Consider the following 121,896-nt stretch of genomic DNA (forward strand, 5'->3'; position numbering starts at 1 on the left):
TAGAATTTTGTATTGTAAATCAGATGTTATGAATTCAGTTATGAATTTTGTTTTGATCAGAATATAAACAAAACAGTTTTAAATAGATTGGACCTGCCACCAAGACGGTGGCAGGTCCAATCTATTTGGACGATGGATTTTTCAATCCATTGTCTTGTTCCAAGATGATGGATTGAAATACTTAGGAAGAAAAGTAAGAGTGCCTCCCACCATCATTTACTTTTATTCCCCACCCAAAGTATTGTAAATTTGATTTGTATCAGACTGTAAAAAAATGAATTATAAACGCACGAGGCTTAAATCAAGTGGTGGTTACCTTTTTTTCAGAACAATGGATAAAATTAACTCCTCCACAGGGGGGTCTTAGTATTTTGATGGTGAGTGTGATAAATTTGGATTTGATCAGCTCTAAACAGAAATGTTATTAGGGAAGGGACACACACACACACACGACAATTTCGTTAGTATTAGTAACGGCAGCATGGTGCAAGAAAGCCTATATTATGCTGCACCAGCCAAAAAAAAAAAAAACCGAACAAAACAATGATAAAAACAAAAAAAAATAAATAAATAAAATAAATAACTAAATAATAATAATTAAAAAAATAAAATAAAATATAAATAAAAAGGAAATTAAACCTATCATCCTATGCGCTTCCCTTACCCGAAAGTACTATCCAGATGACCTTTGAATTTCCCCAAACTGTCGGCCTCTACCACCCATGAAGGCAACTTATTCCAGTAATTTATAACTCGCTGGCTAAAATAAAACTTCCTGCAGTCCAATCTAAACATTTCCCCCCGTAACTTGAATTTATGTCCCCTAGTTCTAGCATCATTTATAATCTTGAAAATTTTGTCCTCATTCATTTTACTGATGCCTCTCAGAGCCTTAAACACCTCAATCAAATCTCCTCTAAGGTGTCAAGTTTCCAAACTCTGCAACCCACATATTCGAAGTCTTTCTTCATAAGGACGCCCTTTTGCCGATCTCACCAGGCGAGTTACCCTTCTTTGCACCCTTTCAAGAAGCTCGATGTCTTTCTTTCGGTGCGGTCTCCATACTTGAACACAGTATTCCAAGTGTGGTCTAACATAAGCCTTATATAATGGGATTATCTCGTCCCTATCTCTACTTGCAAAAGTTCGATAGATCATCGATAGGACACCATGGGCCTTCCTTGCAACCTGTTTACAATGCCCAGAGAATTTCATGTCTGACCGTATTGTAACACCCAAGTCCCTTTCCTCCAGTACTGGGTTTAGTTGAACTCCACCAAGTGAATACGTTTTTTTGGGATTACTGTTTCCCAGGTGTAATACCTTACACTTTGTTGGATTAAAGCACAGCTGCCATTTTTCTGACCATTCTTGAAGTCTATCTAGGTCTCTCTGAAGAAGCTCAGCTTGAGAGTGATCATTAACTACTCTACCAATTTTAACATCATCTGCAAATTTAGACATCACGCCCTCTATCCCTTCATCAATGTCGTTTATGAAAATTAAAAACAACAGTAGTCCTAATACTGATCCTTGGGGAACCCCACTTCTTACATCAACCCAATCTGAGGAATAGCCATTTATCACAACCCTCTGCCTCCTGCCCTGAAGCCATCCTTCTATCCATCTAAGGATTTTCCCAGTGATTCTAACCTGTTCCAGCTTATAAAGCAACCGCTCATGTGGGACTGAGTCAAAAGCTTTGCTGAAATCTAAATAAACAATGTCGAAATTATTCCCTAAATCCAGCTCGTGAGTGACCCTTTTGAAATAGCGAACCAGATTTGTTAAACATGATTTTCCCTTTACAAAACCATGCTGAGTATCCTTGAGAATTTCAATTCGATCCAAATGATCCTGAATTCCACCCTTGATCATTGCCTCCATGATTTTCCCTACTACTGAAGTCAGACTGATAGGTCGATAATTTCCAACTTCACTTTTAGAGCCACCCTTATGTATGGGAGATACATTTGCACTTTTCCAATCCAAGGGAATCTCCCCAGAGTCTAGTGATGCTCACATAATTAGCCTCAATGGTTCAATGCACTCGCTTGCCACCTCTCTTAAGATTATAGGGTATATTCCATCAACTCCAGGAGCCTTACTGGTCTGTAGGCTCGAAAGTTTTTTCATTAAATAATCTTGCGAAATTTCAATATCATTAATTACATTTTTTTAAACTTCGCTCCCACAATTTCCCATTGCCACAAAAGGCTTTTCATTTGTAAATATCGATGCAAAATAACTGTTGAGTTCATCTGCAACGGCAGCTGGTGTATTTATTACTATCCCCTTTCCCTTACGTAAAGATCCGATCTGGTTTGTCCTGCTCTTCTTGGCATTTATATATGTGAAGAATTCTTTATCCCCCCCTCTTTGCTCTGTTTGCTAGTGATTTCTCATAAACTGCCTTTGCCTGTCGAACCTTTTCTGTGGCTCTATTACAGATCACCTTGTAGCTGTTATAGGCTTCAGTACTTTTTATTGCTCTGTAACCTTTCCATGCCACCTTTTTCTGCTCAAGTAATGTGGCAACATCACTATTCATCCAACTTGGAACCCTTCTCGTGGAGTATTTTTTTAATGGTATATACGCATTCAAGGCATCTGTGATTAATTTTTTAAAAGCGTACCACAGTTCAATTGTATTCATTCTCAGCGCGATATCTACCCAGTTAATAGAGGCCATGTAGTACCTTAAGGCATCGTAATTTCCTTTTCTGAAATTAAAACCCATTCCTTTGCCTTTTACTTCTGCTACCTCTCTACCACCGTAGAACACCGTGATCACTTCCTGCTACTGGTTCCTCTACTGTCAGCCCTGTTATGTCATCTGATTCATGTGTGATGATGAGGTCTAGGATATTCTTTTCTCTAGTACTTTCCCTGACATGTTGATTCAAATAACAGTCATCTAGTTGATTTAAAAATTTTGTTCCCCATGTCGAGTTTCCTTCCCATTTACTCCAATCAATTAGAGGCAAATTGAAATCACCCATAATGAGGCATTGACGCTTACTTGCCCATTCCATTTGCATGTAGAGGCTTTTGTCATAATCTTCACAATCACCTGGTCTGTAGATTACTCCTACTCGCATTATACCTTTGTTTCTAACTATCTCACACCATACAGACTCTATACTAGCATGTGAAATGTCTGAATCCGGGAAAGCTATCGTCGCACTCAGGCTGCTTCTGATAAGAAGCGTTACCCCACCACCCCTTCTATCTACTCTATCCTTCCTAAATACATTATACAAGCCGTACTGAAACTCATCATCCCCAATTTCCGGGTGGCACCACGTCTCTGTAAGCCCTATTATGTCCGCGTTACTTGTTTTAACCAGCAGTTCGAATTCGCTCATTTTATTGACGACACTTCTAACGTTACTGTATAAACAATTAAGATTTACTCTTCTTGTATATTTAACAACCCTAACACAACCCTTGAAGTTTTTTAGGCTCTCTTCCCTATTAGCTACCTGCTCACGTGAAACGTCTTTGCCCCCAGAACATCTAGATAATACGTCCAGTTGGGATAACAGATAAGAACTCTTAAGGTATGTGCAAGAGTTACATTGACCAATATTATCAGATAAACGCGTGTCAGTATTACCCACATCCCCCCTAACTAGCAGTTTCCATGAACCTTTAAGGTATCCTCAATAATACTGATGCAAAAACGTTTGCACCACCTTTGTTTAAGTGTATCCCGTCTCTACATTAGGCAATGTTCAGAAAAGAAGACTAAAAAAATGACCATTTTTAAAGCATTTCCTCAAAAAATAAAGGGGGGAAAAAAAAAAAAAAACTCAAGTGGTTAAACCATTTATCTACCAGTGTATTCCTCTGTGAGATTTTTTCACCCACAGTTTATTTGATATATCTAACTGTTTGAGTTTATTTGGCCTAGCTAACTATCTCCAAATTTTAATATAGTTTACTATTGAAATATATTCATCAGCATTTATGAATACTTCTAGAACTAGAATAAAAAATTTAGATGTTATAAATTGTAATTTATGATAACAAAAAAATAAAATTTTCTTAACAGTCATTAGACATGGAATTCCTGGAGGTGCTTACAGAGGGGTTAGAAAGAGTGCTTATGGTACGTGGAGGTGGACGAGAAGTGATCACCATCTACTCTTGAACCTGGAATGTGACAGAATGCCATACAGACAGAAGTCACCACACTGTGCAACAGCAGAAGTGCAGATACTTGCTAGTTGATGTCACTTCTTGGTTTTACAATATTTGTGGTGTCCTCTTTCTGTGAAATTTTGGGAAGTTGTACGAATCACTTTATTCTTACTATTATCTTCTAGATGCAAGTCACTTTCTGTGGGTATCAGTCATTGTGTCTGTGAACCTATCTGTTACTTTTTTACTTTACATTTAGCCACTAGATATACCTCTTTTAGAAAATTTCTGTGTCTTCCACTTGCACTTTAAGTGTTAGGTGTTGTTCTGTTGCCTTTAATTGGAGAATTTTCTTACCTTTTAAAATTGTGAAGAACTCATGTGATGGTAACACACACAAACATACACATCTCATTATTTCTCTTATTTATGTGGTGGTTGTTAGTTAATGCAACTTTCTCTAACCTTCCATACCGGGTATTTACTAGACCACTAGAATTTCACTTTTGTCATAAGCAAGTATAGTTGAGAGGCAGTGATGCAAGTTAGAAAATATTATTTATGAAATGAATGCAGGATGTAAACCAATTATATATGGCTATTGTCAGAAACATGTGCAACTTCAGGAGGGATCAGAGAATAAATGTTTGCTCAAAGTGTTGGTTTTTTGATGTCATTTTTATTGATGATACAAGGAGAAAATGTCAGTGCTGTCATTCTCATAATTATTGTATCATATTTATAAGGTCTGATTGCCTTTTTTCATCTGCTCCTGCAAAACTTAGGATAAAGAATGAAATCAACTCATTCGAGTGCTATAGTTGCCAATAAAACCAAATTCTTGGTGTTGCAATACTCCTTTTTCTCTATAGGCCCAATATTGAGTTTTTGTACCACCTCAGAAACCAATTATGCAGCTAATGGTGAGTAGCCTATTCACAAGTGGTGCATAGGCAGTATTCCTTTGTATGTATGTATGTGCTGGTAATTTAGAAGCTTGCTTTTACACATCTTTATGAAATTGTTTCATTTTAGTTTGGAGCAACAGTGTTTACATGTAATCATCTATCATTGTCCTGCAGCTTAATACCTTGAAGACAAAAGACTTCACTACCATAAATCCTGTTTACAAGTCTCTCAAACAGTTATGTGGTACAATATGGAGTATGAAATAAACTGTTGACAATCAGGAAGAGTTCGTTAAAAATGAAAACCTTTATAAATGGATGTTTTCTTTCTACCTCAGACCTTTGCTTATTTATATGCTATAAAAATTTGTAGTAGAAGAATCATTGAAAGAAGATTATGCATAAGGTGTGTGCAGTGATTATTTCAGCCGGGTCAAGAGTGAACCATTCTGAAATATTATGTGCCACCTATTGCAGATAGCATTCTAGTCATCCCATTATTTTATTATTTATATTTTTCTTACACACAAGTTAACAATTAATCCCATTAATTAAGTCAAGTTTGATTGACCAAATCTGTGGTGACATTTATAATTTTATTCATTGATAAAACTACATTTTTTGTAAATATTTCTCCTCCTTATTTGTATTTATTTGTTTACTGCATGTGTTTTTATTTATTGTTTTAACTGAAGCCTTGCTGTACTTTTATATTTTTTCAAGCTTCCTTCACAGAGTTTGTATTAAAAATGTTATTAGTATTTTGTATATAAATATATATATATGGCATTATATATATCTGTAAGAATTTGAAACTTGAAAATGTTCTTCCAGATCTATGATAGTGTATGTTCCTCATGTTACACAGAATCTGTTCATACTTAAAAGTTCTGTTCTTTTGGCTGTTTAATTTAAAATTCTCAGTTTGGTATTGTTGTTAATTTAATTTAATTTTATTTTATTTTTAATTTAATCAGTTTGTTGTTGTTGTTGTTTTTTAATCAAAACAGTTTCATGTGAATTTTAAAAGCATTATTTGAACTTGATATATGTTTTTATATTATTGATGTTATTGACAAAAGTTATATAACACAACATGTTCTGAAGTTTAATAATCTATCAAAATTGCTAAAAATTTATGCAACTTGTGCAATAATGTGATTATTTGTATATTGAGAGAGACTGTTTTGATGCTTTTGTATTCACATGATAAGTTTCGTGTACTTCAGTTTTATACCTTAAGCTTTAGTAACCACAAGGTCACTAAAACAGGTATAAGTGTACGAGGCATGTGCACTTATTTGTGTAGCCACTTGTCCAACTCCATATTATGCTACATACAACAGTAGTGGGACTGTAAATCTGACTGTTGAACATTTCAGAACAGGTATAAACATCTGAAAGTGGTGATTTTCATCAGAACAAAACATTGTCTGTGATCATCTTCTCCATGTGTAGACTTTCCATTTGCGAACTTGCAGCCAGAAAACGTTACTTGTAAAGACAAATTAAAGTTGTTGTTGGTTACTGAAAGATATTCATTTCAGAGGTTTGACTAATGAGAATGTTATTAAATTATTGAAAACGTTGGTAGTGTGCAATAAAGGTTTTAATGTTTTTGTATGTTTCTTATTTATTTATTAATTTTCACAGAACACCAGACATATTAAAAATGTTAAAGTAGAATTCCCACATAACGTTTCTCATTTAATAGTGAAATCCCAAATGACTATCACTTGGCACCCATTTGGAAAGATCTAGGTTTGAAAAGAAAAATTTTTTGATAGCCTTTTCACTTGGATTTCAATTAGCCACACTTGAGAAAATTGTAGTGTTTCCCCCAGTTAATCAAGGGACTCTTTTGTTCTCCCCACAAAAAGGCCACCTATATACACACAGATTTGGAAAGCAATGGAAGAAAGACTGCATATATCCTATATAAAATCCACAAGGGTTTACAGGCCTATCCACTGTCAGAATACATATTGTCAGTGAACTAGGAATTATTCTTAATAAGGTAAGAACATTTAGCAGATAATTTATGAATTTTATATGTTGGATTATTGCATTACATTGCTGCTTGTAGCTAATAGCTAATATATCATTGTAAAAAATAAATTAAATTGTTAGTATTAGTGTTAGCATTAATAGTGGCAAAAGGTGCAAGAAAGCAAGCTTATACAGCATAATCAGCCAAAAAAAATTCCCATTTTACTTGTCCATCCCCTCCTACAGTTTGTCTAGTTCTTCCTTGAATTTATACAAACTATCCACTTCTATTTATTTATTATAATTTATTCAAACTATCACAACAACAGATGGTAGCTTTTTCAGTAATCAACTACCCATTGACTGAAGTATTGTTATCAGATCACATTGCAGGTGCCTAGTCTCCAGACACTACAATTTGCATAACTGAAGCCCTTCTTGGTAAGAGCATCCCTTTGTTCCCCTCACCAATCTCATTGCCCTTCTCTGTACTCACTCCACAGTTCTACATACTTCCTAAAATGAGGCCTCCAGACCTGTATCAGTACTCAAGGTGTGGCCTGACCATTGCCTTATACAGTGGGATAATCACTCCCTTATCCCTGCTAGCAAAATTCCTATGTATCATTGACAAAACCCCATGAGCTGTCCTGACAGCCTGTCTGCATTGCTCAGAGAATTTCGTATCAGACTACACAATTACACCCATATCCTTCTCATTTTCCACTACCCTAAGTGTAGCACCACACAGTTGATATGTTACTGCTACCACACAATTGATAAACTTCGATTGCCATTTCTCAGTCCATCTGTCTAATTTTTATAGATCTTGTTGCAGCAGCATACCTTCATTTCTTATATTATAAATTAATAAATTTCCATTTATTCTCTAGATGGCCAAGGTCAGAAGAGTTTACAAATTCATCTTGACTATATACATATTGAATTATTAATAGCAGTTGAATTTTAGGCACCACAGTCACAGTGGACTTTGCATCTTTTGTCACAACATACAGGTTCTAACCTGCAACCTCCTTGTGACTGCACACACACTAACCACTGGACCATGACCATCCCTGGCTGTGATCGTGGTTTTAGCATGTGTAGTCACAGCTGTGATACACTAGTGTGCTTGGTGACAAGTGTGATTAGCAAGCCTTCCCTTTTTTGTATTGGATGCCATTACTATTCATTCAATTCAAAGTTAATATTATCCCTTCAAAGTTAATATTAACATAATACTAACAGACAGAGCATACCTTATGTTGTTTTTTATTTCAAATCTCATAATAAAATGTTTCAAATATTGACACTTTTCGACATAACAACTGAATATTACTGCAGTTTATTATCCATAGTAGATATTCTTAATCAAGGAAAGGTATACTGTAACAATCTGTTCATTCTAACATATTACTTCACCATCCTTGCCCCCCCCCCCCCCATCTTGTTATGGAAAATGTAAGTTGAATAGCAAAGACACAAGTGTGGAAGGCAATGGGGCAATTAAAGTTCTCCGGTAAAATCAGTAAAAGTGGCAATATACACACCTATATTGCTGCAACATGTTTTTTTGCACTCTGCTTCCCCACTACATACTTTTTTGGAGAGAGAGAGAGTGTTGTTTTCATTGTTATTTCCACCTAGCCACTAATTCATAATTAAAGACAAATGTTTGGTTGGTGTACTACTTATTCAGTAAATTACATTTTATTTTCTGAAAGCCTCAGTACATTCTATTAACTTGTAAATTATTAAAGAAAATAGAATTTTATCTGCCCTTGGAGATAATTTCTCCTTCCATACACATATTACAACCATATTTTGAGCAGTGAGCTACTGTAACTTACAACAAATTTCTGTACTCCACCAGCATCTGCAAATCACACGCCATGATCATCAGCAATAGAAAAGTAACACACTAAATGCTTTGAAATTTATACCAATGGCATAAGATGATGCCGAACTTTTAACTTTTGTTGCTCTATGCAAGGTTTCTTTGGTTATTGTTAAAAAAATTTCCAAGCGATATGAAAATTAGCAAAATAATGAGCATTTCAACCTGTGTGGAATACAATCTGCCTTTAATTTCTTAAAGAATTACAGGTTATTTTCAAACATTTCATGGTACTTCCTGTGTGAATTCCTGTGATACTGTCCTTATTACAACATTTTCCTCACATACCAAGCTTGAAGCTTGGTACGAAAGGCAGATGATGTCATAAGGACAGAATTACAGGAATTTGCTGAAGAAATGGTAAGGAAGTACCATGAAATGTTTGAGAACAACCTGTAATTCTTTAAGAAATTAAAGGCAGATTACACTCTGCACAGATTTAAGTGCTCATTAGTTCACCAATTTACATTTCTTGATAAACCTATGCACCATGCTACTAAAAGAATATTTAACAAACAATATGTGACTCTCTTTTTTCAAGAACACTTTTTTTCAAATGAACACTTTTTTTCAAGAAAAGGGTGAACAGAAAGTAGACATAGAAGAGTCCAAATGGATTTTCATCCTCACTAACAAGATATATCGTGAATGATGTTACCGTCCTGAATAAGGTAAATGTTGGAAATTTTTAAGGAAAGGAAAAAACTAACTCGAGTAAATAATAAAAGGTCTTTGAGACAACAGAAGAGGAGAAAAAGCAGTATCTACTGTAACTTAAGAACAGGGTTGAGCTTCTGCAGACTGCTCAGGACCAAGATATTGACGAGGAATATTACAACTTTCTGAAAGAGATAAAGCCCAAGAAACCTATAGGGAAAACAAATCCAAAGAAGAAAAAATTAGTCAAGAAACACTTGTTATGATGAACCAAAGGCAACAAATCAAGAGCAAGATAAACACTGACAAAGATAAAATTGAGTATACTGAGTTATGCAAAGCCATTAGAAAGAGACTCAGAGAGGACATAAGAAGATTTAACACAAGAAAAGTAGAACAAGCATTAAGGGAAAACAAAGGACTTAAATCAGCAGCCATGAGCAGTACAATACAGAAAGAAAAACGATACTGAAACTGAAGAATAGCAATGGTGTACTTATAAATAGCAGAGAAGGCATAAGTCAAATAGCAGAAGACTACTATAGAGAATTATACAAGGAGCGAGGGAATGATGCCAGCAGTGGGGAAGATGGATCACAAATTAACAACACATACGACATACCCGATATTCTTGATGATGAGGTAGAACATGCGTTGAAGAAAATGATGAATCAGAAAGCCCTGGGGGAAGATGAAGTTACTGTAGAGTTGTTAAAATTGGGAGGAAGAGACATAACACAAAAACTGGCAAGGCTCTTCACAAAATGTATTAGAAAAGGTGTGATGCCTAAACAATCGAATAATGCAATCATAGTTTTGCTGCACAAGAAAGGAGATAAATCAGAAACTGGAAATTATAGACCAATTAGCTTGTTATCCCACATCTACAAGTTGTTTCCAAGGGTCATTACTAACAGATTAGAAAGAATACTTGATGAGAATCAACTGAAAGAGCAAGCTGGCTTCAGGACAGGATTCTCAACTATGGATCACCTTCACGTAATATCACAGCTAATGGAGAAAGCAAATGAATATAAAACACCATTATTAGTAATGCAAGAAAGCCTATGGCTTATGTTGCACCAGCCAAAAAAAAAAAAAAAAAACGAATAAAACAATGATAAAAAAAAATAATAATAAATAATAATAATTAATAAAAGAAAACAAAATTAAACGTATCATCCTATGCGCTTCCCTCACCCAAAGGTACTATCGAGATGACCTTTGGATTTCCCCAAACTGTCAGTCTCTACCACCCATGTAGGTAACTTATTCCATTAATTTATAACTCGCTGGCTAAAATAAAACTTCTTGCAGTCCAATCTAAACATTTCCCCCGTAACTTGAATTTGTCCCCTAGTTCTAGCATCATTTCTAACCTTGAAAATTTCGTCCTCATTCATTTTACTGATTCTCTCAGAGCCTTAAACACCTCAATCAAATCTCCAAGGTGTCTAGTTTCTAAACTCGGCCACCCACATATTCAAAGTCTTTCTTCATAAGGACGCCCTTTTGCCGATCTCACCAGGCGAGTTACCTGTCTTTGCACCCTTTCAAGAAGCTCGATGTCTTTCTTTAGGTGCGGTCTCCATACTTCAACACAGTATTCCAAGTGTGGTCTAACATAAGCCTTATATAATGGGATTATCTCGTCCCTATCTCTACTTGCAAAAGTTCGATAGATCATCGATAGGACACCATGGGCCTTCCTTGCAACCTGTTTACAATGCCCAGAGAATTTCATGTCTGACTGTATCGTAACGCCCAAGTCCCTTTCCTCCAGTACTGGGTTTAGTTGAACTCCACCAAGTGATTAAGTTATTTTGGGATTACTGTTTCCCAGGTGTAATACCTTACACTTTGTTGGATTAAAGCATAGCTGCCATTTTTCTGACCATTCCTAAAGTCTATCTAAGTCTCTCTGAAGAAGCTTAGCTTGACAGTGATCATTAACTACTCCACAAATTTTAACATCATCTGCAAATTTAGACATCACGCCCTCTATCCCTTCATCGATGTTGTTTGTGAAAATTAAAAACAACAGTGGTCCTAATACTGATCCTTGGGGAACCCCACTTCTTACATCAACCCAATCTGAGGAATAGCCATTTATCACAACCCTCTGCCTCCTGCCCTGAAGCCATCCTGCTATCCATCTAAGGATTTTCCCAGTGATTCTAACCTGTTCCATCTTATAAAGCAATCGGTCATGTGGGACTGAGTCAAAAGCTTTGCTGAAATCTAAATAAACAATGTCGAAATTATTCTCTAAATCCAGCTTGTGAGTGACCCTTTCAAAATAGCGAACCAGATTTGTTAAACATGATTTTCCCTTTACAAAACCATGCTGAGTATCCTTGAGAATTTCAATTTGATCCAAATGATCCTGAATTCCACCCTTGATCATTGCCTCCATGATTTTCCCTACCACTGAAATCAGACTGACAGGTCGATAATTTCCCACTTCACTCTTAGAGCCACCCTTATGTATGGGAGATACATTTGCACTTTTCCAATCCAAGGGAATCTCCCCAGAGTCTAGTGATGCTCGCATAATTAGCCTCAATGGTTCAATGCACTCACTTGCTGCCTCCCTTAAGGTTATAGATTATATTACATCAACTCCAGGAGCCTTACTAGCCTGTAGGCTCGAAAGTTTTTTCATTAAATAATCTTGCGAAATTTCAATAAAATTAATTACATATTTTTCAACTTCACTCCCACAATTCTCCATTACCACAAAAGGTTTCTCATTTGTAAATATCGATGCAAAATAACTGTTGAGTTCATCTGCAATGGCAGCTGGTGTATTTAATACTATCCCCTTTCCCTTACGTAAAGGTCTGATCTGGTTTGTCCTGCTCTTCTTAGCATTTATATATGTGAAGAATTCTTTATCCTCCCTCTTTGCTCTGTTTGCTAGTGATTTCTCATAAACTAAATTTGCCTGTCAAACCTTTTCTGTGGCTCTATTACAGATCATCTTGTAGCTGTTATAGGCTTCAGTACTTTTTATTGCTCTGTAACCTTTCCATGCCACCTTTTTCTGCTCAAGTAATATGGCAACTTCACTATTCATCCAACTTGGAACCCTCCTTGTGGAGTATTTTTTTTTAATGGTAAATACGCATTCAAGGCGTCTGTGATTAATGTTTTGAAAGCATACCTCAGTTCAAATGTATTCATTCTGAAAAGGCATTTGACTCCATACAATATAAGGCAATGTTTCGGGCACTGGAAAGACAAGGCAGAGATACCCGATATATTATGATTTTGAAGAAAATATATGAGAGTGCTACCTCCTTTATTAGACTAGACAAAGACAGTAGGAAATTTAAAATTGAGAAAGGAGTTCGACAAGGAGACACAATGTCTCCGAAGCTGTTTACTGCTGCCCTTGAGGAAGCTTTAAAAAGATTAGACTGGTCGCAGAAAGGAGTCAATGTGAACGGAGAGTACCTAAACCATTTACGATTTGCAGATGACATCGTGGTCATAAGCCATGATCCCAAAGAATTGGAGGAAAATCTTAATCAGTTATGCATAGTTAGTAAGGATTTTGGACTAAAGATGAATATGGCTAAAACAAAAGTAATGATGAACAAGTATGCGACAGAAAGAGAAATAATGATTGAAGGAGCAGTAATTGAAAAGGTAGAGTCATATACTTATCTAGGACAAGATATTAGCTGTAATAATGATAAATGGCTGGAAGTCAAGAGAAGAATAAATTTTGGATGGATAGCATTCAGGAAATATAGTCACATACTGAAGCGCAATATCCCATTTTATCTGAAACGTAAAATAATGAACCAATGTATACTCCCCACCATGACTAATGGAAGTGAAACTTGGGCACTCACCAAAAGAATGGAAGAGAAGCTGAGAACTACACAGCGAAGAATGGAACGAATTATATTGGGAATCAGACTATTAGATGAGAAGAGAAACACATGGATTAGGCAGCAAACTCAAGTAAAGGACATTCTTATCAAAACTAAAGAACTAAAATGGTCTTGGGCAGGACACATAGCTCGAAGGCATGATGACAGGTGGACTAAGAAAATACCAGAATGGTACCTAAGAGGAGCTAGAAGAAAACCTGGAAGACAAAGGCATAGATGGATAGATCAAATTCATGAGTTTGTGGGTAGTAAATGGATGGCCAGTGCTCAAAACAGAAGGAACTGGAAAGTTTGCTGGAGAGGCCTTCATCCTGCAGTGGATTGAAAATGGCTGATGATGATGATGAAAAGGTTGGCAGGGTTGTTAATGACAGTAATCAAGGTATACTTCTGCAAAAAAGATCTAGAAAAATTAGACAGATGGGCTGACAAATGGCAATCATTATAAATATACTGTTTGATAAATGCAAGGTGCTGCATATATTAATGATTAATGTATAGAGTCATAGGCATGAATCCATACAGCATAAGTCAATGTTTCAAGCACTGGAAAGACAAGGTATAGATAGATACCACATATATTATGATTTTGAAGAAATTATATGAGAACACTACTGCCTTTATTAGACTAGACAAAGATAGTAGCAAATTTAAAATCGAGAAAGGAGTTCGACAAGGAGACAGTATCTCCTAAGCTATTTACTGCTGCCCTTGAGGAAGCTTTCAGAAGATTAGACTGGTCGCAGAAAGGAGTCGATGTGAATGGAGAGTACCTAAACCATTTACGATTTGCAGATGACATCGTGGTTATAAGCCACGATCCCAAAGAATTAGAGGAAAATCTTAATCAGTTATACACAGTTAGTAAGGATTTTGGACTATAGATGAATATGGCTAAAACAAAAGTAATGATGAACAAGTATGCCACAGAAAGGGAAATAATGATTGAAGGAAAATCTGAAAGGGACATAGAGAATGAAGGAGATGACATTGTGGTCATAAGTCATGATCCCAAAGAATTAGAGGAAAATCTTAATCAGTTATGCAGAGTTAGTAAGGATTTTGGACTAAAGATGAATATGGCAAAATAAAGGTAATGATGAACAAGTATGCCACAGAAAGGGACATAATGATTGAAGGAGCAGTAATTGAAAAGGTGGAGTCATATACTTATCTGGGACAAGTTTTTAGTGTAATAATGATAAATGGCTGGAAGTCAAGAAAAGAATAAATTTTGGATGGATAGCATTCAGGAAATATAGTCACATACTGAAGAGCAATATCCCAGATTGTCTGAAACGTAAAGTAATGAACCAATGTATACTCCCCACCATGACTTATGGAAGTGAAACTCGGGCACTCACCAAAAGAATGGAAGGGAAGCTGTGAACTACATAGCGAAGAATGGAACGAATTATATTGGGAATCAGACTGTTAGATAAGAAGAGAAACACATGGATTAGACAGCAAACTCAAGTAAAGGACATTCTTATCAAAACTAAAGAACTAAAATGGTCTTGGGCAGGGCACATAGCTCGAAGACATGATGACAGTTGGACTAAGAAAATAACAAAATGGTACCCAAGAGGAGCTAGAAGAAAACCTGGACGACAACAGGTGGAGATGGATAGATGAAATTCATGAGTTTGTGGATAGTAAATGGATAGCCATTGCACAAAACAGAACGAACTGGAAAATTGCTGGAGAGGCCTTCATCCTGCAGTGGATTGAAAATGGCTGATGAAGATGTGACTCTCATTTCCATTTGAACTGTTTTTAGTGCAAAAGTCAGTCGTACTTGCAAGCAAATAGTATGAACAAGTTGTAACCATGACAGTTTCTGCTTACCAATAGCACAAGGGTATAACTAGCTTTTAACTTTTGTTCCTCTTATTGAGTATCCTCTTGAAGTGTCAATCAATTCGGCCCTCAAGAGAGATTGTGCAGGACTCATGGGCTAAAATTTTTCTTAGCATGGTGCATGGTGTGTGCTTTTTAACAGGAGAGATTGCTTCTACAGTCATGGGATAAACTTAGAGAGGGTGCAAGAATATTTGCTGATGCTATCGAGGCAATGGAAGGTGCATCGGAAACCTAACGGGGGGGGGATTCACAAACTAATAGGTTAACAGTAGCCGCAGGCACAGTTGTAAATGATTCTTGCACTGCTTCTATTGGAATGAGCAGTAGCCCAGAAATCCAGTTGCTGGGAATTTCAGGAACTGCTGGGGGTCATAAAACAAGTAAATATATGGGCTGTGTTACAGTAACTAAAAGTAAGAACAGGTGCATGTATACTTGCAAGTACACGAATGCTAGGAGTATAGAAAACAAATTTGATGAATTTGAAGTGCTGGTTAAGACATGCATTAGCATTAGTAGAGGCATATGATGCTAGAAAGCTTATGCAGCATCAACCAAAAAAAAAACCCCACTTCCACTTCACCCCTCCATTCGTTCGAAATACCTGTCCAGCTGTGCCTTATATTTATTTAGGCTATCAACTTTCTCATCAAGGGATGGAAGTCTGTTCCACCAACCACTACCTGCTGGCTAAAGAAAAATTTCCAAACATCTGTCCTACATCTGTCTTTCCTCAATTTCAATTTATGCCCTCTCAGGTGATTATTCCATCAGATCACCTCGCCGGTGCTTAGTTAAAGAGACACTGTAATTTGCAAAACTTAAGGCTTTATCAGATCACCTCGCCGGTGCCTAGTTAAAGAGACACTGTAATTTGCAAAACTTAAGGCTTTCTTCGTAAGAGCAAATCTTTGTTCCATTCACTAATCTTGTTGCCCTTCTCTGTATTCGTTCCAGCAGCTCTACATCCTTCTTGAAATGAGGCCTCCAGACCTGTATACAGTATTCAAGGTGTGGCCTGACCATTGCCTTATACAAGGGAATAATCACCTCCTTATCCCTGCTAGCAAAATTCCTGTATATCATTGACAAGACACCATGAGCTACTCTTGCAGCTCGTCTGCACTGCTCAGAGAACTTCATATCTGCCTGCACAATTAACCCCAGGTCCTTTTCATTCTCTACCACTGTCAGTGTAGTACCACAGAGTTACGTTGCTCTGGGGTTACTGTTTCCCATATGTAGTACAGTCAGTCCTCGTATAGCACGATAGTTGTGTTCCTAGAAACCCTTGTGCAATATAAACAACAGGCCCTATGGGAAAAATAGGGTTAGGTGCCAACCACCCAAGATTGAACACACATTTGTAACCAAAACATTACCAAACACAATAAATAATCGTAATAAAATACATAAGTATTTTATTACGATTATTTATTGTGTTTGATAATAGTCGTAATAAAATACTTACATATTTTATTACAACTATTACGTAATAAAATATTGCTAATGCTTTTGCTTCTATCGTAAGCAAACTTGTTTTTTGTTTGATTTTCTATCCAAACAGATGACAGCCGTTCCATCTCTTCCAATTCTTTGTGTCTTAATCTAATGGATTTTAATTACACTTTGAGTTGTTCCTGCTTTGAAAGTTGTTTTTATTTTCTCTGCATTCTTTGTAATTCTCGGTGTTGCCTCATTTAGGCCTGTAGCACGTGCAATATCCCATGGTCTTTCATTTCGCTCAAAGCGTTTCACAATTTCATATTTTTTCTCTATCGACAGAGGCGGACTGGCCATAAGCCTTACCAGGGAAACCCCAGTGACCGGTGTGATTTTGGCCATAAACGCTTGTATGAGGCCACTGCAAATTTTCTCGGGTAAGAATTTTTGACCCAGTCTGCCACTGTTTATCGATATTGCTTTTCTTTTTCTCTCTGAATCTGCAGTGTCTTCACCAGGACGCTTCCTTTTCACACCTTTTAAGTATTTTACTAATTTTTAGGGACTAAAGTACAATTACAAAACGAGGCGGCACGCTTGATACACAAACAAAGCTGCGCGCGTGTAGCAACTGAATAAACAACACCGTAAAGGGAAAAATACACTATTAACACCTTACGTTTTACTAAAGCACATTTCTGGGGGTTACTACCATAAAACAATAAAAACAATTTCCAGTTGCGTTTCTGCTAGTGGAATCTGTTATAAACTGGTAGTAAACTCAATCTAATTGCATTTGCAATTATACCGATAGCTGGAATTGTGTTGGTTTTTACGTTATTATGGTGAAATGTGTTTTCCCTTCACTGATAAAAAAAAACATAAATACATTTTCAGAATCTTCTCTTCATTCCTATCGTGTTGCGTTCGGTTGGAGTGATTCTGCATTTGACTGCCATTTCTTGTAAACCCAAAGGCAAATCGTGATAAGGGAATTTGGTTCGTGTTATATAAGATATCGTTCCCCTATTTATAAATCATGTATGATCAAATTCGTGTAGTGTAAACACGTGTTATACGAGGACTGACTGGACTTTACATTTGTCACCTCTCAGCCCATCTGCTCAACCTTTCCAGATCCTGTTGCAGCAGCATAGCATCAGTAGTGTCCTTAACAACCCTGCCAACCTTTGTATCGTCTGCAAACTTGGATATTAAGCTTGATATACCATCATCAATATCATTTATAAATACAGAAAACAACAATGGACCCAACACTGAACTCTGAGTGACTCCACTAATAACATTAGTCCACGATGAGCAGTGTCCATTGATTACCATAATCTGTCTTCTCCCCCTCAACCATACCTTTATCCATAGCAGCAATTTGCCTCCAATGCCACACTGCTCCAATTTGTGCAGCAGTCTTCCATGTGCAATATCCAATGCGGATATTGTTGGGATATCAGAGACCTGGTACCACAAAGATATAAGGGATGCAGAATTGGAATTTGGGGAGTACAATATGTACAGAAAGAATAGATAGGATAGGAAGAGAGGAGGGGTTATGCTGTTAGTTAAGAAATGCATAAAATCTAAGGAAGTGCATCCAGTTGACTTAGATGGACAGTGCAATGTTGAGTCAGTTTGTGACATAAGCACTGGGAAAACAAAAATGAGGGTAGGAATTTGTTATAGGCTAAATGACTCTGATCAGTACAATGAACAATTATACAGAGAAATAGAGTGGGCCAGTAAATCAGTGTGTCTTCTAATGAGGGATTTTAACTTCCCAGATATAGACTGGAACTTTTGGGCTGGTCACTCGTACACTAGCAAAGCTTTTTTGGATTTATTGGATGATTGTTTTCTATAGCACCATGTTGGAGACGCAAGAGGGAGTAACACTCGTGATCTGTTTATCAGCAGTGATTATTCATGCATTAAGAATTTACAGATAAACTAACCACTAGGTAGCAGTGATCACAGTATACTGATGTGGGATTTACTTAAAGATGTAACTACCATCAGGGGTAAAGGGAAGGCGACTACGGTGGTCACTGAGATTTTTTTTTGGTTCTCTACGGTGGGACCAACTGATGATGTTACCAACAGCAAATTCTAAATGGCAAGCATTCAAGGAAGTAATTCTGAAAGCTACTAGGCTTTTTGTTCCAACTAAGAAATACTGCTCTAGGTTCAGGCACAAATAGATGTCGGATGAACTAATGAAACTCGTGGCAGAGAAGAAAAATTCACGGGATGCTCATAAATTGTCAGGCGACACAGAAGCCTATGGTAGATACAAGCTAGTCTGTAATCAAGTCACAAAGGATTTCATGTGTTTCTTAACTAACAGCATAACCCCTCCTCCCTTCCTATCCTGTCTATCCTTTCTGCACACATTGTACTCCCCAAATTCCAGTTCTGCATTCCTTATATCTATGTGATACCACGTCTCTGATATCCTAGCAATATCTGTCTTTGATTTTTTGAGCAATACCTCAAATTCATCAACTTTGATATCAATGGTTTGACTGTAGATGATCAGTCTTGGATAGCTGCCCAATTAAATGAATATTTTGCATCTACATTCACACATGAGGGGTTATTCAAGGAGGAGAGGGCCAGATACTCTCCTCCTTTTATCAAACTTTAACAGGGAGTTAAATGATTTTGTAATAACTGAGAGTAACGTGTGGAGTAGAAATTGTTGAAGTTAAACATAAGAAAGGCACCTGGGGTGGATGGAATCTATCCAGTTATATTAAAGGAGGCAGCAAAGGAAGTAAGTAAACCTTTAGCCGTAATTATGAGAGCATCCTTGGACTCGGGAAGTCCCCGCGGACTGGAGATGTGCAAATGTATCTCCAATTCACAAAGAGGGATCAAATGGTGACAGACCTATTAGTTTGACTTCTTTTCCAAGGGAAAATAATGGAGTCACTGGTTAAAGAAGCATTACAGGATCATTTAGATAAGACTGCAGCAATAATTCAGACACAGCATGTATTTGTCAAGGGGAAGTCTATTCTGACCAATCTGATTGGATACTATAATGTGGTGACAAAGGAATTGGATGCAAAGAATAATTTTGATATCATATACTTCGATTTCACGAAAGCTTTTGATACTGTTGTACATGGAAAACTACTGTACAAATTGGAGTAGTATGGCATTAAAGGCAAGTTGCTACAATGGATAAAAAGATGATTGAGTGGGAGAAGACAGAGAGTGGTGGTCAAAGGGTACTGCTCTATGTGGACTAATGTTATTAGTGGTGTCCCTCAGGGTCAGTGTTGGCCCATTGTTGTTTTGCACAGGAACTCCATGACTTATGTAAAGGTTGCATTCCATGGAATGCTATGTAAGTCCGAATTTCCCCCATGCTTGTGTAGCACTTGCATCTGTGCTCGCTGAATTGATTGAATCAAAAAAGAAATGTTTGATGAACATGTAAATAGAATTATTTATTGTATTTATTCAATTTTTTATCTCCTGCGCAGGAAAAATTACAAAAGCATGCAATTTAAAAAAAAATTTTTAATTATAAAATTACAAAAAAAAAAAAGAGGAGACAGGCATAACGTCACTAAGTTTTATCTCTCAAGCGTCGTTGCCAGAAGCAACGTCTTCAGCTGATAAGTATGCCGCTGCGGAGGTTTAGGGCTGTGGGGATTTAGAAGGGATTGGCCACTCAACCTTACAAAAGAACTAATGAACTTCAAATGAACTAATGATACTCGTGACAGAGAAGAAAAATGCATGGGATGCATATAAATTATCAGGCGACGCAGAAGCCTGTAGCAGATATAAGCTAGTCTGTAATCAGGTCACAAAGGAGGTTCGGCAGGCAAAGGCGGATTACGAGAAATCTTTGGCAAAAGATGCTAAGAAAAACAGCAAGGATTTCTTTACTTATATAAACTCTAAAAGGAAGGGGCTGAATATGATTGGTCCACTTGACATCGATGGTTCGACTGTTGATGATCCTGCTCAAATAGCAAACAAACTGAATGAGTATTTTGCATCTACATTCACACATGAGGAATCATTACAGTTTGAAAATGGAAGAAGGTTATCAAATTGTAGCAGTGTGCTTAATGATTTTGTAATAACTGAGAGCAGGAGAAATTGTTGAAGTTAAACATAAGAAAGGCACCTGGGGCGGATGGGATCTATCCAGTTATATTAAAGGAGGCGGCAAAGCAACTAAGCAAACCCTTAGCCATAATTATGAGAGCATCCTTGGATTCAGGGGAGGTTCCCACGGACTGGAGATGTGCAAATGTATCCCCAATTCACAAAGGAGGTTCGAAGGGTGACACGAATAATTACAGACCAGTTAGTTTAACTTCTGTTCCGGGTAAAATAATGGAGTCACTGGTTAAAGATGCATTGCAGGATCATCTAGACAAGACTGCAGCAATAATTCAGACACAGCATGGGTTTGTTAAGGGAAAGTCTTGTCTGACAAATTTGATTGGTTATTATGATGTGGTCACAAAGGAACTGGATGCAAAAAATAATTTTGATATCATGTACTTGGATTTCAGGAAAGCTTTTGACACTGTTGCGCATGGAAGACTACTGTACAAATTGGAGCAGAATGGTATTAAGGGTAAGTTGCTACAATGGATAAAAGGATGGTTAAGTGGGAGAAGACAGAGGGTGGTAATCAATGGGTGCTGCTCTTCGTGGACTAATGTTATTAGTGGAGTCCCACAGGGTTCGGTGTTGGGTCCACTGTTGTTTTGTATATTTATCAATGATATTGATGAAGGTATATCAGGCTTAATGTCGAAGTTTGCAGATGACACGAAGGTTGGCAGGGTTGTTAATGACAGTAATGGCTGTGTGCTACTGCAACAGGATCTAGATAATTTGGGCAGATGGGCTAAGAAGTGGCAACTGAAGTTTAACCTTGACAAATGCAAAGTACTGCATATGGGTAGAAGTAACCCCAGAGAAACGTACCAACTGTGTGGTACTACACTTAAGGTGGTAGAAAATGAAAAAGACCTGGGAGTAATTGTGCAGTCAGATATGAAGTTTTCTGAGCAATGTAGACAGGCTGCTAGGGCAGGTCATGGGGTTTTGTCAATGATATATAGGAATTTTGCTAGCAGGGAAAAGGAGGTGATTGTCCCTCTGTATAAGGCAATGGTCAGGCCACGCCTTGAGTACTGCGTACAGGTCTGGAGGCCTCATTTTAGGAAGGATGTAGATTTGCTTGAGCGTGTACAGAGAAGAGCAACACGATTGGTGAGGGGAATGAAGGGATCCTCTTACCAAGAGAGGCTTAAGTTCTGCAAATTGCAGTGGCTGGAGACTAGGCACCTGCGCGGTGATCTGATTGAGGTCTATAAGGCTTTGAATGGGTTGAGCACGCTGAATTCTGATGGGATCCTCCCACTTGTTCAGAATACGAACCTACGGGGACATAAGTTCAAATTAAGAAAGGATAGATGTAGAATAGATGTGCGGAAATTTGCCTTTAGCCAGCGGGTGGTTAATTGCTGGAACAAACTTCCATCTGTCGTTGTGGAAGTTGATAGGTTAAATAAATTTAAGGAGGAACTGGACAGGCAATTGGAGGGTATGGTGTGATTTTTTTTTTTTTTTTTTTTTTTTTTTGGATGATGCTGCATAAGCTCCTACACTTGCTTTCTTGCATCAAGTGCCACTACTACTACTACTACTAGAACATACTAATGGATGACTGGACGATGGCTTTTTTCTTTTCATTGTAGATTTCTTTCTGGCAAGCAAGCCTATCATTCACCCTATGTTAACTTTTAAGAATTGTCTGCTGTCAGGATCCATCTTCTGAAACCTCACCATTGATGATGCAATTTCACGAAATGCCATTGCCATCTCTCTCTCTGGTGATGAAGCGTCTCAGTTCCTCATTTGTTTCATCTTGAGCTTCGTCAGCATTTTCTTCTTTTACTATTACTGCCTGAAAGTCAATAAGTTCTTTGTTAGATAATTCCTTCTCTTCTTCCTCTATTAACCCCTCCACGTCTTTGGCATCAACCTCCAACTAGGTAGTGTTTGGTGGTAGAAATATGACTCTCACATTCGAATTGAAATCATGTAGCTCTGCAACCTTTACAATCTTATCTGTAACCTCTTATATGATTTGTCTTTTTCAAATTCTTCGAAGCCTTTTACGTGCTGTGGGCATATTTTATTCCATGCGCCATTTAAACAACTTTTAGTAATTTCCGCCTTGGCTTTATTAATGTTTAAGATGGCGTGATAAATATTATAAGATTTTCAAAAGTCTCAACGTAAAATTTTTCTCATCATCTACTGCAGACAATGCCTGAGCAAATGTTATGCATAAATAGTGTGCTTTTAAATTCGAAATAACACCCTGATCCATAGGTTGGACGAGTGAAGTCGTGTTTGGTGGTAGAAATATGACTCTCACATTCGAATTGAAATCATGTAGATGTGTAGGATGTCCAGGAGCATTATCTAACAGAAGCAAAATCTTGAAAGGAACATCGTTGTCTTTACAATATTTTTCAACCTCGGGAATGAAGCAGTATTTAAACCAATCCTCAAAGAGAGATACTCTTATCCATGCTCTCTGTTTTGATCAGAAATGCATGGGTAGGGTGGCTTTATGATGCCCTTAAATGCACGAGGATTTCCAGAATGGTACACAAGCAGTGGTTTTAATCTGTAATCTCCCACTACATTAGCCCCAAGCAAGAGTGTGGCTGCTATCTTTTGACGCCTTGAAACCTGGCATTGTATTTTCCTCTTTGGCAATGTATGCTCAATCCGGCATTTTTTTCCAATACAGAGCAGTCTCGTCAATGTTAAAAATGTGCTGGGTTGAATAGCCACCTTCATCAATAATTTTTCCAACACATCACACAATTTCTCTGTAGCTGCAGAATCGGCACTGGCGACTTCACCGCATACGTTAACGTTGTGGAAACCGGCGTGATGCTTGAACCTATTAAATCACCTGTTGCCTGCCAAGAACTTGGGTTGGGGTTTGCCATACTTATCCTTAATATCTTTATAAATACTTGTTGCTTTTGCTTGAATTGTCATTAGACTCAGGGGCACTCGCTTCTGAATCTGACTTTCCATCCATATTATTAATAGCTTTTCCATCTTCAATATAGCACCTGAAGACTGTTTTGTGAGCACTGTTGATCTGAAGTGCATTGTTCCTTTTAATATGTTCTTTAAAATAGTATTCACTGTCGAAGCAGTGAGACCTAATTCCCTTGCAATATATGACAAACTTTGTCCTGCTTCGTACTTATTAATCATCTTCATCTTCATTTCTAAACCAACTTTGTTTCGTTTCCTGGCACTACTACCACTTGCACTTTCCATTGGTCGATTTCCCTTCATCATTGTAATACATAAATAGGAATGAAGAGAAGTTTCTGAAAATTTGTTTTTTATATGATTGAAGATTCAGTGAAGAGGAACACAATTAACAGCGTAAAAACCCACACAATTCCAGTTATCGGTATTATCGCAAATGCAATATGATCGAGTATACTACCCGTTTATAATAGATTGTGCTAACAGAAAAGCCCAATAAACCAGAAAGTGCAAATAGTTTTTATTGTTTTATGGTAGTGACCTCCCAAAATGTGTTTTAGAAAAATATCAATATTGATTCTTATAATGGAACATATGATAACAATGAAAGTGTACTGCAATTTCCATTACAAATATGGCCTTTTAGAGAGATAAATAGCTTAGTAATATAGAGAAATTTTCAACTTCCAAGGACTTGGAACAAATTACAAAAAAAAACAACAACAGTATGTTATTGGATTCACATTACGATATTTTCACGATACCTCCATTTATTCCTACATGATGCAAAATATATTTCCACAATTTTTTTAAGTTTGCACTGGCTGGCAAAAACTTTCGTAAAGTCGAATTTCCGTAAGTCAGGGAGTTCCTGTATATTTATCAATGATATTGATGAAGGTATAGCAAGCTTAATGTCAAGCTTAATGTCAAAGTTTGCAGATGATACAAAGGTTGAAAGGGTTGTTAATAACAGTAATGACAGTATGCTGCAACAGGATCTGGAAAAGTTGGGTAGATGGGCTGAGAAGTAGCAACTGGAGATTAACATTGACAAATGCAAAGTACTGCATATGGGTAGAAGTAACCCCAGAGAAATGTACCAACTATGTGGCGTTACACTCAGGGTAGTGGAGAATGAAAGAGACCTTGGGGTAATTGTGCAGTCAGATATGAAGTTTTCTGAGCAGTGCAGACAGAGTGCCAGAGTAGGTCATGAGGTCTTGTCAATGATATATGGGAATTTTGTGAGCAGGGATAAAGAGATGATTATCCTCTTGTAAGGCAATGGTCGGCCACCTTGAGTACTGCATACAGGTCTGGAAGCCTCATTTTAGGAAGGATATAGAGTTGCTAGAACGAATACAGAGAAGGGTAACAAGACTGGTAAAGGGAACAAACCGGTGTTCTTATGAAGAAAGGCTTAAGTTCTGCAAATTTCAGCTTCTGGAGACTAGGCACCTGCAAGGCATTCTGATTGAGTTATATAAGGCCTTAAATGGATTGGCAGGCATAATGCTGAGGGGATTCTTCCTCTTGCTCAGATTACAAACCGGGGGGGGGGGGGGGGGGTATAGATTCAAACTGAGGAAAGACAGTTGTAGAATAGATGTGCAGAAGTTTGCCTTTAGCCAGCGGGTAGTTGATTGCTGGAACAAACTTCCATCTGTTGTTGTGGAAGTTGACAGCTTAAATAAATTCAAGGCAGAACTAGACAAACATTTGGAATGAATGGATCAAGTGAAATGGGAAGGTTTTTTTTTTTTTGGCTGATGCTGTATAAGCTTGCTTTCTTGCATCATGTGCCTGTACTAATGCCAACTGTGGTTAAAAAATTTTGACGTAGAATGTACCTTCTAATTTCCATTGGAGCTGTTTGCATGTGAAATCATGCTATACTTTTGATAAGTGATATAACCGTCCACCAAGAAAAATTTTTAACAATGGGATAGCCACAACCTAAGAACAAAAAGTAATGATTTTCAAATGTCTTTATGTGATTAACTATTATTTCTATATCTGCGGTATCCCTTTGGGCTTTTGCAAACATTTCCATGAAATATATGAGCTCATAATTCCCACTGGATCTGTTTTGGCTGCTCTTACTAGTGACTGATTTAAGCAAGTGAAAAATTTTTGCTGACATAAATTTTCCATGCAGAAGGCAAAAAGAATCAAACTTGATACTCTGCATTAATATTAGTTTTGGTAAATTATATAAGAAAGCAAGTTTATGTAGCATCAAACAAAAAAGAAAAAAAGAGAGAGTAACAAACATCATCTTCTGTCACTTCACCCCCCCCCCCTTTTTTTTTTTCAATTCTCTTTAAATTTAGATAAACTTCTCTGAGATGGGAATTATTTCAACATCCAGTCATTCTTTGACTAAAGGAAACATTTTGGACATCTCTTATGCAATTATCTCCTCTAGATTGAAATTTGTTATCCTCATATGTATGTTATGTTGCCGGGTGTAAAGAATTCTGAAGATGCCTTCAGAATTCAATCTACTCAACTATTCTAAGGACTATGCAAACATCAACCTCAATTAGGTCACCCCCCCCCCAAACATTGTAACAACGTGACCTAACTATTGCTTTATATAATAGAACCATCACCTCTTTGTCTCTACTGGAAAAGTTCCTATATATTATTATTATTATTAATATCCATATGATGCAAGGAAGCCTGAGGCTTATGCTGCACCAGGAAAAAAAAAAAAAAAAAAAAAAGTTCCCGAGTAACCCTGAGAGAGAGAGAGAGAGAGAGAGAGAGAGAGAGAGTCAAAAGTAGAAGGGAATCACCAGGAAAGAGAAGAATGATGATATCCAGCTCAGGACCCTGGGTGTGCCAAGCCCATACTCACCAGATGTGAGCCCCCGGGTTGATATCATTGACAAAGCTCCACAAGTTGTCCCACCAGCTCTATCTCATTGTTCAGAGTTGTTGTTGTTGTTTGGTTTTTAGGAGCATTAGCAACTAAGGCCATATTGCTCCGGGATATGCGGTGGTCATTCCCTGACCTTTCTGCATCCTCCGTATTTGGTGGTGACAGATTCGAATCCCGGTCTAATCAAGAAGCGTGTGCTATGCACTGCTGCTCCTTCCCACCTGGCTACGGAGTCGCCTCATTGTTCAGAGAATTCATCATACACCATTAACAATTATGTACTTTCAGTTTGGTGCTATTAAAGTGATATGGTGCCAACATAAATTTTCTAAAGATTACTGCTTGCCAGGTACAAGTGCTTGCATTTTACAGCATTAAACCTCATCTGCTATTTTTTAATCCATCAAAATAATTTATCTAGATCTTGTTGAAGTAGCATATCCTGACTATTGTCGTTATGGTCTATTGGTCTATGGAGGTGAAATGGGATTGTGTCACTATACAGCCTGTATAAATACTGCATCTGATGAAGCAAATTAGAAAAAGGATAAGCAGGTTAGGTCATATTTTGATAAGATTATGTGAATAAAAGTATATTTATATGAAGAAAACAATATTAAAAATTTTGCATTTGATATGACTAAAATTTTCAGATATGTTTGCATGCATAATAATAAGCTTCTGTGCTTATTAACTTGTCAACTGACAACAGCAAACCAAGTTATAAGTGGGAGTTAAATGATTTTGTTATAACTAAGCAGAAAATGGAAGAAAAATTGCTGCAGCTGAAAGTAAATAAGGCACCTCAGGCTGATAGGATTGATCCAGTTATATAAAAAAAGCAGAAAAAAGTAAGCAAACACCTCACCATAATTATGAGAGCATCCTTGGATTTAAGAGAGGCTCCGATAGATTGGAAGTGTGCAGTTGCAAACCTCCAATCTACAGAAGTGTAAAAGGTGACAATTTTAGACCTATAAGCTTGACTTCTGTTCCAGGAAAAATAATAAAGTCAGTGGTTAAAGAAGTATTGCCGAATTATCTTAAATATGGAAATCATATCATGGATTTGTAAAGGGGGGGGATCCCATCAGACAAATCTGATTGGCTACTACATTGTAGTAACAAAGTACTGAATGCAAATAATAATTTTTAAATCACATATATAGATTTTAGTAAAGCTTTTTATGCTATTCCATGTGAAAGACTGCTGTAAAATTGGAGCAGTGTGGCATTAGGGGGAAAAATACAGATAAAGCAGTGCTTCTCAACCTTTTATCATTCATGGACCACTTCAAACATTCTTTACTTACTGTGGACCACCAGATAGGGTTTCTTTATATCTATGAATTTTCCTGACAAATTTATAGTTTTTTCTTTTATTATCAGCTCTGCTAAGTAATGAATCTCGTGGTAATAACGTACGAATAGTAAGGGAAATTTTAAAAGAAAGAAAAATTTATGTTGTCATATTTTTTATTGAAAAAATAGAAGTAAAAAAGGGCTTTAAAAATTTTAATATGATGGTTGTGCCTGCTTTCTTTTACAAAGTAAAAGTTGATTGCTAATTTTAATTTTATTTGTGATTATATTTTATACTTATAAAATTTATCTTCCCATGGACCACCTACAATCAATTCGTGGACCACAGGTTGAGAAACACTGGGATAAAGGGATGTTGAGTGGCAGAAGACAGAGGGTGGTTATAAATGTGCATTGCTCTTCTTGGACTAATGTTATTAATGGAGTTCCCCAGAGTTAATTGCTGGATCCCATACTGTTTACAATATTGATGAAGATATATCAATCTTATTGTCTAAGTTTTCAGATGATACCAAGGTTGACAGAGTGGTAAATGACAGGAATCATGTATCCTACTGAACAAGATCTTGAAAAATTAGTCTGATGGGCTAAGAAATAGCAACTGACGTTTAACATTGGTAAATACAAGGTACTGAATATGGGCAGCAGAAATCCCAGAATAACATACCAATTTGGTGGTACCACACTCAAGTTGGTGGAGAATGAAACAGATGGGTAATTATAGAGTCTAACATGAGTTCTTTGAGCAGTGCAAACAGGCTGCTAGAACAGCTCATGGGGTTCTGTCAATCATATGCAGGAACTTTGCCAGCATGGACAAGGAGGTGATTATCCCTTTGTATAAAAATGGTTAGGCCATTGTTATACAAAGTTATACATTGTTATACACCTTCAGTATTGCATACAGGTCTGGAAGCTTGATTTTAAGAAAAATGTTGATCTAACAGGTAATCAGAGAAGCATAATCAGATTAGTCATGAACACAAAAATGATAGTCTTACTAGCAGCACATTCTGCCTTGGAGGGTACTACTGTGTTGCCTGATGCTCAAATGCAAGCTGTGGTGCTGAAGCGGGCAGCTGAGAGCTTGATGGCCTGAGAGCCTGAGAATTTAAGTCCTTCGAGGTCATCCACCCTTTTTTTCAAGCTCTCATAAAGGTCCATAACAGCACAACAACACTGCGTTGGTACCTAACATCCTCACTTTTTACATCAAACACATGCAAATACATTCCCCTTGGCAATATCATAGTTTCATTCGTAGTTTTATTCATAGTTTATGTCGTAATTTCGTTTTCATAGCCTTAGTTGCATTTGCCACACACACACACTGAACATAACCTAATGACTTCGTTAGTGCATTCAAAGCAACAGGGCTGGCTGTGGCCCTAAGTTAACATGCCTGGGTACAAATTTGCATATCCCAAGATCAAGTGCATAACTGCTACAAAAAGTGCACAGTCCATTGTTAGCTGCTACTAACATTATAAACTATTTAATATTTTTATGAATTATGAAATATTTAATGTTATGTTAGCTGCAATAAACAGTTCCAATGAAGTTGTAGACTCTCCTGGTTTTGGGCATCTAGGGCATAAATGGACATGGATTTATTTATTTCTATTTGGGACTGTCTAGAGTAGTGGCATCCAACCTTTTCCCATACAGGGACCATATTCAAAGTCAGATTTGTTTTGTGGGGCTGCACTGAGTGATTTGTATCTGTGTCAAATCACTCAGTGCAACAAATCTGTGTCAGTGATTTATGTTTTAGATTTTATTGAAATTATAAAAAAAAATGACTTATTTTTGTTTTTTTTTAAAAAAATACCTTACATTTGCTTTTAAATGCTTACTTCAGAAAATTTACAATCTGAAAAGGATCACTGCTTTTCAATATTAAGGTGAATGAATGAATAAATAAATATAATGATACACCTAAAATTGAAAATATTCAAAAATGTTATTAAGTACAATACACAATTACATTTACTGAACAGAACATTTAATTAGAAAATTTTTTTGATAATTAACAAAATTTAAAATGCTGTTTTAGTTCACTTTCTGCATGAGCAGTATAAAAATAATTTGTGGGCCATATCCAGCCCTCAGGCTATAGGTTGGACACCACTGGTGTAGAGAATTGGAGCAAAAATTATGAACACCATAATATTAATTTCAAATCATCAAAAGTCATCAAGTATTGGTAAATAATCAACATCACAGCAATAAAACACGATTAATTAGTCTGGCAGTGTTCAATAAGTCATTAAAATCAGAAATTAATTATACATCAATCAACTGAAAAGTGGTGCACTTAGCCTTTGCAACTCACATGCACCCTACTCTACATCTTGAAAATAGACTGCCTTCTGAGCATTGATACATTTACGAACTATGCAAATTAATTACTTCCTACAGGTGATAGTGACTTTACTTGCTGTTGCAAGGTAATAAATACATCAATATCATTAATAAATATTAAAACCAGTAACCAGCCCAGCACAAAGCCTGCACAATCACTTATAACATTAGTCCATGAATTACTCTTGCCCTCCTCCTCCCACTTAACCATACCTTTATCAAATTGCTTCAGCTTATACAATAATCATTCATGTGATCTGTATAAAAAAATGTCAATGAAATCTATGTAAATGATATCAAAAGTATCTTTGAATCCACTTCTTTAGTTACAACTTCATAGCAGCTAATTGAGATTAGTCAGATGTGATAACCTTTTAAAAAATATGCTTTGATACATTTATAATTTCATTTGAATCCAAATGATTCTATATTGCATCTTGAATTATGAGTTCCTTCCCCACCAGAAACTCCTGTTTTTCATCCAACAAACAGTAAACTGACCTATAAATATTACAGTGCAATTACAGATACAATATACTGACTTCTTAGCCTTAGTTGCTTTTGCACTTAACACCACACACAAACCTAATGACTCCACTATGCATTCAAAGTAACTAAATTTTATTTGTGTTAAACTGTTCATTTTACATTTGGCATATGAAAATGAATAATTAACAGCTGCACCTGAACACAAATGATCTATCCTTGTAGTGTGTGGATACTTGAATTGGTGCATGAATGGCAAATTCAAATTGCAAGAAACCAGATGGGCCAAGACAGATTGATAAGTTTTGTGCTATTTCACACACATCATGAAATTAAAGTAGATATAGAGTAGTTTGCTAGGACCAAAAAGAAAGTTAAATATTATATTATAAATAAATACATAAAAACTAAAGTTCAGTTATTTATATTCATGTATGTATACATATTATATAACTGTCTATTGTATTATATGTGTTTACTTATGTATATTAAACACAATATTTTCAGTTGTGTTAAATCTTTAATAAAATACAAATAAAATTTTTGTTATATGTATTCTTCATTCCATTATAAAGAAAGATTATTTAATTACTACTATTACATTTTTAACTGATTACCTTCAATCACTCACCTAAAAACATTTGCTGGATTTGCCACTGTCTCAGTTTATTGTTTCAAGTCTGAACAAGTAAGAGTAGGATTTAAATAGAAACAGCTAGAGACAAAATTCTTTAGCACTCGCCCTTCTAAGATTGGCTTCAGCTGACAACTTTCTTTGGTTTTAACCAATTGTTGGTCACACCAGCACCTATTTAGTAATTGCACTGACTTAAGACATGATCACTCAAGTGTCAAAAAAATGCTAACGTTCTTGTTTATATTCTGGCACGACCACCAGATCAGTGGAGTTTACAATAAATCAATCAATATGAATGTTAATCATATTTAGTAGCCACGGGCTTCAACCCCGGTCCACTCAAAGAGCATGTGCTACTGCACTCACGCTCCTGACCACTTGGACACGTCAGAAATGCTAGGTTGGCAGGGAAAACTATCAACAAAAGCTCCTGCAATTACTAAGTGACAATTTAATAATATTGTCTGATAACTCTGACATTAGTTACTGCATTTTCATCATTATTACATAGTTGAATTTTTTTTTTTAGACAAACAGAAGTTTACACATTGCCATTATTATTGTAACATCTGATGTGAAATCCTTCACGAGTTGCCCTCCTTATACTTCAGATAAGTAACTCTTCCCCATTAGAGATGACTATTACTTATTTTAGTTATAAGTTATAAACTTCAGTTTGTGTAAAAAAAAATGTAACTATGTAATAATGATTCAAATGCATTAACTAGTGACCATTATGTTTACTGTACAGAAATCTCTTTAAAAATCTAAAGAAAGATCTCTTAAGAAATCTTTAGATTTCTTAACAGAAATCTCTTTAGAGGAAGAAGAATTAATAAGATTTTAAAAACATGATATAGAAGTAAAAGAATCAAGAATGAGAACTTTGGATAGTTGACAGGGTAACTATTACGGAGTGTCAATTTCTTGAATGTTCACTTCTTGAGTGTCAACTTTGGAGTGTTGTAATTAGATTTATATAATCAGATTTTGAAAATGTGGTACAGGAATAATGAAATCATAAGTATTTTGGGCTGCTGACCTTCAATAAATTTATTACTTGTGGAAATAATAAATGTATAATGAGATCTATAGAAAAACAATTAAAAAGTGTTGATATATAATTAAAATAAATAAAAATTAAACTACACAGAAGTAATAAAATACATGTATTGTGAACACAATCACTACTATAGTTTCTGACTCTGAAAAGACAATTATATTGTCTTTTCAGCATTACTACAGGAAAAACTTTGGACAGCATTACTGATGGCCCCAAACAGCTATATAAACAAAAATTTTTTGTACCAATAACACTACTGTGCATTTTGATAAAAAATAAATAAGCATTAGCAGTGGCATATAATGCAAGAAAACAAGCTTATACAGCATAAGAAAAATAAAATAAAATTCCCACTTTATCTATCCATTCTCTATTTATTTTAAGCTATGAACTACCACAACAATAACAGATTAGCATTAGTTGAGGCATATGATCAAGAAAGCAAGCTTATACAGCATCAGCCAAAAAAATCCTTCCCATTTCACCCATCCATTCACGTCAAAAAATTTAATATTTGTCTAGTTCATCCTTATATTTATTTAAGCTATCAATTTCCACAACAACAGATGGAAGTCTGTTCCAGCAATCAACTAACCACTGGCTAAAGGCAAATTTTTGCACATCTATTCTACAACTGGCTTTCCTCAATTTGAATCTATGCCTCCTCAGATTCTTAATCTGAGCAAGCGGATATCCCATCAGCATTGAGCCTGCTCAAACTATTCAAGGTGTTATACACCTCACTCAGATCACCTCGCAGATGCCTAGTCTCCAGATGCTGAAACTTGCAGAACTTAACATTAGAATTAGCCTTAGTAGGGCATGTGATGCATCAGCCAAAAAAAAAAAAAAAAAACCACCTTTCCCATTTTACTCATCCATTCATAAGTTGCTGATCTCCACTATGACAGAAGGAGGTTTGTTCCAGCTATCAACCACCCACTGGCTAAATAAAAATTTCCACACAGCTATTCTTTCTTTTTTTTTTTTTTTTTTTTTGTAAACCCCAAACACGAGAGCTATTAGAACCTATAGTACTTAGTACCGTGCTTGGGTTGGAGGTTGAGAAGACGAAAGAAGATATTTGTTGACACTGAACTCGAACTTCTGTAGATTGTAATTTTCAGGAAATACGTATGAAGGAAAGTTGTTCCAGAAAACGGCAGTTGAATGAATAAATGAGGAAGATGAAAGTTGGTTCTGTGGGTTTGAAGTTGGACAGTAAATGGATGTTGGCTGGTGGCGGCATGTGTTTGGACTGTTTTGAAAGACAGAGCAGGAATTATAGAAGCCAATTCAAAAGAACAGTGCCCATGGAAGTATCTGTAGAAGAGGCAAGCAGCAGAAACAGTACGTCTATGAGAAAGTGAGTGGAGAAACTCTGTTAGAGATGAATCATTAATTAACCTAACTGCCCTCTTCTGAATGGAATCAAGAAGCCTGAGAGAGGTTTTGGGGACACCACCCCAGATGTGGGAACAATATTCCATGGCAGGGCGGATTTGCGATTTATACAAAGTGAGCAGCTGTTTGGAAGAAAAGTAACGCCGAGAGCGAAAGAGAAAACCAAGTTTTTTAGATGCAGAGGAAGCAATATTTGGAATGTGCTTGTGCCAAGAGAGATCAGAAGTCAGGGTAATCCCCAAAACAGATATTAGCATTAGCATTAGTAGAGGCATTTGATGCAAGAAAGCAAGCTTATGCAGCATCAGCCGAAAAGAAAAAAAAAAACCCACTTCCACTTCACCCCTCTGTTTGTTCAAAATACCTGTCCAGCTGAGCCTTAAACTTATTTCGGCTATCAACCTCCACCACAAGGGATGGAAGTCTGTTCCACCAACCAACCACCCGCTGGCTAAAGGCAAATTTCCACACGTCTATCCTACATCTGTCGTTCCTCAATTTGAATTTATGCCCTCTCAGGTGATTTTTCTGAGCGAGAGGAAGAATCCCATCAGCATTGAGCATGCTTAAACCATTCAAGGCTTTATACACCTCTATCAGATCACCTCGCTGGTGCCTAGTCTCCAGACACTGTAATTTGCAAAACTTAAGCCTTTCTTCGTAAGAGCACCCCTTTGTTCCATTCACTAATCTTGTTGCCCTTCTCTGTACTCGTTCCAGCAGCTCAACATCCTTCTTGAAATGAGGCCTCCAGACCTGTATACAGTACTCTAGGTGGGGCCTGACCATTGCCTTATACAATGGAATAATCACCTCCTTATCCCTGCTGGAAAAATTCCTGTATATCATTGACAATACTCCATGAGCTACTCTTGCAGCCCGTCTGCACTGCTCAGAGAACTTCATATCTGCCTGCACAACCATCCCCAAGTCCCTTTCATTCTCTACCACTGTCAGTGTAGTACCACAGAGTTGATACGTTGCTCTGGGGTTGCTGTTTCCCATGTGTAGTACTTTACATTTGTCAATGTTAAACTTCATTTGCCACCTCTCAGCCCATCTGCTCAACCTTTCCAGATCCTGTTGCGGCAGCATAGTGTCAGTAGTGTCCTCGACAACCCTGCCAACCTTTGTATCGTCTGCAGACTTGGACATTAAGCTTGATATACCATCATCAATATCATTTATAAATACAGAAAACAATAATGGACCCAACACTGAGCCCTGAGGGACTCCACTAATAACATTAGTCCACGATGATCAGTGTCCATTGATTACCACGATGAGCACTGTCCATTGTCCTCAACCACCCCTTTATCCATAGCAGCAATTTGCCTCCAATGTCACACTGCTCCAATTTGTGTAGCAGTCTTCCATGTGCTACAGTATCAAAAGCCTTTCTAAGATCGAAGTATATAATATCAAAGTTATTCCCTGCATCCAGTTCTTTTGTGACTGCATCATAGTATCCAATCAAGTTGGTCAGGCAAGACTTCCCCTTAACAAAACCATGCTGTGTCTGAGCTATAACTGAAGTCTTGTCTAAATGATCCTGCAGTGCTTCTTTAACCAGTGCCTCCATTAATTTTCCTGGAACAGACGTTAAGCTCACAGGACTATAATTACTTGTGTCAGCCTTTGATCCTCCTTTGTGAATTGGGGTCACATTTGCACATTTCCAGTACCTCCCCTGAGTCAAGAGAAGCTCTCATAATTATGGCTAAGGGTTTGCTTACTTCCTTTGCTGCCTCCTTTAATATAACTGGGTAGATCCCATCCACCCCGGGTGCCTTTCTTGTGTTTATCTTCAACAGTTTCTCCTCCACTTTACTCCCAGTTATTTCAAGATTCTGTAGCTTACTGCTAGGATCATCAACAGTTGACCCATCAATATCAAGTGGACCAATCTGATTCATCCCCTTCCTTCTAGAGTTTACATAAGTAAAGAACTCTTTGCTGTTTTTCTTTGCATCCCTTGCCAAGGATTTCTCGTAATCTGCCTTCGCCTGCCTAACCTCCTTTGTAACTTGGTTGCATATCAACTTGTATCTATCATAGGCTTCTGTGTCATGTTTTAATTTGTAAGTATCCCATGCATTTTTCTTCTCTTCCATATGCCTCATTAGTTCATCTGACATCCATTTTGGCCTAAACCTTGAACAATATTTCTTAGGTGGTATGTAAAGCCTAGTAGCTTCCAAGATAAGTTCTTTGAATGCTTCCCATTTTGAATTTGCTGTTGGTAACATCGTCAGTTGGTCCCACTGTATAGAATTTAAATACTGTCTCAGTCCATCGTAGTCGCCTTTACGGAAGCAATAACCCTTCCCTTTACCCCTAATGATAGTTACCTCTTTGAGTAACTCCCACTTCAGCACACTGTGATCACTGCCACCTAGTGGTTCATTTTGATATATCATTTTGCCTAGAAATCGGAGGTCACTAAAGATAAGCAGAGGAGCAGAAGAATCCTTTTTGCAAGATATAAGACAAGACTGAGTTTTAGAAGGGTTGAAATCAACTAAGTTGTCTTTGCCCCACTGGAGAATTACCTGAAGATCGGCATTTAAGGAATTGGTAACAGATTTTCGAGAAGTTGAAGCTGATTGAGCAGGACAAGGTTTCTCAAAATGGAAAGTTGAATGCAATGTGCTATCATCGGCAAAACTATGGATTGGATTTCCAGTCAATGGAAGAAAGTCATTGATATACAAGAGGAAAAGAGTGGGGGAAAGAACTGAACCTTGGGGGACGCCGGCATTAGTGGAGAAGTTAGAAGACAGAGAGCCATCTACCATCACCCTCAGTGAGCGATCAGAGAGAAAACTGGATAACCAATTACTAAAAACAGTTGGCAAACCATAAGATGGAAGCTTGTTTAGAAGACCTTTATGCCAAACACGATCAAACGCCTTTGAGATGTCAAGAGCAACTACTTGTGTTTCACCGAACCTTTCCATTGAATTAGTCCATAAATGGGTAACATAAGCCAGAATATCACCAGTGGATCGACACTGATGGAATCCATATTGGCAATCGTTGATCATACAGAAGGTTTCTAGGTAGTTTAAGAGTTGGCGGTTAATTGATTTCTCCATTACTTTAGAAAGAGTAGAAGTAATTCCAATGGGACAATAATTGGATGGGAGGGATTTTTCACCCTTTTTAGGAACTGGCTGGATATGAGCAAATTTCCAAGCAGAAGGAAAAACACCTTTGGAATAAGAAAGTGAAAAAAGGCGGCAAAGAAAGGAGTAAGTCCATGAGCACAGGTTTTGAGAACAAGTGGAGGAATACCATTGGGACCTGGAGCTTTCTTATCATCAAGATTCGTCAACATCCTTCTGACATCCTTTTGATGGAAGACCACAGGAGGCATTTATTGGAGCGTGTTGGGAATAGTGGGAGGTGTTTTGCCAAGATCATTAATACGAGGTGGAAGAAAAATGGGATGTAGTAGTGGCATGTGATGCAAGAAAGCAAATGTATGAGCTTATGCAGCATCAGCCAAAAAAAAAAAAAAAATCACACCATTCTCTCCAAATGCCTGTCCAGTTCCTCCTTAAAATTATTCAACCTATCAACTTCCACAACGACAGATGGAAGTTTGTTCCAGCAATTAACCACCGGCTGGCTAAAGGCAAATTTCAGCACATCTATTCTACATCTGTCTTTTCTTAATTTGAATTTATGCCCCCTTAGGTTCGTAATCTGAACAAGTGGAAGGATCCCATCAGAATTCAGCGTGCTCAACCCATTCAAGGCCTTATATACATCAATACCAAGGATAAAGCAGGTCAGCTTTATCCTTGGCTGAAGTGACAACAGAACCATCTGGTTTGGACAGAGGTGGGAGCAGAGATGGGCAAGAGACCAGAATGCTTGGCTACCATTAGGGCAAGAAGCAAGTTTTCTACTCTTAGCCTGTTCAAACTCTGGTTTGGACTGATTAATAACTGCTTTACAATTGTTGTGAGCTTTGGTGTAGGCAGAAAATGAAACTGAAGAATTAGAAACAAGCCAATTATGATATGCAACATTCTTCTCTTGAACAGCCTGAGCACATTTATTGGAAAACCAAGGTTTAGATAAAGGACGAGATTTTAAAGTGGAGTGTGGGATAAAGGATTCCATTCCTCCAAGAATAATTTTCCAGACACAATCTGAGCAAACATTGACATCAGAAGTCTGGAAACAGTAATCCGACCAAGAAAAAGAAGAAAAGGAATCTTGCAGGTCATCCCATTTTCCATTCTTGTAATGCCAAACAACACAAGGTTGGAATAGGCATGAGATAAAGGTTCCATTGGAGAAGAAACAATCACCAAGTTGTGATCTGACGTGCCTAAAGAACCTCTCACTTCTGCCATGTACTTAGAAGGGTTGTTTGTGAGAAAAAGATCAAGCATGTTGGCTGTATGACTTAGGAGTCTCCAGTATTCTTGTAGGTAAATGAACAATCTGTGCAAGGTCATTAGAAATTGCAAAAGCCTCAGCATCTCGACCGGCTGGGTCAGGGTGACTAGAAAACGGAATCCAGCTGGAGTTGTGAACGTTAAAATCACCAAGGAAAATTACCTCACTGTTAGGAAAGTTGGACTGGAGAAAGTCAAGTTGCAAAGAGAGTAAGTCAAAGAACTCCAAGTGATTAGTGGAGTTGGGAGAACGGTAGAGACAACAGATGAATTTGACACAATGAGATAGAGAGATTTTAAGCCAGAGATCAAAGAGAGGAGATTCCAAATAGGCAAGTCTCTGACAGGGAATATCAGAATGGACATATGCACAAGTACTACCTTTGAGGTGAAAGGAATCATACAGCCAATAATTTGGGCATTTCTTCTTCTTTGGTCCTTAGCTGGCAGCTGGGGGAGGCGGTTGGCCACGCAACCAGTATGCTGCTGTAGGTGCCGCAGGGTTTCGGACTTGCTCTGTGATGTTCTTCCATACCTTACGATCCATGGCGTCAGTCCTGGCCTGGTTAAGGTCGAGACGTCGGCTCTTCAAGTCATTTTCCATTTGCTTGGCCCACGTTTTCCTAGGCGCGGTCCGTTGGATGCTCCATTGGGTGGGTCGTTGTCTCCAAAGGAGTGTGGATGGTATTCTGTTCGTGCCCATTCTACATACGTGGCCAAACCATCTAAGCCTTCGCTTCTGGATTTGGTCGGCAATGGCTGGTTGCTGTTGGCATCTGGCGCAGATGGTATCATTAGTGATGCGGTCGCGAAGAGAGATGCCCAAGATCTGCCGCAGGCATCGCATTTGGAATACCTCAAGTTTGTTCAAATCTAACTTGAGACAAATCCATGTTTCCGATCCGTAAAGGAGAATGGGCAGGATCAAAGTCCGGAAGAGTCGGATTTTAGTCTTTGTGGAAATGTTGGTCCTTTTCCACAGACACCATTTGAGCGAGGCGAACGCAGTGGCCGCCTGTCCAATTCTGCTGTGGATTTCCATGGTGGATGCAACTTTCTTCTCCTGGACCAGCGACCCAAGGTATTTAAAGTCCTGCACTTGCTCGATCTGGACGCCTTCGAGATAGATGGTGGCTTGCGACCCATCTGTTGTCAGGGCCTTTGTCTTACCAGCATTGATCTTCAAACCGTATGGCCGGGCAATGCGGGCAATGTCGTAGAGGATGTCCGTGGCTTCAGCGTCGTTACCAGCAAGGATAGCACTATCATCAGCAAACATCAGGTCAGTCACATAGTGATCCTTGTCATATTGTATGCCCTGTCTGTTTCTGAATGCTTGCCTCATAATGGCGTCGACCACGATGTTGAAAAGCAACGGGGAGGCTACATCCCCTTGGCGGACTCCAGTTTGGATGGTAAATTCCTCAGATAAATCGTTCTGGATGCGCACCTGGCTGGTTAAACCATTGTATGCAGTTTGGAGGAGTGTGATGACTTTTCGAGGTACATTTTCAACCTCTAGTAGTTTCCAAAAGGCAGGCCGGTGGACACAGTCGAAAGCAGACTTAAAGTCAATGAAAACAATGACGGTTCGCTGTCCACACCGGATCCTCTCCTCCATCAACTGACGAATGGCAAAGATTTGATCACAGCATCCTCGCCCGGGTCTAAATCCTGCCTGTTCTTCTCGACAGGTTTGCTCGCGATGTTTTTGCAGTCTTGACTGGATGATCTTCATAAAGACCTTTCCGATGATGGAAAGGAGGCTGATGCCACGGTAGTTCTTGCAGTCCCGGTTATCACCTTTCTTGTGGATCGATACGATAATGGCTTTCCTCCATGTTAGCGGAATTTGTTCAGTGCACCAGATGGTTTTGAGGAGTGAGTGTAGTCGGCGAAGCAGTACATCTCCCCCGGCTTTGATCACTTCTGTGGTGACTTGGTCCACTCCTGGTGCCCTGCCATTCTTCAGGGATTGTATGGCTGCTTTCACTTCTTCTACTGTAGGCTCAACATCGACCATGGAGACCTCAGGGGGGTCGATCGAGAGTGCTGTTGCTGGCGGTCCCTGAGGTGGGTCGTGATTATACAAAGCTTTGAAGAATTCACTCCACCATTGCAGGCGTTCGGATGGTGATCGCACGAAGGTCCCATCAGCATTCTTGATGTTGTCACTAGTCAATTTGGTCTTTCCACTCAGACATCTGAGGGTGCGGTATAGAGTGCGGTACTCGTTCTTGGATGCCGCCACTTCAAGATCGTCTGCCACTTGGTTCCAGTATGCTTCTCTTTCTGCTGTCATTCTTTGTCGGACTTCTCGGTTTAGCTGCCGGTACCGTTCAAAGTCGACCAACTTTGCCTGTTTCCGTTTGTCCACGAGGTCGAGGCACTCGTCTGATATCCATGGTTGCGTTCGACGTCGGGCAGGTGGACATAGGGGCTTGGCACATTCCAGGATGGCATCAGAGATCTGCTTTTCTTCTTCATTTATATCCTCGGGCACGGCCAGCATCTCGAAGCGGTTGGATAGGGCGATCTGATATGCCTGTTTATTGGCAGCATTCATTAGCTGCCTCCAGTCCAGCTTGGGTGACCAAGATGATCTTTTTGCATGCCGTAATTTGAGATGCACCTTAGCCGGGATGAGGTAGTGATCAGATCCACAATCAGGTCCCCTCATGGCACGAACGTCCATGAGTGATGAGCGAAATTTGGCATTGATCAAAATGTAGTCCAGGATTGCTGAGTCCTTGCCAGATGGATTTCGCCATGTAAGTTGATGTTTTTGAGGGTGCTGGAAATGGCTGTTTCCAATGATCAGGTTGTTAGATGCGGCAAAGGACAACAAACGTAGTCCGTTGTCATTGATCTTCCCATGGCCAAACTTGCCCATTGTTGTTTCCCAACAAGATCTGTCCACGCCAATGTGGGCATTAAAGTCCCCTGCGAGGATGATCACTTCTGTCTGTGGAATTGAATCCAGCGTATGTTGGAGCTGGTTGTAGAAGTCATTCTTGGTCAGGTCCAGGCTAGTCTCAGTTGGCGCATAGGCGGAGATAATATGGGTCTTGATGGTGCCCTTGACAGTAAGGACTGCCAGGCGGTCTGATATTGGTTGGAAAGCGATCACACTACTGATGGCCTGAGCATCGACCATAAAGCCCACTCCTGCTTCTCGTTTCTCACCACCAGAGTAGAATAGCATAACCGCTTCGTTAGGTGCTGGTGGTTGGATGATCATCATTCCAGACCCGGTGAGCCTTAATTCGGATAATGCCGCGATTGATACCTTGCACCTAAGTAGTTCTTGGGCAATGATTTCCTTTTGTCCAACGTGGTGCCCCGTTCGAACATTCCATTCGCCAATGTTAATTGTCCTTTTCGGCGTAGTAAGCTTATTGCTGTGGCCAGTGATCCACTTCACACCAGCACCCTGGGTCCCCAGTGCTGGCGCATCGGCTACCCCGGATGCGGTAACATGGGCATTTGAGATGAGCAGTAGTTGAATCAACCAATAACTGAGATTCTGTCAGAAAAAGTACATGGGGTTTGGCAGACTGCAAGTGGAAATGGACATCATTGAGAGTAGAATTGAGACCAAGTATATTTGTGAAATGAATTAGGAAGTGCTTGGGAGGTTTAGATTTTGCAGATAAGCTTGCTCTATTAGTTTGACAATTCATGGTGTATTCAATAGTAAGAAAAAGTGGGTGGGATATGCCGTACACATGGAAGAATATACCCAGATCCTTGACAATAACATGGCCTCTACAATGTTCCCCGCATACACACTACTCGGACTCCCTCCAGTCACTATCTGGCAGAGCAGAAGTAGGAAGATTATACATTAGCTGATCCGGAAGCCTCCTAGAGGCTTCCGGATCAGCTAATGTATCAATAGGTTCGTTCCGGTGTACTAACTAGTGGCTGGCCTGCGAACACCATTTTAGAGCTGTACCCTCGAAGTGTAAGGAATATTGGATCTCGCCACGACGTTGATCATAACCTCAAAAGTCATCAATCATACTGCATGATGGAAGAGATAAGGAAGGGTTGACCGGAATTTAGCTCTAGAGACTAAACATTGGAGGCTTGAAGTGGTGGAACCACTTCAAGCCTCCAATAAGCAAAGTGGTGGTATTGCACCAATTCCTGAGAGTCATCTACCACCTAGTACTGCCTGGTAACATAGAGGGGCGGCATTCTTCCATGTGGTGTGGGTGCCACTCCTCGACCCCTGCTTACGTTGGTTCACACCTGGGTGGTTACCCACCATGTACTTGTGCATGGAGGTTATACCCAGGATTACTAACAGGCCCACCATCATGAAGGTGCAAGCAGAGGATTTGGCTGTCACAGACCGTCCGAACTTTGCCGTCCACTTGACTTGAGTGTCACCCGAATATCAGTTACATCAGTGTTTTAGACTCCCAGGTAGCAAGTACAGCTTGTCTGGCATATCTGAGGGAATGTCTGTGACAACCTCATGGACCAATTCTAGACACAAGACAATTCCACAATTGTCTTTCCTCAATTTGAATTTATGTCCCCTCAGGTGAGTAATCTGAGCAAGAGGAAGAATCCCATTAGCATTGAGCTTGTTCAATCCATTCAAGGCTTTATACACATCAATTAGATCACCTCACAGGTGCCTATTCTCCAGAAGCTGCAATTTGCAGAACTTAAGCCTTTCTTCGTACCACCAACATTTTGTTGCACTCACTAATCTCGTTGCCCTTCTCTGCACTCCTTCCAGCAGCTCTACATCCTTCCTAAAATGATGCCTCAAGAACTGTATACAGTACTCAAGGTGTAGCCTGACCATTGCCTTATACAAGGGGACAATCACTCCCTTATCCCTGCTAGCAAAATTCCTGTATATCATTGACAAGATGTCTCCAGAGCTACTCTTGCAGCCTTTTTGCATTGTTCAGAAAACTTCATATCTAACTGCACAATTACCCCCAGATTCTTTTCATTCTCCACTACTGAGTAGTACTACACTCAGTTGATATGGTACTCTGAGATTACTACTACCCATATGCAGTGCTTTACGTTTGTCAATGTTAAACTTCAGTTGCCACCTCTCAACCCATCTGCTCAACTTTTCCAGATCCTTTTGCAGTAGCTTCCTGTAATTACTTTCATTAGCAACCCTGCCAACCTTCGTATCCTCCGCAAACTTAGACATTAACACTGATATTCTTTCATCAATATCATTGATAAATACAAAAAACAACAATGGGCCTAACAACGAACCCTGGGGAATTCCACTAATAACATTAGTCCACGAAGAGCAGTGACCACTGATAACCACTCTTTGTCTTCTACCGCTGAACCATCCTTTTATCCATTGCAGCAACTTGCTCTTAATGCTATGCTGCTCCAATTTGTACAGTAGTCTTCTTCCATGTGCCATGGTATTAAGCCTCTCTTGGTAAGAGCACCCCTTTGTTCCTCTCACCAATCTTGTTGCCCTTCTCTGTACTTGTTCTAGCAACTCTACATCCTTCCAAAAAAGAGGCCTCCGGACCTGTACGCAGTACTCAAGGTGTGGCCTGACCATTGCCTTATACAAAGGGATAATTACCTTGTTGTCTCGGCTAGCAAAATTCCTATATATCGACTAAACTTCATGACCTGCTCTGGCAACCTGTCTGTACTGTTCAGAGAACTTCATATCTGACTGCACAATTACCATCAGATCTTTTTCATTCTTCACCTCCCTGAGTGTAGTACCACATAGTTGGTATGTTTCTCTTGGGTTACTGCTACCCATATGCAATACTTTTCACTTGTCAGTGTTAAACTTTAGTTGCCACACTTCTCAGCCCATCTGCCTAACTTTTCTAGATCGTTGCAGTAGCATACTGTCTTTACTGTTAATAGCAACCCTGCCAACCTTTGTATCATCTGAAAGCTTCAACATTAAGCCTGATATACCTTCATCGATATCATTGATAAATACACAAAACAACAATGGGCCCAGCACCGAACCCTGGGGAACACCACTAATAACATTAGTCCATGTAGAGCAGTGTCCATTTATTACCACTCTCTGCTGTCTAACACTCAACCATCCCTTTATCCATTTCCTATGTGAACACATCATTGTATCCAATCAAATTGGTCACACCAGACTTCCCCTTAACAAACCCATGCTGTGTCTTAACTATTACTGCAGTCTTGTCTACGTGATCCTACAATGCTTCTTTAATCAGTGCCTCCATTAATTTCCCTGGAACAGAAATTAAACTAACAGGTCTATAATTATTTGTGTCACACTTTGTACCCCCCCCCTTTGTGAATACACTCGCACATCTCCTGTCCTTGGAAACCTCCCCTGAATCTAAGAATGCTCTCATAATTATGTCTCAGAGTTTGCTTACTTCCCTCTCGGCCTCCAATATAGCTGAATAGATCCATCCACCTCAGGTGCCATTTTTTATGTTTAACTTCAATAATTTCTCCTATACTCTACTCTCCATTATTACAAATTCATATACCTCCATGTTAGAGTTTAGTAAACAGCTCTCTCTTCCCCTTCCTTACAGAATACTTCATGTGTGAATTTAGATGCAAAATACTCTTTCAGTTTGTCAGCTATCTGAGCAAGATCATCAACGGTCGTACCACCAATATCAAGTGGACCAATCTGATTCATCCCCTTCCTTCTAGAGTTTACATAAAGTAAAGAAGTCTTTATTGTTTTTCTTTTTATCCTTTGCCAAGGATTTCTCACATGCAGCCTTTGCTTGCCTAATCTCCTTTGTGATTTGATTACAACTATCTTATATTTGCCATAGGCTTCTGTGTCACCTGATAATTTATATGCATCCCACACATTTTTCTTCTCTGCCATGAGCCTCATTAGTTTATCTGATAGTTTAGTTTATCTAAGAAATACAGTTCAAGATTTAGGTCTAAATATTGAACAGTATTTCTTAGTTGCTATGAAAAACTTAGTAGTTTCCAAGATTAATTCCTTTAAGGCTTCCCATTAAGAATTTGCTGTTTTAAACATCTTCAGTTGATCCCACTGAATAGAATTTAAAAACTGTCTGAGACCACTGTAGTCACATTTTTTATGTGACTACAGTGGTCTCAGACAGTTTAGACACTGTAGTCACATTTTTATGAAAACAAAAACCCTTTCCTTTATCCTTGATGATAGTTACATCTTTAAGTTAATCCCACATCAGTACGCTGTGATCACTGTCACCTAGTGGTTCCTTTATCTGCAAATTCTTAATGCATGAATAATCACTGCTGATAATCAGATCAAAAGTGTTACTCCCTCTTGTTGCCTCTCCAGCATGCTTTCCTTTCCTTTATCCTTGATGATAGTTACATCTTTAAGTTAATCTCACATCAGTACACTGTGATCACTGTCACCTAGTGGTTCCTTTATCTGCAAATTCTTAATGCATGAATAATCACTTCTGATAATCAGATCAAAAGTGTTACTCCTTCTTGTTGCCTCTCTAACATGCTGGTGTAGAAAACAATCATCCATTAAATCCACAAAAGCCTTGCTAGTGTGCGAGTGACCAATCAATAAGTTCCAGTCTATATCTGGCAAGTTAAAATCCCCCATTATCAGACACTGATTTACTGGCCTACTCTATTTCTCTGTATAATTATTCATTGTACTGATCAGAGTCATTAGGCCTATAACAAACTCCTACCCTCATTTTTGCTTTCACAGTGCTTATGTCACACCAAACTGACTGAACATTGCACTGTCCATCTATGTCAACTGGATGCACTTCCTTAGATTTTATGTGTTTCTTAACTAACAGCATAACCACCCCTTCCCTTCCTGTCCTGTCTATCCTTTACATACACATTGTATTCCCCAAATTCCAATTCTGCACTGCTTATATCAAAGGCAGATATCCCAACAATATCTGCCTTTGATGTCTTAATCAGCATTTAAAATTCATCAAACTTATTTGCTATACTCATAGCATTGGTGTACATGCAAGTATACATTCACCTATTCTTACTCTTAGTTACCAACCCATTTATTTACTTGTTCCATGACTCCCAGCAGTCCTTGAAATCCCGATTACCTTGCTTTCCAGGCTGCTGCTGCTCATTCCAGTAGAAGTAGTGCCAGAATCACTTTCACATCTGCCTGTGGCTATCGTTAATCCATTAGTCTGTGAATCCCCCCACAAGCTTGCAGTTTTCCGACCCACCTATACTGCCTCGATAGCATCAGCAAATATTTTTGCACCCTTTCTATTTAAGTGTACCCCATCCCTGTAGAAGCAGTCTCTCTCAACAAGCACAGATCACGCTGAAAAAAAGTCTAACCCATGAGCCTTGCACAATCTCCTCAGGGTTGAATTGATTGACGAGGCTCTCATCATATACTTCCTCCTATCATGTCTGGGCAGAATTATAGACACTTTCTAATTTAACCCTAACTCGCGACTTTTTTTCAACATTGAACTGTACTTGTTAAGTAAATCTGCAGATTTCTTACTCTTAAGGTGATTAGTACCAGCATGTACAACAATATCACCCTTTGTGCCCTTAAAAGATGATATCTTTTCTTAAACATCATCAACTTTTGCCCCTGGCAGACATACCCTGGTCCTGTTCTACCTATCCTTTTTGTATAATATATTCCCCATCTCCTTGACAATAGAGACACCTACAATAACTAGCTCCTGTGGACAACACAGCAGCAATCTCCAAGGCAGAATGCACTGTGGGACCAGTGCATTCTGCCTTGAAGATTGCTGCTGTGTTGTCTGATGCACAAGAATGAGCTCTGGCATTGAGCTGGGCAGCTGAGAGTTTGATGGGCCCCTCTCATATTAATTTCTTCAAGAGCATCTACCCTGCACCTCAAACTCTCTTAGACATCCATCGAAACACTGAGTTGGCACCTAATTTCTTCACAGTCTTTGCACCTAGCACACACAAAGACATCCTCCCTGGCTAGATCATGGCCTGTTCTAGACAGGTCTGCAAACATTTCACATGGGTGCAACACACTCCAGATGTTAGTGTGTTGCAGCAATCAACCACTCACTGGTTAAAGGAAAACTTCCAAACTGGAACTGTCCTACCTCAACTTGAATTTATGCCCCCTCATGTGTGTGTGTGTAACCTACGAAAGAGGAAGAATCTCATCAGAACTGAGTTTGCCCAATCCATTCAGAGCCATAAACACCTCAATCAGATCACCTTGCAAGTGCTTAGTCTCCAGATTCTGCAATTTGCAGATCTGAAGCCTTTCTTGGTAAGAGCACTGAAGAGGGTATTTCTGAATAGTTTTCTAATGTTGATTTCAAAAATGACTTCTGTTTGTTTTCATCACATCAGATTTCTTCAAATCACAAAAGAAAATTTGACTAATTTTTTCACTAATTTTTGTTAATTTTGGCAGAATTTGTGCACTGAAATTATAACAAAATTCTACTTTTACCAGACTTTTAAATACATGTTGAAAACACTTAAAAATGGCAGTGTTTTAAAAAGTCCAATAAACACTCTCGTCTCATTTTAAAAATTGACTTTTGATTGGTCAAATTATTGTTTCTTTGACTTTCTTGCAAATCCTTCTACTTTACAGTCCCTTTCAGTATCCAACATTATTGATCATCATCATGTTGACATTCCACCTCCCCTGGTGTCTCATCTCCATGTATCTAATGTCCTTGTAAAATCTCTCACCCTGTTCTTCACTAATACTTCCTAGATTTTCTGTGATGTGGTTGATATGGAAGTTTAAAAAATGTACCTTGATACTCATGTTGCAGCCCAGCTTCTTGAAGTTTACCAATTTATTTTCAACTATATTCTTGTAGTCTGGATCCTTTTGTTCCCTAAGAAGTTCTCAACAGTAGACCTGAAACTAATCCATGCCTGTTTTACTCTTTTATTCATGAAATCTTGGTCCCTCATCAGTTTGCAAATTTCATTTCCAACAAAAATATCTTGTTTAAGTTCTCTCAAGTGATCAATGGGAATTTAGTACAAAAGTAGTTGAAGCAGGGACCTTCCTGTGGTAAAGCTTTCACAGACGATTCATCAAACCCAGTTTGATGTGCAAAGGTGAAAGGAGAACAGTTTTTGGGTCTACCAGTGGTTTATAAACTATGTTTTTTGATCCAGGCAACAAACTGCCCTGCTTTGACCAGACTTTGACATCCCAGTGCTCACTCCTTGCCTGCTCTCCCACTCACACAAAAAAGCAAGTCATTTTTGTATAGCCAGATTGCTGTCCAAGTAACATGCCTATCACTTTAAAGTCAGCACAGACACCAACCAACCATATTCTTCATACTTAATATTTGTCAGCAACTTCAAGTTCTCTATGTTTCTTTCAAATGCATAGAGCGAGATACTGGAATTGGGTCATATTTATTTCCATTGTGGTGCAACACACTCTTTGATAAGTCTTAAATAATAATAAAAAGTCTCTGCTGCGTAGGATTGTAACTAATTGCTAAATAGTTCATTAAGTCATTTATATTGCTGCAAAAAACTATAGAATTGTCCACAGTGAAATAGGGGACTCATTCTCTCTGTCTGTCCGTCTGTGTGTGTGTGTGTGTCACAAGAAAAATGTCCCATGTGCTAGAAGATTTTTTGACTTAAGTTTAGAACAAAGGAGTTCTGCAGATTCCTTTGGTAAATTTAAATCTCTTATCAGATCATTGAGTTCATACTGTGAAATCAGTTGAGGGCTGGACTCAATGTCTCCAAGTGTGTAGACTTCATTTTCATCTTTAGAATCTTTCAGCACTCTCTGCTGCTACACTCTCCAATTTAAGTGGAGGGCTTGGAATTGGCAGGTCTCCATGTGTGACTGGTCTAATGGCAGATGGAACATTAGGATACACAATACCCTTCTTACCCTTTGCATTGTATCCAGGCACCTCAGTAGCCAGGTGGGAAGGAGCAGCAGTGCGTAGCACACGCTTCTTGATTAGACCGGGGTTCAAACCCGTCACCACCAAATACAGAGGATGCGGAAAGGTCATGGAATAACCACCGCATATCCCGGAGCAATATGGCCTTAGTTGCTAATGCTCCTAAAAAACCAAATAACAAACAAACTAACAAGCATTGTATCCCCTCTATGTTAACTAAGCAAAAGTAACAGTCATCACAGTGGTTTGTAGGCTCCTGCCAAATCATGGGAATTGCAAATGGCATTGATGAATTTGAGGTATTGCTCAAAACATCAAAGGCAGATATTGTTGGGATATCAGAGACGTGGTGTCACATAGATATAAGGAATGCAGAACTGGAATTTGGGGAGTACAATATGTACAGGAAGGATAGGAAGGGAGGAGGGGTTATGCTATTAGTTAAGAAACACATAAAATCCAAGGAAGTGAAGCTAGTCGACATCGCTGGACAGTGCTGTGTCGAATCAGTTTGGTGTCACATAAGCATTGGGAGATCAAAATTGAAAGTAGGAGTGTATTATAGGCTTAATGACTCTGATGAGTATAATAAGAAACTGTACAGGGAAATAGAGTGGGCCAGTAAATCAGAGAGACTTATAATGGGGGATTTTAATTTCCCAGATATTGACTGGAATTTGTGGGTTGGTCACTCACACACTAGCAAGACTTTTGTGGATTTATTGGATGATTGTTTTCTACATCAGCATTTTCGGGAGGCAACTAGAGCAAGTAATACTCTATCTGATTATCAGTAATTCTTCATGCATTAAGAATCTGCAGATAAAGGAACTACTAAGTGGCAGTGATCACAGTGTGCTGAAGTGGGATTTATTCAAAGAGGTAACTACCATCAGAAGTAAAGGGAAGGGTTTTGGCGTAAAGGTGACTACAGTGGTCTGAGACAGTATTTAAATTCTATACAGTGGGAGCAACTGATGATGTTACCAACAGCAAATGCAAAATGGGAAGCATTCAAAGAATTTATCTTGGAAGCTACTAGGCTTTACATACAAACTAAGAAATATTGTTCAAGGTTTAGACCTAAATGGATGTCAGATGAACTAATGAGACATATGGCAAAGAATAAATATGTGTGGGATACATATAAATTAATGGGTGACATGGAAGCCTATGATAGATATAAGTTGGTCTGTCACAAAGGACATTAGGCAGGCAAAGGCAGATTATGAGAAATCTTCGGCAAAGGATGCAAAGAAAAATAACAAAGAGTTCTTTACCTATGTAAACTCTAAAAGGAAAGGGATGAATCAGATTGGTCCACTGGATATTTATGGTTCAACTGTTGATGATCCTGCTCAGGTGGCTAACAAACTAAAGGAGTATTTTGCATCTATATTCACACAGTAGGAGTTATTCAGGGAGGGGAATGCCAGAGGTGAATTAAACTCTGGCAGTGAGCTAGATGATTTTGTAATAACTGAGAGGAAAGTTGAGGAGAAATTGTTGAAGATAAACATAAAAAAGGCACCCAGGGTGGATGGGATCTATCCAGTTATATTAAAGGAGACAGCAAAGGAAGTAAGCAAACCGTTAACCATAATTATGAGAGCTTCCTTGGACTCAGGGGAGGTGTCCATGGACTGGAGATGTGCAAATGTGACCCCAATTCACAAAGGAGGATCAAAAGGCGACACAAGTAATTATAGACCTGTTAGTTTAACTTCTGTTCCAGGAAAATTAATGGAGGCACTGGTTAAAGCACTACAGAATCATATAGACAAGACTTCAGTTATAGCTCAGACACAGCATGGTTTTGTTAAGGGAAAGCCTTGCCTGACCAATTTGATTGGATACTATGATGTGGTCACAAAGGAACTGGATACAGGGAATAACTTTGATATCATATATTTGGATCTTAGAAAGGCTTTTGATACTGTTGCACATGGAAGACTGCTGCACAAATTGGAGCAGTGTGGCATTGGAGGCAAATTGCTGCTATGGATAAAGGGGTGGTTGAGGGGGAGAAGACAGAGAGTGGTAATCAATGGACACTGCTCATCGTGGACTAATGTTATTAGTGGAGTCCCTCAGGGTTCAGTGTTGGGTCCTTTATTGTTTTCTGTATTTATAAATAATATTAATGATGGTATATCAAGCTTAATGTCCAAGTTTGAGACGATACAAAAGTTGGCAGGGTTATTAAGGACACTACTGATGCTATGCTGCTGCAAGAGGATCTGGAAGGGTTGAGCAGATGGGCTGATAGGTGACAAATGAAGTTTAACTTTGACAAATGTAAAGTACTACATATGGGAAACAGCAACCCCAGAGCAACGTATCAACTCTGTGGTACTACACTGACTGTGGTAGAGAATGAAAAGGACCTGGTGGTAATTGTGCAGGCAGATATAAAGTTCTCTGAGCAGTGCAGACGGGCTGCAAGAGTAGCGCATGGTGTTTTATCAATGATATACAGGAATTTTTCTAGCAGGGATAAGGAGGTGATTATTCCCTTGTATAAGGCAATGGTCAGGCCACACCTTGTAAAGGTTTGACGCCAGTGGGACTTCGAAAACTAATAAAGAAATTTGAAGCGGCCGACCAGGGAGTAGGTGTAATTTCAGGCAGGGTACCAGACGACCACATATCAAAATGGAGGTAGTGGATGAGGTGGCGGTTGTAATGGTCAGGATGCAGAACACTACCAGCCAATAGTGCCAGAGGTGTGCCAAGAGACTTGAACCTTCCTTTGTCTACTATACTTAAAGTGCTTCGAATAATTTTACACTCGTTCCCGTAAAAGATTCATGTAGTGCAAGAACTAAAGTCTTGTGATCATCTTTACTTATGTAAACTTTAGAAAGAAGGGGATGAATGAGATTGGTCAACTTGATATTGGTGGTATGACTGTTGATGATCCTGCTTGGATAGCTGACAAACTGAATAAGTATTTTGCATCTATATTCAAACATGAGGAATTCTCTAAGGGGAGGACAGAAGTTTACTAAACTAATAGGGAGCTTTATGATTTTGTAATAATAGAGAGCAAATTGGAGGATAAATTTTTGAAGGCACCTGAGTTGGATGAAATCTATCCAGTTATATTGAAAGATGCAGTGAGGGAAGTAAGCAAAGCCTTAGGCATAATTATGAGAGCATCCTTAAATTCGGGGGAGGTTCCCTTGGACTGGAGATGTGCAAATGTATTCCCAATTCACAAAGGGGATACAAAGGGTGACACAAATATAGATCTGCTATTTTAATTTCTGTTCCAGGGAAAATAATTGAGTGACTGGTTAAAGAAGTGTTACAGGAGCACCTAGACAAGACTGCAGTAATAGTTCAGACACAGCATGAGTTTGTTAAGGGGAGGTTTTGTCCGACCAATTTGATTGGATACTATGATGTGGTCACAAAGGAACTGGATGAAAAAAATAATTTTGATGTCATGTACTTGGATTTCAGGAAAGCTTTTGATATTGTTGCTCATGAAAGACTGCTGTACAAATTGGAACGGTATGGCATTAAGGGCAAGTTGCTACAATGCATAAAGGGATGGTTGAGTGGGAGACCACAGAGAGACGTAATAAATGGACACTGCTCTACGTGGACTAATGTTATTAGTGGAGTCCCCAAGGTTTTGGTGGGTCCATTGTTCTTTTGTTTATTTATCACTGATATCGATGATGGTATATCAGGCTTAATGTCATAATTTTCAGATGATACAAAGGTTGGCAGGGTTGTTAGTCGTAGTAAAGACTGTATATTACTGCAACAGGATCTAGAAAATTTAGGCAGATGGGCTGAGAAGTAACAACTGAAGTTTAACACTGACAAATGCAAAGTACTGTATATTGGTAGCAGTAACCCAAGAGAAACATACCAACTGTGTGGTACTACATTCAGATTGTGATGCAGGTCACCACAATCTGAGTCTTGTCAAAAATATATAAGAATTTTGCTAGTAGAGACAATGATGAGATTATTCCCTTTGTATAAGGCAATGGTCAGGCCACAACTTTAGTACTACATACAGGTCTGGAGACCTCATTTTAGGAAGAATGTAGAGTTGCTAGAACGAGTACAGAGAAGGGCAACAAGATTGATTGATTGATGAAAGCAGCAAAGGGGTGCTTTTAACAAGAGATGCTTAAGTTCTGCAGTTGCAGCATATGGAGACTACGCACCGGCAAGGTGATCTGATTGAGGTGTATAAGGCCTTGAATGGTTTGAGCTGGTCAGTGCTGATGGATTCTTCCGCTTACTCAGATTAAGAACCTGAAGGGGCATAAATTCAAATTGAGAAAAGACAGTTGTAGAAAGAGGTGCAGAAGATTGCCTTTAGCCAGCGGGTAGTTGATTACTGAAACAGACTTCCATCCTTCATTGTAGAAGTTGACAGCTTAGATAAATTTAAGTCTAAACTAGACAAACATTTGGAGTGATCAGATGGGTGAAATGGAAAGGTTTTATTCTTTGGCGGGTGGTATATAAGCTTGCTTTCTTGCATCATATGCCTCAACTAATGCTAAAGGTCTGGAGGGCTCATTTTAGGAAAGATGTAGAGCATTAGCATTAGTACAAGCATATGATGCAAGAAAGCAAGCTTATGCAGCATCAGCCAAAAAAAAAAAAATGCACCCATTTCATTCCTCCATTCATTCCAAATACCTGTCCAGCCCAGCCTTAAATTTATTTAGGCTATCAACTTCCACAACAAAGGATGGAAGTCTGTTCCACCAACCAACTACCCGCTGGCTAAAGGCAAACTTCCACACATCTATCCTACATCTGTCTTTCCTCAATTTGAATTTATGCCCTTCCAGGTGATTATTCTGAGCAGGAGGAAGAATCCCATCAGCATTGAGCATGCTCAAACCATTCAAGGCTTTATACACCTCTATCCGATCACCTTGCAGGTGCCTAGTCTCCAGACACTGTAATTTGCAAAACTTAAGCCTTTCTTCGTAAGAGCAACCCTTTGTTCCATTTACTAATCTTGTTGCCCTTCTCTGTACTCGTTCCAGCAGCTCTACATCCTTCTTGAAATGAGGCCTCCAGACCTGTAGGCAGTACTCTAGGTGTGGCCTGACCATTGCCTTATACAAGGGAACAATCACCTCCTTATCCCTGCTAGAAAAACTCCTGTATATTATTGACAAGACACCATGAGCTACTCTTGCTGCCCATCTGCACTGCTCAGAAAACTTCATATCTGCCTGCACAATTACCCCCAGGTCCTTTTTGTTCTTTACCACTGTCAGTGTAGTATCACAGAGTTGATACGTTACTCTGGGATTAGTGTCCTTAACAACCCTGCCAACATTCGTATCATCTGCAAACTTGGACATTAAGCTTGATATACCATCATCAATATCATTTGTAAATACAGAAAGCAACAATGGACCCAACACCGAACGCTGAGGGACTCCACTAATAAGATTAGTCAAGGATAAGCAGTGTCCATTGATTACCACTCTGTCTTCTCCCACTCAACCATCCCTTTATCCATAGCAGCAATTTGCCTGAAATGCCACACTGCTCCAATTTGTTCAGCAGTCTTCCATGTGCTACAGTATCAAAAGCCTTCCTAAGATCCAAACATATAATATCAAAGTTATTCCCTGCATCCAGTTCCTTTGTAACCACATCATAGTATCCAATCAAATAGGTCAGGCAAGACTTTCCCTTAACAAAACCATGCTGTGTCTGAGCTATAACTGAAGTCTTGTCTAGATGCTCCTGCAGTGCTTCTTTAACCAGTGCCTCCATTAATTTCCTGGAACAGAAGTTAAACTAACAGGTCTATAATTACCCGTGTCTCCCATTGATCCTCCTTTGTGGATTGGGGTCACGTTTACACATCTCCAGTCCATGGGTACCTCCTCTGAGTCCGGAAGCTCTCATAATTATGGCTAAGGGTTTGCTTACTTCCTTTGCCGCCTCCATTAATATAACTGGATAGATCCCATCCACCCAGGGTGCCTTTTTTATGTTTATCTTCAACAATTTCTCCTCCATTTTGCTCTCAGTTAATACAAAATCATCTAGCTCACTGCCAGAGTTTTATTCACCTCTGGCATTCCCCTCCCTGAATAACTCCTCATATGTGAATGTAGATGCAAAATACTCATTTAGTTTGTTAGCCACCTGAGCAGGATCATCAACAGTTGAAACATAAATATCCAGTGGACCAATCTGATTCATCCCTTTCCTCTTAGAGTAGTAGTAGTAGTAGTGGCACATGATGCAAGAAAGCAAGTGTAGGAGCTTATGCAGCATCAGCCAAAAAAAAAAAAAAAAAAAAAATCACACCATTCCCTCCAAATGCCTGTCCAGTTCCTCCTTAAATTTATTTAACCTATCAACTTCCACAACGAGAGATGGAAGTTTGTTCCAGCAATTAACCACCCGCTGGCTAAAGGCAAATTTCCGCACATCTATTCTACATCTGTCCTTTCTTAATTTGAACTTATGTCCCCGTAGGTTCGTAATCTGAACAAGTGGAAGGATCCCATCAGAATTCAGCGTGCTCAACCCATTCAAGGCCTTATAGACCTCAATCAGATCACCGCGCAGGTGCCTAGTCTCCAGCCACTGCAATTTGCAGAACTTAAGCCTCTCTTGGTAAGAGTATCCCTTCATTCCCCTCACCAATCGTGTTGCTCTTCTCTGTACACGCTCAAGCAAATCTACATCCTTCCTAAAATGAGGCCTCCAGACCTGTACGCAGTACTCAAGGCGTGGCCCGACCATTGCCTTATACAGAGGGACAATCACCTCCTTTTCCCTGCTAGCAAAATTCCTATATATCATTGACAAAACCCCATGACCTGCCCTAGCAGCCTGTCTGCATTGCTCAGAAAACTTCATATCTGACTGCACAATTACTCCCAGGTCTTTTTCATTTTCTACCACCTTAAGTGTAGTACCACACAGTTGGTACGTTTCTCTGGGGTTACTTCTACCCATATGCAGTACTTTGCATTTGTCAAGGTTGAACTTCAGTTGCCACTTCTTAGCCCATCTGCCCAATTTATCTAGATCCTGTTGCAGTAGCACACTGCCATTACTGTCATTAACAACCCTGCCAACCTTTGTGTCATCTGCAAACTTCGACATTAAGCCTGATATACCTTCATCAATATCATTGATAAATACACAAAACAACAGTGGACCCAACACCGAACCCTGTGGGACTCCACTAATAACATTAGTCCACGAAGAGCAGCACCCATTGATTACCACCCTCTGTCTTCTCCCACTTAACCATCCTTTTATCCATTGTAGCAACTTACCCTTAATACCATTCTGCTCCAATTTGTACAGTAGTCTTCCATGCGCAACAGTGTCAAAAGCTTTCCTGAAATCCAAGTATATGATATCAAAATTATTTTTTGCATCCAGTTCCTTTGTGACCACATCATAATAACCAATCAAATTTGTCAGACAAGACTTTCCCTTAACAAACCCATGCTGTGTTTGAATTATTGCTGCAGTCTTGTCTAGATGATCCTGCAATGCATCTTTAACCAGTGACTCCATTATTTTACCCGGAACAGAAGTTAAACTAACTGGTCTGTAATTACTCGTGTCACCCTTCGATCCACCTTTGTGAATTGGGGACACATTTGCACATCTCCAGTCCGTGGGAACCTCCCCTGAGTCCAAGGATGCTCTCATAATTATGGCTAAGGGTTTGCTTAGTTGCTTTGCCGCCTCCTTTAAAATAACTGGATAGATCCCATCCACCCCAGGTGCCTTTCTTATGTTTAACTTCAACAATTTCTCCTCCACTTTGCTCTCAGTTATTACAAAATCATAGTTTACATAGGTAAAGAACTTTGCATTCTTTGCCAAAGATTTCTCATTATCTGCCTAATCTCCTTTGTGACTTGGTTACAGACCAGCTTATATCTATCATAGGCTTCCATGTCACTCATTAATTTATATGTATCCCATGCATTTTTCTTCTCTGCCATATGTCTCATTAGTTCATCTGACATCCATTTAGGCCTAAACCTTGAACAATATTTCTTAGTTGGTATGTAAAGCCAAGTAACTTCCAAGATAAATTCTTTGAATGCTTCCTGTTTTGAATTTGCTGTTGTTAACATCATCGGTTGGACCCACCGTGTATAATTTAAATACTGTCTCAGACCACCGTAATTGCCTTTACAAAAGCAAAACCCTTCCCTTACCCCTGATGGTAGTTACCTCTTTGAGTAAATCCCACTTTAGCAGTCTGTGATCACTTCCACCTAGTGGATCCTTTATCTGCAGATTCTTGATGCATGAAGAATCACTACTGATAATCAGATCAAGAGTATTACTCCCTGTAGTTGCCTCCCGAACATGCTGATGTAGAAAACAATCATCCAATAAATCCACAAAAGTCTTGCTAGTGTGTGAGTGACCAACCCACAAATTCCAGTCAATATCTAGAAAATTAAAATCCCCCATTATAAGACTCTCTGATTTGCTGAAACTCTGAGCTGAGCTGCTGGAACAAGTACAGAAAAGGGCAATGAGATTGGTAAGTGGAATAAAGAGTTGCTGTTCCCAAGACAGGCTTAAGTTTTGCAAATGGCAGCATCTGGAGAGTAGGCAGGGTGATCTGATTGAGGTGTATTAAGCCTTGAGTGGTTTGAGCAAGCTCAATGCTGATGGGATTCTTCCTCTTGCTCAGATTACACATCTGAGGGGGTATAAATTCAAATTGAGGAAAGACAGTTTTAGAATAAATTTATGTAAATTTTCCTTTAGCTAGTGGGCTAATAAGCCCGGGGGCTCACATCTGGTGAGTATGGGCTTGGCAAACCTAGGGTCCTGAGCTGGATATCATCATTCTTCTCTTTCTTGGTGATGCCTTTCTACTTCTCTCTCTCTCTCTCTCTCTCTCTCTCTCTCTCTCACACACACACACACACACACACACACACACGGGGGGGGGGTAACGCGGGAATTTTTTTTTTTTTTTTTTTTTTTTTTTTTTTGTCTGGTGCAGCATAAGCCTCAGGCTTCCTTGTACCATATGGCTAATAATAATAATAATAATAATAATAATAAGCTGGTTGATTGCTGGAACAAAGTTCCATCTGTTGTTGTGGAAGTTGATAGCCTAAATAAATTCAAGGAAGAATTAGACGAATGTTTGGAGCAAATGGGTGAGTGAAACGGGCAAGGGTTTTTTGTTTTTTTTTTGGCTGATGCTGTATTAGCTTGGTTTCTTGCATCATATGCCTCTACTAAGCCTAACGCTTTTTTCTAACAACCTCCCATTCTGATGTGGTATTATGAGACACCAGGAGCTGTCTAATTTTGATGTAATGGTTTGATTTTTTTGGCTAAATGTGAGAATCAGACAAAAATTCAGACTTGCACATTGTGTTTGCTGGACTATGTCAGCCTCTAAGTCTCAATCTGGGTGTGGGGGGGGGGTGACCTAAAAAATTCTAAAAAATGGTAAGTGATGTTTGTTATTGCTTTTTCTTATTTTTTAATTCAATATTTTTTATTCTGGTTTATCAAGTCATAATTAACAGATCATCATTTACAATTCATTAAAAGAGCTAATTTTTTACAGTTAAAATTAATTAAAAATAAGCAATAAAGTTCTCGAGACTATGTTGGTTTAATTATGTATATTTTTGTTTTGGAAATATGTACATAATGGAGCCAAATATTTCTTACCATTTTTTCAATGACAGCTGTCTTTGCAATATCACTGTCACAAAAGACCACTTCAGTCACAAGAACATCTTATGAAAGGAGAAAGTTCTCATGACCTAAGTGATCTTTTGTGACTTAAATGATCATTTGTGATGTTGATATTGTAAAGACAACTATACCACAAAACGTTTGACTCCATTATGTTCATATTTCTAAATCAGAAATAAATATAATTAAACCAACCTAGGTTTGAATTCTTTTTTATCTTTAAATAACACAGCTTACCTGCCCACCTATGCTGCTAAAGAAATATCTAAAAATAACTAAATTAATTTTTTATAATTAAAAAAAAACAAGTGGGTTAATTAGACATCACACAAGCGTCCTTGTTACAATTGAGAATATCAGTGAGTGAAGGTTAAGTAAATCTAAAATATGTTATGGTCACTGCTGCCTAATGGTTCTTTTGTATGGCGATTTGGATGAAGTGACATTAGCATTTGCTTTAGTAGAGGCATATGATGCAAGAAAGCAAGCTTATGCAGCATCAGCTAAGAAAATAAAAGAAAAAACGCTCCCATTTCATCCCCCCCTGTTCGATCCAAATAACTGTCCATTCCTGATAATCAGATCAAGCGTATTGCTTTTTCTTGTTTCCTAACATCCTAGTGTTGAAAATAGTCATCTGATAAATCCAGAAAATTGTTACTGTGTGTCACACAGTAACAAAATTATAACAGTATTATACTAATCACAGCCATTTGCCCTATAATACTCTTACACTCATGTTTTTTTACCCAGTGCTGAACTGACTAAAGATTACACTGGCCACCAATGTTAACCAGATACTCTGTCTTAGATTTTATTTGTTTCTTAACTGAGAGCTTAATTCCTCCTTTCATGGCCTTTCTGTACATGCTGTGTTTACCATATTCAAAGTCTACATCCCCTATGTTTGAGTGGCACAATGTTTCTAGTGTCCCTATAATCAAGGGCATCCAATGGTTTCTCCAGGGATCAGGTGTATGATTGGTTTTTGGACCACCTTTCTTTTATTATAGGTGGTATACTATTTAAGAAATGCTTTAGAGAGGCTTTTTTCAAGGCAGCCAGGTACTTCCCTGATATGGTGACTTTTAAGTAACAATTCAAATACAAGCAACTATATGTGCGCCTGCTTTTCCTCTTAGTAGCCTATGAGTCAGTTCATATATTTGTTGTCCCGTTAAGATCCCCCCCCCCATCCGCAGACCTTGTAATTCTCCACACCTTACTGCCGACCAGACTAGCCGGGTGGGTAGTAGTAGTAGTAGTAGTAGTGGCACTTGATGCAAGAAAGCAAGTGTAGGAGCTTATGCAACATCAGCCAAAAAAAAAAAAAAAAAAAATCACACCATACCCTCCAAATGCCTGTCCAGTTCCTCCTTAAATTTATTTAACCTATCAACTTCCACAACGACAGATGGAAGTTTGTTCCAGCAATTAACCACCCGCTGGCTAAAGGCAAATTTCCGCACATCTATTCTACATCTATCCTTTCTTAATTTGAACTTATGTCCCCGTAGGTTCGTATTCTGAACAAGTGGGAGGATCCCATCAGAATTCAGCGTGCTCAACCCATTCAAGGCCTTATAGACCTCAATCAGATCACCGCGCAGGTGCCGAGTCTCCAGCCACTGCAATTTGCAGAACTTAAGCCTCTCTTGGTAAGAGGATCCCTTCATTCCCCTCACCAATCGTGTTGCTCTTCTCTGTACACGCTCAAGCAAATCTACATCCTTCCTAAAATGAGGCCTCCAGACCTGTACGCAGTACTCAAGGCGTGGCCTGACCATTGCCTTATACAGAGGGACAATCACCTCCTTTTCCCTGCTAGCAAAATTCCTATATATCATTGACAAAACCCCATGACCTGCCCTAGCAGCCTGTCTACATTGCTCAGAAAACTTCATATCTGACTGCACAATTACTCCCAGGTCTTTTTCATTTTCTACCACCTTAAGTGTAGTACCACACAGTTGGTAAAGTACCTGTCTAGCAACCCAAAGGTCGCGGGTTCGAATCCCGCCTCGGGCTTGGATCAAAGTACTGCAAAAACCTTGGGAGGTGCATTATGGCCACAGAAGCCGATGCGCCAACAACTACCGAAATAGAAATAGTCCACACCTTACTTTTCAGGATGCTGCTTCATGTCCCAAAAAGCAGCATAAGATTCTTTGCCGTGTGTGGATTTAAATGCATAGAGTTCCGAAATGCTCAGAGCGCATCGAAACACCGTTCTGGCTCTATTAAAATATCTTAAAAATAAGATGTTTCATTAAATTTTCTTCCATTTCGTAATATTTTCGATTTCAAACCTTGTTGTATCCACGCGAAATCCGCTGATCATGTGGAGTATAAATCCGCTGACCTTCTCGAGTATAAAAAGAAAACTTTATTAATTTATTATTACTATATCATGTAACTGCCTACAGTGTATACTAATAAAATTTATTAAATTTATTATTTCTCCTGTCATAAAATGAAATGGGAAAAAATGAAATTAATAAATTTTTATGGTTTCTCGTATAGAGGGCGTTGTTGAGGATTACAAAAGTTGGAAGTAGTCATATGATTGATTGTCAACCGAAGTCGGTGTTTTCAAAATTTTCTTAATTTTTCTCTCTTTAACACTTTAAAAAATGTTGGAAACATTATTTAACATAGATTGTGGTTATCTAGAAGGCTTAGTACGTGGATTTAAATGTGGTATTTTGAAGCAGACCGATTACCACAATCTTGTTCAATGTGAAACTCTTGAAGGTAAGATTGAATGTTAATTAAGAGCACAAAAAATTTCTCAAGTAAATCAAATTAAAAAAAAAAAAAATTGATATATATGTATTGAATGACCATAACACAAGAAAGCTATCAGTAATTTGTTAATTGTATAGCAATTAACTATATTTTAGAAAAGCATAAGAATATCTATTATAATTAGAACAGATGTGAACAGAAATTTATATATATATAGGGCTTACAATACCAAGATCCCGATCATTTTTTTCCGGTATTCAAATCCCAGTATTGATACAAAAATACCGGTTTTTCGATACTAATTTAAAAAATAATTGTTTATGATTTATTCACATAAGGGTTATAAAATCGACAACAATAAATCATTAATACTGGTGAATTTGCAAATGAGGGATTGTTATACACAGTAAAATGCAACAGGAACCAGGCGCCTCCGTAGCCAGGTGGGAAGGAGCAGTAGTGCATAGCACATGCTTCTTGATTAGACCGGGGTTCAAGCCCGTCACCACCAAATACGGAGGATGCGGAAAGGTCAGGGAATGACCACCGCATATCCCGGAGCAATATGGCCTTAGTTGCTAATGCTCCTAAAAACCAAATAACAACAGCAACAGGAACCTGAAAACGTCATGAAACTGTAAGACAAAATGTTACAAATATATTTCTCTTAGTAAGTATAGTGTATGTGGAAGTAAAACACTTAAGGAATAACGAAAACATCATTACAGAAATATTTCCATTAGTGGCAGTAGGCCTTTTTTTATTATCATTATTAGCCATATGGTGCAAGGAAGCCTGAGGCTTATGCTGCACCGACCAAAAAAAAAATTCCCTATTACCCTGAGAGAGAGAAAGTAGAAAGGAATCACCAAGAAAGAGAAGAATGATAATGTCCAGCTCAGGACCCTGGGTGTGCCAAACCCATACTCACAAGATGTGAGCCCCTTTTTTGTAGTGGAATTAAGGAATATGGTGAACAATGGTATGGTGGGTGCAGAAGGGTTAAAATTAAAAGCTTTTGAAAATGCTTTAATCCCTCTATTACACCACTACTTGAGGATGCGACACCTAGCGCATTTTGGGAAAGGGTGTTGGTATAGAGCAGTTCAAAGGTATTGTGAACAGGTGGTCTTGAGGTAAAAGATGAAAGCGTTTCGTTGTGTGGGAAAAATATTCTATTTTTCCCACCAAAGGAAGATGAATGAGTTTAAAGACTAACACTGTGATTGGGTCAGGTTTAAATTAGATACGTAAATATGTGCAATCCCCTCTGGGGTTTGCACATAAGCTTGTATATAAAATAGTACAAGGGGGCGATTCTAACTTGCAGTCAATTCAATAAATGAGAAGGAAATACGGTGCTTGTGCCAAAATAGGGGTTTGTGGTTGTTGTTCGGAGGGGTTGCAGACTTCCAGTGGTAGTTCTGGGTCTGGGAGTGTCCAGCAATGAAGGGTTCTGCCAGGCATGTTCCTGTGCTAGAAGTTAATCCAGAAGTTGAATAACAAGCCAGTCAGATAGTGCCCTGGTTTCTACTACTGCTGTGGTAATTTCCTTCAGTAGTAACAGAGAACTGTTCTCGAAATCTCAAGAACAGTTCTCTGTTAATACTGAAGGGCTCTGCATCTCTGCTGTACATCTCGTACAGCAGAGATGCAGACATCACCACACTCCATGGAAGGAACCTGAATAAAGGAATCCCACTGTGAAAGAGGAGGAAGGTAAGTCCTCTGAACTATGTTGTTTTAGAAATAGTACTTAAAGTGGGAGATTGTATTAGAGTAAGGTTGAAGTTGAAGAAACACGAGAAATAAGGAAATGTTTAGTATTGAGTTGGTTTATTGGTTGAAGTTGTAAAGAAAATTGATATTGTTAAATTAAGAGAGATTACATGAAATTATTAGTATTAAGTTAGCGACTTATGGATTGCTGTTGTGAAGAGATTGATATTGGTGATTAAGAGAAATACGAAGATGTCATTAAGATTGAATTAGTTTAGTGTTTGAAGCTGAAGAGAGAGTTAAGATTATTAATTAAGAGAAATTTTATGGAAATTATAGCATATATTAACAGATTAAATGAGAAAAAATGAATAGATTAGATGTAAATGAACACCAGTTATGTCTTGTAAGGAGAATTGTATGATAAATGACTTTTGTTTTATATTTGTGCCATTGCTCTTGAGAAACTGACAGCTCACATAATATATGTACAATATATAAATATACGTATGGGGGATATCCCTCAGCTCCTGGAAATTCTCATTTTTTAATTCACTCAGGCAGAAATCATAACAACGGCCACTGACAGTGATACTAAGGTACAGGGAAATAAAAATTAATAAATAAATAAATAACCCCTCCCAACAGCTTAGATTTGGTTTCCTCACCAAGCTTAACCGTCAGATCCTTTCTTTTGTTAATATGGATATAGTGCCATAAAAAGTCAAAAAGGAAATTAGCATTATAATATTAGCATTAGCATTAGTAGAGGCATTTGATGCAAGAAAGCAAGCTTATGCAGCATCAGCCAAAAAAAAAAAAAAAAAAACCACTTCCACTTCACCCCTCTGTTCGTTCAAAATACCTGTCCAGCTCAGCCTTAAACTTATTTAGGCTATCAACTTCCACGACAAGGGATGGAAGTCTGTTCCACCAACCAACCACTCGCTGGCTAAAGGCAAATTTCTGCACGTCTATCCTACATCTGTCTTTCCTCAATTTGAATTTATGCCCTCTCAGGTGATTATTCTGAGCGAGAGGAAGAATCCCATCAGCATTGAGCATGCTCAAACCATTCAATGCTTTATACACCTCTATCAGATCACCTCGCTGGTGCCTAGTCTCCAGACACTGTAATTTGCAAAACTTAAGCCTTTCTTCATAAGAGCAACCCTTTGTTCCATTCACTAATCTTGTTGCCCTTCTCTGTACTCGTTCCAGCAGCTCTACATCCTTCTTAAAATGAGGCCTGAAGACGTGTATACAGTACTCTAGGTGTGGCCTGACCATTGCCTTATACAAGGGAATAATCACCTCCTTATCCCTGCTAGAAAAATTCCTATATATCATTGACAATACACCATGAGCTACTCTTGCAGCCCGTCTGCACTGCTCAGAGAACTTCATATCTGCCTGCACAACCACGCCCAGGTCCCTTTCATTCTCTACCACTGTCAGTGTAGTACCACAGAGTTGATGCGTTGCTCTGGGGTTGCTGTTTCCCATGTGTACTACTTTACATTTGTCAATGTTAAACTTCATTTGCCACCTCTCAGCCCATCTGCTCAACCTTTCCAGATCCTGTTGCAGCAGCATAGTGTCAGTAGTGTCCTTGACAACCCTGCCTACCTTTGTATCGTCTGCAAACTTCGACATTAAGCTTGATATACCATCATCAATATCATTTATGAATACAGAAAACAATAATGGACCCAACACTGAGCCCTGAAGGACTCCACTAATAACATTAGTCCACGACGAGCAGTGTCCATTGATTACCACTCTCTGTCTTCTCCCCCTCAGCCACCCCTTTATCCACAGCAGCAATTTGCCTCCAATGTCACACTGCTCCAATTTGTGCAGCAGTCTTCCATGTGCAACAGTATCAAAAGCCTTTCTAAGATCCAAGTATATAATATCAAAGTTATTCCCTGCATCCAGTTCCTTTGTGACTGCATCATAGTATCCAATCAAATTGGTCAAGCAAGACTTCCCCTTAACAAAACCATGCTGTGTCCGAGCTATAACTGAAGTCTTGTCTAAATGATCCTGCAGTGCTTCTTTAACTAGTGCCTCCATTAATTTTCCTGGAACAGAAGTTAAACTCACAGGTCTATAATTGCTTGTGTCAGCCTTTGATCCTCCTTTGTGAATTGGGGTCACATTTGCACATCTCCAGTCTGTGGGTACCTCCCCTGAGTCCAAGGAAGCTCTCATAATTATGGCTAAGAGTTTGCTTACTTCCTCTGCTGCCTCCTTTAATATAACTGGATAGATCCCATCCACCCCGGGTGCCTTTCTTGTGTTTATCTTCAACAATTTCTCCTCCACTTTACTTTCAGTTATTACAAGATTCTCTAGCTTACTGCTAGAGTTGAATACACCTCTGGCTTTCCCCTCGCTAAATAACTCCTCATGTGTGAATGTCGATGCAAAATATTCATTTAGTTTGTTAGCTACCTGAGCAGGATCATCAAATATTTTTTTATTTTTAATAAAAAGGAAATAAGATTTTTTGAAGATGAGGGAATAAGAGGGTGTCTACTACTATCTCAGTACAAAACACCAACCAGTAAAGAATCCAAAAGGACGTTTTTCTGTCGCTAATTAAATATGTAGCAAAATTAGATCCAGTTTAAACAATAACACTATTGAGTTTCTTAAGGGCTCACTTTATTCGGACGGGTAGCATGGATGCTTATTTTTTTGTTTTTAGACTGTATTTTAGACGTATTAAACTGTATGTTTAATAATTTTTCTAGAATATTTATTCTTATAATAAAGTTTGATTTAAAAGGTGAATTCAAGTAATGACTTGTTTTTTCCTTACTTTTTTCCTTACTTTCCAAAAAAAATGTTTTTTTTTTTTTTTTTGGAATACCGGTATCCCAGTTTCATAAATTAAAAATATCAAAATACTTGTATTAAGATTTTGACCGGTATTGTGAGCCCTATATACAGGGTGTCTCAAAAATATTGGTACAAACTTTTAGGGAAGGTAGATAACGTCTAAAGGAATGTGAATCACATAGGAACCCATAACCAGAAACGTCACCGTAAGTCGGTAGACAGCACTGTTCATCAGTTTGTGAGAGGGAAAATTTCTGGTTTACTCATTCAAGCAGTAATTGCCGCACAAAGAGCATGCATCGATATACGAACTGTGAGCTGGCAGACTTGCACCTAGTGTATGGATTTGCAGAGGGCAATGGACGAGCCGCTCAACAAATTTATGGAGAACGCTTCCCAGACAGACATGTACTGGACCACCATTTGTTTGCGAGTTTGCATCACAATTTGTGCGATTATGGGTCATTTAGAGGTAACAGGAGTAGTGCGGGCAGACCACGTTCGACGCGAACTCCCACCATGGAAGAAAGTGTGTTGAATGCTGTCCGGAATAATCCTACTACCAGCACACGTGCCGTTGCCTCTGCCGTAGGAGTGTCTTGTTGCAGTTTACAGCATGTCTGGCACGACTATTCCTTACACCTCTTTCATTTCCAAAGGGTTTAGTTACTGCTCCCCCAAGATCATCCTGCACGTGTGGCTTTTGCGCAGTGGTTTCTCCAAGAAAGTGTTCAAGACTTGAATTTTCCAGCTTATGTTTTGGTCATGGATGAGGCTTATTTCACTCTGGAAGGCTTATTCAATCGGCACAATGCCCGTGTGTGGGCTCACGACAACCCACACGGTGTGCGCCCCCATGCGGCACAACATCGCTTTTCAATTAATGTGTGGGCAGGTATGGTCGGTGACTGCTTAGTCGACCCATATCTGTTACCATCCCGCATGAACTCCACTAAATATTGGATCTTTCTTGAACAAGTTCTACCAGGGTTACTTGACGATATTCCAGCAAATGTGAGATGCAACATTTGATTTCAACATGACGGGGCGCCTATCCATTATGGAAAGTGTGTTCGTGACCATTTGAACACGCGTTTTGGGCGTCGATGGATTGGCCGTGGTGGACCCATTGCCTGGCCCCCACGCTCACCTGATTTATCGAGCCTTGATTTCTTTCTGTGGGGAGCCCTCAAATCTATTGTGTATGAATCGCCTGTGGAGACGGAAATGGATCTCGTGGTAAGACTCGTCTGCACTGCTGCTGCTACTGTCAAAGAAACTCCAGGTGTGTTTGACCATGTCCGCCAATCCATGCTGCATCGGTGTCATGCATGCATCGCGTCTCATGGTGGAACCTTTGAGCATCTGTTGTAACATCATGAAATGCATCCATCTAGTACTCCATTGTTAATATTATGTCAAATAAATGTTTGCCACTAATTACTGTCTTGTGTCATTTCTGCTTCTTGTGCCTCTGCTATTACTTTCCCCTGACGTTTCCGGTTATGGGTTCCTATGCAATTCACATTCCTTTAGATGTTACCTACCTCCCCTAAACATTTGTACCAATATTTTTGAGACACCCTGTATATGTAATGCGAGTAAATTGAGCAGACATTTCAGGAATATGATAGCAATAAAATATTAATGTGCATGAGTTTCCCAAACTCATTCCGATATCTAGCTAAGAACAAACTTAAATTTGCTCTTAGCTACATACTTATACTGAGAAACAAGTTGCTTCAGAGGTATAAAGCTGCTAAAGAGTACTTATAGATATTAAGACAGAAATATCCCCTCCCCATAGGGGAGATCTCTGAACATAATCTGTAAACATGAGGCTCTATGTGATAAATTGGTAAAAATGAATGAGGGAGAGGAATATTCCCACTGGTGAGTGAGACAAGAACCAGAGGGCACAACTATAAAATCATAGGGAAAAACATTAAACTAGATCAGAGATGGCCAAACTTTTCCTGCAGAGCATACCACATATGTCGTAAATGCACATGCCACCTAGGAGTGCCACATAAGGTACTGAAATCAATACATCTCCCCCACCCTTTTTCCCTTAATGATCCACACCTGGAAACGCCAACTGTTTTTGCTAATTACGTAAAGAAATTTTTATGTATCTTGTAATAAAAAAAATTAAAGTAATTTTTTATTTAGAAGATAAATTTATTGTAGGTTAATAAATAAATATGTATCCTTACAGAATCAATGTCACAAGGAGCTCACCCAGTGCCCCTGCTTAGCCATGCTAAATTAATGCTAAAAGTTAGTAAATATGAGCCTATAAATAAGATTCCTGTCATGCTGAAACCTGGTCATAATTTCTGGCAATAAAAGTTGAAAGAGAGATGGGAGGAAGTGCTTTGCAAACGTTTTCAATTGGGCTGGTTTGTAGTCCAGTGGTTAGAGTGCAGCCACTGGTAAGGAGGTTGAGTTTGAGCCTGTTTGCTGCCACAAAAATTGCATAATCTATTGTGTACTGTAGCACCAGTAAATCCTGGTTGCCCCCAATCTCATACGTATATACAGCCACAATGAATATCTAAACTCTTCTGGCAATCATGAGAATAAACAGAAATTTATTTTTATTTTTTGATGCTGACATACTAGAGAAAGCTACTTAACCATGTGAAATATTTATTTAGTTTATGAAAGGACAAATTGATACAATAAGATCCAAACAGTCCCAATAACTAAACAGAATTAATTATATTTTCCATTTCTATATTAATTTCTCTTCAAGCCTGAGTTTCGGATTTAGTAGAAACTATTACTTGATCATAGATCTTGATGTACCACACTGAGCTCCATGTGGTACAGTTAAGTTTCATCCTGCTAAACAAATCTGTGAATCATTTATTCTAAAAACATTTATATTTAAATAATATATGTTACTTATATTTTGAAATTGAAAACTTTTTCAGATTTGAAAGTTCATCTTCAGAGTACTGATTATGGCAGTTTTCTGGCAAATGAAGCAAGCCCTTTAACAGTATCAGTAATTGAAGATAAGCTTCGAGAAAAATTGGTGGTTGAATTTCTTCATGTGAGAAACCACGCTGTAGAGCCACTCTCTACGTTCTTGGACTATATCACGTTAGTTTTCATTTTGCATTCCTTCTTAAGGGAATTTTAAATATTTAATTTAATGTGCTGAAAGAATGAATGTCTATGTTCTGTGTTTTTGTGATTTGTTCTAACTAAAAATGGAACAATAAATAGCAGAATTTGAGATGGGTTGTTATAGAGTATCAAAACTTATTGCCATAAAAAATGTTCAATTGAAATAGATCAAAAATAAAATATGAAAATTTCATGAAGTGTAAGAAAGTATCTCTTCATGAAGCATAGGATAGTGGCATCCATATTTATATTGACTTATTTTGTACAAACACATCAAATCAAGTGTAAGGTAAGCTTAAGGTAAGTGTAAGGTAAAACAACTACAGGATTAATAACATATCAGGATAATTTTAACATTATATCATATTATGTTTTCTGCAATGTTTCAAGTATATGTTTCTAGTTGCTGAAAAAAAAGCCGCAAGTTAGGGTTAAATTTGAAAGTGTCTGCAATCCTGCCCATACACGATAGGAGGAAGTATATGATGAGAGCCTTTTCAACCAATTCAGCCCTGGAGAGATTGTGTATGGCTCATGGGATAGAATTTTTCTCAGCATGGTTTGTGCTTGTTAACAGGAGAGATTACTTCTACAGGGATGGGATACATTTAAATAAAAATGGTGCAAGAATATTTGCTAATGCTATTGAGGCAATGTTAGGTGGGTCGTAAAACTGCTAACTTTGAGGGATTCGAGGACTAATAGATTAACAGTAGCCACAGGCAGAGGTGGAAATAATTCTTATACTACTTCTATTGGAATGAGCAACAGCCCAGAAAGACAGTTGCTGGGGATTTCAGGAACTGCTGGGGGTTATGAAACAAGTAAATACATGGGCTGTGTTAGAGTAACTAAGAGTAAGAACAGGTGCATGTATACTTGCATCTACACCAATGCTAGGGGTATAGTAAACAAATTTGATGAATTTGAAGTGCTGGGTAAGACATCCAAGGCAGATATTGTTGAGATATCAGAGACTTGGTGCCACTCAGATATAAGGGATGCAGAATTGAAATTTGGGGAATACAATGTGTACGGAAAGGATAGGAGGGGATATGTTTGGTGCAATGTTGAGTCAGTTTGATGTAACATAGGCACTGGGAAAGCAAAAATGAGGGTAGGAGTTTGTTATAGGCCTAATAACTCTGATGAGTACAATGAACAATTATACAGAGAAATAGAGTGGGCCAGTAAATCAGAGTGTCTTGTAATGGGTGATTTTAACTTCCCAGATATAGACTGGAACTTGTGGTTGGTCACTCTCACCCTAGCAAGGCTTTTGTGGATTTATTGGATGATTGTTTTCTACAGCAGAATGTTAGAGAGGCAAAAAGAGGGAGTAATACTCTTGATCTGATTATCACTAGTGATTATTCATGCATTAAGAATTTACAGATAAAGAAACCACTAGGTGTCAGTGATCGCAGTGTACTGATGTGGGATTTACTTAAAGATGTAACTACAGTCGGTGGTAAAGGGAAGGGTTTTTGCATTCGTAAAGGCGACTACAATACTCTGAGAGATTTTTTAGGTTCTATACAGTGGAACCAACTGATCATGTTACCAACAGCAAATTCTAAATGGGAAGCATTCAAGAAAGTAATCTTGGAATCTACTAGGCTTTTTGTTCCAACTAAGAAATACTGCTCTAGGTTCAGGCCCAAATGGATGTCAGATGAACTAATGAGACTGGTCAGAGAAGAAAAATGCATGGGATGCACATAAATTGTCAGGCGACACAGAAGTCTAATGGTAGATACGAGCTAAACTGTAATCAAGTCACAAAGGAGGTTAGGCAAGCGAAGGCAGATTATGCAAAAACTTTGACAAAGGATGCAAAGAAAAATAGCGAAGACTTCTTTACTTATATAAACTCTAAGAGGAAGGGGATGAATCAGACTAGTCCATTTGATATCAATGGTTTGAATGTAGATAATCATTCTCAGATAGCTGCTGAACTAAATGAGTATATTGCATCTACATTCAGTCATGAGTTATTTAAGGAGGAGAGGGCCAGATGTTTATCAAACTCTAACAGGGAGTTAAATGATTTTTTAATAACTGAGAGCAAAGTGGAGGAAAATCTGTTGAAGTTAAACATAAGAAAGGCACCTGTGGTGGAGGGGATCTATCCAGTTATATTAAAGGAGGCAGCAAAGGAAGTAAGCAAACCCTTAGCCATAATTATGAGAGCATCCTTGAACTCGGGAGAAGTCCCCCACAGACTGAAAATGTGCAATTGTATCTCCAATTCACAAAGGGGGGAGATCAATGGGTGACGCAAGTAATTACAGTCCTTTTAGTTTGACTTCTGTTCCAGGGAAAATAATGGTGTCACTGGTTAAAGAAGCATTGCAAGATCACTCAGACAAGACTGCAGCAATAATTCAGATACAGCAAGGGTTTTTCAAGGGTGTGAGTGGGAAAAGACAGAGTGGTGGTCAATGGGTACTGCTCTACGTGGACTGTTATTAGTGGTGTCCCTCAGGGTTCAGTGTTTGGTCCATTGTTGTTTTGTATATTTATCAGTGATATTGATGAAGGTATATCAATCTTAATGTCAAAGTTTTCAGATGATACGAAGGTTGACAGGGTTATTAATTACAGTAATGGCTGTATGCTGCTGCAACAGGATCTGGAAAAGTTGGGTAGATAGGCTGAGAAGGGGCAACTAAAGTTTAACATTGACAAATGCAAAGTACTGCATATGGGTAGCAATAACCCCAGAGAAATGTACCAACTATGTGGTGTTACCCTCAGGGTAGTGAAGAATGAAAGAGAGACCTTGGGATAATTGTGCTGTCAGGCTGCCAGAGTAGGTCATGAGATCTTGTCAATGATATACAGGAATTTTGCGAGCAAGTGTAAGGAGGTGATTACCCCCCTTGTATAAGGCAGTGGTTAGACCACACCTTGAGTATTGCATACAGGTCTGGAAGCCTCATTTTTGGAAGGATGTAGAGTTGCTAGAATGAGTACAGAGAAGGGCAACAAGACTGGTGAAGAGAACAAAGGGGTGCTCTTATGAAGAAATGCTTAAGTTTGCTGGTACAAACTTCCATCTGTTGTTGCGGAAGTTGATAGCCTAAATAAATTCAAGGCAGAACTATACAATCATTTGGAATGAATGGATCAGTGAAATGGGATGGGTTTTTTTTTTTTGCTGATGCTGTATAATCTTGCTTCCTTGCATCATGTGCCTCTACTAATGGTAATGCTAATGGCAATAGTGATATGTTTCCTTCAAACACGGTGTGTATCCAGTCGGGTCAACCTTTATTTGAAGGAAGAGCATGCATGCATACATAAACTATAATAAATATCTTTTACTCATACCTCCCCTTCCTCAGATATTTCACACAGTCATCCCTATAAGGTATCGGAGCTCACTACTATAGAAAAGGTCATGATGGGAGATAAGATTGGCTATCAACATTTCCTTGAAAGGTTAAAGAATTGAATATTAACTTTTGTGGGTTTTTCTGATGGTGTCTGTTTGGGACTCAGTGTACTGTGTTGATTATCAATGCAGCAAATGCTTCCTTTAGCAATCTAGCCCAAAACTGATGGTCTGAATGGTTTTTAAAAGTATCAATGAAGGTCACCACTTCAACTTGGAACAACCCAGCATTTCACATATCATGCACTGTGATCGGAAGACAGTTTGACTTCTTTCCTGTGACTGTGTTAAATTATCATGACTGTGGTTCCACCATCTCACACACTTTCATTGGGTCTGTACAGGTTACACTAATTTAGTATTAATGGCCTCAAGCATGCACTCAACCATAAATATATCATGTCTCTGGAAGCAATTTCCTTTGGCTGATTTGCATATTTTTCAGTTGAGAAACACCCAGAATAGCTCATGGGGGGAACTCTACACCCTCTACCTGAAGTCTGCTGACTATATCACGGACGATAGTCTCAAATGAAGAGAAATTCCTCCACCATCAAGAGGAATTGAACCTACCTCTAAACAAGGGGTAGATGGTGATGTATTGTTCTGACTAGGCTGACATGGAGGGGGCTCATCTATAGGTTGCAAAGAATTGCAGCCAACATGTGAGAGCTCATCCAACTATGTTTACTCCTTCAGATCACCTGACCCATCTTGTCAGCCAACCATAGCATATGCCCTAAATTTAGTTCTCCATTGACCTGAAACAAAAGTTTTGTAACAGTGGGAAGCCATATTATAACTCCATTCTATCCAATTAAATATCCCTGAATTTACCCCTAAATTTTACCATTGGTTTGGTTTTACCATTAGCATTAGTAGAGGCATACGATACAAGAAAGCAAGCTTATGCAGCATCGGCCAAAAAAAAATCTCTCATTTCACCCCTCCATTCATTCCAAATGCCTGTCCAGCTCAGCCTTAAATTTATTTAGGCTATCAGCTGCTACAAGAAAAGATGGAAGTCTTCCACCAATCAACCACCTGCTGGCTAAAGGCAAACTTCCTCACATCCATTCTACAACTGTCTTTCCTCAATTTGAATTTATGCCCCCTCAGGTTCTTAATCTGAGCAAGAGGAAGAATCCCATCAGCATTCAGCTTGCTCAACCCATTCAAGGCCTTATACACCTCAATCATATCACCTCACAGTTGCCTACTCTCTAAGCATTGAAATTTGAAGAACTTAAGCCTTTCTTGGTATGAGCACCCCTTTGTTCCCCTCGCCAATCTTGTTACCCTTCTTTGTACTCGTTCTAGCAACTCTACATTCTTCCTAAAATGAGGCCTCCAGACCTGTACTCAGTATGCTAGGTGTGGCCTGACCATTGCCTTATACAACGGGATAATCACCTCCCTGTCCCTTCTAGCAAAATTCCTATATATTATTGAAAAGACTCCATGACCTGCCCTGCCAGCCCATCTGCACTGCTCAGCAAACTTCATATTTCACTGCACAATTACCCCCCAGATCTTTTTCACTTTCCATTTCCATGAGTGTAGTACCACACATTTGGTACGTTTCTCTTCGGTTATTGCTACCCATATGCAGTAATTTGCATTTGTCAATGTTAAATTTCAGTTGCCACTTCTCAGCCCATTTGCCCAAATTATCTAGATCCAGTTGGAGTAGCATGCTGTCTTTACTATCATTAACAATATCATTGATGAATACGCAAAACAACAATGGGCCCAGCACCGAACCTAGGGAACTACACTAATAACATTTGTCCACAAAGAGCAGTGTCCATCGATTACCACTCTCTGTTGTCTCCCACTCAACCATCCCTTTATCCATTGTAGCAACTTACCCTTAATGCCATACCTTTCAACTTTGTAAAGCAGTCTTCCATGTGCAACAGTATCAAAAGCTTTCCTGAAATCCAAGTATATGATATCGTACTTATTTTTGACATTCAGTTCCTTTATGACCACATCATAGTATCCAATCAAATTGGTCACACAAGACCTCCCTTTAACAAACCCATGCTATGTCTTAACTGTTACTGCGGTCTTGTTCTAGATGATCCTGCAATGTTTCTTTAACCAGTGACTCCATTATTTTCCCCGGAACACAAGTTAAACTAACAGGTCTATAGTTACTTGTGTCACCTTTTGATGAACCCCCCTTTGTGAATTGGTGATACATTTGCACACCTCCAATCCATGGGGATTGGAGGTGTGCAAATTCCCTGATTCCAAGGAAGCTCTCATAATTATTGCTAAGGGTTTGCTTACTTCCTTTGCTGCCTCCTTTAATATAACTGGATAGATTCCATCCACCCCAGGTGCCTTCCTTATCTTCAACAATTTTTCCTTAACTTCAACAATTTCTCCTCCACTTTGCTCTCAGTTATTACAAAATCACTTAGCTCCCTGTTAGAGCTTGATAAACTTCTGGCATTCCCCTCATTGAATAACTCCTCATGTGTGAATGTAGATGCAAAATACTCATTCAGTTTATCAGCTACCTGAGCACGATCATCAATAGTCAACCCATCTATGTTAAGTGGTCCAATCCGATTCATCCCTTTCCTTCTAGAGTTTACATAAATAAAGAACTCTTTGCTGTTTTTCTTTGCATCCTTTGCCAAAGATTTCTCGTAATCTGCCTTCGCGTGCCTTATCTCCTTTGTGACTTGATTACAGACAAGCTTATGTCTGCCATAATCTTCTGTGTTACCTGATAATTTATATGCATCCCATACATTTTTCTTCTTTGCCATGAGCCTCATTAATTCATCTAACATCCATTTAAGCCTGAACCTTGAACAGCATTTCTTAGCTGGAATGAAAAGCCTAGTAGCCTTCAAGATTAAGTACTTGAAGGCTTCCCATTTAGAATTAAACTTTGGTAACACATCAGTTGATCCATCTGTACAGAATTTAAAAACTGTCTGAGACCCCTGGAGTCACCTTTACGAAAGCAAAAGCCCTTCCCTTTAGCCTTGATAGTAGTTACATCTTTAAGTAATTACCGTATCAGTACATTGTGATCACTATCATGTAGTGGTTCCTTTATATGCAAATTCTTAATGCATGAATAATCACTGCCGATTATCAGATCAAGAGTATTAATCCCTCTGGTTGCCTCTCGAACATGCTGCTGTAGAAAACAGTCATCCAATAAATACAAAACAGTCTTGCTAGTGTGCAATTTATCAACCCACAAGTTCCAGTCAATATCTGGAAAGTTAAAATCCCCATTAGAAGACATTCTGATTTACTGGCCCACTCTATTTCTCTGCACAATTGCTCATTATACTCATCAGATTCATTAGGCCTATAACACATACCTACTCTCATTTTTCCTTTCTCACTGCTTATGTCACACCAAACAGACTCAACATTGCATTGTCGACCAACATCAATTGGATGCACTTCCTTAGATTTTGTGTGTTTCTTAACTAACACATAACCCCTCCTTCCTTCCTTCCTGTCCTGTCTATCCTTTCTGTACACATGTGAACAGTTTTTAACTGTTCACATATGTAGTGTTTCAAAATTGTGCAAAAATCTGTCATATTCTAGGGTCCAAAATAAGAAAAACATTTTTGGATTTATTACATTAAAAAAGGCATACAAACATAACTTTTAAGGTTCACACATCAATTTTATAATTGTTCAAAGTAATGTCCTTTTCTTGTTGAATTAGTGCTTAACATGCTTAAATCTCTCAATGATGCAGGAATTTAGACATGTTAACATCATTAGATAATGAATAGTATGGCTATATCATCATCATCATAACTACATTCTGTTCATCACTGCAGCCTCTTTAAATGACCCCACCAGAAGTATTCTGGGATGTGAGGGGTTCATGTCAGGTGACCATTCCAGCCAAGCAGCAGAGGGCCCGCTCAAACCTATCCATCTGAATGGATGGATAGGTGGGGGTGGCCTCTACATGTTTCAGTGTCTTGATGTAGCTCTTGGCTGAAATGGGTGGGAATATCATCCATATATGAACATCTTCAAATTATCCTGACAGATTATCTTTTACAAAACATTCGTAACTGTTAGTTAGTAATGAACTGCACCAAACAATAATTATAAATTACTACTGCTGCTGCTACTACTTATCCATTTGGTTTCTGTGATATCTGCTATTTTAATTCCAGCATGTAGATTGCTTTTTAACAGTGAATGTGAGAACAATTTTTACAGCTTTTAGAAATACACTTGTGCTCTGCATTCAAGCAGCTCCTAGCAGAATGTGTCATATGTTTACATGTTCTTACAAGCAGTCAGTCAAAATCTAATGTCCTTTAAAAAGATGCTCCTATGTAGTCATCTTAACGTGGATAACCAATTACTCGCTTAAATTATGACCTTATGTTACAGTAGGAAATATCAATAGAAACAATGAGCCCACAAAGTTTACAGTTTACTCTCAAGTGTTTACATTATCACTCACTGGTGCCTTGTCAAGGCACCAGTGAGTGATAATGTAAACACTAATAATTATTGGGTTTTGAATAAATCAACCTGTACTTTGTTGTCCTGGTAATCCTCTGTTTATTTAACCCAGTAGTTGTGTATTGCTTATAATTTATCAATGATATTAATTTTGTTTATATCATCCTTTGTACAAGTTGTATTAGTTATTGTTTTGCATGCTACTATTCACAGTTGATAAGTCTGCGTTTTAAGAAAAGTTCACTAACGTTAGTTAGCCTTTCTTAAATGCCATTTTTTACCTGTAAGTAATCTGAACTACATTTTTAATGGAAATTTTGAAAGTTACTGTCATCAAATTTTTTACAAATAAAAAAAAACACAAAAATACTGGTGGAGGTTTATTTTGTATTTTTAGATTTTATAAATAGATTATTTTTATATAACCTATTTAATAATAATAAAACAGAAACATCAAGGGCTATGTCCTCCTGTCAAGAATAGATAGGAGGACAAATTATATACTAGGGTACTTTTTTTTTTCTTTCTTTCTTTCTCGGGCAGCCAGTTTTGGTGGCTTTTCCTCCTTTTAGCATCTAGCAGTAGTTGGCCATCATATTAACATTCCATCTCTGTTGGTACTTTTTTCATTTCTTTTATATCTGATAGTCTGGGCTGAGTAGCTGGGGGTCTTCCCCACTGGCAGAGAGAGCTTATTTTAGTCTTATTGTCAAAATTCTGTGTGTTCTTTTGGTTTTGGTCCTGTACATATTGTGCTTAGAATTCAAGTTAACTGATAGACATTTGTACTAATATTTTATTTAACATATTAGTTGTATTTAGTTTTAATTTAACATGCAACTGGGGTGAGGTGAGAACCTCCCCGGACTTCTCAGGAAGAAGAAATCCGTGAAATGTATTTCAAAGAGTCCAAAACAATCTGGGAAGTTCTACTCTATGTCAGAAGAGCATTGAGCGAGCCTAGGATGTGAGGTTTTGAGCAAGCTCCAGGCCACTCCTGTTGAAGCTGGTGCTGAGGTGCAAGAAAGATGATCTCTGGACTCTGTTCAGAGTTCCAATGGCTTGGCCAAGCTGAAAATAGGCAGGCTAAAACTTCATGGCATTCTTATAGACAGTGATTTTTACTTGTTCAGAAAGATTATTTTGGACATACATATGCTGTGGGGTGATTTAGAGACTGTTGTGCTTCAGACTGAAATTGAGAATAATAAGTGGAATGTAAGACTCTCAGATTTCTCATGTTTGAAGTATAACTTTGCAGTTGTAAAGTTATACTTCGCAACTGCCTTGCCATCATTGCAACACAAGAGTGCCTGCCCACTCACCGAAGAGGAGGCTAATCAGCTCCGAAACTGTGCCATCTGGGTGGTGACATTCGCTGAGAATAAGTAACAGTAGTCTTCTCCTATGGTGAACAGAGTTACTTATTCGAGGTAGTGCAAAATCATGGCAACTCGCTCGTAGCAAACTACTAAATAACTATTTAGTAGTTCGCTACGAGCAGATCTGATGCATTTGCACTAACTCGTAAGCATGTTAACTCACTACGCAAGTTGAGGCATTTTGCCTTAAAATGCAATGTAATTCAAATTACTACATGCCATCAGGCATCTCTCATATTGTGGAGTTATGCTTTGCAACTGCCTTGCTATCATTGCAACACCAGGGTGCCTGCCCACCCACTGAAGAGAAGCCAATCAGCTCCGAAACAGTGCTGTCTGGGTGGTGGCATCTGCTGAGAATAAGTAACAGTCTTCTCCTATGGTGAAGAGTTACTTATTCAAGGTAGTGCAATATCATGTCAACTCTTTGTGAAAGTATTCACAATATGAGATATACATAAGGATGCCAATCTTATAACTGTTTAGTAGTTAGCTGCGAGCAAATCTGATGCATTTGTACTAACTTGTAAGCATTTTGACTCACTATGCAACTTTAGGCTTTTGCCCTAAAATATGGCGAAATTGTCCAGACTAAGCCCAAGTCATATGCAGATTCTGGTTGAGTAGTGGCTCAGGAGCATATGGAAAGACTTAAAACTGTTATTGTAAAACCTGCAGCAGATAGATACAGGCCTAGCAAACAGATTAAAAAGGAGCATATCAAGTCTGTGTAGCCAGTCTTAGAGGATGTAAAAGTAATCTCTGTAAGAAAGATTAGAGACAGCCTCGTCATGTTAAAGGCACCAATGAAAGAGGACATCACTAAGATCACTAGTTGTCCTAAAGTCACCAAACTTGGTATAGAGGTAGATTAAACCCTCCAGACTAACTCTTAAATATAGTTGTTTTTTACTTGGATAAAGCTGTAACTAAAGATCACTTCATGAACCAGTTCTGGCAAAGAAAGTTCAAGGACACCAAAATTTAAGATCACCAATTCCACTCCATGGTTAGTGTTCTGGCGAGTTATAAGACAAAAGAAAAGTCCACTTACAACTTTGTGATTGAATACTCTGGACAGACCTCCGTAGCTGAGTGGTCAGGAGCAGGAGTGCGGTAGCACACGCTCTTTGAGTAGACTGGGGTTCAAGCCTCTGACTGCTAAATACGGTTGATCTGCCAACCCGCACTGGACCAGCGTGACAGATTATGGTCCATTTCCCTCAGCATGAATTGTTAAGGAGGCTTCCATCCTGCAGTGGTTTGATAAGGGCTGCAGTTTACCAGTTTTTTTTTTACTCTGGACAGATCAGCAACACCCTATACAAGCTTGTTCCAACAATCAATTACTTACTGACTAAAGGCAATTTCTTCACATCAATTCTGTAACCATCATTCATCAATTTGAATTTATGTCCCTAAGTGTGTGTATTTATGTCCCTAAGTGTGTGTGTAGTTTGAGTAAGAAGAAGGATTCTATCAGCAGAATAAGAACTTTAAAATCTCCACACACTAGTGGTCCTTGTATGGAATTGTTTCCTAAAGAAGTTAAAATTTTCATAATTTTCTTTTAAGTGTGCTGATTGGGCTACAGGAATGGATGTATACTTGTTTCCATTGTGGAGAACTCCTTTGAGGCTTTGCTTCAATGAATCAGTAAATACCCTCTACTCTGTTGGCTTGTAGAAAATTCCAAAAAAAAAAGTTCATAACTGCAGAAATGTTATTGCAATATATTGTTGGGCCTTCTTTGGAAAAATTGAGAGCCACTTCTTTTTCACAATATCTGTACCATGAGAAGACTGTTCCTGTGGCCATCAGATGCTTGGATTTCTGTTTTGATGATCTCATGGGACCATGAGAGAGAGAGAGAGAGATCTAAGTTTGCAAATCTCAATGAGAGGTTTATATCTACCCTTTGGGTGGACTCATGAGATTGTTGAGTTTCACTTAATGAATACAATTGTGGTCCAGAGTTCTGAATTTATTAATCACAGTAGTTTATATAATCCTCTAGAATACAAATTTCAGATTGGGGTCTGATGGCATACGTTTGCACACAGCTGGTGGAAGTGGCACTGGTAGTTCGGGACCATAGGGTACTGGCCTAACAGCTGAAGTAATGTTGTTAGGTAAATGATGCTCTGCTTGTTCTTCATGTTATAACCTGCTGTATTTTTGAAAAAAAACTAGCAGCCATTAATATGATCCCAAGGTTGCCTCCATACAGTGGAAATGAAAAATATCGCAGCTTTCTTTTTACCACATTTCCACAGTCACAGCTTTATGACACACTTTATGAGGAAGCCCAACTTGCCCTTGATTTAATTCCAAAATATGCAGCATATAGATTTTTCATAAATGTTATATCCTATCCTGCCTTTGTTTTGTCACAACATAATTACTTGTGTAACAAAATATTTGGATTGTCCACACAACTACCACGAGTTGCCGTGGTCAAAGAAACAATATGAAAATCATGATAGAAGCAGATACTAGTTATCATGACTACACCAGAAAACTGAATGTGAAAGAAATACTTCACAGGTATATATAGCTACCTGACTTACAGGTTTCAACATGTCTGGTCTCATCTTTAGCTGTCATTCACAAAGAAAGTATCATATGTATCATGGGTGCGACCAGGCTGCCATGCATAGAAACTAGACTTGGCCTGTTACAACATAAGACTGCTCATCGGTGAAGATAGGATATTAGAGCTGGAAAAGGAATTAGAAAATGTGAATTAGAATATCATTGGCTTGGCTGAAACAAAAAGAGAAATGAATCACAAATTTATCAAGTGGAAATCTGGTATACACCAATGGAAACAGTGAAAGGAGCGAAGGTGGAGTTAGCTTTCTGGTCCATAAAGATATAAAAAAAACAACATTTTGAAATTCAAAAGTACATCACCAGGGTGTCAAATCTAGTACTCAGGATTTCTAAGAGGTACAAGCTAAAGGTTATAATGATTTATGCACCAACATCTAGCCATGATGCTGTAGAGGTTGAAGAAATGTACACTGAAATTGAGAGTTTTCTAGATGAGCAGAAAACCCACTACACTATCATTATGAGGGACTTCAATGCTAAGGTTGGAAAGAGACAAAACAGCATAGAAAGGGGAACTATAGGAAATTTTGGAATTGGTGAAATAAATGAAAGAGGTGAAAGACTTGTGGAATTTGCAGAATCTCGAGGAATGTCAGTAATGAACACTTTTTTCTTTTCAGTGAACAGAAATTGGACATGGAAGAGTTCAAAAAGATTAAGAATTAATGAAATTGACTTCATCCGTACTAACAAAAGATATATCATGAATGATGTTACCATCCTGAACAAGGTAAATGTTGGAAGTGATCACAGAATGGTAAGATGCACACTTGATATAGATGTAAGAAAAGAAAGGAAAAAACTGACTCAAGTAAATAATACTTTGAGATAACAGAAGAGGAGAAAAAGCAGTATGTCCTGGAACTTAAGAACAAGTTTGATCTTCTGCAGACTGTTCAGGACCAACATATAAGGCCGCCGTAGCCTAGTGGTCAGGCGTGCGGGTACATAAGTACACGTGTCTTGAGTGACCAGGGTTCAAGCCCGTGACTACTGAATACGGTGCTGTTTCTTGTAATCTGTCTATCTTGTGAACTCCTCTGACCGTTTGGTCGTCCCGGAGTATAAACAGAAAATTATTATTATTATATCAACGAGGAATACTACAACTTTCTGAAAGTGATAAAGCCCAAGAAACCTATTGGTAAAAAGAAATCGAAAGAAGAAAAAATTAGTGAAGAAACACTTGGCATAATGAACTGAAGACGACAAATGAAGAGCAAGATAAATACTGACAAGGATAAAATTGAGCGTACTGAGTTATGCAAAGCCATTAGAAAGAGACTCAGAGAGGACATAAGATTTAACACAAGCATTAAGGGGAAACAAAGGACTTAAATCAGCAGCCATAAGCAGTAATACAGAAAGACAAATGATACTGAAACTGAAGAATAGCGATGGTGTACTTATAAATAGCAGAAGGCTACTATAGAGAATTATACAAGGAGCAAGGGAATGATACCAGCAGTGGGGAAGATGGATCACAAATTAGTTACACATACGACATACCCGATATCCTTCCTGATGAGGGAACATGCTTTGAAGAAAATGAAGAATCAGAAACCTCCGGGGGAAGATGAAATTACTGTACAGTTGTTAAAATTGGGAGGAAGAGACATGACACAGAAATTGGCAAGGTTCTTCACAAAATGTGTTATAAAAGGCTTGGGCATCATGCCCAAGGAGTGGAATAATGCAATCATAGCTTTGCTGCATAAGAAAGGAGATAAATCAGAAATTGGAAATTATAGACCAATTAGCTTGTTATCCCACGTCTACAAGTTGTTCACAAAGGTCATTACTAACAGATTAGAAAGAATACTTGATGAGAAGCTACCGAAAGAGTAAGCTGGCTTTAGGACAGGATTCTCAACTATGGATCACCCTCACGTAATATTACAAATAATGGAGAAATCAAATGAATATAAAACACTTATGCCTGGCATTTGTGGATTATGAAAAGGCATGACTCCATACAGCATAAGGCAATGTTTCAAGCAATGGAAAGACAAGGTATAGATAGATACCACATATATTATGATTTTGAAGAAATTATATGAGAACACTACCTCCTTTATTAGACTAGACAAAGACAGTAGCAAATTTAAAATTGAGAAAGGAGTTCGACAAGAAGACACAATATCTCCGAAGTTGCTTACTGCTGCTGCTGCCCTTGAGGTCACTCTTAGAATATTAGACTTGTCGCAGAAAGGAGTCAATGTGAATGGAGAGTACCTAAGCCATTTGCAGATAACATTGTCATCATAAGTCATGATCCCAAAGAATTAGAGGAAAATCTTAATCAGTTATGCAGAGTTAGTAAGGATTTTGGACTAAAGATGAATATGGCTAAAACAAAAGTAATGATGAACAAGTTAGCCACAGAAAGGGATATAATGATTGAAGCAGCAGTAATTGAAAAGATGGATTCATATACTTATCTGGGACAAGTCATTAGCTGTAATAATGATAAATGGCTGGAAATCGAGAAGAATAAATTTTGGATGGATAGCATTCAGCATTCAGGAGCAATATCCCAATTTGTCTGATAAAATAATGAATCAATGTATACTCTCCACCATGACTTATGGAAGTGAAACTTGGGTACTCACCAAAAGAATGGAAGAGAAGTTGAGAATTGCACGGCAAAGAATGGAATGAATTATATTAGGAATCAGACTGTTAGATAAGAAGAGAAACACATGGATTAGGCAGCAAACTCAAGTAAAGGACATTCTTATCAAAACTAAAGAACTAAAATGATCTTGGGTAGGACACATAGCTTGAAGACATGATGATAGATGGATTAAGAAAATAACAGAATGGTACTCAAGAGGAGTTAGAAGAAAACCTGGAAGACAACGACTGAGATGGACAGATGAAATTCACGAGGTCGTGGGTAGTAAATGGATTGCCATTGCACAAAACAGAAGGAACTGGAAAGTTGCTGGAGAGGCCTTCATCCTGCAGTCGATTGAAAATGGATGATGATGATGATGATATGTATCATATATATATGGAATGCATATCTAAGAAAACAATTTTTACTGTTTTTAAAAAAATCTGTACATGTTGGAACAGTTTGGATAGTTAGAATTAGCAAAAAAAGTACGCCAGGCAGCACGAAATTTTGAAACATCAAAATCTGTGCTAACCAATGTAATATTAATTTGTTGTTTGTTAATAATAATGATCTAATTTCATGACGGATCGTGGCGCCTCCGTAGCCAGGTGGGAAGGAGCACCAGTGTGTAGCACACGCTTCTTGATTAGACCGGGGTTCGAGCCCGTCACCACCAAATACGGAGGATGCGGAAAGGTCAGGGAATGACCACCGCACATCCCCGGAGCAATATGGCCTTAGTTGCTAATGCTCCTAAAAACCAAATAACAACAACAACAATCATGAAGGATCCATGTTTTGCATTATAATATAGAGGATTGAGAGAGTGGGGGGAGAAAAAGATAATACAGTAAACCCCGCTATTCGCGGTATCTGTATTCGCGGTCACTGAGTTAATATAAAATGAAACCTAAAAAAATGTGAATTTTAAAGTGCTGTGAACATTTTCCACCATAAAAAAACATGGGCGTGGCTAAAATTATCTTTCCTGGTCAAAACAGCACTCAGTGGGTGGGGGAGAGAGGTGACAAAATCGCGAGTGTGGATGTTTCTCGCTAATCCTTGTTCAGTATGTGTTATGCGCTTGTCATGGAAGGTTTCGGTTTGCTTTTAATTTATATGCTTATAAATTTATCAATTTATTTAGCATATAAATTTATCAATTTATTTAGCATATAAATTTATCAATTTATTTAGCATATAAATTTATCAATTTATAAATTTATATGCTTACAAAAGTGATAAATCTACCGTTTTGCAGTGTAAAACAGACTTTTTCGAGTGTGTTAATGGAAGAAAGTGACTTTATTGTGGACAAGTTCTTCCTAACCCGTACAAAAAATATTGCTACGAATAACAAGGGAAGTGTGAAAAGATCAAAGAAGGTGATGACATTAGCGAATAAAATTGAGTTAATAGATAAAATTTCTAATGGTGAAAGTGTCTCCTCAGTGGCAAAACATTATAAAATCAGTGAGTCAACGGTACAATCAATCAAGAAATCGGAAGAAAAAATCTGCCGTAGTGTCCGTGAAAACGCGCTAACTGCTTCAAAAATTTGCTCTGTAATTCATAATATTAAATTAGAAAAAATGGAAAAGGCTTTAAATCTGTAGGTAGAAGACCGAACTCAAAATAAAATTCTGTTAAGTTCACTCATCATTCGTGAAAAGGCAAAACTCCTTTATCAACACTTTAGCGAAACTGGTGATAGCACTGGCAGGATAAGTTTTTTTAGCTAGCAAAGGCGCTAGTTTGAAAGATTTGTTTGAAATTTCTAATAAATATTACATTTAATATTAAATTGTTTCTTATTTTCATTCCGATGCCATATGCTTGCATTTCACTATGTACTGTCTTTGTACATAGTCATATTATGAAGTACATATAATACATACATAGACAAAATTTTAGACTAGTTTTTCTTATATATTTCATACTTTGGAACGGAACCCCTTTATTACTATGGGAGCCATAACTCAGTATTCGCGGCATTTTTCAGGAACGTAGCCCCCGCGAATAGTGGGGGTTTACTGTATTTAAGTTAGCAGAGAAAAGCGAGATTTGCAACACCAAATTGATGTATCAGTTTAGAACTCTAATATATCATTCACACTGTTGCTCCTGTGTATCATCACTCGTTGAGGCATTTTTTAACGCTATTTTACATATAACACTTCCTTGCTTTGTACAACTAAGTATCGTTACATATAAAGAGTATTAAATTATAGAACTTTGGCATAAACATAGAACTTTTGTTTATGTAATTATTGTATTTTCTGTATTTTATTTAGGTATAGCTACATGATCGATAACATCATTCTCCTTATCACTGGCACCCTTCATCAGAGGCCTATTTCTGAATTAATACCCAAGTGTCATCCACTTGGAAGTTTCGATCAAATGGAGGCTATCCATATAGCATCAGTTCCAGCAGAACTCTATAATGCCGTTATTGTTGATACCCCTCTTGGTAAGTTAAGCATTACATTACAAATATTTTTTGGTTATATCAGTCATTTCCTGGTATGGTAATACCTTATAAGCATTTGTTTAAATTATATTTTGGAGAGAAGATAATACAGTACTCTATAAAATCCAGCACATTTTACAATCCAGAAATGTTAAGAAAGCAATCTATCGCTCTTATCAATGATCACATTTGGGAACACCAAATAATTGCAATTGGTATCCAAGGTACTACTTTGACAAAGTGGTTGCTATGTGTGACTGTGATAAAACTAGTTACATCTGTGTGATCCCATACATAAGTGAAGCTGGCGCAACTCTAGTACAGCATAACTTCCTCAACCTTCAGAAGCACAAGCACCACTTGCTTCTTGTTCTACCAAAAATTGCAGTTTTGCAGCTGGTCATACACTTCTTGTGTGAACTAGTGACCAGCTTGACATTATTTTAGAAAAGATAGGATAAAGTGAGATTAAAATGTCTGTCCTGTATAGGTACAGCTGAAAAAATATATGCTTCATTAAATCTATAGCTGATCTCTTCCATAAATGGTGACTTACTGACACTCACAAACAGTTGCTTTAATTTCACATAACCAAGATTTTTTTTACTGCCATTATATCTAGTTGCACAGCTCATCAGGTGAATAACTAAGTTTAGGAAGAAATATAGTATGCAGCCCAAGGTCACTCACTTGGCTTCCCACTCAGCACTGTGTAAGAGAAGGCCTAGTGAGTGACATTGAGCCACTAAGTTTTTCTCTCTGTTATAATTATAATAGTAGCAAAAACAAAACTTAGTGATTTTTTACTGTATGAAAACTATATTAAATTTCTCCACAGTACCTTTAGTAAAGGTACTGTGGAGAAATTTACCACAGTACCACTGATGTTATTAGTGGAGTCCCTCAGGGCTCAGTGTTGGGTCCATTGTTGTTTTCTGTATTTATAAATGATATTGATGATGGTATATCAAGCTTAATGTCCAAGTTTGCAGATGATACAAAGGTTGGCAGGGTTGTCAAGGACACTACTGACACTATGCTGCTGCAACAGGATCTGGAAAGGTTGAGCAGATGGGCTGAGAGGTGGCAAATGAAGTTTAACATTGACAAATGTAAAGTACTACACATGGGAAACAGCAACCCCAGAGCAACGTATCAACTCTGTGGTACTACACTGACAGTGGTAGAGAATGAAAGGGACTTGGGGGTGATTGTGCAGGCAGATATGAAGTTCTCTGAGCAGTGCAGACGGGCTGCAAGAGTAGCTCATGGAGTATTGTCAATGATATACAGGAATATTTCCAGCAGGGATAAGGAGGTGATTATTCCATTGTATAAGGCAATGGTCAGGCCACACCTAGAGTACTGTATACAGGTCTGGAGGCCTCATTTCAAGAAGGATGTAGAGCTGCTGGAACGAGTACAGAGAAGGGCAACAAGATTAGTGAATGGAACAAATGGGTGCTCTTACGAAGAAAGGCTTAAGTTTTGCAAATTACAGTGTCTGGAGACTAGGCACCAGCGAGGTGATCTGATAGAGGTGTATAAAGCATTGAATGGTTTAAGCATGCTCAATGCTGATGGGATTCTTCCTCTAGCTCAGAAAAATCACCTGAGAGGGCATAAATTCAAATTGAGGAAAGACAGATGTAGGATAGACGTGAGGAAATTTTCCTTTAGCCAGCGGGTGGTTGGTTGGTGGAACAGACTGCCATCCCTTGTGGTGGAGGTTGATAGCCTAAATAAGTTTAAGGCTCAGCTGGACAGGTATTTTGAACGAACAGAGGGGTGAAGTGGGGTTTTTTTTTTTTTTTTTTTTTTGGCTGATGCTGCATAAGCTCGCTTTCTTGCATCAAATGCCTCTACTAATGCTAATGCTAAATTCAGAACCATGCAAATTGATAAAGTTAGCTTATTATCCAATACAGAGGAGTTGGTTTGGGGGGGGGGGAAGCACATTCACCGATATTGTACTTGGCACATTTGTTTAAAATTTATGTTACAGTATATGATGTTTGCTGTGACCTTTGTTTGTATCTATTTTTGTGACTGTTTATATGACAAAAATTTATATTTTTGTTCACATTTAACCAATTGAACTGTTATTTACACTTTAACCACTTTTAGTCATTATAAATGCTTATAGACATAAGCATTTATAATGTTTAAATTTAAATAAGATAATAAAATAAGTTCAGCTATTAGTGCTAAATATTCATTGAAACATGCTTTTTCAAAACTGCTGAATCACTAAATATGCCTCACCTGGAAATTTTAAACTATGAAACCTCTCATTCTCTGAGGACACTGGATTTTAATTTTAAAGAGTTTACTGTGTGTTGAAGTAAATTGCATAAAAGCATGTGCTTAAAAATACAAGATTTCAGAAGGCAAAAAAAAAAAAAAAAAAAAAAAAATTAAAATAAAACATGCCCAAATTAATAAATATAATGCTAAACATTGAACATGAAAATTAAATTGAATCATAGTTACATAACTGGAATTAAATATAGTTACATACTGAATTTTGCTAAGAAAATTAAACTAATTATGTTAATTACAGGTAAGCATAGTAATGTTTGTGACAACACGCCGAAACAAAAGGCCCTCAGTCCCCAGTGGCTTTCACTTTCCCTCTTACAGCAGTGAGAGGATCAGAGTGGAAGCAGAGAATGCTAAGAATCTCTGGGTACGACCAGGCTGCCATGCACGGAAACTGAACTTGGCCTGTTACAATGTAAGATTGCTCATTGGTGAAGATAGGATATTAGAGCTGGAAAAGGAATTAGAAAATGTGAATTAGAATATCATCGGCTTGGCTGAAACAAGACGAAGAAATGAATCACAAGTTTATCAAGAGGAAATCTGGTGTACAGCAGATTTCCACTTGATAAAAAAAAGGTGGAGTTGGCTTTCTGGCCCATAAAGATATAAAAAAACATTTTGGAATTCAAAAGTACATCACCAAGGGTGTCAAGACTACCACTCAGAATTTCTAAGAGGTACAAGCTAAAGTTATAATGATTTATGCACCAGCATTGAGCCATGATGATGTAGAGGTTGAAGAAATGTACACTGAAATTGAGAGACTTCTATATGAACAGAAAACTCACTACACCATTATTATGGGGGACTTCAAAGCTAAGGTTAGAAAGAGACAAAACACTGCAGAAAGGGAAACTATAGGAAATTTTGGAATTGGTGAAAGAGGTGAAAGACTTGTGGAATTTACAGAATCTTGAGGAATGTCAGTATTGAACACTTTTTTTTTTTTCAAGAAAAGGGTGAACAGAAAGTGGACATGGAAGAGCCCAAATGGATTAACAACTAATGAAATTGACTTCGTGCTCACTAACAGAAGATATATTGTTAACAATGTTACCATCCTGAACAAGGTAAATGTTGAAAGTGATCACAGAATGGTAAGTTGCACACGATATAAATGTAAGAAAAGAAAGGATAAAAACTGACTCGAATAAATAATATGAAGCTCTTTGAGATAACAGAAGAGGAGAAAAGCAGTATGTACTGGAACTTAAGAACAAGTTTGAGACAGACCTTTCTGGACCAAGATATCAACGAGGAATACAACAATTTTCTGGTATAACTTCAGGAGCTGAATTCTGAAGCAATTTTCAGTTAAAAAGTGAATATAAACATGAATTTAATTCTGAATGATTACAAAGTTGTGGCTGCTTGAATCTTAGAAAAAAAATAAAGCAATTATCAGTAATACAAAATAAAAATAACAATAGCCACCTGAACATAACTGATAAAAAAAGTATTGATTTATTTATTTCTGTTTTATTTAGGACAGCTACAATCTGTGCTTACATGCATATGGATAAAGTAGATTCTCAAAAATACTGCCTTTGAATTCAATGCGTTTCTCGACTTGTTCCTCAATTGTGCATGCACTGCTACCTAAACTACTCATCATGAATGGCACAGCATTCAACATGCAATCATGTAATGCATCATGTGTTTCCACTTTTGTGCGTATTATACAGAGTCACCCTCAAAGGGGCAGAAATCTAAGAGGTTTAGGTCCGATGACCTAGGTGGCCAATTTTGTTGACCACTGCACTGATCCATTGCCAAAGAAACTGGTCATCAAAGTGATTACCCACTGCACGAGAACAATAAGGAGAAGCTCTGTTGTGTTGTAAATACATTCTGCATCATGTAGCCAAAGGTACATCTAACAGTTGCAGCAATTCATTTTGCAGAAATTGTAGATAAACCTGTCCTGTAAGACGACCCTCAAAAATAAATGGGCCAATCAGCTGATCATAGAGGATTCCACACCAACATTAACACTGAATCAGTATTGAAAATTACTCTATGCAGTGGCATGCACTTCATTTACTTTTCACTGCTGTATTTTGGCTCTTAGAATGGGCCATAAACAAGTATAAACTTCCTCCACAGTTAAGGGCAATTGCATTGAATAAAATAAAAAAAACCTCTCATGCTGATTGAGGTGAGGCTCCTGTCACAGCTGCAAAAATGATCATTGGCCAGATTTCTGTGTCATTTTGGGATATGCTGGAGAATCCCTCAACCGACATGCCAGATCAGCGTGTATGCTTTCAGATTCTCTTATGTGACCGGTCGTTGGATGCTGACCTTAATTAGTTTGACAGTGGATACTGGTGCCACATTCTTGAGCTGTACATCTCTGTCCCTGATCCTTCTCTTTTGTATATGCTATCTGCTATGAAGTTGACTAACTTCGTGATGAATAATGATAAACTTTGTACTTTTATTGACATTATTATGTGGTTAGATCTCTCTCTCTCTCTCTCTCTCTCTCTCTCTCTCTCTCTACACCTTCAAGAATAACTAGTAGGAGACAGAAAATGATCAAATTTCATTAGATTAATTATGTTCTTATCAGTGAAATTTGGATGCTGACCTTAATTAGTTTGACAATGGATACTGGTGCCACATTCTTGAGCTGTACAATTCTTGAGCTGTACATCTCTGTCCCTGATCCTTCTCTTTTGTATATGCTATCTGCTGTGAAGTTGACTAATGATGAATAATGATAAACTTTGTACTTTTATTGACATAATTATGTGGTTAGATCTCTCTCTCTCTCTCTCTCTCTCTCTCTCTCTCTCTCTCTCTCTCTCTACCTTCAAGAATAGTTAGTAGGAGATAGAAAATGATCAAATTTCATTAGAATAATTGTTATGTTCTTATCAATGAAATTTGTTGAAATTGTTTAATCACAGTATTATCAAAGTACTTGTAATAAGTTTGGTATAGAAAGTACAGAGTTATTTAATGTAAATTGTGTTTTGCAGCTCCATTTTTTGTATATTGCATCTCAGAACAAGATCTGGATGAAATGAATATAGAAATCACCAGAAATACTTTATATAAGGTAAGAGTTTACTTCATCACATTTGTAACTAAAGTTTAAATAAATTTAAGGTTAATAAAAACAAATTGATACTAATTCAGCATAAATCTTAAAAAAAAAAAAAAAAAAAGCCTGGTTTCATGCAGGTATCTGCCCAACCTTTCCTTACATTTACATAAGAGCTCTCTACTTCTACAAGATTAGTTAATAATTTATTCCAACAGCTAATAATGCTTTGGCCAAATGAGTATTTACTTATATGCAGTCTATAACTATCTTTCCTTAATTTAAGTGAGGGTCCTCTAGTTTGGACCACATATATATGAAATATATATGTGGTTCAAACTAGAGGACCACATATATATTTATACTGTACAGATATCTCCATTATTTAATGTACTCAAATTTTTCAAATACCTCAAAGTCTCCATATAAACATCTGCCCTTGACAATCTCTGAGAGGAAGACCAGCTACCTCATTTGTGAATTGCCACATATACATATATGAGAAACCCCTCTAATATTCACTTGAGTTGTATTCCTGGAAATTGCCATGAATATCAAAACTGAATAAGACCAGACCAAAACCTTATAGGAATAGGAGAAATAGGTGCTTTCTTACAGAAATCAAACCAAATGTTCATGATTGATAAGAATTAACATATAAATAACCATGCTTATTGCAACAAAAATAAATATAATTTTCAGTGTAGTTGTTGGTGAAGCAATATATTGAAGTTATTGATGATACAGAAGGATGGATTAGAGAGATGTAGATTCCTTCTGAAGATCTTTCCAGAAGATGACTTAAGAGATTTTGCTTTTGTAGATTCTTTTTTATTATTTTTATTACTATTTTTATTTTTGCTTTTGTGTATTTTTCATTCACATCTAACATAATTTTATGCACATGTATCCATCATGATTTGTTCAAGGTCCTGTCTAAAGGAATGGACCTGTGACACCAAATGTACCCAAACCACCACTGATCTCTACTTTCTAGTGTACCAGACTTTTTTTTTTTTTTTTTTACCGTATATCTCTGAAACTTAGGGCAACTCGAAGTTGAATGAGATGCTGTCTATTCTTAAAAGTTTTCTCTCCTTTTTGAAGTTCAGTAAAATTTGCATTTCTACTTTAAGAGCTATTACTGTCTCCTTACCTGTATCTGAGTTTCATCACATCTGACCATAATTTAAGCACAACACATATTAACACTATTCTTAATTATTTTTTTTTATATAATTGAGGTTGCTACTGTCCTGGTAGTGTGTTCACCACTTTCATTCCAGAGTTGCATATGGTAACATTTATAACACTAGAAACATTGCAGAAAAAACTATCTGTGAATAATCAAAGCACATACATTAAATGTCTTTGTACAGTATACATTAAATAAGTACTGTACAAAAGAAAAAAAAAAAAATTGTCTTTGAATATTGATCATTTACTATATTAATTTCTAACTTGGGCTAAGGTGCAGCTCAAATTACGGCATGCAAAAAGGTCATCTCGGTCAGCCAAGCTGGACTGGAGGCAGCTAATGAATGCTGCCAACAAAGGGGCATATCAGATCGCCCTATCCAACCGCTTCGAGACGCTAGCCGTGCCCGAGGATATAAATGAAGAAGAAAAGCAGATCTCTGATGCCATCCTGGAATGTGCCAAGCCCCTATGTCCACCTGCCCGACGTCGAACGCAACCATGGATATCAGACGAGTGCCTCGACCTCGTGGACAAACGGAAACAGGCAAAGTTGGTCTACTTTGAACGGTACCGGCAGCTAAACCGAGAAGTCCGACAGAGGATGACAGCAGAAAGAGAAGCATACTGGAACCAAGTGGCAGACGATCTTGAAGTGGCGGCATCCAAGAACGAGTACCGCACTCTCTACCGCACCCTCAGATGTCTGAGTGGAAAGACCAAATTGACTAGTGACAACATCAAGAATGCTGATGGGACCTTCGTGCGATCACCGTCCGAACGCCTGCAACGGTGGAGTGAATTCTTCAAAGCATTGTATAATCATGACCCACCTCAGGGACCGCCAGAAGCCGCACTATCGATTGATCCCCCTGAAGTCTCCATGGTCGATGTTGAGCCTACAGTAGAAGAAGTGAAAGCAGCCATACAATCCCTAAAGAATGGCAGGGCACCAGGAGTGGACCAAGTCACCACAGAAGCGATCAAAGCCGGGGGAGATGTACTGCTTCGCCGACTACACTCACTCCTCAAAACCATCTGGTGCACTGAACAAATTCCGCTAACATGGAGGAAAGCCATTATCGTACCGATCCACAAGAAAGGTGATAACCGGGATTGCAAGAACTACCGTGGCATCAGCCTCCTTTCCATCATCGGAAAGGTCTTTATGAAGATCATCCAGTCAAGGCTGCAAAAACATCGCGAGCAAACCAGTCGAGAAGAACAGGCGGGATTTAGACCTGGGTGAGGATGCTGTGATCAAATCTTTGCCATCCGTCAGCTGATGGAGGAGAGGATCCGGTGTGGACAGCGAACTGTCATTGTTTTCATTGACTTTAAATCTGCTTTCGACTATGTCCATCGGCCTGCCTTATGGAAACTACTAGAGGTCGAACATGTACCTCGAAAAGTCATCACACTCCTCCAAACTGCATACAACGGTTTAACCAGCCAGGTGCGCATCCAGAACGATTTATCTGAGGAATTTACCATCCAAACCGGAGTCCGCCAAGGGGATGTAGCCTCCCCGTTGCTTTTCAACATCGTGGTCGAAGCCATTATGAGGCAAGCATTCAGAAACAGACGGGGTATACAATATGACAAGGATCACTATGTGACTGACCTGATGTTTGCCGATGATAGTGCTATCTTTGCTGGTAACGACTCTGAAGCCACGGACATCCTCTACGACATTGCCCGCATTGCCCGGCCATACGGTTTGAAGATCAATGCTGATAAGACAAAGGCCCTGACAACAGATGGGTCGCAAGCCACCATCTATCTCGAAGGCGTCCAGATCGAGCAAGTGCAGGACTTTAAATATCTTGGGTCGCTGGTCCAGGAGAAGAAAGTTGCATCCACCATGGAAATCCACAGCAGAATTGGACAGGCGGCCACTGCATTCGCCTCGCTCAAATGGTGTCTGTGGAAGAGGACCAACATTTCCTCAAAGACTAAAATCCGACTCTTCCGGACTTTGATCCTGCCATTCTCCTTTACAGATCAGAAACATGGATTTGTCTCAAGCTAGATTTAAACAAACTTGAGGTATTCCAAATGCGATGCCTGCGGCAGATTTTGGGCATCTCACTTCGTGACCGCATCACTAATGATACCATCTGCACCAGATGCCAACAGCAACCAACCATTGCCGACCAAATCCAGAAGCGAAGGCTTAGATGGTTTGGCCACGTATGTAGAATGGGCACGAACAGAATACCATCCACACTCCTTTGGAGACAACGACCCACCCAATGGAGCATCCAACGGACCGCGCCTAGGAAAACGTGGGCCAAGCAAGTGGAAAATGACTTGAAGAGCCGACGTCTCGACCTTAACCAGGCCAGGACTGACGCCATGGATCGTAAAGTATGGAAGAACATCACAGAGCAAGTCCGAAACCCTGCGGCACCCACAGCAGCATACTGGTTGCGTGGCCAACCGCCTCCCCCAGCTGCCAGCTAAGGACCAAGAAGAAGAACAAGGATTTCTAACTTTTTGTAAATAACATAGTGAAAATGCTAACAATATAACAGTGTTCATGAGTAGAGGTCTCTAGTATGGCCTGAGGCTCGTACTTATACTATGGTAAACTTTCTTTGATCTGCTGGTATTTTTGTGCTGGCTTCTGATGATCCTAGATCCTAGCCACCTGGTTATGTCTGTGAGTGTAATCTGTCTGGGTGATCACCTTGCATCCTGCGGTGATGTGTTTTGTTTCTGGGGCCAGGTGGCATCATCAACATGTGTCATATGTTATTCCACCGGGGTCCTTAGTGTTGTATTTCCTGTAATTCCTAGTGTTGATTACCTGGTCTTGGATGGTGAGCACGAATCCTTCGGTCTTGGGCAGAGCCTTCCATTCGTGAGCCAAGCGTTGAAAGCCATCATATTTATGTAGTCTGCCATGGATGTCTTCTTTGTCCATCTTTCTGTCTTTTGTTTCTTCTGTGTGTGTCAGTGTCGGCTCCTTGTTGAGTGTTGTGTTCCATTTGCCTATCTTTCTTATGGCTTGGTAGATTGGCACTGTGTTTTCCTGGAAGTAATCATGCAGGTTCTTAATCACCTTCTTCTCTTGTTCAATAAGGATAGTAAATCCCCTTGCACCTTCTTTACAGATTATGGTCAGTCTCTCAATGACCTACTTCAGGTGGTGTTAGCAACTCGTGCTCATCATTATTCTGGCCGATTTCATAATTTCCTCCAGCTCGGTGTTGGTTCATTTTATGATCCTGATAGAGTACATTGGTACTGGGATTACATAAGTGTTTATGGCTGTAACCATGTTCTTGCCATTCAGCTTTGATTTTAGCAAGATTCTCAGTCTCTGATGGTATTTCTCAGTCAGGCTGGCTTTGATCTCCTTGTGTTCTACTGGTGGCCTGCATCATCCCCAGATATTTGTCATGGCTTCAATCTCTTCACTGGTCTTCAGCTGGTAGTTTTGTCCAACTGGATGTCCCTGATGCAATCCATGGGTCTTGCATTTGTCTAGGCCAAATTTTAAGCTGTTGGAGTTGATTCTCGGTTACGGCATAGAGTTTGATGTCATCCATATATATTAGGTAAGATGTATGAGTTATTCATCCCTTCTTTTAAGGTATACCTGTACTTGCTGTTATTGATCATGGTGGACAGTGGGTTGAATGCTAGACAACCATAGTGGGCTCAGGGCATCTCCCTGGAAGATTCTTTTCTGATATTGATCTGGTTGTGATGTTCTCAACCTCGATGGTAGTTCTCCATTTTGCTGTGGTTGCTTCTAGAAAATGTGTCAGGGTTGGGTTGCCATTGTAGATCTTCAGTGTCTCTATCAACCAGCTATGAGGCATGGATTGAAGGGCTTGTGGTAGTCAATGTAGGCCATGTACAGGTTGTGGTGCTTCTTGTAGGCTTGCTTCATAACTGCAGCATCAGTGGTCAATTGCTCCTTGCATCCTTTGCTCATTTGCCTACATCCCTTCTGCTGCCCAGCCATGATATTTTGGCTCTCCAAATGGTTTGATATCTTCTTAGTTATGCAGCTGATCAGTATCTTGTACATTGTTGGAAGGCAAGTGAGTGGTCTGTACTTTTCCGGATTTGTGGTGTCTTTGTCCTTAGCCTTCAGGTAGGTTAATGCTCGAGTCAAGGACTCTGGAATTGTGTCAGGGTGTCTTATTATCTGGATGAATTGCTCATCTATGTGTGTGCAGCTGAATCTCTTGTACCAGTAGTTGTTATTATTATTGTGCCTGACCTATGCACTTAATTATGATAAGTAGATTTTTTTCTTTTTTCTTTTTTGTGATCCTTGCATTGAAAGCCTAGTTGTAAAAATACAAAGGGTACTAGGAAAGTTTTGCAATATGACGCAACAATGAATCACAGGAAGCTGCTTGTTGCTGCATGTTGAGACATGTTCATACGTGCATAGTAGCCGCCGCGCCAAGTCGATGGGCTCAGTTATTCATTAGTAGTGAGAGTGTAAAGTGCTTGCGATGGCATCGTGGTCACGAAATGAGATAAGGACAGTTTTGCGGTATAATTTCGTGCGTGGTTTAACCATAGACCAGTGCTTAGAAGAAATGCCTCTTGCACTAGATGATGATTGTCCACATCGTACAACGATATTCAAGTGGTATAGAGAATTCCAAAGGGGAAATTTCACTCTGGAGGATTCTGAGAGGCCGGGAAGGCCACGAACGTCAGTTACGGAGGAAAACGTTACTGCTGTGAGGAAAATGCTTGACGAAAACAGGCGAGTGACCTACCAACAGATAGAGGATACTTTGGGCCTAAATGCACCAGCAATTCGTTCGATTCTGCAAGATCATTTGCACGTGAAGAAACTTTGTTCTCTCTGGGTGCCGCATCAACTGACTGAAGAGCAGATGACACGACGTGTGACTTGGTGCCGGGAGATGTTAAAAAAGTTTGATAAGGGACAATCTCGGTATGTGAACAACATCGTGACAGGTGACGAGACTTGGCTGTACTATTACGATCTGCCGACCAAGGCTCAAAACAAAGTTTGGGTCTTTGATGATGACGACACACCCGTAATTGTCAGAAAATCCCGATCTGTAAAGAAGAAAATGATAGCTGTATTTTTCAAATCGAGTGGAATTGTGGAACGTGTCGTTTTGGACACACAGAAGACAGTCACAGCTAAGTGGTATACTGAACAATGCCTGCCTAAAGTCATTGGATCTATGAAGAACCTGCGGCCAAAGTGAAGAATGGACACCTGGTACCTCCATCACGATAATGCTCCAGCTTACCGCGCCAAAGCCTGCACAGAATATTTGACCACGACAGGACTGAAACTTCTCGAGCACCCTCCCTACAGTCCAGACCTTGCTCCCTGCGACTTTGCACTGTTCCCGCATGTGAAAATGAAGCTAAAAGGGAGGCGGTTTTCCAGTGATGAGGACCTTCTACGGGCTTGGGACAACGAGTGTGCTTTACTCCCTAGTGAAACTTGGCAGAACTGGTTTAAAGATTGGTTTCGGAGGTTGGAGAGGTTTATTGAATGTAGAGGAAATTACTTTGAAAAAATTAAATAAACAAAGCTGTATTGCAAAACTTTCCTAGTACCCTTTGTATCACTTCCAGCCATAAGATACATACCGTATGTTTTTTTAATACTTGTCTCATACAACTTGTTTACACTTACGGCATTTATATTTCCAGTTGATATGATTGATGTGAAGTTGTATGGTGTAACATAAATTTAATTATTTTTACTTATGAAAAAAAAAAAAAAAACAGTTGGCCATTGTATCACATGTGTCATATACGTGATACAATGTCAGCAGCAAGAGTCATATATCCATTCTCAGAGTGCAAACCAACAAACAGAAAGTAAAATGTTTTGTTTGATTGCTTTGTTTGTTGAAATAAATTTTTATGAATATGAAAAACGTAGTGATATGTGGAAAAAAGATTTTTATATGGACTTTGGCTGGGTTAGTGCCAGTGTTCATTATCTGAGTCTCTGCAGTTACGAGGATTTGAAAATTAAAGAATTAAAGGAATCCCTTGAGAAAATTGACCAAGCACTTGAATATTTTTGTGAGAGTGACCCTCTTCATGACCATGCAGCACAAGACATAATTAAATGCTACAACAGAATTTTATCTGAAAAAATACAGCAAAAAAATGGACAATTCTGAATTCATTCTTTATTTGTAAAATTGAAAAATAGTGTAACTTCAATAAACTTTACTTAACCTTACATTGTTCAATATATCATAATAAAAATGTCTAATAAAATAATTCTCATTTTTCAGTTCCTTCAATCCATTTTTTACTATGTACAAGTACAAAATACACATTTGGTCCTATTTTAAGTGGAATTTTCTGGAATCAATTATCCTCTGATAATGAGGACTCTCTCTCTCTCTCTCTCTCTCTCTCTCTCTCTCTCTCTCTCTCTCTCTCTCTCTCTCTCTCTCTCTCTCTCAAATATAATGAAGGAAAATGAAACAGGATATAGCAGCCTAATTATTAGGTAGTTTCATGTGACTGCAAGGTAAAATCATGTTTGCCATTCCTAGTCAGTTTTAGGCTATCTATATAAAGCATCTGTACAATACAGTGCATAATGGGAAGCATTTGCTATCTCACAGAACTTGAATGAATAAATAGTGTGTGAATTGGCGGGAAAGTTTGACATACCTTTGTTGTCAAACTTTCAGGTCTCAGGGTATGTCAGACTCATAGCAGGGACTTTCAGGTTTCAAGGTATGTCAGACTCATAGCAGGGACTGTCAGGTTTCAGATGTATGTCAGACTCATAGTAGTGTTAAACAACTTACCTCACCTCATTCTATAACTTGACTTTAAAACAGTGCAGTTTGTAGATGCTATATCCATTGGCTAATAACTTGACTTTGGTGTTAGCAAAGTCAAGCAACTTGAATAATGTTCTTGGGGATTTGTTTCAGATTGATGCCAGTACCCAGAATCTCTGGCTTTAATGTAATTTGGAGTCACAGTCATATAGTTGTGAGGCTAGGGAGCTGCAGTGTTTAGGGATTACAAATGCTATATCCTTTATTCATTGAAGTTTCTCTTGCTGATGAAATACTTCTTTATATGATTTAGGGAATTTTTTTTATTGGCATTTTTGTTTTATTGGATTTTATTAATTTTGATTTTCACACTAATCTGTAGTTTCCTAAGTACTGACTAAAATGAATGTCTCAACAAGGTGGGTGAATCTCTATGAATGTGCTAGTTACAGATGAAACAAAGTATTCTCACCAAGTATGTGTTTCTTTTTGTTGGCACTTTACAGTGCAGTGTAGTGTAGTGTTAAAATACATATTCATCGCCCTTTGCCTTCATATCCTCTTAAGATATTATAATATCTTAAAAAAAACATTTTAAAATAAATTTTTTACTCTGTTGCCAAGATAATCTTAGAACCATTTACCAGCAGCTGATAGTTATTGCCAATTTTCACTATGCAGGATCACTCATTCTGATAACAGTTCTGTATGTGCAGTGTTAAGCAAGTTCTTCAGAATTTATTGAGTGTGGATATCATGGCTTTTTATAATCCTGTTTTGTTTCTCACCTGCAGGCTTATCTGGAAGCTTTTTATGATTTCTGCAAAGAGCTAGGAGGAATCACGGCAGAAGTAATGTGTGAAATATTAGCTGTAAGTATGCTTTCTACCATAATATTTTAAAAAATGCTTAATGGTATAACTAGGTTAAACCATTAAACCATAAATAGTATAAATAGGACTAATAGTATAACTAGATTAAAATTTTAAGTGTAAACTTTGGTGTTTTAGTTTTTAACAAAGTATTCGTGGACTTTAACTGTTTGATTTTTTTTAGATTAAAATTAGTTTTGAATTGGTAGATTTCATAAAATTAGTGCCTTTGAGTGTTCTCTGTAACAATATAGTGGTTTTGCCACTTTGTCACTCAATAAGTGGCAAGTAGGGTTTCCGTAGCCCAGTGGTCAGGAGCTGGAGTGTAGTAGCACACGCTCTTTGAGTAGACCGGGGTTCAAGCCCCTGACTGCTAAATACGGTCGATCTGCCAACCCTCACTGGACCAGCGTGGCAGATTATGGTCCATTTCCCTCAACGTGAATTGTTGAGGAGGCTTCCATCCTGCAGTGGGTTGATAAAGGCACAGTTTATACTGTTACAGACTGAATTGTAAAATGAACAACCTGAATAACTGCAGTTCTGTATGGGATGTGCTCTCTTTCATTTGCAGCTATCTTTGCTTCTTTTTTCTGATTTTAATAGTAACTTTGTGGCTTTAGCTTTATTTCTTATTTTTTGTTAGGAGGGAGGGGGGCATGCCAATGTTTTTTAAAGTTAAATCTTTACAAAACCACTTACATTATTTTTGCTCTATTCTGACACCTTTCAATATTGCTTTTAATGAATTTTTTTTTATTCCTGTTGGACAGATAAAATTCCTGGACACCTATTATATTATAAATTGCAATTTTCATGCCCATATTCACATTTTACGGATGAAGGGGCTTAGAGTCTTTTGGCATCTAAATGTTAATTTAGTTGCACTCAGTCTTGATTTCAGTTTTTGCTTAACCTTTATTGTGATATATGTTAAGTTAAGGGCAGTATGAAATAGCATATAGATTGAAATTGAATAGACAATTCCACACATAATAGCAAAGTGATCTTTAACTCATTTTTCACATTATGGGAATACCTCCTAATTTCTTTAAAAGCTTCACTTCATATCTGTTTTCTCAGCCTCAGAAGAAGCACTTGATTGTTGAAAGATATCTCGAGTTTTATCAGTAAAAAATTGCCTGCCTTGCAGGGGGGTATTCCAGAGTAGTTTGGTATTCATCTTACCATTGATGATGTATTTATTTATACTGTCAGACTCGTCACAACATTTCAAACTTCTGTTGATCTTGTAATCAGCTACTCAACTTTGTAGAATAGATGTGATAAGTGTAAATGTATTTTAAGAATTTTCTTGCATTGTAAATAATGTATTTGCCTGATCACAAGATCAACAGAAGTTTGAAATGTTGTGACGAGTCTGACAGTATAAAAGAAAGCAAGTAGTATAAAGCAACTACTACTTGCGTTATATTAAAGAAAGCAAGTAGTAGTTACTTCCATTCCATTCGTAAGTAACCACTCATTCAGACATTTGTCAACAAACAAAAATTTTGCCATCACATGGGGAAAGGTCTCTTGATTTTCACCTTTATTGTATTCTGATATCTTACGAATGGAATGGAAGTATCAACTACTACTTGCTTTCTTTAATCTTCTTAATGATCTGGATGACCATATTGATATTTGGCTGTTGATTGCATGGCAATTCTCCACTCGGCTTGCTTGAGGAATCTTCCTGAGTTATAAAAATACTGAGAAAGTTATGAAAAGAAGAAACACTAAACTCAAACAAACATCAACACATATGAACTCCAAAGAGGATCATATTTCAGTAATTGTCAGCTATCCAGCAAAGTGCCCACTAGTCTCTGTATGATCTGATCAAATAATATACAGAACAGAACTCAAACTTAAGATATATAAAGTGTGTTATGACCACCACTCTATATAGATTAAATAAACAAATGTAATGCAAATTAACATTGAATTAAATCATAATAAACAGGATTAACATAAATAAATGATAAAATGAATTGAAGCTAGTGGTAGTTGTGAATGTTAAATTAAAAGCAAAAAATAGAAGTTCATGATGCCGGAGGTCTGTTTTTCTATTTTGTTTTCCTTATTTTATTTAATTTTATTTTTAGATGGCTTGGTATGTAAGCAAAGAATTGCGTCTTGCCAAGTTTAACCTTAAAAGAAGCAAGCCGGGATTTACTGTATATTCTTAATGTGGTTTCATGTTCTTTTTGTAACTCTTAATAATATTACCACATCAGTTCCCCATATAGTAAAGTATAATACTGAAGAAGTTTGACTATTTCACACATAAATGTTCAGTTTGTATGTGCGCACACACCCACACACCCACACACAGTCTCAATGGTCAGAAGTGAATAGGACTGAAGCCAACTCAAATTGTACTGAATGAAAAACTAAAAAGTGAATTTTGTATTTCTCTCTATACATTAAAAAAGTTTTTCTCCTAGTGATATTTATTCGAGCCAATGGGAGAAGAGGGCGAGGCAATTACATCACTACAAATGCAATTAATTATTGATAACTGCCTCCATAGTGTTCACCAACCTTGTGCACGTGCTTCACTGTCTAATATTTGATGTTCCATTGTAATGTTTTTTGCATATTAATGAATATTGTGTATTTGTAAATAGTTAGTTGGTATTTTGTAAATATTTTAAATATTTGTATAGTTTGTAAATATTTCAGTTAAATATTTTAGTCCTGCTCTTTCGGATGCAACAATATTCCTCTTGCATTATGAAAGTGAAACCCCAAACAAAAGGCCTTTGGCTAAAATCTGTTATTTGGGTACCACTTGTCTCTGTGCAGTTAGCGTGGTTGTAGAACAGAGTGATTGTACAGTCGAGTTCTGTGATCGGGTGATTATTGTGAATGTGTTTTGTTTCTGATTGTTTTGTGTCGTCGAGGAGGGGGTCAACTTGCTTAGCTTAGATACGGTGTTATCCCCCACCATCCTGCTGTTTTAAAATTGGAAAATGAGTTCCCGATTTTAAAACAGCGGCAGGTGGGGAGTAAACATCCTAGGCATGTCAGCCTAGGAGGAAAGGGGACAGGACTGAAGAGTGAGTGGCACCTGCCGATCACTGCTTTCTTCCTGACTTTTAGTTGAAGTATGGAGTGGTACCCAAGATCTGAATTTTTACCAGGCCTTTTCCTAAGTGACCTGTGTAAACGCAGGTAAATAATTACATGGTGATATTTATTCGATCTTTAGAATGCCACACACTACAAATGTGCAGGTAAATAATTGATATCGATCAGTGTGTTTCGACAGGTGACTTTTACATAGAAAAGATTTGACTTACTCCATCTTACCTCTACATATTTAACAAAGCAAAGCATGCGTGGGGGTTAGCAAGATGAAAAGAAATTATTATAAAATTATGTAATTAAAAAATATGCACAGAAGAGCATGCTTTATAAGTATTTTCACTCTCCAGCAAATTATACTATATTTCAGTATAATATAACTTTATTGTATATATTTCAATATTTGTATATAAATATTAGAGTATTAAAATTCTCATTCAAAACTAAGAATCAGTTATACATTTCAAGTGTTGTATAATTGTAAACTTCAAATAATGGTGTATATTCAGTAGAAATTGGTTTTGTATTATAAATTTTAACCAAACATTTTTTTCAGTTTGAAGCAGACCGGCGGGCCTTTGTTATCACAATTAATTCATTTGGTACTGAGCTTACCAAGGAGGATAGAGCAAAACTGTATCCACGCTGTGGGAAACTGTATCCTGATGGTCTTCAAGCCCTTGCTAAAGCTGATGACTATGAACAAGTTAAAGCTGTTGCTGAATATTATGCAGTATGTATGCTTCTTAGACTGTTCTTATATGTTGCAATAATATGCTTATTATTCTGGATAACTATAACTGTCAAAAACCAGAAATCCTTCATAGGCTGACATTATAAGAAAAATTTTACTGTCTGAATGATGGCATCATAAATTAGCTTGCAAGTGTCATTAAATTTATAATTTATTAATGACCAGATAATTCCCAAATTCTAAATCTCTCCTTTATAATATTAATAAAGGCATACATAACAAAGATAATATGAAACTGAAAGTTTATTGTTTTTGTTATGCCTAAAGAAAGAATTGTTCATTTGTATATATTTCAAAATAAGATACCCATTCTTTGGTTTAAATTGTGTAAAACATGTATTTTCTGGAAAGAAAAAAAAAAAAAGTGCTACACTGTGTGGTATTTTTGTGCTAGACTGCCTAGGGATACTATTGTCCCTCTTTCTGACAGTAGTCTCCCCAGTGACAGCACTTGGATTTAGGCTCTTTAGAAATGACTGTTTATTCACAAGTTGACTATTAAGGGCAAAGGCCTCATGCTACGAGTAGAATGGCTAATATGTAGGTTAGAGTGTTAAAATGATGCATTTGCACTAACCTACATATTCACAAGTTGACTTAAAGTGACTGATACGTTTTTTAATTGAATAATGGCACCCAGAGTAGGTAAATTTGTTATTCAGTAGAAACTTGAAGGTACATCAGACAGCAGGTAGCCTCATTTAGTAGTGACCTTGTGTATAACAATGAATAAATGTATCGAATAAAAACAAGCAGCCAAGTGGTGTTCCAAAAAAAAGAATATGGTTGGAAATGTAACTTTCATTACGTGTGTATTGAAAGAACTTTCGTTTCTGGCTTTTCTGATGAGTTTTAACCTGGAATTGAAAACCACAGGATTGAGTCAATCTGGATTGGAAAGGGTAGAAACATTTTTGGGCCATTTTCTAACTATGCTGAATTAATTACCCTCCAACAAAAATATCTGGTTTTTATTCTGTAAAATTATAAGAAAAAGTTCTAAAAGTAAGGTGGTTTTCCCTCCAAGTGGATTAAAATCTGAATCCACATATTGGTGTTTAGGAAGCAGTGAACATGTTAATGCATTACTTTGCAATTCCCTTCAAAATGATTGGGTCCATCTGTCATAGAAGTTGATAGCTTAAATAGATTCAAGGCAGAACTAGACAAACATTTGGAGCGAGTGAATGGGTGAAATGAAGGTTTTTTTTTTTTTTTTTTTTTTGGCTGATGCTATATAAGAGGTGTGACAAAGTTTCGAGAATAATTTTGTTTCTGTCAAAGTGGCCACACTAAACCGTCATGCCCTCCCGCTGTGCAGCCTGACCCCCACCTGTATGCAAAGGGTAAATGTTGTCAGTCTTTTCAGTCATTGTACAAGTTAGTTCGTGTGAAGACGTGTTTCAGTTCCACGTTATGTGAAAAATAGAATGCAATTTAGAGCAAAGAGTTGTGATAAAATTTTTGGTGAAAAGTGGCGAATCGTCAACGGATATTTATGAAAAGTTGACCAGAGTTTATGGAAATGATACCATGTTGAAACCATGCATTTTCAATTGGGCAAAACAGTTTCGAGAAGGACGTGAATCCCTCGAAGATGCTGTGAGCGTTCAGGACATCCTTCTACGACTCGACATGACGAAAACATTGTTCGTGTGTGTGATCTTGTTTGAAGCAATTGCCAATTTACCACAAGAATGATTGCCGAAAAACTAAACATTAATCGGGAAAGTGTTAGATTAATTATAACTGAAAATTTTTTGATGAGGAAAGTGTGTGTGCAAAGCTGGTACCGAAAAACCTCATGAGCAGAAAGAAATTCGGTTGCAACGTTCTCAGGAGATGTTGGAAAGCATTGACGATGTTCCAGATTTGCTTTCTCGCATGATTACAGGAGATGAAAGCTGGGCATTTGCTTACGACCCCAAAACAAAAAGGCAAAGTCAACAATCGAAGGGAGCTCCCTCGCCAAGACCCAAAAAAGCGAGAATGTCAAAGTCAAAAGTGAAAACCATGTTAATTTGCTTTTTTGATCGAAAAGGAATTGTCCACAAAGAGTTCGTTCCACCTAATGAAACTGTCAGTTGACAATTTTACCTTCAAGTTTTGGAAAGGCTTCACAAGCGAGTCAACCGGGTTCGACCTGAAATTGCTTCGTCGTGGGTTTTTTTTTTTTTTTTTATGTGAACCCCAAACATGAGAGGTATTAGAACCTATAGTACTTAGTACCGTGCTTGGGTTGGAGGTTGAGAAGACTAAAGAAGATATTTGTTGATATTGGACTTGAACTTCTGTAGCTTGTAATTTTCAGGAAATACGTATGAAGGAAGGTTGTTCCAGAAAACGGCAGTTGAATGAATAAACGAGGAATATGAAAAGTTGGTTCTGTGAGTTTGAAGTTGGACAGTAAATGGATGTTGGCTGGTGGCGGCATGTGTTCGGACTGTTTTGAAAGAGACAGCAGGAATTATAGAAGCCAATTCAGAAGAACAGTGCCCATGGAAATATCTGTAGAAGAGGCATGCAGCAGAAACAGTACGACTATGAGACAGCGAGTGGAGAGACTCTGTTAGAGATGAATCATTAATTAACCTAACTGCCCTCTTCTGAATGGAATCAAGAAGCCTGAGAGAGGTTTTGGGGACACCACCCCAGATGTGGGAACAATATTCCATGGCAGGGCGGATTTGCGATTTATACAGAGTGAGCAGCTGTTTGGAAGAAAAGTAACGCCGAGAGCGAAAGAGAAAACCAAGTTTTTTAGATGCAGAGGAAGCAATATTTGTAATGTGCTTGTGCCAAGAGAGATTAGAAGTCAGGGTAATCCCCAAAAGAGATATATCATTTTTCCTAGAAATCGGAGTGTCACTAAAGATAAGCATAGGAGCAGAAGAATCCTTTTTGCGAGATATAAGACAAGACTGAGTTTTATAAGGGTTGAAATCAACTAAGTTGTCTTTGCCCCACTGGAGAATTACCCGAAGATCGGCATTTAAGGAATTGGTAGCAGATTTTCGAGAAGTTGAAGGTGATTGAGCAGGACAAGGTTTCTCAAAATGGAAAGTGAAATGCAATGTGCTATCATCGGCAAAACTATGGATAGGATTTCCAGTAAATGGAAGAAGGTCATTAATATACAAGAGGAAAAGCGTGGGGGAAAGAACTGAACCTTGGGGGACACCGGCATTAGTGGAGAAGTTAGAAGACAGAGAGCCATCTACCATCACCCTCAGTGAGCGATCAGAGAGAAAACTGGTTAACCAATTACTAAAAACAGTTGGCAAACCATAAGATGGAAGCTTGTTTAGAAGACCTTTATGCCAAACACGATCAAAAGCCTTTGAGATGACAAGAGCAATTACTTGTTTCACTGAACCTTTCTATTGAATTAGTCCATAAATGGGTAACATAAGCCAGAATATCACCAGTGGATCGACACTGACGGAATCCATACTGGCGATCGTTGATCAGACGGAAGGTTTCTAGGTAGTTTAAGAGTTGGCGGTTAATTGATTTCTCCATTACTTTAGAAAGAGTAGAAGTAATTGCAATGGGACGATAATTGGATGGGAGGGATTTGTCACCCTTTTTAGGAACTGGCTGGATATGAGCAAATTTCCAAGCAGAAGGAAAAACACCTTTGGAATAAGAAAGTGAAAAAAGGCGGCAAAGAATAGGAGTAAGTTCAGGTTTTGAGATCAAGTGGAGAAATACCATCAGGACCTGGAGCTTTCTTAGCATCAAGATTCATCAAAATCCTTCTGATATCCTTTTGACGGAAGTCCACAGGAGGCATTTATTGGAGCGTGTTGGGAATGGTGGGAAGTGTTTTACCAAGATCATTAATACATGAGCTGGAAGAAAAATGGGATGCTAGCAGGTCAGCTTTATCCTTGGCTGAAGTGACAACAGAACCATCTGGTTTGGACATAGGTGGGAACAGAGATGGGCAAAAGTTGCGGCCAATAGCGTTGGCAAGAGACCAGAATGCTCGGCTACCATTAGGGCAAGAAGCAAGTTTTCTACTCTTAGCCTGTTCAAACTCTAGTTTGGACTGGTTAATAACTGCTTGGCAACTGTTGCGAGCTTCAGTGTAGGCAGAAAATGAAACTGAAGAATTAGAAACAAGCCAATTACGATATGCAACATTCTTCTCTTGAACAGCCTTAGCACATTTATTGGAAAACCAAGGTTTAGAAAAAGGACGAGATTTTAAAATGGAGTGTGGGATAAAGGATCCCATTCCTGCAAGAATAATTTCACTGACACAATCTGAGCAAACGTTTACATCAGAAGTTTTGAAACAGTAATCTGACTGAGGAAAAGAAGTCTCGCAGGTCATCCCATTTTTTCCAAATGGGAATTGAATGCCAAACAACACGAGGTTGGGAATAGCCATGAGATAAAGGTTCCATTGAAGAAGAGACAATCACCAAGTTGTGATCTGAAGTGCCTAAAGGACCTCTCACTTCAACCGTGTACTTAGAGGGGTTGTTAGTGAGAAAAAGATCAAGCGTATTGGCTGTATGATTAGGATTGTCCGGTATTCTTGTAGGTAAATGAACAATCTGTGCTAGGTCATTAGTAATTGCAAAAGCCTCAGCATCTCGACCTGCTGGGTCGGTGTGACTAGAAAACGGAAGCCAGCTGGAGTTGTGGACATTAAAATCACCAAGGAAAATTACCTCACTGTTAGGAAAGTTGGACTGGAGAAAGTCAAGTTGCAAAGAGAGGAAGTCAAAGAGCTCCAAGTGATTAGTGGAGTTGGGAGAAGGGTAGAGACAACAGATGAATTTGACACAATGAGGTAGATAAATTTTAAGCCAGAGAAGATCAAAGCATCAGACAATGCTCCCGCACATTCTGCCATTTGCAGTGAAAGAGTTTTTAACTTCAAAATCGATCACGTTGCAGCACCCTCGATATTCACCTGGTTTGTCTCCTGGTGACTTCTTTTTATTTCCTCGACTAAAAGGAGTCATGAAAGGAACGCATTTTCAGTCAGTTTCTGAAATTCTGAGTAATGTAATGTGAGTATTAAAACGGATACCAGAAAGTGATTACAAGAAATGTTACGATCAGTGGATGCTAATGAATGTGTTTGTACAGTCTGAAGGGGACTACTTTGAAGATAACTGCCTCACATCTGTATAATTTTCAAAATAAAATTTTTAAATGAATTATTATTCTCAAAACTGTATTGTCACACCTCATGAGCTTGCTTTCTTGCATCATGTGCCTTTACTAATGCTAATGTCAGAACCAGTAGACAGACTTGACCTCAAATTGGATTGAAGTACAAGGTCGAAGATAACTGAGGGGGTACCATTAGTTATGACATTAGTGAATAGTCGATGTCTTCCCGTGGAACTGAATAATTGCTATTGATCTCTGCTGTTCTCTTGAATTAGGGTTTTTGAATTAGGCTATTGATCTCTGCTGTTCTCTTGAATTAGGTCCTTAGTCATCCTTATCATGCTGCTCCAAAGATGCTTCCATTGTTCTGGTTTCCTTCGTACATAGCTTACTGTCCTCCATAGCAGCACAATACACTGCTGTATGCTGCTCATTTGAAGTGGTGTAAGTTTGATTCCTGTCAATAGCGAGAAATTTCTAAAGTCCTTCAGTTGACTGTAGGTAGCTGGTCAGCTGCAAGGAACACGATCTCCATTCCTCCAAGAGTTAAATTATTCCGGGTTTTTCAGGCCCCACAACATGCAAATCAACCTCTGAACCCACACACACACTCACACTCACACACACCTATAGACAAATTACCCTATATGGATATAAGCAACAAATTCCAGTGCCATTAAATTAATAATTTGAATTTTTGTATATAACTTACCCTGGCTGTGGTTTTAGTGATACATATACACAGATATGAATTTCCATATTTATAAAAGGAATTTTTTCACTGTAACCCAAATTCACAGTGGTGAATTTTGGGTTATAGAGAACAGAAATCCAAATCAAAAGTAATCCAAAAAAAAAGAACAGAATTATGCTTTACTTTTGGAAACTAATATATAATTTTAGTGAAATAATTAAATGTCATATTTGCATTCAGGAATATAAAGCACTATTTGATGGAGCAGGCAACAACCCTGGAGAAAAAACTTTAGAAGATAAATTCTTTGAGCATGAGGTAAATTAATTTTTATATTTAATTTAATTTAAACATATAATTTTAGAATTATAGTTTTTAACATGTTTACTGCTGCGTCAGCTGTATATGTCCGACACCATTATGTTTTTCAGGCGCAGTGTCGGACATATATTGCCGACACCCACTGTTTCAGTGGGAGCTGCGTCGGCTGTATAGTGCTAACAACTGTTGGAAATTTACATTATTTTTGAAAAGCGTGGCCTCTGGTGTTACATGTGATGAAATTTGCATGGCACTATGAGAAAAAATAAGCAAGTAACTGGTCATTATTTAAAAATTCTTTATTATTTCAAATTTTATAATTATAAAATTGTAATTATATTTATTTTGATTTATGGTTTTGTCCAAAACACTCCAAACACATGAAAGGCTGATGAATACAGTCTGTGCAATACGTCGAAACTCTTTTACCCTTTCTGCTAGCAACATTAGCATTAGCATTAGTAGAAGCATTTGATGCAAGAAAGCAAGCTTATGCAGCATCAGCCAAAAAAAAAAAAAAAAAAACCCACTTCCACTTCACCCCTCTGTTCGTTCAAAATACCTGTCCAGCTGAGCCTTAAACTTATTTAGGCTATCAACCTCCACCACAAGGGATGGAAGTCTGTTCCACCAACCAACCACCCGCTGGCTAAAGGCAAATTTCCGCACGTCTATCCTACATCTATCTTTCCTCAGTTTGAATTTATGCCCTCTCAGGTGATTTTTCTGAGCTAGAGGAAGAATCCCATCAGCATTGAGCATGCTTAAACCATTCAAGGCTTTATACACCTATCAGATCACCTCGCTGGTGCCTAGTCTCTAGACACTGTAATTTGCAAAACTTAAGCCTTTCTTCATAAGAGCACCCCTTTGTTCCATTCACTAATCTTGTTGCCCTTCTCTGTACTCGTTCCAGCAGCTCTACATCCTTCTTGAAATGAGGCCTCCAGACCTGTATACAGTACTCTAGGTGTGGCCTGACCATTGCCTTATACAATGGAATAATCACCTCCTTATCCCTGCTGGAAAAATTCCTGTATATCATTGACAATACTCCATGAGCTACTCTTGCAGCCGTCTGCACTGCTCAGAGAACTTCATATCTGCCTGCACTGCTCAGAGAACTTCATATCTGCCTGCACAACCACGCCCAGGTCCCTTTCATTCTCTACCACTGTCAGTGTAGTACCACAGAGTTGATGCGTTGCTCTGGGGTTGCTGTTTCCCATGTGTACTACTTTACATTTGTCAATGTTAAACTTCATTTGCCACCTCTCAGCCCATCTGCTCAACCTTTCCAGATCCTGTTGCAGCAGCATAGTGTCAGTAGTGTCCTTGACAACCCTGCCAACCTTTGTATCGTCTGCAAACTTGGACATTAAGCTTGATATACCATCATCAATATCATTTATAAATACAGAAAACAATAATGGACCCAACACTGAGCCCTGAGGGACTCCACTAATAACATTAGTCCACGATGAGCAGTGTCCATTGATTACCACTCTCTGTCTTCTCCCCCTCAACCACCCCTTTATCCATTGCAGCAATTTGCCTCCAATGTCACACTGCTCCAATTTGTGTAGCAGTCTTCCATGTGCAACAGTATCAAAAGCCTTTCTAAGATCCAAGTATATAATATCAAAGTTATTCCCTGCATCCAGTTCTTTTGTGACTGCATCATAGTATCCAATCAAGTTGGTCAGGCAAGACTTCCCCTTAACAAAACCATGCTGTGTCTGAGCTATAACTGAAGTCTTGTCTAAATGATCCTGCAGTGCTTCTTTAACCAGTGCCTCCATTAATTTTCCTGGAACAGAAGTTAAGCTCACAGGTCTATAATTACTTGTGTCAGCCTTTGATCCTCCTTTGTCAATTGGGGTCACATTTGCACATTTCCAGTCTATGGGTACCTCCCCTGAGTCCAAGGAAGCTCTCATAATTATGGCTAAGGGTTTGCTTACTTCCTTTGCTGCCTCCTTTAATATAACTGGATAGATCCCATCCACCCCCGGGTGCCTTTCTTGTGTTTATCTTCAACAGTTTCTCCTCCACTTTACTCCCAGTTATTTCAAGATTCTGTAGCTTACTGCTAGAGTTAAATACACCTCTGGCATTCCCCTTGCTGAATAACTCCTCATGTGTGAATGTCAATGCAAAATATTCATTTAGTTTGTTAGCTACCTGAGCAGGATCATCAACAGTTGACCCATCAATATCAAATGGACCAATCTGATTCATCCCCTTCCTTCTAGAGTTTACATAAGTAAAGAATCTTTGCTGTTTTTCTTTGCATCCCTTGCCAAGGATTTCTCGTAATCTGCCTTCGCCTGCCTAACCTCTTTTGTAACTTGGTTGCATATCAACTTGTATCTATCATAGGCTTCTGTGTCATGTGTTAATTTGTAAGTATCCCATGCATTTTTCTTCTCTGCCATATGCCTCATTAGTTCATCTGACATCCATTTTGGCCTAAACCTTGAACAATATTTCTTATTTGGTATGTAAAGCCTAGTAGCTTCCAAGATAAGTTCTTTGAATGCTTCCCATTTTGAATTTGCTGTTGGTAACATCATCAGTTGGTCCCACTGTATAGAATTTAAATACTGTCTCAGTCCATCGTAGTCGCCTTTACGGAAGCAATAACCCTTCCCTTTACCCCTAATGGTAGTTACCTCTTTGAGTAAATCCCACTTCAGCACACTGTGATCACTGCCACCTAGTGGTTCATTTATCTGCAGATTCTTAATGCATGAAGAATCACTGCTGATAATCAAATCAAGAGTATTACTCCCTCTAGTTGCCTCTCGAACATGCTGATGTAGAAAACAATCATCCAATAAATCCACAAAAGCCCTGCTAGTGCGTGAGTAACCAGCCCCCAAATTCCAGTCAATATCTGGGAAATTAAAATCTCCCATTATAAGACTCTCTGATTTACTGGCCCACTCTATTTCCCTGTACAGTTCCTTATTATACTCATCAGAGTCGTTAGGCCTATAGCACACTCCTACTCTCAATTTTGATCTCCCAATGCTTATGTCACACCAAACTGACTCAACACTGCACTGTCCAGCGATGTCGACTGGCTTCACTTCCTTGGTTTTTATGTGTTTCTTAACTAATAGCATAACCCCTCCCCCCCTTCCTATCCTGTCTATCCTTTCTGTAGATGTTGTATTCCCCAAATTGCAGTTCTGCATCCCTTATATCTGTGTGACACCACGTCTCTGATATCCCAACAATATCTGCCTTTGATGTTTTGAGCAATACCTCAAATTCATTTACTAAACTCCTAGCATTGGTGTACACACAAGTATACCTGCACCTGTTTCTATTCTTAGCTACCCTAACACAACCCATGTGTTTACTTGTACCGCAATGGCTCCCAGCAGTCTCTGAATACCATGCATCTTGTTTTTCAGGCTTCTGCTCATTCTAATAGAAGCAGTGCAAGAATCTCTTTCACCTCTGCCAGTGGCTACTGTCAATCTATTGGTCTTTGTCTCCCCCCAAGCTAGCAGTTTTCCGACAGCAACTGATCTTCCTTCCGACTCTTTCAATATTGCATAACAAAAAACGCACATCCTTCTAACTTTCTTGTTGTTTGCATCGATTTTTGTTGTTAGTATACGAGCGTTACCACATTTTAGCTTTTCACATTTCTCTTTCCGTTCTATATTTAGCAAATCCATAACTACCTCTTCCCGAAAGCTTCTTATTTTTATTTGTTTTCGCGTAGCACTCTTGTATACCATGTACGAATTAACAACTGATATTCAGAGTATATATTCTGTCGCTAATTTCCGGTACCACTTTACCCCCTTTCTTAGCGTTGTGGCATACAAACCCATTTGATCCTACAGATCAATGCCTGCCTTTCTCTTATTATAAGCTAGAATAGGAAGTTGTTTTTTGTTTTTTTGCTTCTTTCATAAATTTTAGGAGGACATAAATCAACTAAATCAACTTTGCCCTGCTGGAGAATTACCTGGAGATTGGCATTTAAGGAATCGGTAGTGGATATTTGAGAAGTTGAAGCTGATTGAGCAGAGCAAGGTTTCTCAAAATGGAAAGTGGAAATGCAATGTGCTATCATCGGCAAAACTATGGATAGGATTTACAGTCAATGGAAGAAGGTCATTAATATACAAGAGGAAAAGAGTGGGAGAAAGAACTGAACCTTGGGGGACACCAGAATTAGTGGAAAAGTTAGAAGAAAGAGAGTCATCTACCATCATCCTCAGTGAGCGATCAGAGAGAAAACTGGATAACCAATTACAAAAAACAGTTGGCAAACCATAAGATGGAAGTTTGTTTAGTAGACCTTTATGCCAAACACGATCGAAAGCTTCTGGGATGTCAAGAGCAACTGCTTGTGTTTCACCGAACTTTTCCATTGAATTTGTCAATAAATGGGTAACGTAGCCAGAATATCACCAGTGGATCGACACTGATGGAATCCATACTGGCGATCGTTGATCAAATGGAAGATTTCTAGGTAGTTAAAAGTTGGCGATTAATTGATTTCTCCATTACTTTAGAAAGAGTAGAAATAATTGCAATGGGATGATAATTGGATGGGAGGGATTTGTCACCTTTTTAGGAACTGGCTGGATATGAGCAAATTTCCAAGCAGAAGGAAAAACACCTTTGGAATAAGAAAGTGAAAAAAGGCGGCAAAGAACAGGAGTAAGTTCAGGAGCACAGATTTTGAGAACAAGTGGAAAAATACAATCAGGACCTGGAGCTTTCTTAGCATCAAGATTCGTCAAAATCCTTCTGACTTCCTTTTGATGGAAGACCACAGGAGGCATTGAATGGAGCTTGTTGGGAATGGTGGGAGGTGTTTTACCAAGATCATTAATACATGAGTTGGAAGAAAAATGGGATGCTAGCAGGTCAGCTTTATCCTTGGCTGAAGTGACAACAGAACCATCTGGTTTTGACAGAGGTGGGAGCAGAGATGAGCAAAAGTTGCGGCCAATAGCTTTGGCAAGAGACCAGAATGCTCGGCTGCTATTAGGGCAAAAAGCGAGTTTTCTAATCTTAGCCTGTTTAAAATCTAGGTTGGACTGATTAATAACTGCTTTACAATTGTTGCGAGCTTTGGTGTAGGCAGAAAATGAATCTGAAGATTTGGAAACAAGCCAATTACGATATGCAACGTTCTTCTCTTGAATAGCCTTAGCACATTTATTGGAAAACCAAGGTTTAGATAAAGGACGAGATTTTAAAGTGGAGTGTGGGATAACAGATTCCATTCCTGCAAGAATAATTTCACTGACACGATCTGAGCAAACGTTGACATCAGAAGTTTTGAAACAGTAGTCTGACCAAGGAAAAGAAGAAAAGAAATCTCGCAGGTCATCCCATTTTGCATTCTTCTAATGCCAAACAACACGAGGTTGGGAATAGCCATGAGATTAAGGCTCCATTGGAGAAGAGACAATCGTCAAGTTGTGATCTGAGGTGCCTAAAGGACCACTCACTTCGACCGTGTATTTAGAAGGGTTGTTTGTGAGAAAAAGATCAAGCGTGTTGGCTGTATGATTAGGATTGTCCAGTATTCTTGTAGGTAAATGAACAATCTGTGCAAGGTCATTAGTAATTGCAGTAGCCTCAGTATCTCGACCAGCTGGGTCGGTGTGACTAGAAAATCCCCTTTCAGTTCAATGCACTTTTCTCATTGATGTTGTAGCATTTTTATCCCTTCCAAAAAAAGTTTTCACAAGGCCCTTGAAGCCTGAATTTTCAACCTGTACAGTAATACCCCGACTTACGCTACCCCGACTTACGCGAACTCGGAGTTACGCGGTTCTTGATTTTTTCGTTTGGCAACGCTGCCGCCCACTATCTTCAAGGTCGTTTTTCATATGTTATCGATATACTGTGCGACGGCGGAGAATGAGAGCGAAAGATGAACAAAATTCAACTTTGCTGCTTTTATGTTTTTTATATCAGTGAAGGGGAAACACATTTCACCATAATAACGTAAAAACCAACACAATTCCAGCTATCGATATAATCGCAAATGCAATTAGATCGAGTTTACTACCAGTTTATAACAGATTTCACTAGCAGAAACGCAACTGGATTTTTATTGTTTTATGGTAGTAACCCCTAGAAATGTGAGGTGTTAATAATGTATCTCTGCCTTTATGGTGTTTATTCAGTTGCTACATGCGCGCAGCTTTGTTTATGCGTATCAAGCGTGCCTCCTCGTTTTGTAATTGTGCTTTATTCCCTAAAAATGAGTAAAATACTTAATTAAAAGGTGTGAAAAGGAAGCGTCCTGGTGAAGACACTGCAGATTCAGAGAGAAAAAGAAAAGTAATTATCGATAAACAGAGGCGGACTGGATCAAAAATTCTTACCCGGGAAAATTTGTAGTGGCCTCATACTATCGTTTATGACCAAAATCACACTGGCCCACCGAGGTTTCCCCGGTAAGGCTTATGGCCAGTCCGCCTCTGTCGATAGAGAAAAAATATGAAATTGTGAAACGCTTTGAGCGAAATGAAAGACCATGTGATATTGCACGTGCTACAGGCCTAAATGAAGCAACGGCGAAAAGCACATGACAATTGCAAACTTGAGAGGTTGAAAATTGAAAAGGGCTCAATTGTAAAGGGCTTAAAAATTTTAGAAAACATAGACTCCAACGAAGAAAGCGTTATAGCTACAAAGCAAGGACTAAAAAAATTATTAGCTTGCTACGAAGAAATTCTGCGTGAAAAAAAGAACGCGCTGTGTCGTCAGACGAATTTGTTAGATTTTATGAAGCCATCGACATCGAAATAACTTTTTAATGTAAGTCATTTGTTTTTTTAATACATATTTTGTTTTAATATGTATAAAGAACTGCAATTTTATTAATATTTTTCTTCTAAACTAGTGTTTTTGTTAGTCCTTGGTCCCAATTAAGCAAAATTTATATGTATTTATATGCAAAGTTGTACCCCGACTTACGCGAATTCGACTTACGCGATTTTCGTCGGACCCACCTATCGCGTAACTTCGGGGTATTACTGTATTATAATTTTTACCTGTGTTACATCTTCTATATTACAATAAACGTCACACAGCCACTATCTGGCTGTATAGTACCCTTTTTCCCACCTACAAGTGTAAAACCAAATGCTAACTTCTCTACTGTGGAATAGCAATTTAAATACCAGGAACCTACCTGGTATTTAAAAATGAATGTCTAAACAAAGTATGCTGTCTACTTGTGGTTATGTTCTTTCACACTTAGAAAACAGCATGTGATCAAAACAAAATTTTTAAAAGTTATGCATTTCTAAAGTATTCTGATGTGTCAGAAGTTTGTACATTTCCACAAAATATAAGTACCTTAGTTTCTTTTTTACAAATAGCATTCTCAAATACTTAGCAAGATAAGTACATGTTTAGAACTCTTACCAGTCCCTTGCTCACATTACATAATATCTGCTATTAATATTGGTGTGTTAAATCATTTAGAGGATTTTTTTAGTCTCTAGGATTAATCACATCTAATTACTTAGACTTTCTTAACTTTTAACTTCACTGCTTTGTACAAATCAATCCTTATTTTTAATATATTTATCCAATTTCAGTCAGTATGCCAATATACTCCTTCTGTTTCTCATCTCTCACTTATTTATGTCAGCTTCTTCCTTTATTTCTCTTTTTATAAAGTGCTTCATTAGTTAGTACTTGAAGATGAATTTTGTTGAAATTGACTCCAATTCATACACACATTTTGAATAATTTCTGATCAATTATTTTTAGTGAATTCTGTGTCTTTCATATGCTTGGCAAATCTAGACTGTAACTTTTGTCACTCCATAACTGCAGTTACCTGGTATTACATTTCTTCTATTAAATTGCTCTTTGAATGAACGTAGGAAACATTGTATTTATTTATTTAAATATTATTTCAGTATTATATTTTCTTCCTGTATGTTAAACCTTTTATATAAAGAATATCTTACTGGTAGTATGTCTTTTTTTATGCTTCTTTTCATTTATGAATTCATCACTGATCTTTAATATTTTTGGATGTTTATTTGTAACTAATTTTCGAGTAATAGCATATGTTTCCTCAGATAAGAAGTTATTTACATATATCTTTTTAGTTATGTTCAACAAGGGCAATTCAAATTGTAATTTAATTACTTTCCAGAATTATTTTTCTATAAATGTGTGGTAATATATTTGTTTTCCATCGAATATCTATGACTCATTAGGAATTTCAGCAACTAGTTTATGGAAGATTAGTTTACTAACATTATTTCTTTAATATAATACTGCATGATATATATTCAATGCAGTATATATTAAATATATACTGCATTAAATTTTCTTAATTTAAATATATTTAATTAATATTACATTAAACTATGCATTACAAACTAATTTGTTTCAGAACACTATGGTTTCTTCATCTGTGAAGAATTTTTGAAAATATAAAATTAGAAATTACATACCAAGATACCTACAATCTATAGGAAATAATGCATACAGTCGAGATTTTATCAATTTTCATGGACATAAGGAAGCTAAGAAGAAAGAGAAAGGTCAGGTGGTCAGTTATGATCAGATATGAGGTTTCTCTTTGCTGCAAGCCATACCGAATGCCCTACAGAGCAGGAAGGTTGATCTTGTGAATGCCACTGATGCATTGGCATTGCCTCTGGCAGAACTGTCAACAGGCTGTTGTTAAGGGGTTGGGAGCCTAGCTTAAGGGTTTTGGATATTCTGTTTCTGTGGGTCAGTTTGATGTGAAGGGTTACTGTCCCTCTATTGGAGAGTTTTTCAGGCTGGAGGGATGGTAACTCTGCTAGTGTTACTATTTATAGTTTTTTGCAATTTTTCTGTATGTGAAATGCCTCAAGGAAGCTCTCCTTTTTTGGTGGCTTCACCATTCAAATCTCTGACCCAAAAGTCAGTGGTTTGAAAGGAGTGGCCTTCAGAAATAAAGTGGTATGCTAAGTCATTTTGGGCAAGATTGCCTTGTTTTAGATATTTGATTAATGTCACTGTATTTCCTTGGAAATGCAAGTTCCTTCTAATATTAAAGTCAATTCCTTCATTAGTGCAATGTATATGCAAGTCTGAATACTAAAATCTTTTCTTGCATTTTGAGTTTTTTTACCTGTCCAAAAAGTGTTGGCAATCAGACTGTAAATCTAGTTTTGAATTTGCATACACAGAATTGAAAATAGTAATTTTATTTACTTATTTTTAACTTCCAGGTGAAACTGAATGTTAATGCTTTTCTTCAGCAATTCCATTATGGAGTCTTCTATGCTTATATCAAACTGAAAGAACAAGAATGCCGAAATATTGTCTGGATTGCTGAATGTGTTGCTCAGCGGCACAGGACTAAAATTGATAACTATATACCTATTTTGTAAATTTTATTTTTTTATTCAAAAACATACAGAAATTAGGTCTGTTAATTGTTAAATACAAAATTACGAGACATTTCACAAATCTGTTTTATGTATAAAAAATATTTATGTTTGTTAATTGTGTAGTACACCACAATCTTACTGTAAATTTATATTTATTTCAGAATCATCTATCAGTATTGTATATATATATTTAAGGTTGTCAGTCAAAATGAATAAATGAACAATTAGATAGACTGACTATAATTATATCTATCCTCTATGTTGTTTAATATCTCCAGTTCATGTATATGTAATGTCTGGATATGCCTATTGTAATTTTATTGTCGATTAAAGTAATTAAATTAGCTGCACCTAATTAAAAGACGTTATAAAAATTTGGTTGATACTTTCTAAAAATAGACACCATATTCTGCTATACTTATTCAAATATTAATCTCCTTGGCTTTCATTATTTGAAAAACCTTATGTATTTTACAATTCTGGCTCCCCGGTAACCCACAATACTATCCCTATAGGAACTATATTCAACAGCCTTTTGTGATCTGGACTTAAAAAGCAAGAGATGATAGCTAAGGTCACTTGAATATCACTTTCAGCATTTCAGCTTCCAAGTGGAAGCCAAAATGCTGAGAGTGATATTCAGGTCTTATGAGTTAAGATAATGAATTTTGACAAAATCTTGTTGTTCTGTGACAGCTAACTCCTCTGCTTGCATCTTCATTCTTTCAACGACTGTTAGTAACCCTGGTTATATTACTCATGAGCAAGGTTCAAAAATACAGTGAATGAACATTCCGAAACCATCCAGATGCAAACTAATGTAAGCAGGAGTTGAGATGTGGTTACGCATCCACAGCCAAACCTGTGTCTTGTGTTGTTTACAGGTTGTGCCAAAAAACTAACTCCATGAAGTCTCAGTACGTTGGTATGTAAATTGCATGTATCCTGGAGTCAGTTGGCTTATTTTTTAGAAATGAGCTCTTGGAGAAAAAACACCACGCAGCTCCTGACATAAGACAGACTGATTTGACTGTGATGTTAAAGAAAGCTAATAAGTTCATTTTAGTAGAAAGTATTTCATAACTTAAGGTCTTTTCTGCACAGAGGGCAGTGACATTGCATTATAATGTGCTACATTGAGAATTCTTAAACATCAAATAAAACAATCCACTTTCGTTCCTGTGAGCGTTGACTCATGTACAAGCCAATGTTTGAGCACTCCTTGCAGGTTGCTATTAGATATCTCTTCTAAGGCAATATTTTTCCTACCAAACCATGTCCTGAACAATGTCGGGGGGACGGGGAGGTTGACAGTGTTGGGTCCTGGCCACACTAAACTGATTTAGTGTGGCCGGGAGTTACTTCTCAAGTTTTCCAATTGAGAAGTAACTCCCCTTATGATTGACATTTGCCACAAAATGTCTGAATTATCAATATTGTACCAAGATTTTATTTAAAAATCACGATAGACAGGAAGTGAGATTGTTATTATTGTTGTTATTTGGTTTTTAGGAGCATTAGCAACTAAGGCCATATTGCTCCCAGGATATGCGGTGGTCATTCCCTGACCTCTCCGCATCCTCAGTATTTGGTGGTCATGGGCTCGAACCCCGGTCTAATCAAGAAGCGTGGCTACGCACTGCTGCTCCTGCCCACCTGGCTACAGACGCGCCAGGAAGGGAGGAGGTGTTATGCTGTTAGTTAAACACATAAAATCTAAGGAAGTGCATCCAATTGATGTGGGTGG

The 121,896-nt window shown here is 38.2% G+C and overlaps 2 protein-coding genes across 2 annotated transcripts in view; both read left to right on the forward strand.

The window, feature by feature from the left end:
- Positions 1 to 6,673, forward strand: part of LOC150078633 (solute carrier family 12 member 4-like) — a 643,041-nt gene extending 636,368 nt beyond the window's left edge. The window contains exon 26 of the mRNA XM_090383812.1: positions 4,065 to 6,673. Coding sequence (XP_090239938.1) covers positions 4,065 to 4,156 — 92 coding nt within the window. The 3' untranslated portion in view covers positions 4,157 to 6,673. The remainder of the gene's footprint in view (positions 1 to 4,064) is intronic.
- Positions 6,674 to 61,658: 54,985 nt separating this feature from the next.
- On the forward strand, positions 61,659 to 120,298 carry VhaAC39-1 (V-type proton ATPase subunit VhaAC39-1). The gene is made up of 8 exons (XM_090383760.1): positions 61,659 to 61,845; positions 69,348 to 69,519; positions 86,341 to 86,519; positions 91,832 to 91,911; positions 100,667 to 100,744; positions 104,397 to 104,573; positions 110,665 to 110,742; positions 119,988 to 120,298. Exons 1-8 carry the CDS (start codon positions 61,725 to 61,727, stop codon positions 120,147 to 120,149), a joined length of 1,047 nt encoding a protein of 348 aa, XP_090239886.1. The 5' UTR covers positions 61,659 to 61,724; the 3' UTR covers positions 120,150 to 120,298.
- Positions 120,299 to 121,896: the final 1,598 nt, after the last annotated feature.

Source organism: Mastigoproctus giganteus, chromosome 10 (assembly GCF_048544385.1).
Source record: "Mastigoproctus giganteus isolate SK-2022 chromosome 10, ASM4854438v1, whole genome shotgun sequence".
In the NCBI taxonomy this organism is placed as follows: Eukaryota; Metazoa; Arthropoda; class Arachnida; order Uropygi; family Thelyphonidae; genus Mastigoproctus; species Mastigoproctus giganteus.

Bases quoted from the DNA above. Each gene is read 5' to 3' on its own strand.
- VhaAC39-1 (XM_090383760.1), top strand. From the start codon at position 61,725: ATGTTGGAAACATTATTTAACATAGATTGTGGTTATCTAGAAGGCTTA. The intron at 91,912-100,666 runs GTAAGAGTTTAC...TCTCACCTGCAG, and splicing joins CCAGAAATACTTTATATAAG to GCTTATCTGGAAGCTTTTTA. The intron at 104,574-110,664 runs GTATGTATGCTT...ATTTGCATTCAG, and splicing joins CTGTTGCTGAATATTATGCA to GAATATAAAGCACTATTTGA.